The sequence below is a fragment of the Lissotriton vulgaris genome, chromosome 2_1 (genome assembly GCF_964263255.1).
Source record: "Lissotriton vulgaris chromosome 2_1, aLisVul1.2, whole genome shotgun sequence".
Lineage (NCBI taxonomy): Eukaryota > Metazoa > Chordata > Amphibia > Caudata > Salamandridae > Lissotriton > Lissotriton vulgaris.
In genome coordinates this window covers 1,921,740,185-1,921,884,363 of record NC_141687.1, presented here as the reverse complement: position 1 = coordinate 1,921,884,363, position 144,179 = coordinate 1,921,740,185, and positions in this window count along the sequence as shown.

The following is a 144,179-nucleotide window of genomic DNA, read 5'->3' as shown; positions in this document are numbered from 1 at the left end:
CTGTATATATGTTTTATTACTTTTAAACCATTGTATGGCTAAGAAACCATATCAATGCTTTTACAGTTCTATTTCGCAATACTTATCTTACTGTACGTACTTTTTATAATAACAATTATTGCAATTGTGGCAATACATTTCTCTTGTATGAGAAGAAAGACTGTTCAATAAATGTTAACCCTTTATTGACTAACGCCCGTCTCTCTATTCTCTACATCTCGTGAAAGTAAACTGCACTAGACTGACTGAGTGAAATACATGTCTATTGTTTCACACGACCCTAGAGATCGACTCTTGATCTGAGGAGCAAAGTTGTCATGTTGCACGGTTGTTGGAAAACTGAATCCCTTCTTGTCTGTGCCAAGGAAGCTGATCACTTCTTATGCAGAGAAGAAAGTTTCCAGTGACCTCTGAGCTAGTTGGTAACACAACCCAATTAAGTTTAGCATAGTCAGTGGAGGCCTGGAATATCCGCAGTTCCACGTCGATACTACTGTTTATGTTATTCCAATGCGCAGGGCCTAGTGGGAAACTAGGAACTACACTACATGGCGCCCAAACGTTTGGTAAGGCGATAAACTAACGCAAGACTTATAGAGTAACTCAGTCGTGCATATTTCACACCCCTTTCTCCCGTAAATACTCCAATAGACGTCTGGAGTGGGTGAAAGGTTAAAATCCGCCCGACCTTAGTAGGAAGAGATTCCTATGTAAAGCTCTGGTTTATTCAACGTTGAAGGATACAGTGTTCCAAAATATTGTGCATCTAATCTTTGTCTCCTTGGAGACCTACTCTGCAAACCTTGCATTTTTACAATGCCAGGAGAAAACGGAACCACTGGGGCCGCAGCGGATGCGACTCAGCAAGGTCCCGAACAGGCAGACCCGGATGCTATTAACATCCCGGTCCACTTAAGAAGATCTATAACTTTAAAACTTATAGAAAACGGACTGACACCACAAGGTGGTACAGTAATTCTCGTGATAGAGGCTCACGAGTATCGGCAGACAGAGGTATTCTATTCATGGATAAACTTTCCAGCGGTAAACGCTAGAACAAAAGAGTTTCACTATTACAAAATAGAGGAACCTCCGGGAGAGTACGCTCCTTTCGAGGAGATTGAAATCCCACTTAAATTTCAAGAGCACCTGCTCTGGTTTAATGGCGCCCTAAAACACAATGATCACATTACCAGGCTCGGTCCACTAGGTAGACCAGGAGCCACGTGGCCGGTTTTAGCCAGCTACACACCACATCCTGACATTGCAAAAATGTCTAAGGAAGAGCTGTTAGCACAGCTAAACACATTAATAAAAATACATAGGCAATTAGTCCAATATGTAATGCGGACTGCAACAGTCCAGCCAGCTGTTAATTCACACCAGCTGACCCCTCATCAGGGGAACACAAATAAAATTACACCACAGAACATACAGTCATGTCTTGGTAAAACACCCGCAAAACGGGAACAAATTCCTTTCTGGTTAGCCCAGAAAATCACTCAAATAGAGGCAGTATTTCCTGATACTACCCCTATTGAGAAACACAGAATCTTGACCATCTGCCTTCCTATGGGAATCGCACCACACGTGGAGGACTGCGACACTTGGGGTACAGTCTTTGCTTCCATTTACACAAAAACACACGGTGTTCCGTCTATGGCGGTAATACCAGAAGTGCTAAAACAGATTCAAAATGAATTCGGTCCAGAGCCCGCTTTAAATCTAGGTATGAAATTACTGAAAGACTTCAAGCAGGTCACGGCTATATTATTAGGCTACATAAAGGGAGAAGCAGCATCTCTGGCGATCCGCCAGAAGTTGAGGGAAACAGATATAAAAGATCCTGTTGAGCTTGCAAAAATCATAGAAAAGTGCTATGAAGAATTAGGTAGAGACAGCTTGGGTGGAAAACCAGTTAAGCCCCAACTGCTCGAAAATCCTGAAAAATTATTTATTAAAAATAATTTAAACACTCCTAAAAAGAGCTGGGATGGAAATAAACAATCCACTCCCAAGGAAAAAGTTTTCCAGTCCAGAGGAAGGTCTCCTCGACGGAGGGAGAGAACTCCGACTCGAGAACGCCAGTCTCCCCAACGGGAGCCCTCTGAGAAAAGATATAACCTTAGAAATAGGGATAATATAAAAAAAAACCTGATAGATATCAAAGTATTGATACACGTCCCTCTCGATCTTCTCCACAGAATTCGGAAAGAAGAGGACGGTCAGACCCAGGAGAGCACACCAAGTCCAAAGACAAGGAACCTGCTCAAAATAAGAAATCTCAATTTCAGAAAAAGAAGGTAGCCAGTATTAGAGTAATCAACCATGCCGAGAATACTGAGGACACAGTTGAAAAACGGGGAGTGGGCATTGACAATGTTGGACAGTGCAGCAGAGATCAGTATAGCGCGCAAGATCTTGATGAGTCATCTGGAGACAGTGGACACGAATGAGTACATTCAGGTTGAAACTGCCGACACCAGACTTAGCGAGCCCCATAAAATATACGAAATAACATTGCGTACAGAGGGTGATAAGACTAGGAAAATTAAGGGTCTATTTTGGGATAAGCTCTCAAAAGGCTATGATATTCTGTTAGCTGAAAAAGATTGGCCCCCAGAGTTTGTCAGGGAGTGCCCTCGTGGCGAAGAAGTGATTATGCCTGCCTTCTCGAATCACATTCCGATTCATAAAAAATATACATATGCAAGGAAATGGGCAGTAGCCCAGGCACCTGCATTATATAAAAATCATGTAGGATGGGATGAGGATTCTCCTCCTCACAAAATCCAACTAAAAAGTGAACCAACTGCCCAACGGCAGTATCCCATAAAGCAAGAAGCTAAAAAACAAGTCAGGGAGATCTTAGATCAACTTGAGTACCAGGGGGTGATTGAAACATGCACCTCTCAAATGAACAATCCTTTGTTTCCTGTCTCCAAGCCAGACAATTCATATCGTCTAGTTTTGGACTACAGACACCTTAATACATGTTGCAAAACTTTTGCAGTACAAAACTCGCATAGTGCAGCCCTAATGAATAACATAGTTAGGAAAAAATATAAAACGACATTAGACATTTCTAATGGTTTCTTTTGTCAAAACATTGCACCAGAAAGCAGATATTTGACCGCTTTCTCCGCATTTGGGTCACAGAAAAAATTCTGTCGACTCCCACAGGGGTTCAAGAACAGCCCAGGACTATTCTCAGCAAGGGTAACAGAGTTACTACAAATCTATGATGATGAAGCATTGTCTTACGTAGATGATATTTATCTCACAGACGACGACTTGGATACTCACTTGAAAAGAGTGAACACCATTATACTTGGGTTCGCAGCAGAGGGTTACAAATTCAACTTTAAAAAGTCCCGAATTGCCCATCTGACAGTACTGTTCTTAGGGTACGAATTATTAAGTGAAGGGAAAAGCCTAGCGGACAACTTCTTAGAGAAGTGCGCTGTACTCCAAGCTCCAAAAACGCTGAAGAATTTAGAATCAATACTAGGTTTTCTGAATTTCGGAAGAACTTTCATACTAAATTACGCAGAGAGGGTTAAACCTCTCTACGAACTAATAAAACCTGATTTAAAACAAATCAATTGGACTCAAAAACACACAGAAATTTTGAGATCACTGCAAACAGACATGTTAGCAAAAACTAAATTAGATACACGTGACAACACACGTGATCTTGTAATCCGAGTCATCCCAGGAAGATGCGGATTCACATACCTAACCTCTAATGAGGGAGAAAAGGTACCAATAGCTTACAAATCACATTTGTACACAAAGGCTGAAATAAAATTCAGTTCAACGGAGAAAATTCTAACTGCGGTTCAGACTGCTGTAGCAAAAGAAAGGCCCCTAGCACAATGTAAACGAATAATAATCGTAACTCCTATACCGGCTTTAGAAGCGGTAACTAAAGCAAGCATTCCTAATGCTAAGGCTTTGCATCCGAGATGGATTCAGTGGGTTAATTCTCTTGCTGCAACAGACGTAGTTTACGAATTTGATCCTAACTTAAAAACACAGGAATTTTTACAATATGAATATGAATGTCCTCTGCCAATTGAAATCCTGCCTCTCGAAGAATACGGAAGTATTATATATACTGACGGATCAGCACAACCCGCAGTTGGGGGTAAGCTAGCTTACAGTGCTGCGTGCGCGATTGTAAAAGGTCGCTGGCACAAAGGAAAATTCAGACCACTGGTCACTAAAACTCAATCTCTAGGAGATTGCTCGGCTCAACGAGCTGAATTAGTAGCATTTAAGATGGCGCTAGAAAATACCGATCGCGAATTCCCCACACTAATAGTGTGCGATTCTTTTTATTGCGTACAATCTTATAATGAATACTTGCAGAATTGGGTGGAAAATGGTTTCAAAGATGCAAAAGGTGGCACAATAAAGCATAAAATGCTTTGGGAACAGGTAGTTCTTTTACAGAAAGAACTACAAAAGACTCACGTGATACATACACTGAGTCATCAACGTGATGGCGTTCACGTTGCAGGGAATTCATTGGCTAATACAGCCAAAGCGGAAGCAACTAAACCGGCTTCCGTAGCCACAAAAAAGCGTACAGATAAGTACATAGACGGGGAAACCATGCTGGCAGTAAAAACGACCGTAAAAGGCGACTGTGCAGCATTACCCGTAAACTATCCACTCAATTATGCATACATAATCGATGCAAACTCCGTTCCTTTTGCTCGAATCCCTGGAGCGGGGGATAGAGTAATTCCAAACAGGAGCAGGAGGGGCTTCCTCTTACTGGAAGCACACATGGGGTTGGGTCTGAAACACCAAACAATCAAAGCCTCTCTGAAAGAATTACAATCAGAGTACTGGTGGCCAGGAATGAGTATAGATATTCAATGTTTTGCTCAAAAATGTGAAAACTGCAATCGAGATCGCAGAAATGAACAGGCCAGTGTAGTTTCAGGATCCCTTCTAGACAGCATAAGGCGGTCTATCTGCGCAATCAAAGAAGAGAAGCGTGTCCCAGTGTACACAGTTAAGGCGAAAAGCACTTAAAAAATGAGGCCCCCAGCGCTCGGCTGACGCTAGAACGGTTATAAAAGATTTGCGAGTCTTTATCGGCACATACGCAATTACCACGTTCCATTCTGACCAGGGTCCTGCTTTCAGCTCTCGAGCCTATAAGGAGGCCATGGCCAGCATGGGAATTGGGTTGCGGTATTCTTGTCCGTCGCACCCCGAAGGGAATAGTGTGGTAGAAAGAAAAAACCGTGACATAAAGCAATCTATAACAGCGAAGGTATTAGGTTCAGGCGCTGGGTGGGTCAAACATTTAATAAGTGTCCAGACTAGTCTTAACAACATGCCAAGAAATTCTCTAAAAGGTTTCAGCCCATACGAACTATTGTTCGGAATTAGAATGCGAGTTCAGGACCTCGATAGTCAGATGTCAGTGGTACAAGAAAAAACAACAGACTCTGATGTAAAAGATCGTTTGGCTGTTTTACAGGAACTGAATGAAACAAGAAAATCATTAAGCAACATAAAGTTAAAGCAACAGCCAAGTACCACTGACGAGGCACCACCCGCAACAGCCCCAGCAAGGCCTGTCTGGATTCCAAAGATTGGGGATCTAGTCAGAGAAAAGATCGCGGTTAAGAAGGAATTTGGGCCTTCTTACAGAAAAGCAGTACCTGTCTTAGCAGTCACCGGAACAAGATCAGTTGTGCTACCGCCCCTTGCTGGTAAAAAGGAGAACAGAGTTGTGTCTATCGATCTGGTAAAACCACAAGCATGTGGCCTATAATCAACAGTAGGCCCAGTGGACTCCCAAGAAAAAACAGAATACCCAAACTTGCAACAATCCAAGAGGTTCAAACTGAAAGACTCATCACATTCGATCAGCCTGCAGTGCACAATGAAGGACTATGCAATAATGCCATGGAACTCGTGCCTCTTGAAACACAGATTGAAACAGTTCGTCAAGAAACAACACCAGTCTACAATGATGTGGCATCAGAAAGTGCTACCGAGAGACAGATTGAAAAAACAATCCCATCAATTGACAGAACTGCCTCTGGTTATTTCATCAACTTCGACAACTTCTCTGAAGATTTTAACGACCCCGAAGTGATGCCAGAAACAAAAAAGTCTTTTAAAGAAAAAGCAACGGAACTCTTTCATCAACTGAAGGAAATCTACTTAATTTCCCCTTGGCTAGAGTTCTGGTTTGGTCTAGGTGTATTTTTCCTCCTGCTTTGGCTCATCATGGTACTGTGTTTGGGAAAATTCATTGAAGGAAACTATATTACAATGGACACAGCAAGTCAGAACATCAACCTAGTCCTGAAACCACACAGATCATCCCACGTGAAGAAAAGAGAACTGTCAACAGTAAATGTCACAGCAATTCCAATACCTGGTGGGGTAGTATGGGAGAAAACAGACTATGAGATATATGGTCCGGTCGAAATCCTGAAGTATCCTCATCAACTAAAGGTTTCCTTAAGTGACTTTGTGACACCAAATACATTCTCTGATGATTGGGACTTTAACAGTATTAATGACATGATGTCTGATTTAGTAATGTCAGCTAGATTCGCAGATCATGATTATTTACAAGGTTCATCTAGTTATGAGCAGTTATTCTGTTACACCCACTATGGGGATCATTACTTGCATAAATCTGCACAGCCTAGAAATGTTTTTATGTATAATCAATGGGAACATTGTTCTACACCACCTAAAAGCAGTTCGAAAGCATTTTTTGAGAAATTCAAATACTTCTCAGGGTTTAACACCAGTGATGCAGAAACGTTTTATTACAAACTGTTAGATAAAACAGGAATGAAAACAATGCTGACAAATTCTAAATTGATATATTCAGAAGCATTTTATGACAAAATGATGACATTTGGTTTTGATTATTGGAAAAATAATATTGAAACGAAAACAATTTGGGGTACAAAAGATTGGCAGGTGCAAGGCATAGAAGCACTATTTAGAACCTGCATGATACCAGAACAAATGTTATTTTTAAATGACACTGTACACCAAACATCCTGTCTTGGCCTAGCTAAGATCAAAGACCTTAAAACACCGTCTATTCCAAAGCCAATACCAGAAAATGCAACAGCTGATATTGAGTTAGACGTGTCACAAATTTTACATTTCAACAGAACACATGCTGATTGGAACAAATGGTTAATCTGGCCTATAGACACAAATAGCTGTCAAGATAGATTCCTGCATAAAACACAGGGGTTAAAAATGACCAGATTAGACCCTAGATACTCCCAGAGACAACATCCAGGGATTATAACAACATACAGTGTAGGGAAACTCTGCCTAGAATGGCTAACTACATCCACACTGGCTGAAATTAAGCAACACTTGTCTTTGCTAAAAGATGGTGCTGATTTGCGCGATTTCATTCTTGGACCACGCAAACAGCGTCAAAAGCGTTTCATAGCGACCAGTATCTATGCTGCTTACAACGAGGCTTGGAAAGTAAAGCAAATTGAAACTGCTGAAAAAATACGAGAAATTGATCGTATTAATTTGGAGAAATCACTTTCTGTGGTAGACAATGGGTTAATGACTCTGTCTTCCAGAATGTATTCTTTGGACAATATTGTATCCTCTGCCTTTGATGTGATAGACAGAGATTTGCTAATGTTACAACATGGCCAATCTCAATTACGCTCTAATATAGAATTAGGCTGGACGCTGCAAAATCTTCGTTCAGGCTATGTGCCTTGGCGTTTAATCAACACAACGTCATTATTTTCCAGTTTTAACCTTACTGATAAACAGATCAGTTTGGCACAGAAAGGAGCAGACTATACAATCCTGAGCATCGAAAAACTCGAGAGATTATCATTGACAATGTCAGAGAGTCCTGTCATTGAATGGATAATACACGGAATTATCACAATTCCGATAACAACTTTCCGATTTAAAAAGTGCCTTGAGTACATACCTGCTGGCCAATATGAACAATTGGGTAAGGGATATGTAAAATCCGAATGGAAATTACCATACACTCATTCTTGCTATAGTGACAGTGACAAAAATGTATTTCTTAGTGGTGACAACTGTAAACACTCACTAAGCGGTATACTTTTGTGTCAGGGTATTAATTTACACGGAGCATGTGATGGAAATTCAAACAACCTTTCATGCCACCAGCTAGTCACACCTGCAACTCAGATAGAGCCCTTCTTTATGCAACTCGCAAACGGGAGTTACATTCTTAGAACGGATCACAGATGTTGTGGCCTGACGCCCGGAAAAAGTTATCTAATACAAGTAACGTCCATGGTCAAATGTTGTATGCAAGCATTGTTTCCGAGCGGGCCTCCAGACATAGTGATTCCCCTCTGGCCTCGTCTGAATCTCTATTCTATACGAATTGATACATTAAGCAAAATGAAATCTGTACTTTTACAGACAATAGTGCCTATAACGTCATCTAAAGAGACGTATGATCTTCTAGTCGCAAGGACGGCTACTGAAGTTCATGACCTTTTATCAACAAATTGCCCCGTGCATTTCGTAGAAATGTTCAGCCAACTCCTTAACATGTCTAGTGCAACAAGCATCCCAGGCATATTTAAGACAGTCTTTACGGGACTGCTAACACCCTTCCAGGCAATTTTGGGAATCTTTCCTAATTTTGTGCACTCCATTTTTGGCGGCATTCCACTATTTTTGGGACTCGTTGCAGGGATTCTATTTTTGATCCTCCTGCTACGTTATGGCAAGCCTCGGCTCAGACATAGCTCCCATGGGAATGGAAGAGACAATCCTAGCAATGCGCTACAGGGACAGGATAACTAACGTCCTTGGATTGGCCAGGCTGAGAGATCTAAACATGACCTGGTTCCTTTCATTCAGACCGATATGGCAAAATTGCATTTTACCTGTGCTACGGTGTATGCTTTGCGGCGATGAATGCGTGTTGGACATCTGTCTTTCACTTCCATCAGCAGTACCAATGGACGTCGATACTTTGCTCAGTCCAATAACGGCTCACGCATTGTGTTGTCCCCAGCGGCTACCAATCCTGATGACGGCATTTGTGGAGACTCCTGTACTACAGCCAAGTGGTATCAGTGGAGCGAGTGACAAAAGCAACATCATCCAGGTACAACGTTCTGTGAGCATTGCTGGTCCTGCCTTCGATGACAGCAATCATTCTCACACCTGCCAAGTTACAGCGCTATCTAATTTGGTTGAACTATCACCTGAATTTGTAGACCAATTCTTTGAGAGCCTGTCTGATACGATGTTCTCACCCACAGAGAAACAATAACTTTTGAGAAGCTTTCCGACACACAGCGTTCCCATGAACTCTGAATTCGGCCTTCAGTTTTGATCAACAAAAACTGCCAGGAGCTTTGGAAATATATTTTCTTTGAATTGGACAATTTTTTTTTAATATTGACCCCTTTTTGGCACGAACAATTCTTTGCTTAACGTAAAAACTATTCTTAGAGAACAGAAGCTTCACACTTCTATTTCTAAACACATCTAGAGACATAACAACATAACACCAGCCTCTAGCACTCATGTTATTACAATGCATTTTTATGTGATGATTTATCTCGCCTTTCTTCTGTCAGAGATACTTCATGTGTAATTCCTTTTGCATAATCGTTCATTGACTTCATATGCGATAATTTTTTTTGAATGATTAATATGCTTTAAAAAACGTACAGTACCTAAATTCCATGATTTACAAGTACGCCTATTTCGAATGCATTTATGTATTTTGGGGTGGGCAATGTTACACATACATCCAATTGCTTAGTTTAGTAATTTTGATGGACATGAAAACGTGGAGTGGGTGTTGCGTGTTTATCTAGGTTCCTGATCGATACTGTGACCTTATGCCCCTATTCGGCTATAAATCCATTTATTCCCTATATTGGCATAACCGTTCAAGTGCGATTTTCTGAAAAGTCATCTCTGGCCTCACACGAACAGAGCCACATTCCAGCATGACTCTCTGCTACTTCCTTTGCGACCAATTAGTGCAATGACAGAGCAGCAGTCACTATCTGATATTCCTAGATAACACTCCGAGTTCTTCAACAAGATAAAAACTTAGCAAACCTGGAAATCCCCGCTTGCTATGTTTTGATTAGTAATGGAACTCTAATGAGCAACTGATAACTGTCACTTCCTAGTGACATCTTTAATTGACGTCTTATGTCCAGCAAACTTGCGTCAAACCCGGCACCTGTCAGGTATAAATATTACCAACGTTGCCTTAAGCAAGGAGAGAGAGATACGAGCTGTGAGTTCGTTGCCTGTTGCTGATGCCAGCTGCCTGCATGACCCTGTGTTGGTAAAAACTAGCACTCTGTCGCTGCAGCCTGCTATCCTGTGGTGGTGAAGCTGCTGATTACCATTATCGCCGCTACAGCGCGAACTATGGTGCAGTACGCTTGAGGAGCCGAGCAGCCGTCCTCTGCGAAGACATCCAGCCGATTCCAGCTGCCCGCGGACGCTGTCACCCCTCCTTCCTCGACGCGCTGAGAGAAGCCGCTGCATTTCTCGTGCAGAGAAATCCAGTCCCGGCGCTTCCGGTCTACCCTCGCAGGTGACTGGGATATCGAGAGAGACCCCTGAAGGAGATACCAATCCTCCATCATTCTATTCAGAGGTATGGTGTTGACTAAACCCTTAGACGAGAATTCTTGAAACAAACCTTGGCAAAACCAACTTAACTTAAAGCTACTTACTTACTCCCCTTCTCACGTGTTAGGCTTAGGTCAGGCACACTGGGGTAGGCTTAGTTAGAAGCACCAGTTGAGTATGTTAGCCAAATGTATATATGACTGTATATATGTTTTATTACTTTTAAACCATTGTATGGCTAAGAAACCATATCAATGCTTTTACAGTTCTATTTCGCAATACTTATCTTACTGTACGTACTTTTTATAATAACAATTATTGCAATTGTGGCAATACATTTCTCTTGTACGAGAAGAAAGACTGTTCAATAAATGTTAACCCTTTATTGACTAACGCCCGTCTCTCTATTCTCTACATCTCGTGAAAGTAAACTGCACTAGACTGACTGAGTGAAATACATGTCTATTGTTTCACACGACCCTAGAGATCGACTCTTGATCTGAGGAGCAAAGTTGTCATGTTGCACGGTTGTTGGAAAACTGAATCCCTTCTTGTCTGTGCCAAGGAAGCTGATCACTTCTTATGCAGAGAAGAAAGTTTCCAGTGACCTCTGAGCTAGTTGGTAACACAACCCAATTAAGTTTAGCATAGTCAGTGGAGGCCTGGAATATCCGCAGTTCCACGTCGATACTACTGTTTATGTTATTCCAATGCGCAGGGCCTAGTGGGAAACTAGGAACGACACTACACCTCCTTAGAACATATTTACAATGGGTATAGATATATATATATATATGTGTACATCTCGTACCTAAAGATGGGGAAAATAACAATAAACATGCGTAGGTTTTCTACAATATCCTATTCACACCAACTAGTCTCGCGGCCACTTAGGCCCAGACTAATCTGCCCTGGGGCAGGTCTGATTATATATACTTCTCACACACTGATCTCCCTCAGTGCTCACTCGACACGCAATCCGGCGTGTCTATACACACGGGCCTGCAGTCCCTGTGCTCTCATTCACACACGGTCCGCAATCCGGCAGACCTCCACACCGTATCCTTCCGGTGCTCTCATTCACACACGATCTGCAATCCGGCAGACCTACACACCGTATCCTTCCGGTGCTCTCATTAACGCCGTATACCAACGACGATCACCTTCCTATGGACACTTAGGGAAGAAATCTCTCATTATCTACTCAGGATAAAACTATGATAATAGAAATCAGTATGGCTTTCCAAATTAGAATATGTACCTTCTGCTCCTGACATCAAATGTCCCCTTGCTTCCTTATTGCTCAGTCATCCCTTACCTGATCGGGATTCGCATCCGTTCATGCAAACAATGTCTGACTAGAAGACCAGGTTACCCCGATTGAACAAGAATACAAGGCACATGTCGGTTCACTAAGAACCGGGGTGTTTTATTACAATAAAAATGAACACAATACTACACAATATATATATATTCTGCGAAGAAAAGTAAAAGTTAGAATGCGCGCTTGGTAAGGGAAAGGGCGGAGGTCACCTGGTTAATATGAAGTCGGGGTTCGGCAGTCATCTAGGTTCCCTTCTCGTCTGTGTCTTGGCTCGTCTCGGAATCACACCTCTGCAGTCACGGATACACGTCTGCACCGCTATGCTCGATCTCCTCTGCTTCCCTCCAAGTCACTGGAACCTTGCTCGCTATTAACTACCGTCTCTCTCTCTCTCTCTCTCTGTCTCTGTGCGCTCCGCGCTACTTCTCCTTCAGTCTTTCTCAGAGAGTCTCGGTTTCAAAATCTTTCTCGGACTTCAAAATGGCGACTGTCTGCCTTGAAAATAATTAATGGCATAGATGCTAACGGCTAGCTGCCGCCTACAGACTGACTGACTCATTGCCTAACCCTTTCGCTAATATCAAAACCTGTCCCTTCATGGAAAGTTACGGCCAGTAACCTGCCGCCCACCAAATTCTTGTACCTCCCTGTACCAAGGACAAGTTCCCAGCCGGCCGGCCTGAAGTTGTGTCTTCGGAGTGGAGAAAAATACAGTCTTTCGATAAGGGCCACCCTGAACCGGTTCTCTCCAAGCGAACAACACCTCGAAACTAAAACATTACACTTAACCTAGAAAGCCTCTCAAGCTACCAGGCAGAGGGCAAGATGGAGTCTGTCCCGTTTAAGGCCTAGAAGGCCCAAAATACGCATAACTCCATGGAAGATATACTAACACTCTTGCAAAAGGATGGATCATCACTAATACTTATATATCTATCCCCTAGCTTAAATTTATAAGCCCTGATCTAAAGAAAAGGGTACGAAAATGCACTACTGTGCCTCATGGATAGGTCCTACTTATAGTCCTAATCCCTATACTATAAGGGCAATAGGCTGGAGTCATCTTCCATCATCCTCCCTCTAAAGAGGGCCGAAAAAGTCGGTCATTACACTTCACCCTTGACTCCAGTCTATTAACCATATTCTATATAGAACTAACATCAGTGGAAGAATAATAAGAAACAAAATTAACTGATCTATTCTTCTTATTAAATCTACAATATTGGAGTAGAGAAGGAATACACTGGATAAAGCAGCAAATGGCCACTAAAATACAAATAGAAATAATAACACCCCCTATAATATGTCGTAAAGAATATAAGTCAGGCAACCAAGTAAAGAGCCAGTCAAACCAGCCCTGATCAATATGTTTTCTAACTTCTGCAGTCAAATCGTGAAGTTTGTCAATATGGGCCTGAATCGATTTAGAATGGTCAGATAGGTTAAAACAACAAAGACCTTCAAAGTCAGAACAGTCATGTCCATGTTTTAACAGGAGATAGTCAATCGCTGCACGATTTTGCAAAATTGCCCTGCGTTCACCCTGGGCATCTAATAACAGGTCAGATAACACGGTAGAAGTCTGATTAATGGATTTAACCATCCAGCAAGCCATCTTGCCAATTGTTTTAGCATTATAAACGGCTAACGCCGGGACACCAATAATAGAAATAGCTAAACTGAGATATTCAGATTTAGAATAAAGATGAATGGAAGAGTCACAGTCCTCATGTAATGTCATAGAGTCGCGGACCACACGGGAATGGGAACCAGGGTGCGAGGAAAACATTAACAAGCTTAATCTAGTGATAGCGCATGTACCTCCAGAAATATTTGCGGGAATATAGGGCCAGGAGGAATTCCCACAGGAGAACAGCCAGCCAGAGGGCAGCAACATTGCACGGTAATAACTAGGAGCAACTAATATACGTTTACATGTCATATTGTTTTTAACGGAAACACATGAATTTGGAAGTCTTTGTAAACACAGCAATCGTTGATGAGCTGAAAAAGAAGTGGCAGCCTGCAACTTCAGTTTTATACATTCCGAAATAGCCTTAGGATCACATGTTAAAATGAAGCATAAATCACCCTGCGAAATGTTGTAGGTGGTAATTTGGGAATGAACTGGGGGAACGGAGTCAGAAAGGATGGTACATAAAGGGCAAAATTCATGGGCCGCAAAATCGCCCAGAATAATATTGGGACGGGCACTTGAGATATTGAAAATATGCCGCAGCGTTTTAGTGGAAGCAGGGACAGCAACCAAGCAGGTCGCCAGGATATCAGTCACAGACCTCATGGGAGTGAGGCAGAAATGTGGAGAGTTAGTCACTCGTTTTGCTAAGGTAATCCAAAAATTTGCTGAAGAATCCCACGCAGCGAAGGAACGCGGAACTCGGGTTCTCCAATCAACCGAAGTCGGCGGGTTCTCTCCTCTCCCGGCGTAGCAGACCAAAAGGAGTCCAACGCCGGCACATCCTGCAGCAGCAGTCCAGAGAATGATCTGAAAGAAAACAAATACAGGCCTTACTCATTCTCGTAAATAACATTTGTCAGCCGGGACAGCTTCCCAGCTATCTTTCCCTGGTCTCATCACCAAAATGGTATTATCATGACCGGTCGCAATGACTTCAGCTTGTTCAGGGGGATGTTTAGGCGATTGCACCCATATTTTCGCACCAGGATTATCCGTGGACCCGAAGCCTTTTTGGCCTCGTATTGTTAGCAAAGTCGGGGCAGTGCCTTTCTTAATCTCACCACTGAAAACAGGCATAATTAGCAACTGAGCAACACGGTCAGATTTTTGAATTGACAAATCAATCTCACTGCTATTAAGCAGGAGAACCTTAATCTCTCCCTGATAATCGCTGTCAATCACTCCTCCGAGAACCTGAATACCTTTCAAGGCAAGGCCCGATCTAGGGGCAATCAGTCCAAAGCTACCGGCCGGTATACAGACACCAACGCCGGTTTCAACAATTATTCGGTCTCTACCTTTCAGGACCGCGTCATTCATAGCATGCAGGTCCAAGCCTGCGGAACCTGGGGTTGCTCTGCATGGAGCTAAAGCTCCGGGGGTAATTTCCCAGTACATAACAGTATTAGACATGGTGTTGGGCTTTGCATCAACAGTTGGAGGAAACAAACGCATTAAAGGAGATTCAGCATGCAACAAGGGGCGATTATTCAATATTAACAATGCCTGGAGTAAGAAATCTCTCCAGTTTTTGTAGTGTTCATCAGTTAACTTACGTAGTTGTTCCTTCAGCAAACCATTCATGGGTTCAATGAGGCGCGAGGCCTGCGGATAATCTGGAATGTGAAATATCCATTCAATGTTATTTGCCACACAGAATTCCTGCACCAATCTTCCACGGAAATGGGATGCATTATCAGATTGAATTTAGAATGGAACACCATAATATAATGTAAGCAATTCCAGACTTTTAATGGTATTGACTTGGGTAGCTTGTTTGCAAGGGAAAGCAACCAATAGGCCACTATAGGTATCAACAGCTGTGCAAACATACTGACAATTTTTGCTCATAGGGAGCGGGCCAATATAATCAATTTGCCAAATTTGAGCGGGCATTTTTCCTCGATGTAAATGGCCTTTAACAATATGAGGCACTGTTCTCGTTCTAGCATGCTGACAGATAGGGCAATGCAGAATGACATCTTTAATCAAATTTAAAGGAATATGAATTCCTCGATCGGCAGCCCACCTGCTAGTGGCTCTTTCTCCAAAATGTCCCGCATTCTGGTGGGCCCATTTCGCCAATCCCGCCAAATCAGAATCCTGCATGTCCAAAACTGCCTCAGAAATTTTAGACTTTTCATCTGCAATGTTATGAAAGAATTTGTCAAGGGAGTCTATCGGGGTATGAGCATCCACATGAAAGATTGTCACAGTACTCTGTGGGAGCAATTCCCAAATTTCTTGCCATAGTTCTTTACCCCACAGTTCTTTCGAATGCAATTCCCAGTTATGAGAATGCCAAGTTGGTAGCCATACCGCCAGTCCATTAGCAGTGGACCAGGAATCAGTGAAAATGTGACATGTGCCAGGTAGTTCCTGTTTCAAAACTTGGTAAACTGCATATAATTCAGCATATTGACTACTCTTTCCATCACCAGTTGTACTCAATAATTTTTGCGTGATTGGGTTATAGGACACTGCTTTCCAATGCCGTTTCTCACCAATGAACTTCGCTGAACCATCTGTAAACCACACATGTTTTCTGTCCTCCGCGGACAAATCATCAAATGGCTTACCCCACCTGACAGGAGATTCCTGGACTATAGGCACAGAACAATCATTTCCAGTCTCATTTGATGGCGCCTGCGCCACTCGCTCATGCAACACAGCCACACCTTTCGGACCCACACGCGCTCTGTCCTGAATGTACCATTTCCATTTAATTACACTCGCCTCTTGAGCATGTCCAATTCGATGGGATTTCGGCGAATTCAAAACCCACTGCATGATAGGAATTTCAGGTCTCAAAATCACAGCATGACCTAGGGTCAATTGCTCGGTATCCACCAGAGCCCAATAACATGCAAGTAATTGTTTTTCAAAAGGTGTATAACGCTCACCAGCCTCAGGTAACTTTTTAGTCCAAAAACCTAAGGGCACTTTTTGTCTGCCCTGCTTTTGCCACAGACTCCAATTGGCATACAGACCTTCCACAGAAACATTCAAATCCACATCACCCTCGCCCACAGGCCACAAATCCAAGGCGTACTGAATTGCTTCTTTCGCCAAATTAAATGCATTTTGTTGTGGTTCACCCCATTCAAACGCATTCTTTTTACGAGTGACTCGATATAAAGGAGACAAAATCTGACTCAAATGGGGAATATGCTGACGCCAAAAACCAAACAGGCCAATGAAACTCTGAGCCTCTTTTCTGTTTCTCGGAACTGCAAAATCCAAAATTTTCCGCCTCACCTGCGGGATCACTTCTCTGTGACCTTCATGCCAATTAATGCCTAAAAATGTAACATTCTGGGAAGGGCCTTGCAATTTATCAGGATTAATTTCCCAACCTTTTGCACGTAAACAGTCAAGGATCTGATCTAAATGGGACTGGACCTGATCTTGCGTCTCACCTTGAATCAAAAAGTCATCAATATAGTGACACACCTGAATTTGTGGATGTACGGGCACCTCAGACAAATGTTCCGCCACCAGCCGGTGACAGATCGTAGGACTATGTACATAACCTTGAGGAAGACTCCTAAACGTCATTTGACGTCCATTCCAGGTAAAACTGAATTGTTCCTGACACTCGGGGGCAATTGGAATCGAAAAGAAAGCATTAGCAATATCAATGGACGCATACCATGTACCTGGATGCTTCTGAATTCTCTGAATCAAAGTAACCATGTCTGGCACTGCAACAGCCAAATGAGGTGTAAATTTATTCAATTCTCGATAATCAACAGTCATGCGCCAAGAATTATCACTCTTGCGCACAGGCCATACGGGATTATTCCAAGCAGAAGTGACTGGAGTTATAACCCCTGCGTCAACCAAATCCTAAATAGTGGCACTAATTTCTTCATGATCACCTGGAATACGGTATTGTTTCTGAGAAACCACTTTCGTAGCTTGGGGAATTATAATGGGGGGCATCCGCAAACGGCCAACCCGTACGGGTCTGGACGAAATGTAATGCTTTGTTCCAAATTGATAACAACCATCATCCAAATGCAAAGTCATACCTTTCAAAATATCAATTCCAATGATATACTCCAAAAGCGGTACAACCAACACAGAATATTCTTTACGGGGAATTCTGCCAATTTTCATCTCAAGTGTTGTTTGCACTGCGGGGGTCTCTTTACCACCTAAACTAGTAATCGTAAAAAACTGTCCTTTAAATTTCTTCGATTTACCATGAATTAAAGTGGCCTCCGCTCCAGTATCTACTAATGCTCGGGCCCTTTGGATATTACGATGTTTCCAAAAAATTTCAACATCTACATAGGGTCTATTGTCTTTATGAGCCCACCTTCGTACCGGAGCTTGACCAATTTCCTAGTCATTTTTACTGTGGTCAGTCATCCAAGACAAATCAGGATAAATGTTTTCAACCTTCTTCGGAATCAGAATGTCCTGCTCATATCCATCTCTATTACGAAATGGATTATTATCATTTTCAAAGAATTGAGAATTGCGATCAGAAAGCTTGTGACGATCCTCCCTTCTTCTGAAGTCAGGGGAATAACTCCTCTCATCTCCGTGTCTATTAGAGACACGATCATCTCTCCCCCTGTCTCTCTCTCCCTCTCTCACCCTTATGCTTTCACGGCGGGGAGAAACATCACGTTCATAGCGCCGGTCATCACGGCGATCAGCATCCACACGACGCCTCTCATCACCACTGCCATCAGAACCACGATCACAATCATTCTTTCGTACACGACGGGCACCCTCCTTTCGATCTAGACCACGTTTACGGAACATGTCCCATAAGCTATTATTATGTTCACCATCAATGTCCTCCCTTTTCACACCATCAGCCAAAAGTGCAAGAAACATATCACGTCTAGAGAATTTATAATCTCCAGCGGTACGACCCTCAGGCCGAGATTGTCTCTCAGGTTTAAACCATTCACCCAACTCACCAAGCTGACGGACAGATTCAAGCACCATAGACAAAGGATTGCCAGTTTGATTGATCAACAAGGTCATCATAACCTGCCTATAAGCAACAGGCGAAGAACGGATAATGCGATTACGCACAGAAGATGTTAAAAGACCATCCAACAATCTGTCAGAAGTACTAAGAAAAATCGCAGTTTTCATCACTTCCTCTTTCAAACGTTGCGACGCGTCACGCAAAGTGTACCATGGCTTGTCATTGACAGGCCAATCAGATTCAGTAGGGTATTTATGATTGCAGCCATCATTCGCTAGTTGGAGCAGACTAATCTGGCCAGCACCGTTATAATTCCGAAAATGATCTTGTACCGTAGAGTCAGAACTCAAAGAGCAAAACCGCAAACAATCACCGGCATCAAGCATGATACCAGCAGCACCCAGTTCATAAAGGCGCACCATCCACATAAGCAAAGTTTCACCGGGCCGTTGTCGAAATCGTTGTAAAATGTCACTAACCTCCTGTTGAGTAAAATCTTCAATACTATCCAAATGAATACCATTCGGCATACCAGGACCCTGTTGTAATTTGTGTCGAAACACAGGGTGAGCAGAAACCTCCGGAAGAGCCTCCGAGGAAGCTCGGTCCTTAGATTTAGAGGAACAATTAGGGCGTGATACGTCATCAGAACGGGTAGTGCGACCACAGTCACTAGAAATGTTGTCTTTAACACAAGAAGCAGATTTACAATCACGTCCGGAGCGGGAAGATTCGCGTTTGTCACCCTCTTCAGCCGAGGAGCCAGAATCATTCGAATCCCAGATATTACCATCCCACTCATCGGGGTTCCAATCCAGTCCGGCTTTCGCCACGACCAGACGCACTTTCCGTGTAGACACACGACCACGACGGTGTCTGTATTTATATTTCGCAATGCGAACTGCAGCCCTTTCGGCTATAGTTTGATAAGTCTCAAGTTTGTCGGCAAGCAATTTATTTTGACACCGCAAAAGAGTATGCGCATTTTGCACTTCAACAAACTTTTCTTCCATATCCACAAAACGCTTTTGCAACTTAACAAACCTCTCATGAAGAACTCTGTAAGCAGTCAGCACAATCCAACCTCTGCATCCTAAAATAGGAAGCTCATCACCCTTCACTATCGGAGCTTTTTGCAAACAAGAAATCATATCAGCCGCCTCCGCCATCTCCAAGCAAGAAGTCCAATTCTCACTCAAACCAGTAGAATCAGCCCACTCACGGGCCAAGGCCTCATAAGGCGTTAATTCCCAGCCGGGAATTTCAACAGGCAATTTGAAAGTAGACTTCGATTTTTTCGAAAACATTTTGACACACAAAAAATATATACACAATTATAAACAAAGAAAATACGTACGAGCCGAGCGCAAACCAACAAGATTAAAACAATACAGCGCACACAGGCTTCGTAAACAGTTCGTGACGCCAGATGTATCGACCGGATTCTCGGACCAGATGGAATCAGCTTCTAGGAGCCCCTCTAACCCAGCCGGAACGTAATCACCTCCCTCCTTAGAACATATTTACAATGGGTATAGATATATATATATGTACATCTCGTACCTAAAGATGGGGAAAATAGCAATAAACATGCGTAGGTTTTCTACAATATCCTATTCACACCAACTAGTCTCGCGGCCACTTAGGCCCAGACTAATCTGCCCTGGGGCAGGTCTGATTATATATACTTCTCACACACTGATCTCCCTCAGTGCTCACTCGACACGCAATCCGGCGTGTCTATACACACGGGCCTGCAGTCCCTGTGCTCTCATTCACACACGGTCTGCAATCCGGCAGACCTCCACACCGTATCCTTCCGGTGCTCTCATTCACACACGATCTGCAATCCGGCAGACCTACACACCGTATCCTTCCGGTGCTCTCATTAACGCTGTATACCAACGACGATCACCTTCCTATGGACACTTAGGGAAGAAATCTCTCATTATCTACTCAGGATAAAACTATGATAATAGAAATCAGTATGGCTTTCCAAATTAGAATATGTACCTTCTGCGCCTGACATCAAATGTCCCCTTGCTTCCTTATTGCTCAGTCATCCCTTACCTGATCGAGATTCGCATCCGTTCATGCAAACAATGTCTGACTAGAAGACCAGGTTACCCCGATTGAACAAGAATACAAGGCATATGTCGGTTCACTAAGAACTGGGGTGTTTTATTACAATAAAAATGAACACAATACTACACAATATATATATATTCTGCAAAGAAAAGTAAAAGTTAGAATGCGCGCTTGGTAAGGGAAAGGGCGGAGGTCACCTGGTTAATATGAAGTCGGGGTTCGGCAGTCATCTAGGTTCGCTTCTCGTCTGTGTCTTGGCTCGTCTCGGAATCACACCTTTGCAGTCACGGATACACGTCTGCACCGCTATGCTCGATCTCCTCTGCTTCCCTCCAAGTCACTGGAACCTTGCTCGCTATTAACTACCGTCTCTCTCTCTCTCTCTCTCTGTCTCTGTGCGCTCCGCGCTACTTCTCCTTCAGTCTTTCTCAGAGAGTCTCGGTTTCAAAATCTTTCTCGGACTTCAAAATGGCGACTGTCTGCCTTGAAAATAATTAATGGCATAGATGCTAACGGCTAGCTCCTGCCTACAGACTGACTGACTCATTGCCTAACACTTTCGCTAATATCAAAACCTGTCCCTTCATGGAAAGTTACGGCCAGTAACCTGCCGCCCACCAAATTCTTGTACCTCCCCGTACTAAGGACACGTTCCCAGCCGGCCGGCCTGAAGTTGTGTCTTCGGAGTGGAGAAAAATACAGTCTTTCGATAAGGGCCAGCCTGAACCGGTTCTCTCCAAGCGAACAACACCTCGAAACTAAAACATTACACTTAACCTAGAAAGCCTCTCAAGCTACCAGGCAGAGGGCAAGATGGAGTCTGTCCCGTTTAAGGCCTACAAGGCCCAAAATACGCATAACTCCATGGAAGATATACTAACACTCTTGCAAAAGGATGGATCATCACTAATACTTATATATCTATCCCCTAGCTTAAATTTATAAGCCCTGATCTAAAGAAAAGGGTACGAAAATGCACTACTGTGCCTCATGGATAGGTCCTACTTATAGTCCTAATCCCTATACTATAAGGGCAATAGGCTGGAGTCATCTTCCATCATCCTCCCTCTAAAGAGGGCCGAAAAAGTCGGTCATTACACTAGTATATGTGAGTATTGATGTATATAAGTGAGTATATGTGAGAGCGAGAGATTGTAAGAGTTCCTGTATAAATAAGTATGTGTTTCTATAAGTGATTGTTTAAGAGAGTAAGTAAGTGTACGATTCTGTAGAAGTAAGTGTAGTGGTGGGTGTATAGCTGTATATGCAAGTAAATGGATGTTTGTTTGCATGTGTGAGTTTGTGTGTGAGTAACTCTATAGATGAGTGTCCGTGTGTAATAAGATATATAGGTGTATGAGTATATATGATGAGTGAGTACATGTATGAGTGCCTATATAGAACTGTTAGTGAATGACGGGATGAGTATGTAGATTTTGGAATTACTGAATAGGTTGTTCTAACTGGTTTTGGTATCTCTATTTTTTTGAAAATTTTTGTTTCTATTCTTGAATGTGTGTATCAAGGGTTAGATTACACTGAGAGGAGGACTGCCACTCTGTCACAAGGATGATGTCATCAGTGATGTCATAAGTGATGTTAATGACCATGTCATGAGTGATGTAATATGTGACATCATCAGCAGTGCATTGCGGGCGCGCGAGATATAGTTAATAATAATGGGGGAATTCCAATGGTTTTGTATGAGTGAAATGTCGAGTTAACTATAACATGTGTGAAACCTATGGTTTTCTCAGTGAATTTCCAAGGTATTTTAAATGCTAATTTTTAACTATAACATGGCTGAAAGCTATGGTTTTTTTCAATGAATTTCTAAGGTTTTTGAAATGCTAATTTTTAACTGTAACGTGGGTGAAACCTATGGTTTTTTTCAGTGAATTTCAAAGGTTTTGTAAATGCTAATTCTTAAATGTATTAATTACAAAAAAAATATTTTATTACTAATTTTCCTCATTTTTGTAATAAATATTTACATATTATTTTGTTTTATTTATATTGCATATTATATTGCAAAATAATAATAAAACTAAATACAAAAATATTTTTTTGTGTTAATACATTTTTTTTACAAACATAAAAATTAAATTTGATATTATTCCTTTTTTTTTAGATAGTCGCACCGTACTGTGAACGCACCGACTTTTGTACTGTAAATTGTATTCAGCGCGCATGCACATGTCACGAGTACATTTTGACGTTACGCGGTGCATCCGCGCTTCCGTGTGACGTCATCTACGTTTGTACGACCCCTGTACGCGCACCTCTGAAAGTTTTAGAATGTTAAAAACAATATATTTATGTATTTCTTGTAAATTTTAAAGGGAGACATTATCTGGGATAATCAAGAATTTTTTTTTTTTTACTTTTAAGAACTGTATATTACTTTTTAAATTACGAACCTCGCGACCGTACGCCCAGCGTATACGCACCGTTAGAGCATCGTAAGCGCAGCGTAAGAGCTCCGTAAGTGCACCGTAAGAGCACGTACAGTCATGTGACATTAAAAGAAGAGATTTCATTGGTTCATAATACTTTCTACTCATTGAAAGACCCCTCCCATTTTGTTCATTCTACTTTGACTTTTTGAGGAGTAGGACCCTTTCTTTACAGCTGGAGTCCTTTGGAACTTTATTTGATTATTATGGCTGCTTGGTCTACAACACCTTCTGAGCATTCTTCTGATGAAAACTCCTTCACCTCCTCCGAAGAAAAAAAAGGAGGCTTTAATTTGAAAAAATGTTTCTATTCCTGAGGGCCAAAAGAAAGGGAACACTCCAATGGTGACCTGCAAACTCTGTGAAGTGGTTCTATCTCGCGGGGACCCAACAAAGAAATATTCATTTGGAACAGCAAGCATGGGCAGACATGTAAAAAACTTGCATCCCAATAATTATGGAGAAAACCCGCAGCCTGCAGGATGCTCCACCAACTGTGGTGCCAAGCACCTCAAGTGGGCCGCCACCATCATCTGGAACCACTTCTACAAATGTGATTGTGTCTCAATTTTCCAAAATAAAGTTCCACTGCATATATTGCAATGAACTTTTATGGTATGGGGAGCAGTCAGTGGACCTCATTGTTTAGAGGCAGGAGCAGCACCAATGCCCCAGAAACTGATTTTTTTTAATGGAATTTCTGTTGCAGGTCCACAGTTTTTTGTTTTCAAAAGTTCTATTTTCCTAGTTTTTGTTACTACAAAAAAAAATCTCAAAATTGTTGAAAAAACTACAAACAAAGTACAAAAGAAAAAAAAAAGGTTCTTTTTAGAACTACCTCTACTGGTAAAAAAAAAGAACTATATTTCTATGTTTGTCTGTAAAAGTTTGTCAGAAAAAATGTGTACTTCATAAATGAATGAATGAATATGAAAGTGCAAAACTATAAGGATGTGCAACAGCATAAATCTATAGGGTGTTTACCTATAGTATACTGTAGTACCTCCGAAGCACTTGAATGTAACATGTGTATATAAATATGTTACAAATCTATGCTTCAATTTGCACTATTGGTGAAACTGCGTGGATGAATTTGTATGTATTAAGGACAGTTTTACAAACCTCTTGTGTCTCTTTTACACAACCATTGCATCACATTTGTGATGCAGTGGTGGTGCAAAAGATGTACCATGATGTATGCTATTTGCAATCTGTCGTAATTGGAAGGTGAGACACATTGTAAAGGCGTGCATCAAAAGGAGGCTTTCCTGAACAGTTGTGGGGTATTCTGTCACAGTAACACCTCTTAAAAGTGACAGTGAAATCTATAAGATTTTATTCAGTCAAAACTCCGCACTCTGCACTCTGAACTCTGCACTCACATTCTCCGGATGATGCCATCTTTGATATCATCAAGGATGTCACTTGATATGTCATTAGTGATGTCATTAAGGATGTCATTGACGGAGGGGGGGTTGGGGGCATCTTGTCACTAGGTGCAAGATGGCCACCACCTAGTGAGGCTCTGCTGGCTGGACGGATCATCCACCATAAATCAAACCAATTCCTATACACTATTATGATGTATTTGGTATCTACAGTGCAGTATTGCTCGTGATTATATAAGGATCATGGGCACCAGTGGCCCACATATACGGTCGTCTCCAATGGAGGAGTGAAATGGGTCTATTAAGTACGCCTCTTCACAATAATGGTCATTGATGTGTGAGCATATCTATGTACATCAAAGCATGCTTTTAATATGAATTCCAGCGGTGGGGGCTGAAAGGACGAGCAGGCTGGGAGAGGCGATGTCAGAGGCTTCTGTGAGCTCTCAGCCTGTCGTTTCCAGTGGTGGGGGCTGCAGTGAGGAGCAGGCTGGGAGATGTGATGTCATAGGCTTCTGTGAGCTCCCAACCTGTCGTTTCCAGCGGTGGGGGCTGAAAGGACGAGCAGGCGGGGAGAGGCAATGTCAGAGGCTTCTGTGAGCTCCTAGCCTGTCGTTTCCAGTGGTGGGGGCTGCAGTGAGGAGCAGGCTGGGAGAGGCGATGTCAGAGGCCTCTGCGAGCCGGCATCTGCCTTCAATTACCAGGGGCCCACAAGCTTTGGCGGGGAGCCAGCATGCACGCACACAGAGCTGAAAAAACAAGGAATGGATTCTTGCATCAGGCCAAACTCACTGCAGAATGGTGAACGCGCCCCGACCATCTGGATTCCATTACCGCGGCACCCTGACAGCTCCTAATTGAAATTTATGGACATCTGTGCGCATAACCGCACAGAAAATGCAGGAAGTGCCGAACATCAAATATATATGGCCTATTGCGTCAAGGCTACTACAAACACGGCACCGCGAGGACCAATTACCATGCAGATGGCAAAAATAACTACTGAAAATCTCGCGCACTGAGGAATTTTTGCTACACTATTCTGAGCCCCTTAACAATATGGCTCGGAGCTCCGCCCCACTGCTGACGTAGTGGTGACGTAGGCCGAGCCCTAAAAAGGACAAAGTCTTTTGCCATTTCTACAGCAAAGTCTTTAAACATAGGACTATCACAGTGCTGTCCTTGCCAAGCTGTAAGATGACGAAAGCCATTTATCACTCCAGGCACAGTATATATATATATAGCACCTGTGGGCTTAGATATGTTGGCAGCACTAAGCTCCAGGTGCATGTCCGGATATTGCAGCATTTACGGGCAATATTACATAGTGACCCGTCCTATCCGGTCGCCCATCATTTTAAAAGGGTCCACAACAATGACCTGACGTGCATGAGCTACTTTGTCATTGGAGCAGTCCCATTTCATAAAAGAGGGGGTGATCGTGAACTTCAGCTTAGAAAATTGGAGACCAAATTCATTTTAGAGCTCGATAGCCGTTGGCCGAATGGGCTCAACAATATCGAAGAAATGCATCACTTCCTGTAGTATATTACTTTATACATTTAGATACTCCAGAGTTTGTCTATTGGCAGATCAGATTCTCCACTTTTGGTGCCTTTCCTCCTAGTTAAGTTCCCTATTAGGAGAAACCAGATCTAGACACCAGTGGAGCTGTTAGCGTGATTAGTGAGCCTTTGGTGGTAGGAATATGTGATGACGGGCCCGATGTAGGTAAATCTTTTTTACCACTTCATAAATACCGATTCATACCGAATCGGTATTTAAGAAGTGGTAAAAAAGAGAAGGGCAGATGTAGGTAATTTTATTTTAAATATTACCGAATCGGAAGGAATCGGTATTTACCGATTCGGTAAATACCGAATCGGTAATGCCCATTGATTCCTATGGGCATTGAAGCCCATAGGAATCAATGGGCATTACCGAATCGGTATTTACCAATTCGGTAATTGCCGATTTCTGCAAGGGTGCAGGGGGTGTCACTTTGACACCCTCTAGCACCCCCAATACTGGCTTGTGTGCCATGTGGCACACAGACATGCCCTAAGGGCATGTCTGTCTGTCACATGGCATAGGTGTGCATGCACACATGTGCATGCACACCTGGATTCGGTATTTTAACACCCAATTGGATTGGGTGTTAAAATACCGAATCTGAAAGGCCTGTGGGACTCAGAAGAGTCCCACCTACATCTGGAAGATACCGAATCGGTAAAAATGCCGATTCGATATTTTACAGATTCTGTAAATTTACCGATTCGGTAAATATACCGAATAGGTAAATACTGGCCCCCTACATCTCAAAGTGCCAAAAACCGGTCGGAAACGGCCGATTTTGGCGTTTCCGACCGGTATTTGCCACCTACATCGGGCCGTACAAGAGATAAAGATTTTAATATGAAATTTTCTCTGTAATGTACACTTCTATTTCTCTATGTTTATATCATAGTTTTGTATATATCATTGTATTTAAGTTTTTAACTTATTTCCCTTGATGTTTACATATGGACTGGTTATACTGGAATATTACGAAATCTCTTCTACTTTTTCTATAGAATTTTAGATTAGTTTGTAGTGTGTCATGGTATGTACCTATTTATGGGGTATGGTATTATTTATATATATGCCCATTTTTAACTTTTTGATACTTTTTTACCATTTGCAATTCTAGAGAAACAATATTTTAGTTATACAGTCATTTATGAACTCAGGGACCTGAGAAGTAATGAATGTATGAGATTCGATGGTAACTCCGTTCTGATGGTAATGCGGCTCATTTTTGCACTTTGCACTTTTGACTCTTACATTTGCACTTTTTTACACTTTTTGCACTTTACCTTTCGCTGCTAATGCATAGATTTGCACATGTTGAAAGAAATGCTACAAATAACCTGATGGTGTAATTATTCCACATTATTTGCTCAGAGGATCATGACTATTGTATTTATACTGTTAGTATATATTTTGCTAGGTTAACCCTTTCGATGCTGATGACGAGCTCAGCTCGTCATCAGCCACGGGTGGCATGTGCTGATGACGAGCTGAGCTCGTCATGTAGCGCGGCAATTACAAAAATGCAGCACACCGCAAAAATTGCCGCAGCAGCGATGCGGTTAAAGAAATCTAGATCTTTGATGACTGGCAAATATTAGCCTCCGAACATGTTTTACTATTGAATGGAATTTATGGCTTCTTTTAATTACATGGATTCAACCGGTAATAATTTTTTTGTGTGCAATGTTAAAGAAAGACTTGCGGCAATAGTATGTTTACACTGTTTGTTGCAAATGTGACACTGGAGGTCACCACTAGGGGGTGGTGATATTCTTCAACAAAAGTATAAAAAAGCATTTAAACTCTGACTATGTTGCAGCGCGAACAAGGGCACCTTTGCCCGAAACGTGTCGCTGGTTCTGTGGGATTTGTTAAATAAATAACATCTTGCTGACTTTTGCTGGTCCGTCCCTCATTCTGCTGGCGTGGAAGCGGTGTCTGCGAGCGCAGAGCGTGCTGAGGAGGAGCCTTGTTTTTATATATATATATATATATATATATATATATATATATATATATATATATATATATATATGAGTTTTTTTGTATATTTAATTAATTAATAATTAACTTCCCCCCCTATACCCCTTCAAACCCAATGTATAGCTTCAAAATATAATTATTACACAATTTACATAATTAATAATCAATTAAATAAGTAATAATAAATTGCTATTTGTTAATGAATTAGGACTTACTCAACTTCCCACCTTATACCTCTACAAACCCAACAGCCTGTGCCTAATATGTAACTTAAAGAAAGGAATCATTACACAATTTACATATCAAATAATACAAAAATGATTAACAATACCTTAATAATTACATATTAATCATTACTTAATTAACTTCTCACCATATACCTGTACAAACTCAGCAGCCCACACATAGCATAACACTTAAAAACACAATTATTACAATGAGTAATGAATAATAAATATTAATGAATTGAGTAACAAATGATAATTAATACGTGATTTAAATAATTGAAAATATTTACACAATTAAGAATCAATTAATATTTAATTGTTCAAGAATTAAAAGTAATTAACTTCCTACCCTACACACCTACAAACCTAGCAACCCACTACAACAATATACATTAATATCAGAAATGTAATTAAAAGTTACAAATCATTTACAATTACAAACTATATTTGAAAATATTATTAACTATTATAAAAACGATTAAAATACATGCAAGTTATATATGTACTAAAACACATAAAGATAATTAAAAACAATTGTTTTCACAAGTATGTTTTTGAAAATGATACTAACAACGACGTTCTTGAAATTCGAAATTACTTACCTTACCTGAAAAATTGATATTCTTGACCACGATTTTTTTGCATCACAATATTTGTGTATTGTGATTTATTTCGATATTCATGCAACTCAATTTTTTTAAAGCAATATTTTGGCCAAATACCAGACATGGTGCCAGGTTACAAAATGTATGAATAAACCCAAACTTGATATTATAGACAGATGTGAAGGTATAACGCCATTGGCGGTGATTGTGATAGTTATCATCTGAATATTCAGCTTCCATGTTGTGCTGCATTACCTGCTGCATGATATTTATTGTTCTGGTTATGGTAAATGCTATTTTATTTGCTGCGATGAGGGCCTATCATTTGTCATGGTTTTTATTCTACAATTTTATGAAATTAGGAGTAGTCTTGCTGTTTGAATATTTACAGTTCTGGAAATGATAGTGTGTAATGTGCTTACAAAACATCCTAATTGATATAACGAATTTACTCTTTCATATTACACTCATTGTATTATATATTTATTTCATAATTGGTATATCTGACATAACTGTGAATAAACTTCATGCCATTGCAAATGTAACTACCTTGACATGAAATATTTTGAGATTTTTCTATATTTCCCTTTCCACTTTGTTTTGTTTTCCAGTTAAGCTTTTTAACTGTTTCGCAAAGGCACATATTCCAGAACTTTTCGTCCACTAAAGTACTCAACTCTGCATTTGAAAATGTAATATTTTGTTACCTGCTAACATGGTCTATACAAGATCATGGTGTCCAGCTTTCCATTATCAACTTCACACGACACTTTGCACATGGGCAGACACTTTGCGAAATCATGTACACCATAAAATGTTAGTTGGGATGCACGGGTGAATAGGAGTAGCTGGGCGCATTTTTGATGTTTTATTCTATAACAAATCAATCAATCAAACACCATTTGTAAAGTGCAGCACAGTCAAAGCTAGAGGTATTTGGATGCTCTATCTTCATCAAAGAGCCAGGTCTTGAGTCGCTGTCTAAAGTCTGCCAGCGAGGAAGCTGCACGGAGCTGGAGGGGAAGATCATTATAGGTCTTGGCAGAGGTGTAGGAGTGGCCACCGCTATGGCTGCAAAGGATGCTGGGGTGTGTGCGAATGAAGAGAATCGCAGGTGTCTAGGGGGTTGGTGGAAGTTCAGTCGATGGTTGATGTAAGCCGGTCCTGGAGGGCTGCTACTCTTGTGTGAGGATCTTTAACTAGCATCTCTTCTGGATGGGTAATCAGTGATGGTCTCTGAGGTGGGGGGCGCTGTGGGTTCATTTGGGGAGGTCCAGGATGAGTCGGGCTGCTGCATTCTCTATAGTCTGGAGTCTTCTGAAGAGCTGATAGGAAATGCCGGTATACAGAGCATAGAAGATCTCTATATCCGTCCCGTTTAAAATACAGAACTTAGCTAAATATTGAGTTTATCAAGTGTGATTACTTTCTCATACTGTACTTGAGTTCCAGTCTTTGTACCACTTACCGAAGTAAATGTTGCCACCTTAGGCCCCCGCTCTAATTTGGCCAAATCATGTGCTCATGCGTAATTTACTTTTTGTACTTTTACTCCTGCTTTCATTTTATGCTACTTATGAATCAGCCTAAATTGAAATAATCACCAAAGTATACTTTTTAGAACAGGCCCAGCAGGGCTCCGTTCACATACTCAGGACTGGCTATCTGAATCTGCCCTCTTTCCAAATTAGCATTCCAAAAGGCAAATGTGTCGCTGGAATGTGCAGGACCCCTGCTGCATCTTCTCCATCCCTGCCATTCAATAAACAAATGCTTGTTGCACACATTTTCCTCTTAAAAGCTCATACAGAAAGAAGTATTGGCGTCCTCCTGCCAGGCAGTTCATGCCACCTTTCGGGTAGCTCAGATTCAACTGATGGCCGTAAGTATTTATTTCCCTGGAAGCAGCAGGATGCAATACATTTGGCATGCCATGCCAGTTCACTGGGGGCAATGAGACAAACCACCCAAAATATGGGAAAGACCCATAGAACTCATGAAAAGCAGGTACAAATATTTAAGCCAATGTGCACAGTTCACAAACTACAATTGTCAGTTTGGTTGATCTCGATTTTTGTTTCATTCAATGAATTTCACATAAATGTATTCCACAAAACAATATAACAGATTGTATTCATATAAACTCACATATGAATATTACACAATACACATTCACAGTTGTACACATTTCAAGTTTGACTATGTGAATGCTTGCTTGCAACGTACACACATTCACATTCTTCTTGTCCGCCCATTGCATTTTGGAACCTGTGTCCCTTCGTCAGGGGCTAATCTGTAATAATACACAATAATATTGTACAGGGTAGTGTTATTCCTGTATTGTACTGATACTATATCATTATAGTGTGATTAGGTGAAAACTGTTGTGCTTTAACAAATAAGTGGTTGTGCTCATGCAAAAAACGTTACAATGTGCAGCACGCCTTCATTCAAAATTCACTGCGTGTACAACTTAATTGCTGGTAGCATAACCAAATTTTTTTTTAAAAAATGATAAAAAATTCTGCTGTGATATGTTGTGCAATACCTTATTTCCCGTGATACTTATGCTATTCCGAAATCCAACTTACTCGGCAACACCTCCTCCAACGTCAAGGTTCCACTAAGTAACGTTTCCAAGAATATCCGTGTCAAAATACAATACCTGATTACAATGCAATACTACACCATATCCTGTGACTAACTGTTAAAATATGACGAGACTTACCTGCTCAACAAATCTTCATGGGGTATAATATTTGTACAATGCACAGTCAGAACACAGTACATAGCATAATAGCAATTGTTTATGAAAAGTAGAGGGTTTGACAGGGGATGTCAAGGGGAGAAGCAAGACTCAAAATACAGGGTGTTCTCATCATCAATGTTTTTGTATTTCAAAACAACGGTTTCATCAATTATATACAGTTGTACACATAGTATTTTGGAAAAGGTGCAGGGTGTCCCAAGTGTTTATTTGTATGAATATAGATAGCCACTGTGTAAATCATTGAGTGTATTATTGCTTCTGGTCATTTTCCTCCTTCTTATAAATATCCCCAGTAGAAACCTGTATATATTCACCTATTGTCACTTAATTACGTTTTGGCTCTCACATAAACACTTGGGACACCCTGCACCTTTTCCAAAATTCTATGTGTACAACTGTATATAATTGATGAAACCATTGTTTTGAAATAAAAAAACATTGATGATAAGAACACCCTGTATTTTGAGTCTTACTTCTCCCCTTGACATCCCCTGTCAAACCCTCTACTTTTTATAAAAAATTGCTATTGTGCTATGTACTGACTGTGCATTGTACAAATATTATACCGCAGGAACCACAGTTTTCTCGATAAACTAAGCGCCCTGGTTCCTCTGTGAGTAGGGTTCCCTTGTCCTTCCCTTGCAACAAATCTTCATGGGCACTGTGGAATGAAAAGTCTGACCGACGCTGTTCTCTGCCAAACTGAAAAAAGTATTGAGTTGTCAGTAAATTTGCGTGTAGCTCGATGTCTGTTTTTCTAGGCTTCTTTCTCTTTTGTCCTTGACACAGTCATAGCTACTGCTTACTGCGATTGTATTAAAACTGCCGGGAAATTTGTGCCAGCATTAGCATGTTGAATGCCATTTTTTAGCCATCTTTCCAAGATGGCTTCCTTTGGGGAGTCAGCCTTATCACATCCGGAATGACTGGTATTGCGGGGATTGGTAATTACGAAATACACATTTACTGCGCTGTTATAACATTTGCATTAAGGCAGCAAGACATATTGGGTTTATTTTAACAGACACATATCCTGCAATTATTGATCAAATTTCGGGCTGTATTTCAGAGACAAATGCCTGCCATGATTCACCAGACGCAGTGGGGCATTATCACAAGAAAATGTCAGCGCGTGGAGCTGTACCAAATTTGGCACCGCCATGTTCGGACATTTTGAAAATGCAGGGATGCGCTGCATTCACAAGAATACGGTGCACCACTGTGTTTCTCCTAGCGCTGGTGCAAAGAAGCTGCCCAGCGCCAGCGCAAGCACCCAGCAACCATATTGCAAGGATGCCTGCACTGCAGGGACGATTGTTTACGTGCAGGAAGGGCCACCTAAAAAAACAATAATGGCATTTTGCACCTTCTATGTGGGGTGCGGAATGCAGCACACATAGAAAGAGCAAAAAAACGATGAGAAATTAATTTTTACTTGTTGCACCATTCTAACGCCTTGTATTCCATGACAATAGTTTTTCGCAGTGACTCAGCCTTGTAAATATGGGGCAGCATCAAAAAGCAATAGGAGCAGCGACGGCTCGTGGAGGGAGTTACGGTGGGGCAGGAGGGTGGGGAGGGGGAGGGGCAGGGTGGAGGTTGCTAAAAACCGGCATATGGATAATTGCAGGTAAGTAAACAATTTAATTAATAAAACGAATTTCGTAGTGCGCCTTGCATCGCAAAATGCAATGCAGTGCGAGCTACGAAATTCGTTTTATTAATTAAATTGTTTACTTACCTGCAATTATCCATATGCCGGTTTTTAGCAACCTCCACCCTGCCCCTCCCCCTCCCCACCCTCCTGCCCCACCGTAACTCCCTCCACGAGCCGTCGCTGAATAGGAGTTGCAGTGGAATGCCCACAGCAATACCCACTGCACGCCCTTTCACCACAGACGACTACGATGGACGTGGGCATATTTGCAAGGTGGCGTACGCCACGCAAAGTGGCCTAGCGCCACCTTGTAAATATGGAAAATGGTGCTTCGCCTCCAGGTGCGTTAAAAAAAGTGTCTCTCAGGTGGTGCTGATGGCTTGTAAATATGTTCCTGTGTGTTCTCCGAAAATGGCAGGCTTTGGGATGGGACATTTCAGCATGTAATTCGTTTGAACAACATGTTAATAGGTCACGGCACTCCATAAAAGTGTCATTTGATAACCTAACTTCCTCAGACCATCTGTTCGAAGATAATAAATATGGCATACAACTGAAAGGAAAGATAAACAGGTTTTCATCACATGAAATTCAAGCTTTTACAAAGCGTTGCATTTCTTGAAAGTTCTGCTTTAATAGTTTCGAGTTCCTTACTCCTTAAGAGGGGCTTATTGAGAGTAAAGCATTAAGACGTGAAAACATTTCAAATATTTCTAAAATACTATTCTGTTTTTAAATTTTGACTGCGAAAATCTTGCAGTCCAAAACATTCGATAACAGATTTGAAAGAAATAGTATGAGAATATTGAACATATTTTTACTCTTATAATATTGAAAATTATCGAGTTTATTATTTTTGCAAGGGCGTCGCCATCGTTCACTCAGTACTGCAACCAACAGATGGCGCTGCACCAGTTTTCGTGCAGCTAATTGCTAGTGCGCATGGTATGCTACATGCACGTAAGGAATTCTAATTTTGTCGCAGGTTTTTCCAAAACACTTCATAATACATTTTTGTATGCAAATGCTCCTACCCTATTGAAAACATCCCACCTGTTTTCTACTTTATGAAGATGGCATGCTGCGTCAATCATGCCTGGAATGTGAACTTTTAACCTGTAGATCACAGCGGATCTCCCTAGCTATCACTTGACTTACTTGAGGAAGGTCAAAGTGTATCATATACATATATAGACTGGACACAGTCCAATGAACTAAATTAGAAGTTCTAAAGTATTTCATGCTATGTGACACATTTTTATTTGCTTATTTAATTTTGGTAAAGCTATGGAACCTTTAAATATTGAAGGGATGACTACTTTAAAATGAAAGTTTATATACGATTTTGAATAGTTATTACATTCTATGACCTCAAATTAAAAATTCAAGTCACAGCTAGTTGCATCATTGTACATATTGATTCGTCTCTGTTCAATCGAGTTGCAAGATTATTTAAGAATCCGTTTGATATTATCCATAAACCATAATGAAAAAAGCACATCACGCAGTACACAGGCCGCAGAACTGTCATGCTGACAGGGAAGGTTGAATAGAAAGCAAACATCGCTTGACACATGCCTACCAGGTCAGTGTCAGCCTCCAGTAGATCACATTTCACTCCAAGTGAAGCGAGCCTGCCGTCTGGAAAGAACGTCTTACTCCGCAGTTACCAAAGTGTTCCTTTCCCTGGTGAGCAGCAATAAAGACAGCAATAAATAACAGCAATAAATAATGTTGCATAAAAAAATGCAACATTATTTATTGCTGTTATTTATTGCTGTCTTCAGTCTTTCATTGCAAAGGGATGCTTGTCATGTTTGTGTGCCATTGCCATTCTAACAATGCGTTTTGAACTAAGAGTTGACAAAGCAGATAAGTTACGATTGCCGAATCGGGCAAAGACTAACATGACTGGACTGTAAGGTCACACATTGATGGTACTCGTTTTATATCGTAATCTAGACGCGGGGGTGCGCTATAAAACAAATAATAATAATAATAATAATAATAATAATCATAATAATAATCATAATAATAATCATAATAATAAATAACGAGTCTGAGCCCACATCTGACATTAGCACCACCATAACCACCACTGCCAATGTCAAGTGCCTCCCTGGACACCACACACAACGTCCGGGTCTCTCACTGCCCCCTTCCCCTCCCAAGTTGTTTGGTTGGGGGATCAAGGTTGTGTGAAGTGCCACTTTAGTTTTTAATTTACTATTTTGAATGTTGTTCTGCTGATTCACATAACAGATTAAACCATTACACATCTGACAAACGTAAAGCAAAATGGTCTTTCTCCCTTCATGCAAATTGAGCCAAATCTAGCATGATAGCTCAATGCCTGTAAGGATCTTTCTGATTGGTGGAATGTAATACTTGATCGGAATTACAACTAGCAGGCAAAGGGAACACACGAAAAATCCTAATACTTTCATGGTGTGCCAAGCAAGCTTTACCTTTCTCTGAAGTTTTCCAGGTTACCCAAAGCGAGGATAATTTTGTGGTAATAGTTGCAAAATGGTGCAGCACAATTTCCCTGCTAAAATGACTGAAAAGAAATAGGTCTTATAAGCGGTTCAGAAAATTGACTTTCATAAGGTTTAGCATTTACTATTGCATCCATCTTTAATCTCAATCATATCAATTTAAAAAAAAACAACATGACAGGATCGAGGTGGAAAATTAAAACCATGCATAAAGCTTGTGATATCTGGTCGAACAGCAAAGCAAAGTCACACAGGTTTACAGGTTCATACAACAGATACCCTGGTCAGTTTCTGGAGACCCCAAACGTTCAAATGGCAGAGGGCACCAACCTTGCAAACTAATATCTTATGCAGCAGTATATAACTGCTCTAAGTATATATCTGGAAATACACCTTATTTGCCCTTAAACCTGCACTGATATTTTTATGTCAAATGTACTCTTTTCTTTCTGGTCAAATGCATAAAGTTCCCCCCCAAATAAATATTTGTAATTTTCATTTGAAAAAATATATTTTTCCTGAAATGCAAGCTTTCATATTTAGTAAATGAGCGATTGCTGCTCAACTATCTATTTATCCGGTTTGTGACATATTCACACATACTACGGCCACACATAGATAGTTGCTACCTTTCATGCCCTCACATAATGATGGAAGTGTACCCTTGTCCTGAGTGTCACCAACAGCGAGATCTGGATCCCTGATGCTGATTTTTGTTGTCATGTGTGAATACAAATGATGAATGTGCACCTGGATGGAGGCTTGTCTCATGGATTAGACCAGGAGGGTTATCCAAAGCATTACTCTTATACTCGTGAAAGGCTACTGCCTTTGCTAGAAGTAAGGACATCAAAAAATTAGGGGGCAGATTTATGAGGCCCTTGCGCCACAGTTATACCGCTGTTGCGTCACGCAAGGCGGCGTAAACGTGGCGCATCGCTACGAGGCATTTACAACGTGACGCATCTATGGAGATGCGTCACGGTGTAAGGCCCTGCGCCACATGAAACCTGCGTCAGGTTTCATGTAGGCGTTCCGGTGCAGGGGGGGCGTTCCGTCGCAGGAACGCCCCTGGAAAGTGACTCAGTGAAATCTACAAGATTTCACTGAGTCACTTTCTACGTCAATTCCTTACGCCTGCTTGAAGCAGGCATAAGGGTGATGCACCATGCAATGTAGGGGTGGCCCCTGTGCACTTCAGGAGTCATGTCGCACTTGTGACATGACTCCAGCAATGTGCCGCCCGTACGCCGAAAGATGCGTCACGCATCTTCCCTGCCTTGCACCATGGTGCACCGCATTGTAATGCGGCGCACCATGGGTGGCGGAGCTGTGGCGCACTGTGGCGCACATTAACTGGCGCATCCCTGGGGATGCGCCAGTTAACGTAAATCTGCCCCTAAGTAATGTATGGAATGCAAGCATTAGTCACTAGTGATCACTCGAGCTGCATCCCAATCAATTGTTTTTCACCAACCATGACATCTCAGCTTGGACTCGGCCACATGCAAATCAGCCTTGACACTGCTCCAATGGGAAATGTCGAGCCTGAACTGCCAGGCTAAGTCCTCCTCAACGGGAATACATGCAACCCAGGACTGATTTCACCATTGTTATGGGTTCATCAGTCAGGTATAGCTTGATTCCAGTGTGATAGTGTAGGAAAATGTCTCTTTTGACATGGTTAGACCCCACTTTTTGCCTGATGTCTGATGTAATTTCAATCTGTTAGTGTACCGGGTCCCTGTTAACCAGGTTCCCTGTGCCAGATCTTTCACAAAACATGTACCACGATTTTCACCACTTCCATTACACCTGTACATCCCTAATAACTGGTACCCCTGGTACCTAGTGCATAGGTACTGAAGAGGGCCTGCTAGTGCTGCAGCACTTGTTGTGCCACCCCAGGGACCCCTCACCAAGGCTATGCCATTGCAGGCTGTGCGTCTTGGTGCAGAGGAATCCGGAGTCAATATGGTAAAGTCAAACTGCATACAATCAATCATTCATCACAGTAAACGATCCAGTAATGTTGTAAAAATAATTAATTTTCATCTATATCTGTCTCTCTTAGACTTAATGTCCTGGTCAGAGAAACTTCTCTCAGCTTGCGCAGCTACGTCCTTGAGGCTCTGCCCCCTGGGCCTTTCTGGTTCCAGGTAGGTGTTTGAGGCCCTCCTCCACCCGCAGGCTCCTGCCTGCACCTCATCCCGGGTGGTCCAGTAGGAGAACCTTGCTCTTCTGGTCTGCTCTGCCAGCCATTTTTCTGTCTGCTCGCTTTTCTATTTTTACTTTTTCTGTCCTTTTGCCTTTTTTCTTCTTTTTCACTGTTTTCCTGTTTGCCTCAGTCTTCCTGCTGCTGTTGCCCCCTTGGCCCCTCCCCCACTGTGTGTTCCTGCTCCCAGCTGCTCTCCCTCCCCTGAGCCCTACTTAATGGCAGCCGCTGTGCGACAGGGCCAGCAAGACCTCTAACCTCCTGGTCAAGGAAACTGCTCTCCCCTTGCGCAGCTCCATCCTTGAGGCTATGCCCCCTGCACCTTTCTGGTTCCAGATAGGTGTGCGTGGCCCTCCTCCACCCGCAGGCTCCTGCCTGTGCCTCCTTCATAGTGGTCCAGTGGAAGAGCCCTGCTCTTTTGCTGGTACACTCTGCCAGTCTTTTGTCTGCCTGCTCTCTTTTGTATTTTCCCTTTTTCTGTCCATTTGCCTTCTTTTTCCTCTTTTTCACTGTTTTCCTTTTTCCTGTTTGCCTCAGTTTTTTCCGCTGCTGGTGCCCCCGTGGCCCATCCCTCCTGCGTGTTCCCACCTCCCAGCTGCTCTCCCTCTCTCTGACCCTACTAAATGGCAGCTGCTGCATGGCAGCGCGGCTCGCGTGCCGGTGGCACACTAATGGCAAACCCATCTGTGCCTATCTGTGACCCGACCGCGACCAGTGCCAGGGACCCTGGTCCTCCCACTCCCGCTGCTACAACTCCAGCACTCCCCTCGCACTCAACCCTGGATGCAACAACAACTGCCAGCTCTCAACGTCGAGAAATGCCCAAGGCCCATTCTCCTGACTATACTGCTGCCACACCTTCACCCACCTCTGGACCCAGACAGCTAGCGCCAAACCTCCAGACGTCAACACTCCCAAACCCCTGCATCCTCCTCAATGTATGCTCCCTGCACAGATATGCAGTAGACATCTGGGAACTCCTCAACAATACCTCACCCAACGTTGCCTTCCTCACAAAGACCTGAACCAGTGCCAGCTCCGCTCCTGACATCCCCTATGGGTACAAGATCCGGAGGAAAGACAGCCCCAACCATCCTGGAGGAGGCCTCGCCATCATCCAAAAAAGCTGTCACTAACAACCTCCATCTTGAACTATGCCTCATCCCCATGGAACTCATCTATGTTCAGATCCAGCCCAACCCCAGAACGACTTTACGTGAAAATCTCACCCACAGACTTCCTGGACCCCACTCCCTGTTCACATACACCATCGCAGACTACATGGCATCCCACCCCATCGCCCCCACAGAATTTCCACCTTGACAACTTCAGTGACCCTAACTCCACCACCCTCCTAGAGAACCTCACCAACATAGGAATGAAGCAACTCGCCACCACCATCACCCACACGGTGGGAGACATTCTCAACGCCATCTTTGCCAGAGGAAACAACATTTGCTTGAGTCACATCATTCAACCTCTCTGGACGGACTACCACTGCATCCACTTCTCCTTCTCGAAACCCACCACACACAAGCCAATGCCACTCCTCCTATGCAGAAAATGGAGCAAGATCATCGAAGAGCACCTCACCTCCGCCCTCAGCCACACTCTTCCCTCTACCATGACGTATGCCAACTCTGCAGCAAACGACCTCCACCAATATATCGCTGACTGTCAAAACACGCCCGTCCCCCTCCAGAAATCTGACAGATGACACAACACGTAAGCCACCGGGTTCACCACGGACCTCTAAGTTCAAGTTCAAGTTCAAGTTCAGAGATTTGTATAGCGCACTACTCACCCAGAGGGTCTCAAGGCGCTTGAGGGGGGGTGGGTGCTTTACTTATCGGATAACCAGGTTTTTAGCTGCTTTCTGAAGGAGAGGTGGTTCTGTGTAAGGCGGAGGTGGGTGGGGAGAGAATTCCAGGTTCTGGCTGCTAAGTAGGAGAAGGATCTTCCCCCCACCATGGGGAAGATCCTTCTCCTACTTAGCAGCCAGAACGTGGAACTCTCTCCCCACTCCACCCTATGGATGCGCGGGATTGCGGCGAGGGCTTGATTGGACGAACGTAATTGGCGGGGGGGGTGTAGAAGGATAGTCGTGTGTTGAGGTATTCGGGTCCTAGGTCGTAGAGGGCCTTGTGTGCGTGGGTGAGGAGACGGAACGTTATTCTCTTGTTGACTGGGAGCCAGTGGAGGTCTTTCAGGTGACCGGAAATGTGAGCATGACGGGGGATGTCCAGTATGAGTCTGGCTGAGGCGTTTTGGATGCGTTGGAGTTTTTTCTGTAGTTTGGCTGTGGTTCCGGCGTAGAGGGTATTTCCGTAATCCAGTCGGCTTGTGACCAGTGCGTGGGTGACCGTCTTTCTTGTTTCGGTGGGGATCCAACGGAAGATTTTTTTGAGCATGCGTAGGATGTCGAAGAATGATGATGAGACGGCGTTGACTTGTCTGGTCATCGAGAGGGAGGAGTCCAGGATGAAGCCCAGGTTACATGCGTGATCTGTAGGTATGGGTGCTGTACCCAGGGCCGGTGGCCACCATGAGTCGTCCCAGGCAGAGGGGGATGATCCTAGGATGAGGACTTCCGTTTTGTCCGAGTTCAGTTTTAAACGGCTGTTCTTCATCTATTCGGCTACTTCTTTCATTCCTTCATGCAGATTGGTTTTGGCGGTGTTTGGGTCTTTTTGTGAGGGAGAGGATCAGCTGGGTGTCGTCTGCGTAGGAGATGATGTTGAGGTTGTGTTGTCGCGCGATGGATGCGAGGGGACTCATGTAAACGTTGAAGAGGGTGGGACTGAGTGATGATCCTTGTGGTACGCCGCAGATGACTTTGGTGGCCTTTGATTTGAATGGGGGGAGGCGGACTCTCTGGGTTCTTCCGGCGAGGAATGAGATGATCCAGTCTAAGGCTTTTCCTTGTATTCTGACGTTGCTGAGGCGTTGTATAAGGGTGTTATGACAGACAGTGTCAAAGGCGGCGGAGAAGTCAAGTAGGATGAGGGCGGCTGTTTCTCCGCTGTCCAGAAGCGTTCGGATGTCGTCTGTAGCTGCGATGAGGGCGGTTTCGGTGCTGTGTTTGGCTCGGAAGCCGGACTGTGAGGGGTCGAGGGATTTGTTGCATTCAAGGAAGGCGGCGAGCTGATTGTTGGCGGCTTTCTCGATGACTTTGGCAGGGAATGGGAGGAGCGAGATGGGGCGGTAGTTCTTAAGTTCAGAGGGGTCCGCTGTGGGTTTCTTCAGAAGGGCGCTGAGTTTGGCGTGTTTCCAGATTTCCGGGAAGGTAGCGGAGTTGAAGGAACAGTTGATGACATCGCGGAGATTTGTTGAAGATGTGGTGGGGGCATGGGTCGGTTGGCGATCCTGAGTGGATGGAGTTCATCAGGCGGATGGTGTCTTCAGTAGAGATTGGGTTACAGGCGCAAAGGTTGTTAGAATGCTGTTTTGGTTCGGGGGTGGGTGGAGTTGACTGGTCTTCTGCTTGATTTTCAAAGCTGTTATGTATGTCGGCGATTTTGTTGTGGAAGAATGAGGATAATGAGTCGCAGAGGTCTTGGGAGGGAGTGATGTCGTTGGTGCCGGCGGTGGGGTTGGTAAAGTCTTTTACGATGTTGAATAGTTCCTGGCTGTTTTGGGCGTTGTTGTCAAGTCGATCTTTGAGTGCTGATTTCTTTGTGGATCGGATCAGTTGGTGGTGTTTGCAGGTGGCGTTCTTGAAGATGGTCGGTTGTCAGTGGATGGGTTTTTTCTCCAGGCTTTCTCGAGGGTGCGGCAGAGCTTCTTGGATTTCTTAAGGTCATCGTTGAACCAGGGAGCTTTTTTGCTACCTTGCTTGATTTGATGGTTTTTCAAGGGTGCTAGTTCGTTGGCACTGAGGGTGATCCATTGTGTGAGGTTGGTTGCTGCTTGGTTTGGGTCCGATTATTTGGCGGGAGGGTTTAGGTGAAGCGAAGAGGAGAGCTGGGCGGTGGTGATTTTGTTCCAATTTCTTCGGGGGATGGGTTGTGGGGGGTTGTGGGTCGTGGTCTTTTTGTAGTTGAAGTGAACGCAGCTGTGGTCCGTCCAGTGGAGAGCTGTGGTGTGGTCGAAGGAGATGTGTTTGCTGGAGGTGAAGATTGGGTCAAGCGTGTGTCCGGCAAGGTGGGTGGGGGTGTCAACAAGTTGTTTGAGTCCGAGATTGGCCAGGTTGTCCAGAAGGGTGGTGGTGTTGTTGTCGTTATTCTTTTCCAGGTGGAAGTTGATGTCTCCCAGTAGGATGTAGTCCTCGGAGGGGAGGGCGTGTGGGCTGATGAAGTCAGTGATGTCTTCGCTGAATTGTGTGCGGGGTCCAGGAGGTCTGTAGATGAGGGTGCCTCTGAGTGTGGTCTTGGGGTCGGTGTGGATCTGGAAGTGAAGGTGTTCGGCAGTAGCGAGGTTATAGTCGAAGCTGGTCGTGATGCCGATGGTGTTCCTATGGACGATGGCTATGCCTCCTCCCGTTTGGTTGATGCGGTCCTTTCGAATGATCTTGTAGCCGTCCGGGATGGCTATGGCGATGTCGGGCGCTGATGAGGCGTTCATCCAGGTTTCTGTAAGGAAGGCGATGTCCGGCGACGTGGTGTCGAGTAGGTTCCAAAGTTCAATGGAGTGTCTGTGGACCGAGCGGGTGTTGAGCAGGATGCACTTTAGGTGGTTGTTGTCGGAGCTCTGTTTTGAGTTAGTGGATTTGGTGAGGGTCCTGATGCAGTCGAATTTGCAGGAGTGGCAGGTGAAGGGTCCATGGGTGTGTCCTGGGGCGGCTTGGTAGCAGTTTGTGAGTTGGCCGGGGTTAAGTGCAGAGAGGGTTGAGGCGTCGTAAGGAATGCGGGTAGAAGGGGTATAGCGGGGGCCAGGGGGTCTGGCGCTGGGTGCGATCCAGGCGCGTACGAGCGTAGACGGGCTTACCTTTGGCGCACCTTCGGCGCGCATGGGGTGTGTTCGCTGCGCGTGAACGCTGCGCGCAAAAGCATCTGTCATATGTGGAATGTGGAGAGGGGAGGGGCGAGGGAGGATCAGCTGGGAGGCGGGAGCGGGTCGGAGAGCCGGGCTGGGGGGCACAACAACAACAACAAAATGGCTGCAAGCCAAAAGGCGACCAGGACGAGATTGGGGCACAGGTAAAGCTAATGGAAGTAAAAAGACCAGTGAAATCGGCACAATCAGGCACAAATCGGCAAGCAGGCAAAGGCAGCAATGTACAATTATTAAATAAACAATGCACAGTCTAGCGGCACAGCGGGGCTATGAAATCGAATTAGGCAATGGCAGTGCGAGGACGATGCTTCCAGGTCACAGAGCAGAGCAGCTTAATCCAAACGAGTACAGCAGTAGCAGTGCGAGCAGCGCTACGATACCAGGTCAGGGCTGGGAGCAGCATGGGGAGCGACCGCCTTCGAGGAGCTCAGGACGGTCACAGCGCTTAATGCGAAGGAACAGGACCTATGCTTTCAGTGGGAGAGAGGATCAGCTGGGAGGCGGGAGCGGGGCGGAGAGCCGTTCTGGGGGGCACAACAACAACAACAAAATGGCTGCAAGCCAAAAGGTGACCAGGACGAGATTGGGGCACAGGTAAAGCTAATGGCAGTAAAAAGACCAGTGAATTGTGCACAATCAGGCACAAATCGGCAAGCAGGCAAAGGCAGCAATGTACAATTAATAAATAAACAATGCACGGTCTAGCGGCACAGCTGGACTATGGAATCGAAATAGGCAATGGCAGTGCGAGGACGATGCTTCCAGGTCACAGAGCAGAACAGCTTAATCCAAACGAGTACAGCAGTAGCAGTGCGAGCAGCGCTACGATACCAGGTCAGGGCTGGGAGCAGCGTGGGTAGCGACCGCCTTCGAGGAGCACAGGACGGTCACAGCGCTTAATGCGAAGGAACAGGACCTATGCTTTTAGAGGGAGGGAGGATCAGCTGGGAGGCGGGAGCGGGGCAGAGAGCCGGGCTGGGGGGCACAACAACAACAACAAAATGGCTGCAAGCCAAAAGGTGACCAGGACGAGATTGGGGCACAGGTAAAGCTAATGGCAGTAAAAAGACCAGTGAAATCGGCACAATCAGGCACAAATCGGCAAGCAGGCAAAGGCAGCAATGTACAATTAATAAATAAACAATGCGCGGTCTAGCGGCACAGCGGGACTATGAAATCGAATTAGGCAATGGCAGTGCGAGGACGATGCTTCCAGGTCACAGAGCAGAACAGCTTAATCCAAACGAGTACAGCAGTAGTAGTGCGAGCAGCGCTACGATACCAGGTCAGGGCTGGGAGCAGCGTGGGGAGCGACCGCCTTCAAGGAGCTCAGGACGGTCACAGCGCTTAATGCGAAGGAACAGGACCTATGCTTTCAGTGGGAGGGAGGGTCAGCTGGGAGGCGGTAGTGGGGCAGAGAGCCGGGCTGGGGGGCACAACAACAACAAAATGGCTGCAAGCCAAAAGGCGACCAGGACGAGATTGGGGCACAGGTAAAGCTAATGGCAGTAAAAAGACCAGTGAAATCGGCACAATCAGGCACAAATCGGCAAGCAGGCAAAGGCAGCAATGTACAATTAATAATTAAACAATGCGCAGTTTAGCGGCACAGCGGGACTATGAAATCGAATTAGGCAATGGCAGTGCGAGGACGATGCTTCCAGGTCACAGAGCAGAGCAGCTTAATCTAAACGAGTACAGCAGTAGCAATGCGAGCAGCACTACGATACCAGGTCAGGGCTGGGAGCAGCGTGGGGAGCGACCGCCTTCGAGGAGCTCAGGACGGTAACAGCGCTTAATGCGAAGGAACAGGACCTATGCTTTCAGTGGGAGGGAGGATTAGCTGGGAGGCGGGAGCAGGGCGGAGAGCCGGGCTGGGGGGCACAACAACAACAACAAAATGGCTGCAAGCCAAAAGGCGACCAGGACGAGATTGGGGCACAAGTAAAGCTAATGGCAGGAAAAAGACCAGTGAAATCGGCACAATCAGGCAAAAATCAGCAAGCAGGCAAAGGCAGCAATGTACAATTAATAAATAAACAATGCGCAGTCTAGCGGCACAGCGGGACTATGAAATCGAATTAGGCAATGGCAGTGCGAGGACGATGCTTCCAGGTCACAGAGCAGAGCAGCTTAATCCAAACGAGTACAGCAGTAGCAGTGCGAGCAGCGCTACGATACCAGGTCAGGGCTGGGAGCAGCGTGGGGAGCGACCGCCTTCGAGGAGCTCAGGACGGTCACCTAAGAATCCAAGTGCTTGAGCCAATAACTGGAGAAATCATGGAGGAATAGCAAAACCCCAGAAGCACGTACCCTCTACAGGGCCACCACGATGGCACACCACCAACTCATCAGATCTACAAAGAGAAACTTAATTCAGGGCAGTATCCTCTCCAACTCCAAAAACTCCAAGGAACTCCTCAACATCATACAAGAATTCACCGGACCCCATGGTGAAACCTCCGAAGTCCCTCCCTTCCATGACCTCTGCAACAAGCTCAGCTCCATCTTCTTCCACCACAAGATCAGGACACTCTAAAACTTTGACGACCAAGATCAAGGCACCGACCCAACACCATCCATCAGCAAAGCCACTCAGCTGACCCCCCTCACCTGGACCCCTTTCACCATAGAAGACACCGCATATGCTATGAGGAGCATCCACTCCGGAGCACCCACTGAACCCTGCCCACCACACATCTTCCACAAAGCTGCCTCCGCCATCACACCAGAACTACGACAGACAATGAAGTGTACCCTCAAAACAGGCACATTCCCCGATGACTGGAAACACACCGAAGTCAAACCCCTCCTGAAGAATCCCTCCGCAGATCCAACAGACTTCAATAACGACAGGCCCATCTCTCTCCTCCCCTTCACAGCTAAAGTCACTTAGAAATTTGTCAGCACCCAGTTAACACATTTCATAGAATCCTACAACATCCTCGACTCATCTTAATCTGTATTCTGTAGCAACAACAGCACCATGACCGCCCTCCTAGCAGCCACGGATGACACCCATGCACTCCTCAATCAAGGCCACACTGCAGCCCTCATCCTACTAGACCTTTCAGCAGCCTTCAACACCGTCTCCCACCGCACACTAGCCGCCAAACTCCATGATACCAGCAGACAGGTACCTGCCTTAGACTGGATCTGCACCTACCTCTCTGGCATGACACAAACGATTAGACTCCTGCCTTTCCTCTCCAAATCCACAGTGATCAGATGCGGAGTACCCCAAGGACCCTCCCTCCGCCCCACGCTCTTAAATATCTTCATGACCGCCCTCGGAACCATCATCAGAAAACATTGACTCAGCATAGTATCCTACATCGATGACACCCAGCTCATCCTCTCCCTCACCAAAGAACCTGACATCACCAGGCACAGTTTCCAGGAAGGAATGAAGGATGTCGCGTCCTGGATGAGCAGCAGCTGCCTAAAGCTCAACTCAGAGAATACGGAAGTCCTCATCCTCGGATCTACCCCCACCACGTGGGATGACACTTGGTGCCCCCCACCCTCAGAAACCCCCCCATCCCCACGGACCATGACCGGAACCTCAGCATCATACTCAACTCCTCTCTCACCATGAACCGACAGATCAATGCTGTATCCCACATGCTTCAACACCTCGATATACTCCACAAGCCCTTCAAATGGATCCCCCAAATCCAGAAAGACCGTCACCCACGCGTTCATCACCAGCAGGCTGGACTACAGGAACACTCTCTATCCTGGAATCAACAAATCTCTCCTTCACAAATTCCAGGCCATCCAGAACGCAAGAGCCAGACTCGCTCTCAGCCTCCCACGGCACATCCACATCACCCAGCACCTCTGAGACCTCCCCTGGCTCCCGGTCAGAAAAAGAGTTACCTTCAAGCTGCTCACACATGCCTACAAAGCACTGCACAACACCGGACCCCAATACCTCAATGATAAAATCTGCTTCCACGGCGCCAAGAGAAACCACCGCTCCACTGGCCTAGCCCTGGCCGAAATCCCATGCATCCATAGACCCAGAACGGGAGGCAGATCCTTCTCCTACATCAAGCAAGGCCAAGGCGTCCAACAAACTCCCCCTCAGCATCAGATGAAACCCAAAACTGAAAGCCTTCAGAAAGGACCTCAAGACCTGGCTCTACAGATGACCTCGGAGCTACCCGAATGACAGAGGTGTTTTAACCTTTTAATGCTCCAAGAATGCCCATCCGGGCTTTTTCCAACTGCTCAGTGTATCACGTTTCAGTTTGAGTAACCAAATTAAGGGACCGATTATGATGGTAATTATGATGGTGGGGAGACCGCCACTGACCGAATGTCCGACCACCACGCCTCCGACGGGCTCCTTGAGCCTGCCGGTGTGGTGGAGGGGCTTGTAGCCCCACCATGTTGGCGGTGCCTGTCAGGCACCACTGTAGCGATTACAATATCCCTTTCTGCAGTTCGGCTGCGGTGGTCAAGCCGCTGCAAAACAGCAGGCGGAAACAGATTTGGAGGCCCATAGTGGGCCCCCTGTTCCCCCGGGCCAGGGTCATAGGCACTGGGGGCATCAAATCTCTCCACCATGTGGTAGGCACTGCACGGTGCCTGCCACGTAGTGCAGGGATATGTGTAAGGTGTCTGTTGTGTCTTGTGGTGGGTGCTGCAGAGTGCAGCACCTGACACAATACAGTCACATAGTCTTTATCTCGATTTAAAATCACAAAAGACAATACTATAATACATAGAGGATGGAAAATGTATAAAAGAATATAAACATATTTGGACATAAAAACAAAGTTATACAATAAATATGGTTAATCCTCGTTAATAAAATACATGATTATATAATAAATAACTAAAAACTGCTAAGATAAACTCTGGCGAATCTGCCACCTAAAGATGAACAGATTTCCAAGGTTCTGCATACAGACCTGGTTAGGTTCGTTCTAAGCTAATACAGCAATGTGCGAAATGCAAAGTACGTTACCCCCAAAACTAGGGAGCATGGGGCAATTAACTAAGGCTCCACTCTTTAAGACGAATCACCCACACCCAGCCTAAGTACTTAGCAACAGCAATCGCTATGGACTCTTTGGTAGATGTTTTTAAAATCCTAAGACCTACGCTTCTCGACCTAGTGCCCAAATTTGAACATCTGTGTTTCAACCATCTGGTCCTAGGATTTCTATAGGCTGGGCAAACAAACAAAATATGTGACAGTGATTCGTTGTAGTTGGGACAAAATTAACATTTGCTACCATTCGCGGTAAACCATTTACTAGTAAATACATTGGTGGGAAGAGAACGTGCCCTAAATTGGTGGTAGAGTTTCCTATCTTTGGGGATGGTAATAACATCTCAATAATCTTCATACTCTACTTCATGCTTTATCTCAAGGAAGTCTCTAGATAATGAGGGACTATTTAAGGCAGCAAACCGCTTCATGACCAGCGAGTTCCAATATACTGCTTGAAAATCGCTCTTTGCTGGAAAGGGACTATCGACTGGGTTTGCCCATAATCTACTCATCCCCATCTCGCAAAGAGTGATTTTTACTCGCCTTAGCCACAGAATTCTGCTCATACCGTCGGCCACCCTAACTTCCAAAAGAGCCTGAGCATAGTGGGAAAGCTCCGGGGTGACCCAGAGCCTTCTCCAGTAAGTCACAGGCCTAAAGTGTGCCACATCCTCGATTGAGTAACAACCCATATCCAAGAATAAGGGTAATAATGGGGTGGACTGTGGAAGGCCATTTAATGACCTCAGAAATTTATTCTGAACTTTTACTAGAGGGTCTAGGTTGGCAAAACCCCACAGTTCAGCCCCATACAAAATCGAGGCACTGATTTTTGAGGAATATATTTTTAGTGCTGGAGCAATTGGTTTGGTATAAGAAGATCGCTGCTCCTTCAACAAGGCACCTGATAGTTGGGCGTGCTTGACAGAGCAAATCTATCTGGGGCTTCCAATAGTTACCCCCAGATAAGTAAAATCCGTTGTCTGTTCCAGAATACCTTCCTTCATTTCAACTCTACCCTTAATATTCTTATGCTTGTGTAGGACCATACATTTTCTTTTATCTACATTCACTAGGAAATCATGGTCCTGACAAAACTCCTCAATTCTCTCAAGGGCACACTGTATGCCCTTTCGTGTCTTGGAGAGTATAAGGGTGTCATCTGCAAACATAAGCAACTGGATCTTCATTCCTGCTAGAGCAGGTGCGTCTGTGGGGAAATTCTGAAAATACTGTACCGCCCCATTAATATATAGAGAAAAGAGAGTTGGTGGTAGAACGCACCCCTGACAAACCCCTTTCTCTATAGGAAACCTTTGGCTAACACTCCCCTGCAAATTCCAACGTACTTACACATAGTTGGCATCATGTAGCGTGACCAGGAAAGCCAGAATTTCTAATGGCATGCCTAATTTCAAAAACGTTCTCCTCATATTAATACGGGGTACAAGATCAAAAGCTGACTTAAGGTCGACAAAGGCTGCATAAATGGTACCCTCCCCAAACATTGCTGTACACCAATAAATCAAAATAAACCTGAACACCTGATCAATAGTGCTGGTACTAGAGCAGAAACCCGCCTGGATTGGAGACAGGATGTTGTGTCCTTCAATCCAGGCCTGGATTCGGCTCAAAACCAACCTAGCAGAAACTTTTTGTATGCAATCAATGAGGCTTATCGGCCTATAGTTGCCTGGTTGAGAGCCATCCCCTTTCTTATAGATAGGGAGAATTTCTGCTCCTGACCATGTACCGGGCATAGGTGCTCCACTTGCTATGACATTCACAAGTAGCTTAATGTACGATGCCCAGTGGGGTATATTGTGAAGGAACAGATCCTTGGAGATGCAGTCCAGCCCTGGCGCCCTGCCTCTTGGGACTGAGAGTAATGAAGTTTCCACCTCTTTCTTGGTAAAATACAAGTTGGAAGTGGGAGATGGTAGATAAAGTATTTCTTGTGCTTCCTCAGAGAGTGCAAACTGGGCTTTAAAGTGCGATACCCACTAATCTGGAGCTACATGATTCACTGACACCCTACTAGGTGCACCACTGCCCCATTTCACAAGGTGCCAAAAGGTACTTGTAGTTCTCCCTGAGCATGCCTTAAGCAGGTCGTCCCAGTGCTGTTCATCTCAGTCCCTTTTAGCTCGATATTGGGCCAACTTGCATTCTGCCCTTACCGTTCGTATACCACCCCTATTCTTTGACCTGATCGCCCTAGCTAGGGTTATATAGGCCGTTCGACACGATTGATCATACCAGGCGGCCGCCTTAAATCCAGAGTATTTCAAAGGTTTTTTGATTTTAGTAGTAAAAAAGCCTTTTAGCTGATTAAGCAATTCCCCATGGACCTGCACAACTATTGAATTCATCTCTTCTTGGGTGGCACGTGTCTGAAGAGTACCCAGTGCACTAACCACCAAATTACTCATATGCTCTAGATGCTCTTCTTTTTTTTATCACATTTGACCATTAAACTCTCCTGGCATCGTTAGTCAATAATGCCTCCACATGGTCAGTTCGTGGTGCCGGACTAACAACAAGGGGAATACCTACAGGATTCAAGGAAAGCACTAGAGGGTTTCGGTCACTCTCGGTACATTCCCAAACCACCATATCTATTAGGGTGGACCAAAATTCCTTGTTAAGTAGGATAAAGTCAATACGACTAATACGCAACCCGTTGTTAAAGGTATGCGTGCCCTGCTTATCGGAAGCTGTTCTCCCGTAGGCAGCCCTAACCCCCTGTTCCATGCAAAACACCTTTAGTTGCAAGGCAGCCCCTGTCCATTTTTTGATTGGAGGGAGATTCAATGGTGGAATAGACCACTCCGCATCCTCCTCTAAGTCGAGATTAACGTTGTTGAGGTCAAGGGGTTCAAAGGTACAATTAAAATCACCAGCTATTATCAAATTATTAGCACCTCTATGTTCTGTTAAAAACTTATCTAGAAGATCAACAGTGGGAGAAACTTTCCCCCCTTGCACGCCCCTAGCATAGACATTAATATGCAACAGGTCAGGAACATTTACCTGCTGCATCCTAATTATTAAAATGTCCCTGCCATCGATGTGCAACTCCTCCACCCTGTAGAGTTCTGACTGTCTGACCCAAGTTGTAAGACCCCGCCTAGGTCTTCATCTCTGCACCCCTTCCGCTGTCTTAGAAACAGTTAAATAGCCTTGAGGATGTACATGGTCCATAGCCCAGGTTTCCTGAAAAATCAGTATGTCATGGCCCTCAATAAAGATGGACCAGTCTTCTGAGGGAATTTTTGCTGTAAGCCCTGCCATGTTCCAAGAAGCTAGTTTAAATCCTATTATGGGGCCGGGATTATGACTGCTACAAGGAGGATGACATATACTGGTTACTTCCGCGAAACCAATAACCCCTACATAAGGGGGGATACTAGTAAGTGTCGGACTACACTCCCCAGCCTCATTCAGCCTGTTTATAACCAGGGCACTGCCATAACTTTGACCAGTTGGTATAGTTGTTAAGGAACCTCCTATGTTGTTAGAGCCTGTTACACATTCATCCTCACCCAATCCGAGGAGCGGAGGAATAACTGAGTTATTACTGGAATTTGGGCCAAGTCAATCTATATTCTCCAGATTAGAAAAAACTTTTAATCTGTTGTGTGTGGGAACCACATAATCATTGGGGCCTGGTACCAAGTCTACGTCCCTTAATCCTACCCTTCCTCTTACGTGGGCAGTAAAATTACGATAGAAGAAACCTAACAGTAGAATGGTAATATTGTCCTTGCTTAGGTGCCCGGACCCTGCCCTATCTATAATAGTTTGAACTAGGCGCAGGGACCCAAAACTTAAGACCACACAGTCTCCTCTGAAGGCTTTCGGACAATTCCTAACCCACGGGATTCTATGTACCATTTTGAATTCACTGAATGGAGCGTTACCCACTCCAGTTCTAGAATTTAATAGGTGAAGGGCTTTATTCTTGAGTGATGATTAGTGTTTGTCTCTATCTAAAGGAAGCACAGGCACATTCGATAATATGACAGTATATGGTGTGTCTTCTGGTGGAAGATGAAGAGACATACTAATACTCTCAGCCCCTCCTTGTGACAGTACTGGAGCTTGATGACCTACTGGATCCCCTCTATGTGATGTGTTGACAGTGGGTAGATGTATGCCCTTCGGATTAACCATAGGAGCCCTCTCTTTACTGTGGGAGGGGCAACCATCCACATTAGTGGATATTCTAGTTTCGGTCGTGCTTACATGACTAGGTACGTTGGATCTCTCTGGCATACCCTCACTCGCTAATTGGGGAATGGAAAATAAATGCTGCTCAATTTTGGTGAGTCTCTTGTCAATACCAGACAACTTTAATAATAACGGACCAACGATGGCCATGAATTTTCCTTCAAACTTGGATAGAAAAACTGCCTCGAAATTGCAAGAAGACTGTATGTCTGTAATCTTGGATTTGGCATCACCAACACACAGAATGCCTGGGGTCAAAACAACCTTGGGGCCAACCTCACTGCCCAAGGCTACCACTTTCCGTTTCACCATTTCACAGGCATGGTGTGTGGTTTTAGGCAAGCCAAGTGCTTTTCTTTTTTAGGTCTCATGCCTAGTGTTGCACTGCGTAGCAGTGCATCGCGCAGCGCGAGGCATTTAGTAATCGAAAAACGGGGTTTCAGCAGTCACCTAGGATTCGCACACGCTCGCGCGTGTGCTTTTTCCTTAGTGTTACCTCATTGGCCTTAGCGCTCTTTCGATAATAAAAGACTGCACACTTTTGGCTTTTGGCGGGAGCATTGCCCATGGCCTATTGGTGTCTATTACGCGCATGAAGCTCGTAACAGACACCAATAGGCCGTGGGAGGAGCAATACAGCTACGGGCCTGCTAAAAGAAATGACATGCCTTGCTGTGGCAAGCACACGTTCACCAATTATGGGCTTTTTTTCTGAACGGTGTGCTTTAAGCAACAGTAAAGGAATGCCATCCCCCCTCGAAATTCGGCTCTAGTTTTTTAATTGGTTTTTTGCCTCCTGCATGATCTGCAGTACGCACTATGATGCATGTGCAGAACCGATTAACCAAGTTTATGTAAGGTCACAACAAGAGCATGGTAATATTGTTTTTAGACATAATCTTCCGCATTCATGACAGGTTGAATGCTTGGTGCATTCTGGGTGTTTGAGTCCATAACAGTAAAGCTCTGGATTGTAATGCATTGTAGGTAAACTGTCAGGCATGGGCGCTGATCAGATCATATTGCTGCATCGCTCGCCGGTCACCCAGATTTCCTTTTTTTGACCAAATTACACTATTCTGGTGTATGCCACGCATGGCACAAAACAATAGAAATAGCGTAGACATTCAAAAAACAGTCGAGAGAAATAAAAGAGCGCATCAATTTAATATAAGTAAGGACATTTAAATGTAACCCAAATAAAACAAGAGTGCTTTAGAGGCTTTGGTGTTACTGTCAGAGAGGCCGACTTTGTATTGGGGAAGCAGGTTCGAATCTCGGTGTCGACTCACCAGCCTGTCATTCTGTGCAAGTCACTACCCCTGCTTGAAAACAATGTATGTGCTCTTTCTTTTTTATTTTATTTTTTATTGAAGGTAAAGTGCAGTATACAGCTTAAACAATTGAGTAAACATAGAGAGAGCAATAATACCAAATACATATATAAAATTATATAAATAAGTTATTCCTAATAAATAAATGTTCAATTCATGATATGTGACTGGGTATCAATCAGAGCAATTAAATACAGATAAAATGATACATTTGAGTCATATTCTGTTCATAAAATGATTCTGTCTTCCCTCCATTTCAAGACAGGCGCCCAAAGACGTCTTCCCATCTCTCGTTTTTTAACTCCTTTAAATTCATACAGACAGGACTCGATATTGCGAATGCCCAGGAGTCTCGATAGCCACATCTGAAAGGAGGGCGCGTTTTCTTCTTTCCAGCCAGCTGAAATCAGTATTCGCATGACCGCTACTGACACAAAGACCAGGGCTTCCTCATCCTCTTCTAGACCCAGTTTTGAGTCTGTGCCAATTAATACCAGTGTCGGGGATAGATCGATCTTGTGACCTAGCAGCCCCTCCCAGAATTTCGTTATCTCATCCTTAAGAGGGCCCAACCTGTCACATGTGGTAAACATATGAATTATATCCGCTTGATGTGAGCCACATCTAGGGCAACAGTCATCCTGTCTAACACCCCACTCAAATAATTTAGCCGGGGTATGATATAGCTTAAATAATGTCTTATAATGCTGAGCCCATAGATTAGAGGCCCGAAAGAGCTTTTTATTCAATTCAATCGAGAGATCAAGATCGACATCGGGATTGTTCAATTTACTAGCCCAACCCAACTCCTTTTTCTTAATGTCATCCTGAATCTTATCTACCAGTAGGCTATATATTATTTTAATCTTTCTACACCCTCTGTCCAATGCCTCAAGAACAGTGATATCTATTTTGGGCTTTAATTTAGGTCTTAGGCCCCGTAGGGAATGGGCTATTTGTTCATATAGGAATCAATGAGTGGCTGGGATGCCATACAGCTTTTGCAAGTCCTCAAACCCTATGATCTTATCTCCCTCCATTACATTTTCAATAATCTTGACCCCCCTTCGCTTCCATTCCTGAAGACTCCTATCTGACCTCAATTGTGGTAACAGACATGAGTTTGCCAGGAGGAGATATGAATTTACTTTTGGGGCTTTAAAATGTTTCAGAATGGCTTTCCATACAGACCAGGCCCCCTAATAAAGTCTTAAAGCGTGCTTTTTTTATAAAACCTGCGCTCAACTTCATGGAGCAGAAGACCAGTAGCGTTTCTTGCCAGCAGCATTTCGTAAAATGGGGGTGGTCCTTGAGTCCCAGAGTTTAAATTCCCCTCAACAGAATTGGCATTGATCTGGAGTAAAGTGGACATTTGAATTAGAAGGCAAGACCAGTGGTATAGTCTGAGATTCGGAAGTGCCATACCACCCCTTTCCCTTGGCAGTGACATAAAATTAGTGGAGCGTCTGATCTTGCCATAATGACAAATAAACTTTATAAAGACTGATTCCAGCTTGTTCAGTATTTTATCGTCTATAAGAAGGGGAATCTCCCTGAAAAGGTACAATACTTTGGGGAACATTACCATTTTTATAGCATTCACCCTTCCGACCAGAGAAAGATGCAATACATCAATTCTTTTTAATTCTGTCTCTATGTTTTTGATTAATGGGAGATAATTCTCTTCTACTATTCTTTCAATTGATGCATTGATTTTAACCCCTAAATAAATCGCAGAGACCACAAATCTGGAATCAGACTTTACAATGCCTTTTGAACAAAATATTTGAGTTTTGGATTCATTTAAGAGGTACCCAGAGCTCAGTCCAAAAGTCTTTGCCATCTGTACCAAGACCGGTAATGTCTGTTGGGGGTTGGTTGTAAGTATTGCCAAATCATCGGCATATGCTAATAGTTTGCTAGTATATCCATTAAAAATCACAGGGGGGATACTTGGGTTCTCTAATATTTTCTGGATGAGGGGATCGATATATAAAGAAAAAAGAATAGGAGAGCAGGGGCAGCCCTGACGTGTCCCTCTCTTTATAGAGAATATACTTGACTTTTCCCCCATAGCCACGACTCTCGCAATCGGGTCCACATACATGGCTCTGAGTGCCCTGATGACTTTCTCCCCAAATCCTCTACCTGCCAATATCCCCCAGAGAAAGCCCCAATCAACGCGATCAAAAGCCTTCTCTGCGTCCAGCAGGATCATGGCAACCTCCCCCCGTGGCAGCCTGGGCATCGAAAAGGCTTATAGCTCTGCATGTATGGTCTGTTGTGCCCCGGCCTGGGACAAACCCATACTGCCACAGGGAGACGAGATCGCCAATGATCCTGCCCAACCGCTTGGCCCAGATCTTTGAGTAGAGCTTTGTATCAGTGTTTATCAGGGATATCGGTCGATAAGAACCCAGCTTCTCTGCTGGTTTACCTTTCTTATGGAAAATTACAATATTCGTTTCCCTCCATGAATCGGGCACAACCCCAGAGTACAGAATTCCATTAAAAAGATCAACTAACATTGGTAAAATCTCACGTTCCAATGATTTGTACACTTCCAGGGGTATCCCGTCTGGGCCAGCAGCTTTACCTGGACCTAATTCCCGCAGGGCAGACAGCACTTCAGCATAGGATATATCTTTATCGAGGTCCGCTCTAGTTACCCCATTCAAACAAGGACCGTTATCTGGGTAATTTTGCCCCTGCTTGTTCCCATTTTTTCCCACATCATATAGTTCTTTATAAAAATTCTGAAATACTTTTAAAACATCCTTAGTTTCTGTATAGGTATTACCATCTTCCTCGATACAGGCAATGTGATTTTTTGATTTTTCCTGCCTTAACCGAAGTGCAAGGGCTCTGCCCGCTTGTTCTCCTGTTTCATACCTCTTTACTCGGGAGGCTTGAAAATCCCTTATTGCCCTTTGTGTTACTTCCTTCTGTAGAGCCACTTTAACAGTCAACAAGACATTATGACTTTCTTTACCATCTCCCCCAAAGGCAATATCTACGACATGCTGTTCTTCCACGGTGGAGAGTTTGCCCATAAGTTTCTCTACCTCCATCCTATCCTCTCTTCCAAGTCTTGAAGAGCAACTAATCGTCTCTCCTCTTAACGGAGCTTTAAAAGCCTCCCAGACCCCGTTCCGTGATGTACTGTACCTATTCGCTGCAAAATATTCTTCCGCCCACTTATTCATATGATCAACAAACCTGACATCTCCTAATAATCACCTTTTAAAGGACCAAGAGGATTTAATTCTCTCCACTCTTCCCAAGTCATAAATAAGCAACATGGGGTTATGGTCAGAGAGCACTCTTGGGAGTTTGATAATCTCAACCTTCTCTATTTCTGAGTTGGATATCAAGATATAATCTAATTTTGAGTATTTCTGAGGAGGATTTGAGAAGTATGTGTACCCTGGGTTCTGGGGTTCTTTTATTTGCCACACATCTAACAGCCCGTGCGAGCTGATAAGAGCCTGGACTGATCTAAAAACTCTGGGTTTTCGTCCTACATAAGATATGCCATTACCCCAGTCTGATGACATATTTAAGTCTCCTGTGACTACCAAGGGAGTGGGCCCTCCAGCCAGCTCTGTTTCCAAATAATCAAAAATTTCAGGATCATCATCATTTGACCCATAGATTACACAGATTGAAAAACCTAAATCCGTCTCAGCAATCGCCCATCTACCATTACAGTCCGTTCTCACTTTCCTGGCCTTGCCCAAGGCGGTTCTTGCTAGTATGGCAACTCCTCTAACCATTGATGATTGAGTTGAACATGCGACTAATTCAAAACCCTTTAAGAATAATACATTTCTCTTAGCCCACGGAAGGTGGGTTTCCTGAAGGCAAAGAATGTCTATTCTATTATACTTCACCAAGTATTGTAGTCGCTGTCTTTTCTTCCAGTCTTTTAAACCAGCCACATTCAATGTACAGATTCTAATGCTCGTCATCGATTTGAACACAATTGCCTACAATGAAAAACATACCAGATATTTCTTTTAAACTTATTTGCTCTCTTTGATCTCTTTCCATATTGCAACATTTCCTTCTTTCCTTGATTTTCACCCCAACCCTTACCCCTCCCCTCCATCATCCCCCCCAGCATCTCCCCCTCCACCATCCCATCCCCTACCCCTCCAGCCCCCAACCTCCCTGCTCTGTGAGGCGCTCAGATCTGTCTGAGCGTGTGATGGATCACGGTGATTTCGGTGAGAACTGCCATGACATTCCGCCAGACAATTACAAATCATTAGAGCTCAAGAAAAATACCAATTGACACAAATCACATATTACTTTCAGTGACAACCTATATCCAGCTCCCAACTACCCAACCCATCATCTTTAAGACAAAAATTAATTTCAGTCAGTGTCTTAGTTTAGTTTCCGATGGAGTCTAAATATTCCTTTGCTTTGATCTCGGAAGAAAAAAACATTGCTGCCATGATGCCATTTATCTTGTTTTTCGGCATTGAAACGTCGTCGACTCAATAGGATCATATGTACTGAAAATGCTTGTGAATGCTATGTACAATGGTCACTCAAACTACAATCAAGTCTGTTCACTGATTATAAGTATACAGACCGATTTGCTCGCTCTTGCCTATACTTGTTGTTTTGTCTTGTTTACTGTAGGTCACGGGCTGTGCCCCCTTGACATTACTTTCTGATTGTGTGCATCGCCAAATAAATTCCTGTCCGGCTGGACAAAGGACATAAATACTATTCCAGTTTGTGTCTATTTTTACCCTGATCCCCCAAACTACTACGGTCCACTGGTTTTTGTAATAAGTTAAATGCCCAAGGTCCCTAGTGTACTACCTTCGGGTTCCCTCGTTTCCTATAACTGTATGCCTTCAATACACTGCATGGGATATGGGTAAGTGACCCCCTACTGCAGACCTTAAGCCCTAAGGCAGGGTAGACTATATCCTATGTGTGCAGCATATCAGCATGAGCAGATATGCCCCTACAAAAGTTCAGTCCATTCTGAGATGTTGTAAGTACATAAGAAAGCCATACAGTGTGCATGGGCTGCATACTTGTCAGCATAAGTTTCCTAGCTCCATGATCGCTTCACTGATTTCTAAGGTGTTTGCTACCAGACATCTTGCCTTAAAGAATCCTCACTGATGCCAGTGTTGGATTTATTAATACATTCACTTGTTTTCACCAGCCTACCACTACCAGACATGTTTCTGACCTCATGGAGTGAAAGGAAATGCTCTCAGAGGACAGAGACTAAGCCTACTCTGAACAGAGATGCTTCACACCTTCTGGGCGGAAGCTTCAATGACAATGCCACAGTTGAAATCCAACCAAGAACCTCCATTTAGTGGGAGGGGACAGACCCCCTTTCCTGCTCCACCTTTGGTGGAAAGAAAGGTGTGAAAATTGGTTAGATTAAGAGGAGAGTCCCCACTTAGCCTGCACTACTCCTAGGACGGGTTAGATGAGGTGAACCCCTCTCCTGAAATTTCACCATCTTGGGATGGTGGGAAAACCTCCCAATAGTGCTAGAGTGGTGCCTCTTCCCACATGAAGGGGTCACTAGAGTGTGTAGGCACCCTAAAGGTAAGTACCCCATTGCCTACTACCTGTCTCCCCTTGTAACAATACTAAATTCAGTTTTTAGGTGGCACCCTGAAACCTGAAAATCAGATGTGACGGACAACAGAAGGCCAGGACAAAGAAGACCCTCAGCTCAGGAACTGACACCCTGCTGCAGAAGAGAAAGGCGCCAAACCCTGTCTACTGCTCACATGACTTGACAATCACTGATGCTTTGTTGTCCTGAAACCTAAAAGGACTCCAGGAACCCTGGAGCACTTACAGCGTTCAAGAAATTGCCATTGAGCTCCCTTGGAGTGAAGGTATCACTCCCCTGCACACCGCAGACACCAAATCAGTGAAGAATGGTTTGTCGACTTGCTGCTTCCTGCTGAGGCAGCACCAAAGCAAGAGACGGTACAACAGCTCTCGAGGGTCAGCTCTGACTCACCACCAAGTTTAGAGGCATCAGGACCGAATGGAGCAGTGTTGTACCAATACCTGGGGTACCTGACCCACAACAGTAAATACAGAGAATAAGAATCCACATCGACACTCCAGAACTACTCGAAGCAAGCACCTGTGACACCAGAGACCCACTTCCTAGCTGTCCCGAGGTCGCCTCTCCAAATTGCCTCCTCCTGACGGCGAGGACCTCAAAGACGCATGACTTTCAGCTTACCTGTTCGTTCTACCCCCAGCCCCACTGGTCCCAGCACCAACCAACCAGCCCTGCTCCCATCACCCCTAGGCCCTTGCGACCTCGTCCTTCTAAGGAGACCCACCAGATTAACCTGTAAGCCTCTCTGTGGAGGGCTTTTTCAAGTGGGCCCCTCTGTCTTTGCACATCAGCTTCCAAGACGTCAGCGCCTCGGCTCCCAGCAAATCGAGGACGATCCCGAATTTCTGCTGCTGGAACTTTGGACCTGGTCCTGACATTGCCCTAAAATGAGAAGGTGAAGTTATTGCCTCTGTGCATACAACAAATGCTTAACATTACCCCCTGATAAGCCTAACTGCTCACCCACACTATCACAAAAAGAGAGTTAGTTTAGGTACTTTTACCTCTACCTGCCTTCTGGGGATTTCTTGCACTCTCTACACAGTGTACTTCATTTTGGTACACTGTACAGAAAGGTGCGCCACTCCATTATATGCTATTCCACTGTACGCCACTCCATTCTACACAATTTCACTGTATGCCTCGCCACTTTACACGACTCAACTCTATGCCACCCAATTCTATGCCAGGCCACGCTATGCGCCTTCAATTTATGCCACTTCACTCTATTTTATTCCCCTTTGTGCTATTCTACTCTATGCCACTCTACACCACTTTACTTTATGCCTCTTCACTCTATGCTATTCTACTCTATGCTACTGCACTGTACACCACTCTAAGGCACTCAATTGTGCGCCACTCTACGCCACTCCACTATGCTATTTCACTCCATGCCACTCGACTCTACACCACTCCCCTCTACTCCACTCCACTACATTGCAATTTATGCCACACCACACAACTCCAATACATGTGACTCCACTCTATGTCACTCCACTCTATACTGTTCAACTCTATGCCACTTTACTTTATGCCATTCTACTGTATGCCCATCCACGCTATTCCATTCTACGCCACTCAACTTTACTCCACTCTAGGTCACTCCACTCTAATTTACACCACACCACAGTCGACTTTTCAACACTATGCCACTCCACTCTAGGCCACTCTAATGTATGTCTCTCCACTCCACTCTACACTACTGCACTCTACACCTCTCCACTGTGTGATATTTGACTCTAAGCCACTCCACTCCACGCCACTCCACTCCACAATACACTATTCCACTATAAGCCAATCCACTCTATGCTATTTGACTCTATGCCACTCCACTTGACACCACTGATCTGTACTTCAGTTAACTCTATGACACTCCACCCTACACCATTCCAATCTATGCCACTCAACACTATGCCACATTAGGCCCCTTCACTCTCATATATTACACTCCACTCTATGTTATTTCACTCTTTGCCACTCCACTCTATTCCATTCTACTCAATGTCACTCCACTCTGCTCTATCCCACTGTCACCACCTCACTCTACATGACTGCACTTTACACTACTCCACTCTATGCTACTGCACACTACGCCACTATGTGCAACACCACTCTATGCTACTACACGTTTCTCTACTCCACTCCACTCCATGCTATTCCACTATATTCCACTCAACTGCATGTTGTTCCACTGTACATCGTTCCACTGTACACTGCTCCACTGTACGCCACTCCACTCTGACACTCTGCTCTACACAACTCAACTCTATGCACTCCATTTTACATAACTACACTGTATGCCATTTCACTCAATGCCAATACACTGTACACCACTCTATGCTATTCCACTCTACACAACTCCACTCTACGCTACTTCATTCTACCATTTTCCACTTTACCCCACTTCACTCTATGACATTCAATTCTAAGCCACTCAACTATATGCCAACCCACTGTATGCCACTTTGCAATACGCTAATCCATTTTATGCCACTCTACTCTGTGAAACTTCAATCCTCACCACTCCACTCAATGCTATTCCACTCTACACCACTCCACTGTATGGCACTCTACTCTACATTACTCCACTGTACCCCACTCCACTCTATGCTAATACACTCTACTCCACTTCACTCTCTGTCACTCTACTGTATGCCACTCCACTCTACAGTATTCTACTTTATGCTCAACTCTGCACCACTGTATTCTACTCCACTGTACACTATTCCACTCTATGGCACAACACTTCATGCCACTCCACTCTACACCACTTCACTCTACACTATTCAATACCGGATTACTTGATTCTATGCCCATCTATGACACTCCACTTTAAGCCACTCCACGCTGTGCTATACCACTCTATGCCACTCCATTCCACTCCATTTTATGACACTACAATCTACACAATTCCATTGTTGCTGATCCTCTTTATGCCACTCCACTTTATGCTACTCCACTCCACTGGCACTAAACTCTACGACCCTCTATGCCACTTTACTCTATGCTATTCCACTCAATGATATTCCACTGTATGTCTCTCTACTCTATGCCACTTCACTCTATGCCACTCTTTCTATGCCACTCCACTCTACGTTTTTCCACTCTAGGCTATTCCACTCTACGCCACTTCACTGTATACTACTCAACTCTACTCTATTACACTTTACACCCTAACTGTACACCACTTGACTGTATGCCCCATCCACTGTACCCACTCCACTGAATGCACCCCACTATATGCTAATCCGCTGTATGCTATTGAACTATATATCACTTCACTCTATGCCCCTCTACTCTACATCATTCCACTCTATTCCACTCCACTCAATGCCACTACACCATACACCACTCCACTCAATGCCACTGCATTGCATGCTATCCTACTCTATGCTATTCCACTCTATGCTATTCCTCTCTACTTCATTCCACTCCACTCTACACTTCTCCACTCTATGCTATTCCACTCTATGCCTCTCCACTCTACGCCACTCTACTTTATGCCATTCCACTCTAGGCTATTTCATTATATGGCACTATCTGCTACTCCACTGTACCCTACTCCACTATAGGCTATTCCTCGCTACACCACTCAATTCTACACCACTCTACTATATGGCACTCAACGCCTATCCATTACACTTTGCACTATTTTACCCTATGCCCCCTGACTCCACGCCAGTGTACGCCACTCCACTTTATGATATTTACTCTACTCCACTGCACTCTATGCCAGTCTACTCTACACCAATCCATTCAATTTTATTCCAGTCTATGCTGCTCCATTCTATACCACTCCATTCTACAATACTTCACTCTTCACTCTTCAACTCTACACTGCTCCACTCTGTCACTCTACTGTACACCACTCCACCCTACAGCACTCTACCCTATGCCACTCCACTCTACCCTATTCCATTCTATGCGACTCCACTGTACGTCACTCTACACTACTCCAATATAAGGTATTCCACTCCATTCAACACCAATCCACTGTACACAACTCCGCTGTAACTATTCCACTCTATGGCACTCAGCTCTACATCACTCTATGCTACTCCACACTGTGACTTTTCACTCTATGCCTTTCCACTGCATGCCAATGCACTCTAAGTTATTCCATACAATGTCACTTAATTCTCGCCCACTCTATTCTAGGCTATTTGACTCTACCACTTCACTCTACACCACTGTACTGTACACCACTACACTCTACTCCTCTATAAATCACTCTACACCACTCCACTCTGTGTTAGTGAACTCTATGTCACTCCGTCTACAGTTCTCCATTCTATGTGTTCTAGTCTACACCATTTAACTCTACTCCCCTCCACTCTACGCTACTGCACTGTTCACCTGGTCTAAGGGGGACGGTGTTCCGGTGGTTTAAGTCTTTCCTCTCGAACCGTCAGCAAACGGTCTGGCCCCCCCCCTATTCTGCTGAGATGCCGCCTTTGGAGGTCGGAGTTCCGCAGGGCTCAATTTTGAGCCCGTCGCTTTTTAACATCTATATGACCCCTCTGGCGGCATTGGCGGAAGGCTGTTGAGCCCAGATCATGTTGTACGCGGACGATACACAACTTTTGTTCACGTGCGATAAGGGCTGCTACTTTGACGGGGCATCCATTCGGGGTTGCCTTGGGGCAGTGTTTGACTGGTTTAGTCGTAATTGCCTCAAGTGCAACTCCGATAAATCCGAAGTACTTTTCTTCAGCTGCCCCGTGGTCCCTGGATGGAAGGAGTGGTGGCCTCCTGCCATGTTCCCCCCTACCACCGACTCAGAGGTTGCCAAAAATCTGGGCATCCAGATTGATAACAGCCTCTCTTTTAATACTCAGGTGGCTGGTCTGGCTGGCAGGTGTTTTGCGATCTTGAAAATGTTAAGGAAGTTTCTGCCTCTTCTTTCTTTAGAACATAGAAGAATTACAGTTCAGGCCCTGATAGGCTCCCGCCTACACTATTCTAATATACTGTATCTAGGCCTCCCGGATTTCCTGTTAGCGCGTCTTCAGGTAGTGCAAAACTCTGCTGCCCGGGCCATTTTCGGACTTTCCAGGAGAGCCAGGGGCAGTGATCTTCTCAGATCCCTTCACTGGCTGCCCATCAAGAAGCGGATCAGCTTTAAGGCCCTGACCATTGCCTTCAAAGCCCTTCACGGTATTGGTCCTTGTTATCTTCAGAAACGTATCAGTTTCTATCTACCTTCCAGATCCCTGCGATCTGCTACCCAGGCTAGGGCTGTTAACCCGGTGATCCGACAGGCGCGCTGTGGTGGGCGATCTTTTAAACATCTTGCCCCCCGACTATGGAACGCTCTCCCGCTGTCTCTCAGATCCAATACCAATCTTCTGGCTTTCAGGAAGGATCTGAAGACTCTGCTGTTCACGCAGTGATTCTTCTCATTTAGCTCTCAGTTCCCCTCCCTTTCTGCTTTCCACTCTGAGTGGGTGATGGTCTTCAGCGCCGGGACACTCCTCGGAGTAGCCGTGCGCTATAGAAGCACCCCAAATAATATAACATAACATAACCACTCCACTCTATGCCACTCCACTCTCCAACACACTATTGTATGCTGCTCCACTCTACACCACTCCACACCACGTGACACCACTCTACGTTATTCAACTCTATGCCACTCCGCTCTACAACATTGTCACTCACTGTCTTTCTTTCCATGCTATGCTATTACACTCTAAGCCACTCCACTCTACAGTTTCCCCCTATACTTCACTCAACACCACTCCACTCTAAGGTATTCAACTCTTCGCCACTCTACTGTATGCCACTCCACTCTATGCCATTCAACTCTACACTATTCAGCTCCATACCACTCCACTCTATGCTACTCTACTCTAAACCACTCCAGTCTACTCCACTCTACCCTATGCCATTCCACTCTACCCTATTCCACTCCACTCCACTCTACTTTACTCTATACTGCTCTACTGAAAAGTATTCTGCTCTATGCCACTCCACTCGACACCACTTCACTGTATGCCAGTCTACTGAATACCACTTCACTGTATGACTCTCTACTCTATACCATTCCATTGTATGCCAATTCACTCTACGCTATTCCACTCTAAGCCACACTATTGTAGGCCACTCCACTCTATGTCGCTCACGCTTAGCTATTCAACTGTACTCCACTCCGCTCTACACCACTCTAGTGTATGCCACTCCACTCTGTGCCATTTTACTGTATGACACTCCACTCTACGTTATTCCAATGTGCACCTCTCCTCTATTCATCACTCTGCACCACTCCACTGTAAGGTATTCCACTTCCAGTACTCTACTCGATGCCACTCCACTCTATGCCACTCCAGTCTATGCTAGTTGACTTTCCACCAATCTACTGTACATCACTCCATGCCACTCAATGCACTTCACTATGCATGACTCTACAGCACTCAACTCTGCGATATTCAAACCTCTTCCACTTTACTCTACACATTTTGATTGTATACCATTCCCCTCTACACCATTTAAATGTACTCCACTCCACTCAACTGCACTATTCACCAGTCCACTCTATGCAGCTTCACTTTATGCTATTCCACTGTTGTATCCTAGCTATACTTGAGTTTGTCATCCATTGCTCCACCAGTGGAACTCTGTAAGAATGATGTAATACAGAATGTTGCTCTCTGGAAACCACAGTTGGAAAAAGGCTGAGCAGCATGCTGGCTGCTCCTGGTGGGGCTGACCTACTGGAATTGTAACTACTTCAATAAATATACTCGAAACTCTACAACCAGCTTGGAGCAAGTTAGTACATCCACTCTACAACACTTCACTCCATGCCATTCCACTCTACGCAATACCACTGTATGCTATTCAACTCTATGCCACTTCACTTAGCACCACTGTACTGTATGCCACTCACTCTACACCACTCCACCTTTGTGCAATTACACTCTATGCCACTCAAATCTACATCACTCTGCTTTATGGTATTCCACTATACTTCACTCTATACCACTCTGCTCTAAGGTATTTCAATCTAACCACCCCTCTGTACATCACTGCACTCTAGGCCTACATTCTGCTTAGTTTTAATATTTTAGTTTCGAGGATGGTCTGTATAAACTGATGGGTTACTAAATGCAAGCGGAGCTTCTGTTGATGAAATATGCTCTACCAAAGTTTTATCAGGTATAGTGTTCACACTACACTGCTTATTGGGAACATTATTTATGATTCCTGAGTAAGATCGCAATTGGCCAGTACCAAGTGCATCCAATTTTGAAATCAATAGCATCTAGGCATTAGGCCAGAGGAGAAAGTACATTATTAATCATTGTACACAGTTTCTCTGAGAAAGTCTCCAGGTGACCAACCAAAAGGTCATTGATGTGATTATTAATAGAAGACTTGTCTTCCTGTTAAGGCAGAGTAAAACTGGGGCTCCTGTGTTTGATATTAAAACAGTCATGTGTTCTGTCTCAAACACTTGTAAAGTCTCACGAGGAGATGGAAAAGGACTAACCATCTGCTTGCATGCCTTGCCACATTTGGATATCTTTGGTAATGTAGTGTTCACTGACTTATTGCTTGCATCGTTAGAAGTAGAAGAGGGAATAGCTGTGGAAGGATTAGCCTCACGATTCATTGTAGATCCTTGGATAGTAAGACAAATGGCACCATTGGAGGGTGGAACTGTGGGCGTGTCTGGAGGAGAATGAGGGGAGAGACCAGGTAAACTCCAGCTGTTGCCATCCAAATTTATGGAAACTCTCCGTGCTGTATGGACAATTTCGTTACTGATGGCACTAATGGCCTGTTCAAACATCTAATCAATTGAGTTGGGTTTTACCAGCGGAGATAAAAGCACAGCACAATTGTCCACTTGTCTCCTACCCATAATCAAGGCAGATGACCTGTATACTGGGAGACCAAGACCGCAGCAACAACAGTCAAAAACTCCTGAGATGAGGGGAGGCCACTAGTTAAAGGTCTAGGTTATGAACAGTACTACTCAGTTGAAGATTCAATTTCCAGGAGTAACTTAAATGACTTGGGAGGCTTCAATTCAAGTTGGAGGCGTGACATTAAAGTCCTAGGAGAGTGATCTCAGCCTCACCTCAGACAGAGGGGCCCATGCTGCGACAGAGCAGGGCTGCCTTTTTGGCACAGGAAGGACTGACGTTGCCTCCCGCACCACACATAGGGAATGCTGGGGGACCGAGTCCCACCCAAGCTAGTTGCTCAACAGAGACTGGTACGCACGGGCTGCGAATGGCCCTTCACAGGGATCCCCTATTTGTTCTGAGGCAGAGACTATTATCTCCGACCAAGGTTCCAGAGCCATAGGACCCAGATGGGGGACCCAGCCCGGCCTCCTCCAGTCTCTGATGGGTATGGACAGGCCTGCCATTGGCCCAGGCTTTGCCTGGGCACAGCCCACATGCGTCCCATGCTGCATGAGGCAAGCAGGGCTTTTAAGTGTGTGCAGCACAAGGAAAGCAACAGGCTCCTCCTACAGGTGAGGCACTCTGGGATACCGAGTCCAAGTAGGACTACGTCCTGTACCGCGTAAGGCAAGCAGCGCTTTTCAGTGTGTGCGGTGTAGGGAAAACAGCAGGCTCCTCTCCAGGCAAGATATGTGGGGCATGAGTCCCCTGCTCCCAAACCTTCACCGGGTCCAGGTAATAATACATCCGGCATTGTGGGAGGCAAGCAGCACTTTTTAGCGTATGCAAATAGTGGGAAAAGCAACAGGCTCCTCCTGGCGAGGCAATCTGGGACACAAAGTCCCCTGCTCCTAAACCTCCACCAGTCCAGGTCCAGGTCAACTTTGCACTTGTAAATTAGGCTCCACTCAATGAATTCAGGAGTAGAGACATGTAAGTCTACACTTTGTATAACTTTACACTTGGAAATGGTGAATAGCCAAAAGTACTAAAAGTTACTTTAAAGTACAGTAGCAAATATACATGTGTAGCTTCAATCATATGTTACTGTTGTTCAAAGACCCAAAATATTGAAAGATGTGTCAAGTTAAGATTAATGACAGCAACAGAATCTTCTGCAAAGAAAAGTACACATTACCTAAAGCAATTACATTGTCAGAGGAAGATGTCTCATATCTCACATGAATAGTTACATATATAATAATTTCCATTCCTACTATCCTAAGTATATAAGAATGTATAATGCTGTGAGAAATTGGGTTGTTGGCTAACTGGGGGTTGAAACCTGGTTAAGCAAACACCACAATCCCTTGTGAACCACAAAAGGTCCCTAAATTAAACTGTGCTAACCCTGGGCAGTTTGGCACAAAAGCAGTCAGGCTTATCTTAGAAGCAATGTGCAAAGTTTTTATGAAGCACACAAACTGTAATACGGGGATCAATCAATCAATCAGGTTTTTATATAGAGGGCTACTCACCCATGAGGGTCTCAAGGTGCTGGGAGAGGGGGCGGCTCGGGATCAGTCTTGAGGTCCTTCCTGAACATGTGCAGGGACGGGGAGCATCAAATGTTCACAGGGAGCTAGTTCCAGGTTTTGGCTGCAATGTAGGGGAAAGGTCTCCTGCTGGTTCTGTATCTGCGGATGCGGGAGGCCTCTGCCAGGGCAAGGACAGCGGAGAGGAGGTTCCTCTTGGGTACGTGGAAGGATACTCTCTCATTGAGGTATTTGGTTCCAATGTTGTGGAGGGTTTGGGCGTGAGTGAGGAGTTTGAAAGCGGCCCTCTTCTCGACGGGGAGCCAGTGGAGGCCCTGAAGGTGTTGGGTCATGTTCTCATGCACAGTGTCCCGAGAACAAGTTTGATGGCAGCTTTTTGGATGGTCTGGAGTCTGTGCAGAAGAGTTTTGTTGATTCCAGAGTAGAGGGCGTTGCAGTAGTCCAGTCTGCTGGTGATGAGTGCGTGAGTGACCGTCCTTCTGCAGTTGGTGGGGATCCACTTGAAGGTCTTACGGAGGATGCGCAGGCAGTTGAAACTAGCAGAGGTACCAGCGTTGATCTGGCAGTTCATGGAAAGGGAGGAGTCAAGGATGATGCTGAGGTTCCAAGCGTGGTCCGTAGGGTTGGGTGGGCTCCCGAGGGCAGAGAGCCACCAGGATTTGTCCCAGGCGGTGGTGCAGGGACCAAGGATGAGGACCTCGGTCTTCTCTGACTTTAGCTTCAGGCAGCTGTCCTTCATCCAGGCTGCCACGTTCTTCCTTCCTTCATGGAAACAGAGTCTGATGTCTTTGGGATTCTTCATGAGCGAGACAATGAGCTGGGAGTTGTCAGCGTAGGATACGATGCTGAGCCCATGCTGTTTGACGATGGCGGCGAGAGAGGCCATGTAGATATTGAAGAGTGTGGGACTGAGGGGACTCCGCAGTTGATTTCCGTGGGTTCGGAGAGGAAGGGAGGGAGTCGGATCCTCTGGGTCCTGCCGGAGAGGAAGGATTGGATACAATCGAGGGCGGCTCATTGTATTCCCATGTCGTGCAGTCTGGCTGCGAGAGTGAGATGTGAAATGGTTTTGAATGCTGTGGAGAGGTCTAGAAGGATGAGGGCTGCGGTGTGTCCCTGGTGTGTCCCTGGTCGAGCAGCATGCGGATGTCATCAGTGGCGGCAATCAGGGCAGTGTTATTATTATTATTATTATTATTATTATTATTATTATCCATGAAGGCAGTCAGCTCAGCGTTTACTAGCCTCTAGTTACTTTTGCCGCAAAGTGGAGGAGGAGAGAGATAGGCCGGTAGTTCTTAAGGTCTGTTGGGTCGGCCAATGGTTTCTTAAGGAGGGGTTTTTTCTCCGCCCATTTCCAGTCATCTGGGCAGATGCCTGATCTGAGGGATGTGTTGATGGTGCATTCTAGTTCGGGTGCGATGACGGTGGCTGCCCTGTGGAAGATGTGCAGTGGTTAGGGGTCCGTTGGGGGTTTTCTTCATGATAGCTGTGATGAGTTTGACGGTAGCGGGGTCTCAGGTCGTGATGGTTGTCTGGTGGTTCATAGTGGGGTTGGTGCTCATTGTTGGTTCACTGAAATTGTTGTAGAAGGCCTTAATGTTCAGAAGGAAGTAGGAGCTGAGCTTGTCACAGAGTTACTGGGAGGGTGCGATGTCTGTGGCTTCAAAGGTGGGTTTTGCGAACTGCTGTATGACGTTGATCAGTTCCTTGGTATTGGTCGTGTTGGTCTGGACTTTCTCTCTTATGAAGGTCCATTTGGTGTCTCTTTTGCACTGGTGGTATTCCTTCAGGGCGCCTTTGTTGTCATTCTGTGCTTCCGTGGTCTTCAGGTTTCGCCAGGTTTTCTCTAGATGTCTCCAAGAGTGTCTGGCTTCTTGCTGCCCTGTGGTGAACCAAGTGGCTTTCGGCTGTGTTGTTTGGTTGGGGTCAGAGGGATGGGAGCTTGTCAGCACAGTAGGAGACCAAGCGGTGAAATTCCCTGACTGCTGTGTTGGGGTCGGTCGCGGCGATGGGGGAGTATTGGTGGAGGGTGGTGTTGAGGTGCTCCTCTGTGACCTTGCTCCAGTTCCATCGTGGTGGGTGTGGTGCGGGTTTGGGTGTGGTGGTGATGTTGAAGGTGAAATGGACGCAGTGGTAGTTAGTCCAGAGGGGCTGGGTGGTGTGGCGGAAGTGGATATTTGTTCCTCCGGCAAAGATGGGGTCGAGGGTGTTACCAGCCCTGTGGGTGGGCGTGTTGACGAGCTGCTTCAGTCCTAGGTTGGGGAGGTTGTAAGAGAGCAGTGGTGTCAGGGTTGTTGCCGTTGTCGAGGTGGAAGTTCAGGTCCCCGAGTAGAATGTAGTCCATGGAAGTGATGGTGTGGGGTACGGCGAGTTCAGCGATGGTAGTTGCATGGTCGGTGCGACGTCCTGGCGGTCTGTAGATGAGGGTGCAGCATATCATGGTCCTGGGGAAATGACAGCACAAGAAAAATCGTTAACCAATTTATAAAAATAGAGTACATTTTAATAAATTATGTGATACCAAAATGACACAAATCCAATGAGTGGAAATGGACAGGGATAGATCGCGGTTTTGGACACAAAAAGTGAATTGGACCCGGTCAGCGCTTACCTTCAGGATTAGAAACATTTCTCAGAAAATTTTTCTGAGACGGTAAAGTTCAGCAGGGCAAAGTTGCAGGAGGTGTGCGAGAAACTAGTCATTTGGGATCCTTGGGTAGAAGCCACTGTAAAGATTTCTAGCTGAAAATAGTTTCACAAGGCTGGTACTGCTTTGACAAAGGACCGCTGAAATAGATTTGCTGCTGTTGAGGAGAAAATAGTGGGAAAGGCCATGAAGTGAATCCGAATGGCGATGCACCTTGTGCAGTCAAGTGAGCAGGTTGGTCCCCGTCACCTACTTTTTCTCAGTGTAGTTTTAGTTCGTTTTAGATTTTGGATTGTGGTTATCTGGTGACCTTCACCACCACTTCAAGGGTCCAGGGCTGGTGGAGCACCACTTTAAGGGTCAGGACTCACTCAGGCTGGGTTCAGGTATAGATACAAGGTGAAGGGAGCCTTTTATGTCCCTGAGGCTCCATCAGGAGGCCAGCAATCTAGACCTTTGGAGTCATTCTGGTGGACCTGGGTTCAAGTTGCAAGTCCAGTCCTTTCTCCACAGGCAAGAGCGCCGCAGGGCAGAAAGGCAGGAATTTAGCAAAGCATCAGCAGGACAGCAGTCTAGCAAAGTGGCAGTCCTTTCAGCAGAACAACAGTCCTTCTTCCTGCCATAGTATTCACTGGTCCAGAAGAGCACTAATGAGTTGGTGTCTGAGGTCCTCTTTTTATAGCCTGGTGCCCTCCTTTTGGAAAGTGGGAGAAGCTTCTAGACTGTGACTGTGAGGTGCATGGAATTTCCTGACTCCAGTGCAGTAGGGTCATGCCGTTCATAGTGATTTTGAGCAGTGGGTGTTTGTCCCACGCTGTAAAATCAACACGAACGGAAGGTTTCTCAACGTAAGTAGTGGTGACCTGCCACGACCACTCGCATTGAGAAAACCAACCACCTGCATTCAGAAATTTTACCAGGAGGTTGATTTTCCTCACTCACGCTCACCAAGTAGACCCTGGCAATAGCGAGCAAGGAAAAATCTTGCAAGAGGTCGATTCTCCTCACTCGCCAACTTGTCGTTGATTAGTGCGAGTGAGGGTAAAAACTCTGCGTGCTCCGCTGGGTGCAGAAAACTCTGCATACTCCTTGAACAGAGTAGAGCTCATGCCCAGGCTTGGCGGAAAGCACACTCAGGCTGACAGGACACACAAATGCTTTTAGCAAAACTGACTTATTCTCAAACTGCACTTTGTAGTACATTTAGTATTACTACAACAGTACTACTCAATTACTACAAAATGCTATTAAAAAAAACTATGTGCTGAGATCTCTTCTTCCTATCGTATCTATCTGAACATCTCTGTCATTACTAAGGAGATCTCTTCACACGTACGTGTTGGACTTGACCCTTTCCGCAGGGTCATCCCCAAATTATTTGCCATCAATTCCACTATTTTTGCTGAGTTCATTTTTGGTGGAATTAGGACTCGGTGCACTTTATTACTGCTAACCAGTGTTAAAGTGCATGTACTTGTAAGTCCCTGGTAAAGTAGCACTACCTGTGCCCAGGACCTGTAAATTAATGCTATTAGAGGGATTGCAGCATTGATTGTGCCCCAACACCCCCACTTAAGTAGCACTGTAAACATAGCTCAGATCTGTCATTGAAGCCTGTATGAGTGCAGTTTTAAACTGCCATTTTGCTCTGGCAAAGTAAACCTTTTGTCATGCCAAACCTTTCATTTAAATACATATAAGCCACTTCCAGGGTAGGCCCTTGACCGCTTAGAGGGCAGGATGCAATGTACTTAAAAAGAGGGACATGTACTTTTGAGTTTTACATGCCCTAGTTGTGAAAAACTCTAAGACTCATTTTTCACTTCTGCAAGGCCTACCTCTCTCATAGGATTATATCGGAGTTACCTTATTACATTTTATGAGTGTAATTTCCAAAGGAGAATACGTGACCAGTTCATGTTTGTTGCCACCGAAAATGGAATTCAGAATCCTAACTTATGGTGAAGTTGGATCTTACATTGCAATTTTGAAACTACCACTTTAGAAAGTTGGAATTTTCTTGCCTTAGCTATTTGATGCTTGCAGCCTGTCTCTGGGTCACATGAGTTGGTGTAGCTGACAGCTGGGCATTGTGTTTTCCTCGTAGACTGCCACATACAATAGAGAGCTTAGATGACACTGGATGGGCCATCACTGGCAGTATCAAACTCACTTGCACTTAAATAGGGGGTGCACTACCTCCACACAAAGGGCTCTATACACCCTGTGATTGGTCTGGAGCCTGGGCAAGGAGGATAGGGCATATGTGCACTTCAAAGGCATGAGTCTAGAAGCTGATCCCTAGTTCAAAGGCACAACTGCGTATTAGTACTGGACCTCAGACACTAACTCTTCAGTACACTTCTAGGCCTGTGGTTACTCTGCCAGGAAGGACTGCTGTGCTGCTGAAATGACTGTTATCAAAAGAGACTAGCTTAAATATGACCAATATTGTTAGGACTCTGATTAGATTTGTCATGGGCACCTCGTTGATGAGTTCATGAAGCTCTCACCCACCAACCTGGTTGGTGGCATGCTTCATCATCGGGCCCACCCAGTGACACCTAATGTGTCCCGGGTATGCTGCGACGCCTGATTACAGCTGAGCTGGTATTTTACTGAGAGTGCAGTGTGAGGTGTAAAGTGAAGTGTGAGTTAAAACGGCTTGGCGAGGGTCCCAGTACCCAAGGGTAAATTACATTTTAATAACTGGGCCCCCGTCAGTGGTTAAAATAAGGCTTGGGGATGTTTAAGGGAGGCGAGTTACTGCCTCCTACATCCATCAGTTGGTCGACATGTTTCAACCAGTGCCTTAAACTAAATCTGGCTTTCCTCTGGACCTTTTTAAATAGAGTGTAGTGCAGGATAAAAATGAGTGTAATCCAGGCTATGTGTTACACTCACTAAGGTGTTTCTCTAAGTGTGAGAGGGGATTCCCATCTCATATATGCCTGTACCGACAGCATTGAAGACATAGACAAAACATGTAAGAAGAGGAAAGTCAAATAGGCGTCTTCGCCACATAGTCATATACATAGAATGCCGAATCTACAGTGCTCAGTGGGTAGACTACAGTCGGCAAAAGTGTAATGGCACTGGTGGTACCATTATTGTGATTATCGCAAATAATTGGGGGTGGTGTCGCTAAAACACAGGTATCACACATATGCATGAGATACAAAGTGTGATGGGGCATAAGTAAACACTCTTAAACTTAGATTTTGCAGCCAATGCTTCCAGGAGTGAAGCGGCAAGGGGTTGACCCTGTAGGGAAATAATGTTGGCCACTGGGAGTTAGAGACCTGTAAGGAGGGAAAAGCGCTTACCCAGAGATTGTTGCTTGGAGGTTGTCATACTCACAGCTTTTCTGGTCAGAGCCTGCCTTGTACCTGTTGCACCGTCCTCGTACTCCGGTAGAAAGAGCTGGATTTCTTGTTCGTTTTTATATGCTTGCTAATTGGATTAACTATCGGCACCTGTAGCTGGGAGTAAGAGTAGAAAGACTACCCCGGGCGTGTTCCTAGCTGTCTGCTCATGGGCGGTGGAAAGACAATAGTCTCTAGCACATGAGCAGTGCTGCTTGTGTCTATTGCGCATGAGCGAGAGTGAGACACTAGTTGGTGGAAAGGCACTAGTCTCTAGCACATGTGCGGTGCTGCTTGTGTCTATTGCGCATGAGCGGGGGTGAGACACTAGTTATTAGTGCAGGTGCGTCTGCGGGTCTAACACGGTAGAGTATGTGTTCCGTTGAAGTATGCAATCTGCCTCTATCAATAATGCGGGCATGGAGTTTCAAGGAGGTGCATTTAGCTTGGGCATAGTGTAATGAATCATCACTTGTTGCTGTAGGAGCGGGAGACTATGGCTGGGTATGGCAACTAGTCACAACCCGATATGGGTTGGGCACGATTAGGGGTGGTAGCCTCAGTTGAGTTGGAGTTCATAGGTCAACTGGGTTGAATGGGTACTAGTAAAGACCTCTGTATAGAGGTTTACGTCAGCATGTGACTGAGTTCCAAGGGATCGCATCGTTCAGGCCATTGATGTGTGAGGAAAGGCGATAGATCCAATGCTGTTCTTTGCTCATCAGTCTTCTTTCATTGTCTAATGCCTGCTCAGGGATTTGTTCGATGACTGTCCATGTGAGGTCATTGGGGGTATGGCCATGGGTGATGAAGTGGTTGGTTAATTTACTGATGTTTTTCTTACACCTAATGGTGCTTCTGTGCTCAGTGACCCTAGTGCGTATTTTGCGGGTGGTCATGCAGATATAGAGGAGACCACAGGAGCAGGTGAGAAGGTTAATCATATTACGTGAATTATGGTTGGTGTGGCTGCATTGTGTCCACACCTTGTTAGGTTATAGGGTTAGAGTTTTGGTTAAGTGACACACACTGCAATCATTGCAGGGGTAGTGTCCAGTTACTTTTGGAAGGCCCCATGCATTCAGAATGGTGTTTGGTTCTTGTGTTTTATGCATTTTAGGACTGGTGTTAACTAGTTGGTCCTTCAAGTTATTGCTTCTTTTGTAAGCAAAACGCGGTATGTCCCACTGCCTCTGGCCAGAATTCAAAATCTTCCAGTTCTTCTTAATAAGTTTGGCTACCTCATTGGAGGCTGTGTTGTACGTAGTGACGCAGGTGATAGGTTGTTCCTGCTCCTCTTTAGCTGTGGTTTCAAGGAGGGCCTCTCTATTCTGGTTCCTGGCCCTCTTCCTGGTTTTGGAGATGATGGCTGGTGGGTAGCCCAGGGCCTCCAGTTTCTTGGATAGTTCAGCGGACTGTTTTTTATAGTCTGCTATATCACTGCAATTCCTGCGTATACGTAAGAATTGTCTGAAGGGAAGGTTCTCCCTTAGCGGAGCCCACTTTCCGAAAGGACTGGGCCCAGATCGCCTGGCACTGTACCAGGGACTGGATGGTACTGATCATCAAGACGGCCAAACGTCTTTCTGACGCCATCGTCATTGAGATCCAAGCAACAGAAAGCCATTTTAAAGCTACATTAACTGCCTACAAAAAGAAATTTGATGATCAGAACAGAGAAATGAATGAATACAAGGAGCATCTGACACAAGCAAAAATTAAGAAGTTTGACAAAGATCTTAAAAAATTTAGCTACGCTAAAACATACCCCTACTCTGAAGATGACTTCACCCCACCACCCAAAACCCTGAACGCTTCAGACTCATCGGCTGATGACAGTTCCGCTTCCAGTGACTCAAGCACTGGCTCATACAAACGAGGCGGCAGAGGCCGACGTGGCCAACGGTGGCCTAACATGTGGCAAGGAGCCCAACAAGGACAATACTACAGAGCCCCCCATAATTTTGGCCCCACACAGAACCCGTATTTCGGATTCCCACCCATGAATCCCCCGGGACCAATGCCACTCTTCCCGGGCAATCCCAGCCCCCACATTCCTTTTTTAGGACAGGGCCGAAGATCAAGAGGCAGGAGAAGACAAAACCAACAACAACCGCAGGTACACTGGGCCGAAGAGGAAAATCCAGTGAGCTCCAACACTCGCCAGAAGACGAAAGACCAACCAGCAAACAATAACAGACTCAAATCAAACATCATTTGTGTTCAACTTATCCAGCACGTCCCTGACACCCAAAGAACAAGCAGTACTGGAAAAAGGCCTATCATTCATCCCCACATCCAGACTTGACAAATTCAAGTTCCACCTTCAACCTGCCACCATCCACAGTGCCCCTTGAGATCAGCACTTTTGAGTTGGCAGTATACAACGACGTTGAAAATCTTAGTCCAACTAATCATTTCAACAACCTATCCAAAGATGAAAGAGACATCATCCAACGTCTCAAGACCAATCCTTCAATCATAATTAAACCAGCTGACAAAGGGGGAGGTATTGTCCTTCTAGACAAAAAAGATTACGACACGGAGTGCCGCAGACTGTTAAGCGACACCAGAAATTACAAAAGATTGGAACAAGATCCCACTGACACTCTTCAGAACACTAGCCAGACACTAATAAAGAATGCCTGCGATGCTGAACATATTTCCAAGCAAGAATCAGAGTACCTCTGCCCCCATAAAGTCGAAATACCTTACTTCTACACTGTACCCAAGGTACACAAGGGCAAAATCCCCCCACCAGGCAGACCCATAGTGTCTGGTATCAATTCACTCTTAGAGCCCCTGTCACGCTACTGCGACTTTTTTCTCAATCCGCTAGTGCAACAAACGCACAGCTATATCAAGGACACCAAACACTTACTACAAGTGATCAACAACATGGAGTTTAACACTGAGACCCAACTTCTTGTAGGGCTGGATATTGAGAGCCTCTATACCAGCCTACCCCAAGAATCCACAATAAAAGTACTCAGGGACGTCCTCAGGGAGTCGCCATGGCCCTACCACACCCCCAGCGAATTCATCCTCCAATGCGCCACACTGGCACTAAAGGAAAATTACTTTGAATATGAGGGAACCCTCTACCTCCAGACCAATGGAACATCCATGGGCAGCGTTTTCGCCCCAAGTGTAGCAGGTCTTTACGTCCACCAATTCGAACGCATGCACATTGCAGACAGCACAAACCCCTATGCCAACCACATCCTCACATGGCGCCGTTATATTGACGACATCCTTGTGATATGGGAGGGTCCACAAACAACCCTGGATCAATTCCTCATCTGGCTCAACGGCAGGGACCCATACTTGAAGTTCACCAGCACTATCAGTGCAAACCAACTTGCTTTCCTGGACCTAAATATAACAGTCAAAGATGGCAGACTCACCACGACAACCTTCTATAAACCCACGGCCAGAAACTCTTTACTCCACTTCACAAGCTTCCACCCACGAATGTCTGACATAATATCGACAGACAAAATATCTACATACAAAAATATCGGGACAAAAATATCGAAATCAAAAATATCGAAGTCATATCTTCATAAAGGTAAGTACAAAAATATCGAAAAAGTAATATCGTAGTACAAAAATATCGAAATTAAAAATATCGTTTTTTTAAATGTATTATTAATAATGTAAAAATAATTTTAAAATACATATAATTTTACAAATATTAAATAAAAATATTAAAACATAATTAAAAAATTAAAACTAATACATATACATTTAAAATAAATTAAACACTTGATAATTTAATGTAATTTTATTTTTTTTAATTTCATTTAATTGATTTAATTTAAATTTATTTTATTTTTACCCTCTACGCCTGTACCCCAAAAACCCAAAACTGACCCTGAACCCAAAAAATATCCCTGTACCCCAAAAACCCAAAACTGACCCTGAACCCTAAAAATACCCCTTTACCCAAAAACTCAAAACTGACCCTGAACCCTAAAAATACCCCTTTACCCAAAAACTGAAAACTGACCCTGAACCCAAAAAATACCCCTTTACCCAAGAACTAAAAACTGACCCTGAACCCAAAAAATACCTCTTTACCCAAGAACTGAAAACTGACCCTGAACCCTAAAAATACCCCTTTACCCAAAAACTGAAAACTGACCCTGAACCCTAAAAATACCCCTTTACCCAAAAACTGAAAACTGACCCTGAACCCTAAAAATACCCCTTTACCCAAGAACTGAAAACTGACCCTGAACCCAAAAAATACCCCTTTACCCAAGAACTGAAAACTGACCCTGAACCCTAAAAATACCCCTTTACCCAAAAACTGAAAACTGACCCTGAACCCTAAAAATACTCCTTTACCCAAAATTAATTATTATTATTTAATTACCAATTAATTATTAATTAACAATAACAATAAAGTAAATATATTAGCACATTAGCTGTAATTAATTAAATTTAATAATTAATATTATTTTTCCCAATTAATTAATTAAGAATAACAAAAAAGTATATATATAAAAAAATTACTACAATTAATGTAATTAACTAATTAATATTAATTAATTACCAACTAATTAATAATTAAAAATATGTACAAAATTATATTAATTAATTAACTAATTAATATTAATTAATTACCAATTGATTATTAATTACAAATATTTACAAACATATATTAATTAATTAATTAATATTAAATTACTTCCCACCCTATTCCCCTATAAACCCATAACCCGCTACAGAACATATTTATCAATTAATCAATTAAATAAAATTAATTAAAAATTTATTCTCAATTAATTAATTAATAATTCCTACTAATTAATAATTAATTTAACATAATTAAATTACTTCCCACCCTATTCCCCTATAAACCCACAACCCGCTACAGTACTAAAAGACAATATTTAATTAAATTACTTTAAAAATAAATAATAAAACATAATAAATACAATATAATATACACAAAATGTATTTAAAAATTGATATCAGTAACATCGAAATTATTTATTTCGATATTATTGACATCGATATTTAAAACTTCGATATTACTAATATCATACTAATATCGATATTAAGACTGTCGATATTACTTACCTTCTATATTATGTCCCATCGATATTTAAACTTCGATATAATTGTATATCGAAATTTAAAACTCGATATTTTGTCTGTGTACCTCCACCCACGCCCGCTAAGGGAGAACCTTCCCTTCGGACAATTTTTACGTACACGCAGGAATTGCAGTGATATAGCAGACTATAAAAAACAGTCCGCTGAACTATCCAAGAAACTGGAGGCCCGGGGCTACCCACCAGTCATCATCTCCAAAACCAGGAAGAGGGCCAGGAACCAGAATAGAGAGGCCCTCCTTGAAACCACAGCTAAAGAGGAGCAGGAACAAGCTATCACCTGCGTCACTACGTACAACACAGCCTCCAATGAGGTAGCCAAACTCATTAGGAAGAACTGGAAGATCTTGAATTCTGGCCAGAGGCAGTGGGACACACCGCGTTTTGCTTACAAGAGAAGCAATAACTTGAAGGACCAACTAGTTAACACCCATCCTAAAACGCATAACACACAAGAACCGAACACCATTCTGAATGATTGGGGCCTACCAAAGTAACTGGACAACACCCCTGCAATGATTGCAGTGTGTGTCACTTAACCACCCACACCAAAACTCTAACCCTAGAACCTAACAAGGTGTGGACACAACGCAACCACACCAACTGTAATTCACGTAATGTGATTTACCTTCTCACCTTCTCCTGTGGTCTCCTCTATATCGGCATGACCACCCGCAAAATACGCACTAGGGTCACTGAGCACAGAAGCACCATTACGTGTAAGAAAGACATCAGTAAATTAACCAACCACTTCATCACCCATGGCCATACCCCCAATGACCTCACATGGACAGTCATCGAACAAACACCTGAGCAAGCATTAAACAATTAAAGAAGACTGATGAGCAAAGAACAGCGTTGGATCTATCGCCTTTCCTCACACATCAATGGCCTGAACGATGCGATTCCTTGGAACTCAGTCACATGCTGATGTAAACCTCTATACAGAGGTCTTTACTAGTACCCATTCAACCCAGTTGACCTATTAACTCCAACTCAACTGAGGCTACCACCCCTAATCGTGCCCAACCCATATCGGGTTGTGACTAGTTGCCATAGCCAGCCATAGTCTCCCGCTCCTACAGCAACCTGTGATGATTCATTACACTATGCCCGAGCTAAATGCACCTCCTTGAAACTCCGTGCCGCACTATTGATAGTGGCAGATTGCATACTTCAACAGAACACATACTCTACCGTGTTAGACCCGCAGACACACCTGCACTAATAACTAGTATCTCACCCCCGCTCATGCGCAATAGACAAAAGCAGCACCGCACATGTGCTAGAGACTACTGTCTTTCCATCAACTAGTGTCTCACCCCGCTCATACGCAATAGACACAAGCAGCACCGCTCATGTGCTAGAGATTAGAGTCTTTCCACCGCCCATGAGCAGACAGCTAGGAACACGCCCGGGGTAGTCTTTCTACTCTTACTCCCAGCTACAGGTGCCGATAGTTAATCCAATTAGCAAGCATATAAAAATGAACAATAAACTCCAGCTCTTTCTACCGGAGTACGAGGACGGTGCAACAGGTACAAGGCAGGCTCTGACCAGAAAAGCTGTGAGTATTACAACCTCCATGCAACAATCTCTGGGTAAGCGCTTTTCCCTCCTTACAGGTCTCTAACTCCCAGTGGCCAACATTATTTCCCTACAGGGTCAACCCCTTACCGCTTCACTCCTGGAAGCATTGGCTGCAAAATCTAAGCGTAAGAGTGTTTACTTATGCCCCATCACACTTTGCATCTCATGCATATGTGTGATACCCGTGTTTTAGCGACACCACCGCCAATTATTTGCGATAATCACAATATTGGTACCACCAGAGCCATTACACTTTTGCCGTCTGCAGTCTACCCACTGAGCACTGTAGATTCAGCATTCTATGTATATGACTATGTGGTGAAGACGCCTATTTGACTCTCCTCTTCTTACATGTTTTGTCTATGTCTTCAATGTTGTCGGTACAGGCATATATGAGAAGGGAATCCCCTCTCACACTTAGAGAAACACCTTAGTGAGTGTAACACATAGCCTGGATTACACTCTTTTTTATCCTGCACTACACTCTATTTAAAAAGGTCCTGAGGAAAGTCAGAATTAGTTTAAGGCACTGGCTGAAACATGTCGACCAACTGATGGATGTAGGAGGTAGTAACTCGCTTCCCTTAAACATCCCCAAGCCTTATTTTAACCGCTGACGGGGGCCCAGTTATTAAAATGTAATTTACCCTCGGGTACTGGGACCCTCGCTAAGCCGTTTTAACTCACAATTCACTTTACACCTCACACTGCACTCTCAGTAAAATACCAGCTCCGGTGTAATCAGGCATCGCAGCACACCCGGGACACATAAGGTGTCACTGGGTGGGCCCGATGATGAAGCATGCCACCAACCAGGTTGGTGGGTGAGGGCTTCATGAACTTACCAACGAGGTGCCCATGACAAATCTAATCAGAGTCCTAACAATATTGGTCATATTTAAGCTAGTCTCTTTTGATAACACACATAAACTACGGGGACTCGGTCTAGCTTTCTATTACTCTCTCTCTCTCTCTTGATACACGCACGCCTGCTGAAATGACTGCCATTCTGCTGGACTTCTGTTCTGAATAAACTGCTTTGTTGCAATTCTTATGCCTGGGTGAGAAGAGACTTAGACCGGCAATTTCACCTTTGATCCCAGGACACCAGAGGGATTTCAAGGGCTAGTCTTCTGGCCTCCTGATCTAAGCCCCGGGGTGTAAAAGGCGAACCAACATCTTGCACCATTCCTTGGACCGAGCTACAGAGAGTTCCTGACACCCTTGTGGTGCCCTTTGGGTCCTGTAACCTTGGTGTTGGACAAGGGAGCTGAATTCAATCTTTTGGGATCTTTGTGACCACGATTGGGTCTGTTCGCACTTAGACCTCGCTGCTAGCACCGTGATTCAAAGTAAAACTCTGGCAATCGGCTCTTCGTCCTACAGGATCAACCTCTATCAGAGGACTGCAAACGCGAAGCTCCAGCAAGGCCAGCCCATAATGCTGGCAGGCTCTTCATGCTACGCCGACAGCCTCCTGTGATGCCCTCCCTGTTTCTCACAGTCCCTTCTATCAGGAACGGAGCTCTTGATACAGATTTGAGAAGGTAAACTTCAGCGGGCCCAATCTTGGTGACTGTAGCCAACCTATGCTTTATGAAAGTATAATTATCACATTGTCCAATGGAACCAGATACCCCAAGTTGGCACTTTGTTCTTTTTGGCTCTATTTTTACTAAAAATCTTTTGAAATGTATATCTCCGCTTATATTGATTGGATTTTTGTAGTTTTGGTCTTGTTTTATTTATTACATTTTACACAGTGTTTACCTTGGTGTGGGATCCTTTTTGTGTGGTGTTTTCACTTTATTTTGTTTGAAGTGTTGCACAAATACTTTGCACTCTGCCTCTTGCTAAGCCTGAGTGCTCTGTGCCAAGCTACCAGAGGATTGAGCACAGGATAATTTGGGGTTTATTTGTGCCTCACCCTGACAAGGTTTGTGGTTGCGGCTTGACCAGGGTTCATATCCAAGTCAACAAATAGCCCAATTTCTCATAATACATCTATACTTTAGTAAACGTGGAAGGGACAGGAGGAGTTTGCAGAGGGGAGCAGTTTAGGGAGGGTTACGGTCTGATTTGGGGAAGGACATTCACCCATCCATATAAGAGTAAGCACACTCCTATTCACAAACTACACTTTTAAAGCTACTAAATTCGCAAAGGACCCAAAACAGTTGTAAATGTACTCCAAGTCAGTTCTGGAGTACGTTCAGAACAACACATAGCCATATACTGGTATTGCAACACCCTCCCACAGGAAGTAATGGGGGCAGGAACTTATTACGGAACACCAAAGAAAATAACGATAAAATGAATTCATTTAGTTCTATGATTGTGAAATATACATACATTTTATATACATTTATTGCAATGTTTAAAATATACATAATAAAAAATGTTGTAATATTAAATATTTTAATACCGTTTTCAATTTAAAATAAATGTAACTTAAAAAAATATTTAGATTAATTTAATGCATAGTAAATACACATAGACATTTACTTTAGGTTATTTAATACATAAAAGAAATGTAATTTAATACTGGCAAATAATAACTTCAAAATTAAGTTTATTGTCCTGTATATTTTTTATTTTAACTTAAAATAAATAAATACATTACATTTTCATTAATCTGTAAAATGTTTTCAATGCAACAAAATATTATTACTAAGTTGACCTCTCCCAATGTGGCAGGGACTTCCGCCTATATGTGAAAAGTTAATAGTAGTAACTTACAGTTGTAAATTAGGCTCCACCCCTGAATTCATGTAAGTCTACATTGTGTAGTAGCTTTACACTCCGAAATGGTAAATAGCCAATATTAGTAAAATTCTACGAAGTGTGAAAGTCAATGTGCATGTGTGGATTTGCTCATGTGTAACATTTCTTTTGTCAATCGGCCCCAAAGTATTTAACAAGTTGAAAAACAGGCTCAATTGATAGTCAGAGAAACCAATGGGAATATAAATATTTTTGTTACCTTCCTTTTTAATCTGTTCCTGCTTCATGTCTTATGTTCTTTGCACTTTAGCATTTTGTAATTCCAGGTGTTGCTGATTAGACAACAGTGAACAGGTTTCGCTCCGTCATTGTCTGGTAGGCATAGCGCTTTTTCAAGGCTTGACAGTTCAGCTGTGAATGTGTACTAACAGTTTGGTCATACCACTGGTTAGGCAGTGCTTTGCAGGTTCGATGGGATGATTCTGAAGAGAGAGTGGAGCATCCCCGGCAGAAAGGAGCTGTAGAGTACCAGAAAACCTTTCCAGACCGCCTAGAAGACATGTACACCGCCCAATACCAGACTGACTGCTAGGCGGACTCACTGACCCAAGACGTAATATCCGATACTCTGCAGCTCCTTTCTGCCTGTAAAACGGTGTTCTATCTTCAGTATCTTGAAGAGATTTAATAAAGCCCCCTTCTTTCCTAGGGTTTGCCGTCTTCGTGCAACAACCTTTTAATTTTAGCCTTCAATATCACCCATCAGTTTCATCCATCCTGTAGGCTTTTATGTCCATTAACATTTTATAATAATTTGCAATGAGACATGTAAACCTGATTCGGGAACAAATGATGGTTGGGCTTGCACTGGAATTGCAATTAATGATGTAAAATTATAATGTTTCCGTTCATAAATTTCACCAGATCCAACCCAGCAGAAATGGTGTTGGCAAAATAATGCACATTCCATATTTTGCAGCTAGTAATGGGGTAACTCTTGCTGCATTGTGAGATCCCATATCCCGAGGTGGCGCTTAGAGAGGAAATCACCATATGTGGTCGCAGTGGTACTTAGGAGGTGCAGTAATACCACCCAATATACTGATGCACTCATAATGAGTACCTTAGTGTGATGACCCACACACATTTATAAACTGCTCAGTCAGTTCACTCCGATCTGATCTCACTTCTGGTTTAGGAAGGATCAGCAGCATTTGAATGCATGCTTACTTTATCTAATGGTGGTATATGTGGGGTCTTAAGTCAGGTTTTCCATGCATGGTTTCCAGCGAATATTAAACTGCTTACTTTGTGACAGAAGAAAGACACCTATTCCTGTCGGCATGGCAGTGTATCTAAAGGCCAAGTCTCATGTTTGTGTGCAGCTGTTGCAACACAGTGTTCCTTCAGGTTCGCCAAGATGTAATGTAAGTAAAGAGTATGGGCTGAATCTTGTGCTAGTTTTTAGATGACGGCTGTTTTGTACTTACTAGCAGGTGGCTGTGTCAGAGTGATGTAATAGGACCCCAAAGTAGAACACGTGGGTTGGTGGGTTGAGGAGGCCTAAATATGTGAAGTGAATAATAGATTCCGTTTGGAAATCAATCCATTAAATCAATTTAAGATACATAATACATTCCAGACCAATATATTATTAAAATGGGTTCAACTCAGTTGTACATGTTATCCTTGACTGCGTCACTCTACGCCTTCACTGCGTCAAAATCCCTCTGCCTGCTCAGACCAGGCATAAGGATTGATGCATGGCTTTTTGTATGGGACTCGCCTATGTGTTGTGGCCCATTGCTGGAGTTGCGTCACTTTCATGAGAAACTCCAGCAATGCAGGATTAACAGATGAGTCAGTATTTCTGACACATCTGTTAATTCTTGCGCCATGGAGCACTTTATTGTAAATACAGAGGATCTATGGTGACGTCAGGACATTTGGCATTGGCGCAAGGAAACTGATGGATCTATGCAGATGCGTCCGTTCCTTGTAAATCTGCCCCTTAGTCTTTCCAAAAATCTAGGACAGATAACATTTTTAAAATGTGTTTAAGTAAATCAGTCATCAGTAATATCCAACTAAATATCCAACTAAAGGATCATATATACAGAAGTCCATGAGGGTTAAATGGGTCTGGTTTTTAGTGAAAAACATGCCTCAGTAAAAGTAAAGGTAGAAACATTACAGTTTTGGTTGTGAATATTTTATCGTATTGTGGTCAGTAAAGGGAATATTAATTTGTGAGGGGCGCAACCCTGCCAACTCAATAAACCCACGCTGATTAGATCAAAACACAGTTCAAAGAAAATCCTGCTCAACCCCTGGGAGCAGTGGCACAAGGAGCATGCAATCCCCAGAGTAGTGTGTGCCAGATCAAAGCTGGATCAACAATCTAAAGTAAAGAACACAAGACAATAAAATCCCATCCAGATTAAATCATTTGAGAGAAATATAATAAGCAACAATACACCACGATCATCCCTCCCAAAAATATTTAAAGAACTCAAGCATTATGGAAAAATAGCAGTTTGTGGTGGACTTAGGCACAATGCAGCCCAACTGTGATGAAGCGGAGGTCACATATACCAAGTGGACTGTCCCAGCCAAAGGTTTTACCTTAAAACATAGCCTCCAATTGCAGGTAAAGAGGTTTCTTCTGGTCGGTGCTGCAGCCCCTAGCTCATCGGAGCAGCCTTTTGGGCACCAGATCTCCCCAGTCAGGACTCTTGTACGGTCTAGTACTCTTCAGTCAGCTGTGTCCTTTTTGAGTTTTGTGTGTCTAAAGCAAGTAAGTAGGAGATCAGCCACTTGACAGTGGGAGAGCATTCCACAGCCTGGATGCCAGCAGGATTCAGAGGTCCTTGAGCAGGAGTCAGGAGTCTGGATTATTTTACCAGCAGGGCCTTCTTCTTCAGATGGAATTTTCCCAGGAGCTGGATTGTTCTGAGGAGGGGATGGAGGTGGGGGACACATTTATCATATGCTTTAGCCTGTGACTCTACTGCCCAATCCTAATCCTTTTCTCACAATTCCCCATCTCATCATGTGGAACTTCCTCTTTGCCTTACTGTAACATCACAGAGGAGTCCTTGTTTCAAGATGGCAGGACCAAGCTGCCACCAGCCAGACCTGTGTTTAGCTTCTTTTCTGCTCCCCTATCTGAAAGGGTCAAAACTTGTTCTTTCTGCTACTGTGGCTGAACCATGTCTAGGAGGGTCCTGGAGATAAATAGAAGGAGTTTTCTTCAGCATCAGTAAGTTAATAATTGGTAGTGCAGAAACTGCTGAATGTCCCTGTTCACTCCCAGATAGCTAGTACCTACTGAGGGGTCAGCACACTGGCATTTTCCTTGGCCTGAGGCAAACCATTGTGCTCTGAGCCAGAGTTGTTATTCTCCTAACCAAAGTTGTGTATTCCTGCTCTTTAGGTGTCATGAATGTCAGAATTAATTTCCAGCTAGTTCTGGCACAGGCAGCCTTGGGTAAGTGATTACAAAGTTACTTTCTCCCTTAAGTTATAAAAACTCTGACTTCATCATTAAGTCATATTTTAAAAACGAAGAAGGAAATAACGTGGACTCCTGTTTTTTAGCCCTTTCTTATGTGCATATATTGGGTCCAGTCTGACACTTGATATGATGGGCTAAAGCATTATGGCTCCACAAGTCTGGTTTATTGTTGGGAATGGTGAACATGGCTGAGTTTGGTTGTATGTCAGAAAATCATATACAGAAATGCTGGCTGCCATGAATAGTGTCTCCTAAATACCACTTCTAAAAATATCACCTCATGAATGAAGATTTATTTTTATTGAATACAATAGGGCAACATTTTTGCAACCAATATTTAGGACACAATATTAATGAAACTGTATACTGACAACAATAATATTCTGGCCCTACAACATTAGTTTCTATTTTAAAATATAGAAAAGAGTCCCTTTCCAGAGTTCTGGAATAATGTATTAACTAATGAGTATTATAACTGTAAAAATATCTTTTGTAACCACTGAGGTACAGCTTCTCATACTCAGCTCATACCCTCTCTGAAATTGCTTTGCATTTATCCCTGCAGCCACGATTCGGGGGCAAGTTTCAAGAAACACATTATATATATAGTGCTTCTATGTATTTGAGCTTATATAGCTCACAGCTACCCGCAGTGGGTTTCCCGGCGCTTGCTTAGGGAACCCGTCCTGGTATTCCCCTGTGAGATAACCCCGGCAGGGTATCCACAAGGTGAAAGCCAGGCATCCCGCCGCAAGGGGCCGTTGTGGAGATTAAGCAAGCTATTGCCCGGAGTCACAGAGTGTGAACCCGTGAGTCAAGAAGGCACCCGAGCGAGAATTATCGAGTCCGTGGAATTTTTAGCCCAAGACCCGCCAAGGCGCGGAATTGAACCCTGGTCCAGGGCCGATCTCAGCTTCCGGGTCTGCCGCCTCTAACCCCTGAGCCACACTTCTCCACCTTCTCTATCATAACTAATTGATTCTTTTTCATAAATGAAATCAGCCTTTCTATCAAAACCCTATTGGAACATAAGAATTTTGGGATCTCCATTGAAAACAATGGAGTGCTACTTCTTCTAATGGTAACTTTCAGCTTGGGCCTTTAACGCGGGAGCAGGCTTTCAATGGTCGGAATAGCTCGCTACGGCATGCTATTAGGCTATATTATTCACCCCTATCACCTTATCTTTCCCTGTGTTAAAACATATGTGTTTTTATCTTGTCTTGTCATAAGCTTTGCAAGCCAGCAGGTAGGATTTGCCATGGGGTAATAGTTAAGGTGTTTTTAACTAATGAAGTATCCATGTTTTAATGAATGTAATCAACATCTCCCCATCCAGTGACCAAAGAAAGAGTAACATAAAAGAAAAACAGCAAATAAATATTCCCCTTTGACTAATTACCAAGAAATTACGTTTCATCACTCAAGAATGGAATAGCTATATACAGCCCCTAAGACTGCACAACAGCCTAGTGTGAGACCTCTTTTGGAAAACATTGCACTTGCCAACACCCAGCTAGAGAACCTAAAACAAAAAAATGAAAGCCCCAGTTCATTTGTGACTGGAAAGACTAAACAAAATTTACCATTCTGACTGACACAATAAAGACCGCTCTCAAAGATCAAACAAAACTGGGGGACTTAAATGGACCCTTGGCTCTGATGATAGCAAATAGAGACATCCAGCCAGGAGACCAACCACCACCACGACTTAGGCTTGAGCAGATTCCCTGCAAGGGATACTGCAATAGCTACTTGCATCGGGATTGTTAGGCTTGTGAGCCTTACTAACAAATCCTCCAGTTGTCAGAAACAAGTGGCAGAACCAACCTGCAGCAGAAACAATAAGCTGGGCACCCAACCACATTGTCCCTGAGCATAAATATGAACTTCTGAATGTTGATTCATCAAGTACCTGGATAGGGGAAAGATTGTAGGAAGGAACTGTTAGAATCAACTAGTTATCTGGGTATACCAGCCTAAATAATATATTGCCTTTCTGTTTGCAGACTCACTGGTTGTAGAACATGTCTTCCCAGCATATCAAGTTACTTCTTACATATGCAAGTGCATCAGGAGTACATACTCCAATCACAAATGTGATACTCATGCCCTTACGTTATGTGCTCATACTACTTCATGTCAACTCAAAAAAGGGACTTTGTTGTTTTTCTGAGGAAAACCTTTTCCCCACACAGGGCAAATGTGATATTCAATCCAATGCAGTGGACTGCTGGTTGGGTAATTTTTGCGGCCAGTCCCCTTGAATCGCTGAATCTCACATCTGAAAATTCAACCGTCTTTTGGTGCCCAAACAAATGCAAGAGTACACTTCCAATGCCCTCAGGACCTCAGTGGAGCACTTGGAGACGCTCAGAGTGTCAGACACAAGGCAACAGCAGAGTCCAGTCTAGGTCCAGTTGCTACTGATAAGCTGGGATTCTTCACATGAATGGCATCTTCATCTTTTTTATGTTCCTGGATCCACCTTGCGGATCAATCTTCTCATCCTTAGAGATCTTTCTGTCCTTGGATGTCAAGTGGAAGGGGGTCCAACTACCTCATGTCAAGTGGAAGGGGGTCCAACTACCTCAGGTCCTACTCACAGATCACAGATGTCAGTCCCCTAGTTTCTTTTCATAAGTCAAGCAGTGTTCTGATGAAGGTGCCTTTGTGTGACTCATTAATACTTGGCACCAGCTAGTGGATGTGGGTGACTCCTTGGCACTGCCTAACCAATATGGTAAAAGTACCGGTGGACAACCCTACCCTCATTTTGAGCAGTACCTCTTTGCCTTTCTGCAAACAGGACAGATAATGTTATGTGCCAGGGCACTTATAAGATGAAAAATTCTTTGGTCACACTGAATTTTAGGACAGAGGGCTGGGGATGTGTGTAGGAGTGGCATACAAAATCGCCAGTGTCATCCCAAAGGTAACACTAAAACCCAGTTTCAAGCAGGGACTCCGACCACAACAAACCCGAAACAGTAGTCTTGTAGGAAAAAATAAGGGTCTTTTAGCAACCATACATGGATACACAAGAATTATCTTGATATCCTGTTCACTCACTTTCAATTGCACCCCAAGTGTTACATGTAGCTCAGCAGACCAGTCAAGTAGGATTCAACAGAGTGGTATTAATAGGATGTCCATGGCCCCACTCTGTGGATTTCAGAGGACTCATATCTACTCATTCAGGGCAATCTCCTATGTGATCCTGGGAGGCATTTTACATCTATTCTAGGCTAGGCACAGGCTGAAAGCTGGCAGAGGCTTGTGCTAATTAACATTGTAACAGTTCAGGCAGTTAAAAAGGTAATATTTAGATAAATTACTTTTCATTAATATTTATTAAAAATCTGACTACAAAATTGAATTGGATTTTTAAAAATCTTGATAAATAGTGGTGCCAATATTTTGTATAGCTTGTCCCTTTCCTGTAGTTCAGTATTAGTATTTTAATCTGTACTTTTCTTTTCTACCTGCTACTTATATGGCCTTTTCACGGTAGGGACATGGCGAAATGAATTTATTGCATGTCCCACTTTTAAATACCATGCACCCTATGTTGTAAAATACAGAGCTTACATAGGCCGGTGTTGTAAAGAAGTAGGTCCAATCTATGTAGTTTCTTTATGCAGATTTATTCCAAGTTGAGATTTTATGCAGAGCCCCACCAGGCGCAGCATCCCTGCTGCTCAGCCCTTCTTCCAACTGACACTCTCTCTCATCCAACATTCCACAACCAGCTTTCACACCAACAGACACATAAGCTGAGCAGCAGGTATAGCACGTCTCCTTTTCTTAATACAAATGAAAATAAACTGCAAATGAATCACAATAAAATAGGTGCATTCCTAAGGTTACAATGATAATTTCATGCAAGAGAGAGGTAACATGCAATACATGTAGATGGCGATAAACCTGTATACAAAATAGCAAAAGATAAATATTTGGGAGAAGTAAACAGGTCATGCAATCCAGCAACTCTAGCACTCAACACTTCTCCCTTTTGCATACAAAAAAACACCAAATCCACGCGCCCATAAAACCAAACCAAAGACACACACACACTGCCACACCACCAAAACACAAACAAAACCCCCAAAACAAAACAAGCAGGCTGGCCTGGCCAAGGTAGGACACGTCCCGACTAAAAGGGGCAACAGGAGACCATACTTGCAATAAGTTCAATAAATTCAATGCTTCCCCCACCGAAAGACAGTGTGTTTATGTGTAGAAAAGATTCAACATGGAATCTAAGCAATCACAACACTTCACTCAACAACTTAGTACTTCCCCCAAGTAAAGATGGGGTGTGACGTGTAGAAAACTATGCTCCACAAGAAACCTGTAAGACAACCAAGCAAAAGCTCCACCCAAACCAAAATCTGGGTCTTGATGTGTGGAAAAGTATGCTCCACATGGAACCTTCAAGGGTGTAACACACTGCACCAACACAACAACAAGCTTGAACAAACCTTTCACCCAAAAATATATCCTGGAACACAAGAAGACCAGACACCAAGCAGAAACTCCACGTGACGTGTGGAAATTATACTCCACACGGATCATGAAAACCTTAAAAGAAACTCCACCCAAACGCTCCACACGGAACATCTGCAAAAAGCACAAGTAACAAAATCATGAGCAAATAACCCCTTGCACAACATTATAGAAAGTAAGGGAATCCTCTCTGGAAGCATAACACAGCACAGAAGCAACATATCAAAAACAAAGTGCAGAACTTTGAGAATCAACAACAGCCTGTACACATTGAAATATATAAAGTGCCCACAACAGTCCTATCGGGTACTACACGCACACACACCACAAAAGTGTGACAAATAATCATCAAAAAAAGTACATAGGTATATGTTAGGTATTGCAGAATGGTTACTGTGGTAAATCTTAAAAAGAAAAAAAAAGTAAAATGAGCACTAAACACCAGTGAGCGAGCTCTCACCCGAAGTGTGGCACTGTACCTAGAAAACAATGAAATAAAACAAATAGCGTAGTCACTGTGATTCTGCAGTAAGAAAAAACTGTGCTCATGACAAACTAAACCTATAATGTACTGCTGCTTACAGAAAGTCCCAGTGCATGAAAAAAAAAGCAATTTCGGCGTGAAATGGATGAGAAAGAGTGTCAGTTGAGGGAAGGGCTGAGCAGCAGGGTGGCTGCTTATGTTGGGGATTTGCATAAGATCTTAACTTGGAATAAGTATGCATAAAGAAACTACATGGAATGGACCTACTTCTTTACAACAGTCTGACTCACTAATATTTCAAAGGGAGGTATTTAACAGTTTAAAAGGATTATTTTAACATGTTGCATTGCACTGCATGTTTTACAATGCAGCAGTCAGGCTACAATAGAAGGCCAGAAACTATGCTTTCCTTTGTCACACTAGTGGATGGCACAATAAGTGCGGCAGTCCAGAGGTGACATTTAACTTCCATGCCATGGATGTATTTCTGCACTATATACTATGGCCAGTAGAAAATATAAATAAACCAATTAGGGATTAGACAATTTCTATATGGTTTAGAGGACAGATCACATACACTGGGCACTGAACAGCAGTATTCCAGTGTGCAAAGTCTACAAGCCAGTAATTAATTCCATCCAAAAACAGGGGTGACCGCGCACAAGGGAGCTTTTTATCACAATGGTAGTAAAGAGCTAGCCAATGGAAAAGCTCGTGGCACAACTATGATGCTTTCTGATGTATTTATGCATTCACCGGAATAGTGGATGGAAATTTTAGCAGCATCATTTACAGAGATCTCAGTGCTGAATATCTTTCCCCTTGCGTGGCCAAGCAGAGTAATCATCCCATTGTACAAATAATTCCTCAATTTGATTTAAAACATATAGGCCTTTTAGTCCTGTTGACTGTAAAATGTATTCCAAATTGCTACCAAAGACCCTCAAAGCCTGGAGTACAAAAGAAAATATTTGAAACCCAATCTAAGGGGTTTTAGGCAAGGACTCTCTATGTTTGATAGACTTTCACTTTCATCCTTATAATCCACAAATACAGTGCTTCGAAAAAGATGTGGATCTATGTAGCATACTTGAGTTCCATAGAAGAATTCAAACTGGTACCAAGGCACATATCTGGATGAACCTTTACTGAAATGGGTCTGGACCCTGTACAACTGTCTCTTACAAAATAGTTTGCCATTGTTAATGGGTTTAAACAGTGAGGTTTATTCACTCCTCTACTGTTTGCAGCACATATTTGATCACTACAAGGAAGAACTCAAAGCCACACAAGACATGCCTACAACTGGCTTTCAGGATCTTACTCTTCTATATGTGGATGCCTCTATTCTGGTCACTCCAACCTTGAAGGGTCCTCAGGCTAAATTAACAGCAGTAGATACGTATTGTCAAGAAAACAACCTGAATGAAAAACAGCTAGAAAACAAAAACAATGTTTTTTAACCTATTAATCCTATTGACTGTAAAAAGTACTCCAAATTGCTGTTAAGAACCCTCAAAGACTGGATTACAAAAGAAAGCATTATAAACCCAATCCAAGAGAGTTTTAGGCAAGAACTCTCTATGGTTGCTACATACTCACCTTCCTCCATATAATCCACAAATACAGTGCTTCAAAAAATGTGTCTCAATGTATTATACTTGGGCTTCACAAAAACATTCAAACTCAAACCAAGGCAAATATCTTGATGAAATGTACTAAAATGGGTCTGGACCCAGTACAACTATCTCATGAAAATATTCTAAGAAGATACAACATCCCAAGTTAGGTTCAACCAAAAACGTCTTCTCAGTAAAAAGTGTACCATTACTAACAGATTAAAACATAGGGAGGTTTATTCACTCCTCAACCGCTTGCTGTACATCAATGATCACTACTATGAAGTACTAAAAGCCTCACAAGTCAGGCCTATAATTGGCTTTTAGGTTCCAACTCTTATGCAGATGACTCTATTCTGGTCATTTCAACCTTGAAGGGCCTTCAGGCCAAATTAACAGTAAAATATTACTATTGTCAAGAAAATGGCCTGAATAAAATCAGCTATAAAACAAAGATAACGGTATTCAGGAATGTCTGGAGAGAAAACAAAGTGTTCACCATCAAGGGCAAAAGCCTGAAAAAGAGTTGATCCCTTCACATATCTGGGTCTGACCATGGCATGTACCTTTAAGTGGGGAACACATTTCAAAATTGGAACAAATAAATCTGAAACCTCAATGAATGCAATTCTCAGGCTTGCTCAGTCACATGGAAAGCAGTTCTCATCTCATATTGACCATGTAGCTCAAGCAGAGGTCAGAAGCCAAATCTCATATGGAGCCGAACTTGGGGACGGGATAGCGATACACCAAAATTAGGCAATTATGAAAGAAAATTCTGGAAGTCACTGTTGATGTTACCAACTAAGTTCCCCAATATTGCCTTGTGATCCAGCTTTGGATATCTCTTTGTACAGAGCAGATGCTAAATGATCTCAATAAAATATGGTTTGAAAAGACTGAGAACTAGAAGAGAGTATTTCGCACTTTGCATCAAGTCAAAATTTAACATCAGCTGGAAGAAGGCAGTAAAACCTCTAGGCCTCAGGCTGACCTACCTCAGTCTGAAGAGCATGTACATAAAAAACACAACACCATTAACAACAGAAAATTATAAAACTTGGATCAACATAAATCTTAGAACCTTAGAAAGGTATACACCTCCTGGCCAAGGCTGTCTTTTTGATGCTTCATAGCACATTCATTCCTATTTAGTGAATCTAACAAACCACAGGGAAAAGAGACTGTTTGCCTTAGCCAGAACTTTTGAACTTCCTCTGAGAACCTTGTAAAAGAAAAGAAAGAAACTAAGGGGAGAGTTATCATGACATTGCACTGCCCTTGCGTCGCACATGGCGTTAAAAGGCCAAGGTAATAGCTGAGTTAGATTTACCATGTGTGGCTCTGTGTTGCCTGGTAAATTTGGTGTAATGCAAGGTAGCACATGTTACTGTCTTGTTTTACTCTGCCCTGGTAATGGGTTCCATGGGTGGAGTATGGGAGGAGCGTTGATGTTCCAATGCATCCATCCATGGATCTTAGCGCATTCCCAAATTTGCCAATACCCGAAAATCTGAGAATGCATCAAACTGCTACACCTTCCCAGGAGGCACAACAAGTAGAAATATCTTTCTTTCTCCTCAATGTTTCCTCTTTCTAAATGGCCTGCATTCTTCAACACACCTAGAAAGAAGACAAAGCCACAGAGCATTGTTTTTCTAAAGGAAGGTGTCACTTCCTGCACAAAAGCATGTCAGCCTGCAAAACAGGCCATCTTACACCATGGTGCAGATTGCCTTGATTTGTGCTAGGCAGACACATGTGTGCTAGATATGGTGCATTCTTGCTCTCTCCCTTTCATGGATCACAGCTCAGCATGTTGTCTGCTGCATTGCATTTCATGAAACAATGATAAATCTGGCCCTAAGTTTCTTCTGCCAATTTCTCTTGTGGCTTTACTGAGGATTTGTCCCACTTTTTCTGGGTAAAATGTCCAACCTAACATACGACACAATTGAAAACATAGTGGGAAAGAACAGCTAGAGACTTTTTCGGATGTGACAACAAAACTTAAAGGTTGATACCTTTTCAAATGCTATGTCTTAAGAGAAAAGAACCAGAGAAGCGCTCCTTTATATGATTTGATGAACTTGCAGTTATGCCTTCCTGTACCATTGCTACGATTGATTTGAAAGGCATTTCATCCATAAAGAAAGCACCTATAAATGAACATCAACTCTTCAAACTATTTCCACTGTGTAGGCAGCCTTGCAAAAATGAACACACCCTTGCACCACAGTGCAAGGGAGTTTGCGTGATGGCAAGCATATGAATTGTACTGGAAGGGTAACATTCAAGTAAAAAATACTATTCTTAGACATTATTTAGAATTTTACAGTGCAACACGGCTAGAAAATTAAAAATATTTTGAGCAAATAAAACCTTTCTCAAACTTTATGCCTGCCTTGAGGAGTTATGATTTATGTATTTCTATAGTGCACATCTCACACCGGGGAAATCCTGGGATTGAAGCAAGAGCTATATGGGTCGAACCAGGATCGTGCCAAGGTGAAGAACCAGGTGTTCAGTTTTTTAGTGGAATTCAAGAACTGAGGAGAAGACTCTGATAAGTAGGGGAGGTTGTTCCAGGCTTTAGGAGCAAGGCACAAAAGCTGGATCCGGTTCTGTGTATGCCAATGGGGGTGAGTTGGAGTCCAATTCTGCTGAAGTGTCTCTTAGGTTTGTAGAAGTTTTTTGCAGATATTGAGGTACTTGGGGGCCATTGCTGTGTTCGGCTTTGTTTGTGTGCCTGAGGAGTTTGAGAAGTGCTCTCTGTGCATTGGGAGCTAGTGAAGCTCTTTGAGGTATTGGCTGAATGCATTGTGGAAGTTTGAGGGTGAGCCTGGCCACCGAGATTTTGAGTCTTCTGCTCAGCTGAGCGCTGATACCTGCATTAACCCTGGGCTTAGTTCGCGAAATAGCGCTAAGACTAGCTACTCGAAGTGCACTTCGCACTACACAAGCTACGCATAGCACTACGCGAACTGCGTAGTACCCTGTTCGCACTGTGCAAGATGCCGTTTTCAATGATTGCACAGTGCGGACAAGCATCTGGCACTCTGCAATCATTGAAAACGGCATCTTGCACAGTGCGAGCTGTAGTTTTCTGCTGCTCGAGTAGATTTTTACTCGAGCGGCAGCTTTCTCAACGTGGACTGTTCGTTTCTCATCGCTAGCGGTCCCAAGCATACGTGACCACTCGCAATGAGAAACCTGACTTCCCCGCGTTAAGAATCTCACCGGGAGGTTTATTTTCTGCGCTCGAGAACGAGGAAAAAGTCTCGCAGGGATGTCATTTTGCTTGCTCCCAGTCGCCAACTTGACGTTGAGGACCGCAAGCAAGCAAAAAATGACCACTGCACTATGCTATGCTATGGGTGTTTGCACTGTGCTACGTGCAGTTCGCGTAGTGTGAAGTGGCTCAAACTTCGCAAACTACGTGAGCATAGCGTAGTGATTTGCCCAGGGTTAACCTGCACAACGTGCATTGCCATAGTTCTGCTTGCTGGTGATGAGGGTCAGTCCGATGGCTCTGTGAGGGTTGGCAGGGAGCTATTTGAAGCTCTACTTGAGCATCTTTAGTGTGTGGAAGCAAGAGATGGAGACTATGTTCACTTGGCCGGTCCTGGTGAGCTGTTTGTTGATTGCTATTCCTAGGCTCTTTGCATGGGTTGATGGGAGACATGTGGTACGAGTTCTGCAGGCCACCAGGTCGAGTCCCAGAGCAAAGTATCTTTGTCAAAGAATACTACTTCCATATTTCCAAAATAATAAACTGGTTACACAGATGGCTGCATTGACTGACCTGACTATACAATGTATCCCTGATACTACAACACTTCTATCCCTAATTGACTTGACAATGAACCTCTTACTTTTAATAGACTACTCACTGTTTTGGAGCAGAGCACTAACTTGAGTGTGGATAGTGGACTTAAATCCAAATGTAGATGGACACCCCAACTGGCATCTGGTGACAATATTAATCTCTTTGACAAGGTTATAAATATTGAGCTGGATAAATAGATTCACTTAGACATTTTCAGGATAATCTTTCAAAATCTGAGCGATTTGCCCTACAACAACTTCAGAGCAATAGAGATCTGATTATTAGAAAGTCTGACAAGGGAGGGAACATTGTCCTAATGAACAAAGTAGACTATGAAGATGAGGTGTACTCCCAAACTGGAGATGTTACTTTAGAGTGGACTCTAATCCAATACCTACTGTAGCCAGGAAAGTTAATACAAAACTCAAAGAATGGCAGAAGTTGGGGCTATTCAGTGATGACGAGTATTTTTACCTACTAATAGATCGCCCTAGATTACCTTAACTATAAAACCTTTCCAAAAGCCCACAAAACATACAATTCCCAGTAGGGAGTCCAAGAGTTGCCGGCATAGGGGGACCAACAGTAAGATTGTCGCAATATGTGGACATTTTTATTAAACCGTTAGTTATGAATCTTCCATCTCATATCTAGGATAAGAAACACATTCTAAATATATGAGGTGATGTATCCTGGGATGATTTTGGTAACCATGGATGTGGTATCACTGTATAAAAATATTTCACATGCTAATGGAATTCATACACTCAAACGTTTCCTTTCTACCAGATTAATGGAACATATGGAACATTCAGAAGTGCTATTGATGATGACTAGTCTAATCCTTGAAAACAATGTTTTTTATTTAACAGTACTTGGTAGGACAGATTTGTGGAACTGCGATGGCATCCAGATTCAACCCTTCTTTTGCTGACCACTATATGGGCTGGTTTGAGGTGGAGCGGATCTGAGATTCAGAGGGAGCAAGATGGATTGACTATATTTATTACTCTGGTAGAAATATAGATGATTGCTTGATGATCTGGACAGGAAATATTGTTTTGTTGAATTAATTTGTTACTTACCTGAACACTATAATAGTGACATGTCTTTTATATTCGAGTACCTGCACTGACATATTGTTTTTCTAGATGTGGAACTATACATACAGGGAAAGCATATTTGTAGTAGAATGTACAGGAAAAATGCATCTTGCAACTCACTCAGAGTTCCCACCCCCCGGCACAAATTAATGCAATCCCTACGGTGAAATGCTCAGAGCACGACACAACTGCAGTGAGGATGATGAATTTGTTGGATCTCTACAAGTCACTGAATATAGATGTATTACTAGGTGTGAAGACCACACTAGGCCACAAACTGAAGGTCACTGGGGCACAAAGTGACAAGTTGGGACTTATCACCAGTTTCCAACCGGAATCTGGGAAGTCATAAAACATTTTGAGGATACACTGGCACTTGCTTGCTTTGGACACATCACTACAACCCTACTTGACATCTACCTTTTGCATAACTTTCAGCAGAGGGTTTACCTTGGCCAACATAATTAGTCCTAGGCAACCCAAATTGGCAATGCAAAGATCTTAATTAACTGAACATGCCAAGGGATTCCATAAATGTGGCTGCTGCAACATGTGCAGATGAGTATTGGACAAACTGTTAGGTTTCAGTTTTAATAATACTGGTGATTTTGTTCTCTCCAAGCATATTAATTGTTACACACGATTTGTGATTTATGTAATAATTTGACACTGTAAAATAAGTTATGTTGGTAGCACAATTAGACCACTGCAGGAACACATTTCAGAACATTTTAGAGCTCTTAAACAACATTATATAAAATACCCCAGTATTTTGCATACACTAGAATATGAGGCTCGTGGCTCCCATCAAAACCTTAGGTTTCATCGGATAGATCAAAAATCAATGTATGGGGTGGCAGTCATGAACTTAAGTTGACGTGCTGTGTAGCGACTTGGATTATGAAACTAAAATCTGTGGAACTTGGGTTGTAAATTGACAATGAACTGCAATATTTCTTAGGAGACTGATGGTATTTTGAAAAATATGTTGGGCCTCATTTATGAGAAATGACGCATCGCTGTGTGAAAGCAACGATAAGTCACTTCTCAGTGCACACTCCTTGCGTCATGATTGATGCGTCCTATTTATAATATGATGCATCATGTTGCAGATACGTCAGTGTTTCTGATGTATCTGTAGGCGCAAAAGTGACGCATTGCTCGAGTGTGTCACAAAAGTGACGCAACTCCAGCAATGTGTACTTTCACACGGGCAAGTCCCATGTTCTTAGTGCCTGCATCAGTTCTACGCCTGCCAGGAAGCAGGCGTAAGATTTTGACGCATTAGCGGCCAAGAAATGGCGCAGTGAAATCTTATAGATTTCACAGCGTCACTTCCATGACTCTTTCTTGCTTCAAAACGCCCCCCCTTGCATACATTATACCTGGCGCAGGTATAATGTGGCGCAGGGGTTTACAAAGTGACGCATCTACCTAGATGCGTCACTTTGTAAATATGGTGCAACAAGGCGCATTTTTTACGCTACTGGTGCGTCACAAAAAGTGATGCACCAGTGGCGTAAAAGTGACGCACAGCCTCATAAATGAGGCCCTTTATTTTTTACCATTGATATGTTTGTAGTTTTTATCCGCTGTGGGTTCTATTCTCTGTGGCATCCATGTTCATTTCTTTGCTCTAAGACAGGATTAGACATTTTTACTTACACATTTATCGCAGACCTTGTTGAACATATATGTGTTGTTTCTGCTTATGACTATGGTAAGTCTTACCTATTGGCAACCCTTTGACAGGCATTGTATGTATTTCTGCTAGCAACTCTCATTTGTCAGACTAGATATTCTTATGCCCTTTAACTCATTATACCATGGTTTTTCCAATATGGCAGCCACCTTAGCTCTGCCTTTTTGATTTGATTTTTCCTCTGATGAACTCTACTTATATGACTTGAGATTGTTGCCACTTGCCATTTTTGATAGCTTTCACACTATTGACATAGATACAGGGTGCTCTTTTACCCTTGTTAATTAGACTGAATGTTGACTTGTGTAGCCTTTAGTTTATTTTACTCTGATAATATTTGTTACTACCTATTAAAATAATAGATGAATCTGACATAAATTTTGACATTTAAAGATACCCATCGGCATTTTACATGAGTCACATAACGTTTATGAGTTCGAATATAAATAGCACATTCAAGATGGCACTACTTATCCACACGGAAGATACACGAGGAAGGAGCACTCTCCATGAATAGCACATAGGGCCTGATGTAGGTGGCCCAATACCGATCGGTAACGGCCGAAAATACAGATTTTCGGCCCTTACCGAGCGGTATCCAGCCATTGGGATGTAGGAGCCTGAAATCCATCCGAATCGGTATTTTTTACTGAATCGGTATAGATACCGATTCGGTAAAAAACCGAATCGGAAATACACCGAATCAGTAAATGAACGAATCGCTAACATACCGAATCGGTAAATATACCGAATCGGACCATTTACCGAATCGGTAGAGTTACCGAATCGGTAAAAAGTCCGAATCGGACCATCTACCGAATCGGTATAGTTACCGAATCGGTAAATTACAGATTCGGACAGGCCAAAACTCTGATAGAGATGTAGGGAAGCACAGAAATACCGATTTTGCCTCAAAATCGGTATTTCAAATTCGGTATTTACCATGGATTGGAATCAGGTGGTAACCAACTGCAACCTATAAATGAGACCCAAAATGCAATGCAACTTGCAGGATGGAGGCATTTTATGTCATTGCAAGGCGGCTACGGCTACAGCAGGAAGGAGAGAGGGAATGGCAAAAAGAGGAGCAGGTCTACAGACAGAGGATCACCCTGTTCATGCTCACAGAGGCAGAGATCCTACAGAGGTACAGGCTGGACTCAGACACCATCCTGGAGCTCATCAGGGACCTAAAACCACTGTTGGACCACCCCACCCCAAGGGCACACGCCATCCCAACGCACGTGCAGGTGCTATGCAGCCTACACCTGCTTGCGTCTGGCAGCTATCAATGTGCAGTTGCTGCGGTAGGAGGGGTGACCCAGAGCAGCCTGTCAAGGTTTTTCAACAAATTCCTTGACGCCATGATACAGAGGATGGACCAATACATTTCTTTCCCTGCAACCCATGCGGAACTGGTACAAACCAAAGCAGACTTTTACCAGATGGCACGATTTCCCCACATCATCGGCTGCATTGATGGCACGCACATTCCGATTTGCCCCCCTGCTGACACAGAATACATATACCGCAATAGGAAGTCTACGCACACCATCAATGTGCAGGTGATTTGCAATGCTAAGTGCACCATCACAGACCTGGTTGCAAAATTTCCAGGGAGTACCCACGACTCCAACATATTCCAAAACAGCGGCATCTATGCACGGCTGACGGTTGGGGAATTTGGTGAAGGATACCTCCTAGGTGAGACACATCATCAGACCCCCATAACAAAATGTAGCACTGTGAAGGTACATGTATGCATGTGAGTAATGTTACCCCTTTTTCCTTCCAGGTGACAGTGCATATGCCCTCCGCTCATTCATACTCACCCCCTACCTCAACCCCTCTACACCCAGCCAAAGGAGGTATAACCGGGCCCACAAAAGCACAAGGAATGTAGTAGAACGGACCTTTGGCATCTGGAAAAGCAGGTTCAGATGCTTGCACAAGAGTGGAGGTGCAAGGCAGTATACCCCCATCACCTGCTGCAAGATCATAGCTGTCTGTGCAATGTTGCACAACCTTGCGGTGAAGAAGGGCACTGAGGTGGAGTTGTCAGACTATGAGGACCATGACGACGACGTTGCTGTGCCACAGACACAACCTGCTGGGGTGTCTACACCAAGTGATGGCAGATACAGACGTGAGGAGATAACAGAAAACTATTTCTGAGTGAGTACAGATGCACAGACAGGTTATCGATGTGAAAAAATAATTTTATAATGTTGGCACGTTACAGCACTGATGTGTAACAAATGAAATAATTACAGAAAAGGTGGGGAATGGAAATGGGCCGGGTTGCCTCACCCACACTGGCAGTGTCATTTCCTGCTGCGCTTTGCTGAACCACTGGGATGTGGCTCCCCCCCTTCTGCATGGCCGGCTGCCTCAGCGGAGCGCCTGGTGCTCGGGCGCGGCTCGGACACAGCACTGGCCGGGCTGCTGCGGCTGCTGCTGTCCCCAGCCTCGGCCACGTGTAGGGCAGGATTCACTACAGTGTTTGAAATAATGAGGGCCTCCATGGCAGTGGTGATGCGGCCCATGCCCCGGGTCACCTCCCCAGTGTTTTGAGTGAGGCAGTCTTCCGTATTTGCCCCTCAGCGGCATAGCAGGGCTGTTGCTGCGGCAAGCCGGTTGATTGCCCGGTTTTGTACACAGGCATCCCTGCGTCAAGTGTGCTCATGCTCCTCCATCTTGCCACACAGCTGTGTTATGGCAGTTGTCATGCGACCCAGTCCTGTTGCAATGTCCCTGTTACTTGCCACAAAATCAACAAATCCCTTTGACATTTCCACCATCTGCAGGTTGGTAGCACAATTAGACCACTGCAGGAACACATTTCAGAACATTTTAGAGCTCTTAAACAAAATTATATAAAATACCCCAGTATTTTGCATACACTAGAATATGAGGCTCGTGGCTCCCATCAAAACCTTAAGTTTCATCGGATAGATCATGTAAAAATCAATGTATGGGGTGGCAGTCATGAACTCAAGTTGACGTGCTGTGTAGCGACTTGGATTATGAAACTAAAATCTTAGGAACTTGGGTTGTAAATTGACAATGAACTGCATTATTTCTTAGGAGACTGATGGTATTTTGAAAAATATGTTGGGCCTCATTTATGAGAAATGACGCATTGCTGTGTAAAAGCAACGATACGTCACTTCTCAGTGTGCACTCCTTGCGTCATGATTGATGCGTCCTATTTATAATATGAGGCATCATGTCGCAAGGAGTTACAGATACGTCAGTATTTCTGATGTATCTGTAGGCGCAAAAGTGACGCATTGCTCGAGTGTGTCACAAAAGTGACGCAACTCCAGCAATGTGTACTTTCACATGGGCAAGTCCCATGTTCTTAGTGCCTGCCTCAGTCTTACGCCTGCCAGTAAGCAGGCGTAAGATTTTGACGCATTAGCGGCCAAGAAATGGCGCAGTGAAATCTTATAGATTTCACAGCGTCACTTCCATGACTCTTTCTTGCGTCAAAACGCCCCCCCCCCTGCATACATTATACCTGGCGCAGGTATAATGTGGCGCAGGGGTTTACAAACTGACGCATCTACCTAGATGCGTCACTTTGTAAATATGGTGAAACAAGGCGCATTTTTTACGCCACTGGTGCGTCACAAAAAGTGATGCACCGGTGGCGTAAAAGTGACGCACAGCCTCATAAATGAGGCCCTTTATTTTTTACCATTGATATGCTTGTACTTTTTATCCGCTGTGGGTTCTATTCTCTGTGGCATCCATGTTCATTTCTTTGCTCTAAGACAGGATTAGACATTTTTACTTACACATTTATCGCAGACCTTGTTGAACATATATGTGTTGTTTCTGCTTATGACTATGGTAAGTCTTACCTATTGGCAACCCTTTGACAGGCATTGTATGTATTTCTGCTAGCAACTCTCATTTGTCAGACTAGATATTCTTATGCCCCTTAACTCATTATATCGTGGTTTTTCCAATATGGCAGCCACCTTAGCTCTGCATTTTTGATTTGATTTTCCCTCTGATGAACTCTACTTATACGACTTGAGATTGTTGCCACTTGCCATTTTTGATAGCTTTCACACTATTGACATAGATACAGGGTGCTCTTTTACCCTTGTTAATTAGACTGAATGTTGACTTGTGTAGCCTTTGGTTTATTTTATTCTGATAATATTTGTTACTTCCTATTAAAATAATAGATGAATCTGACATAAATTTTGACATTTAAAGATACCCATCGGCATTTTACATGAGTCACATAACGTTTATGAGTTAGAATATAAATAGCACATTCAAGATGGCACTACTTATCCACACGGAAGATACACGAGGAAGGAGCACTCTCCATGAATAGCACATAGGGCCCGATGTAGGTGGCCCAATACCGATCGGTAACGGTCGAAAATACCGATTTTCGGCCCTTACCAAGCGGTATCCAGCCATCGGGATGTAGGAGCCTGATATCCGGCCGAATCTGTATTTTTTTACCGAATTGGTATAGATACGGAATCGGTAAAAAACCTGAATCGGAAATATACCGAATCAGTAAATGAACGAATCGCTAACATACCGAATCGGTAAATAGACCGAATCGGACCATTTACCAAATCGGTAGAGTTACCGAATCGATAAATAGTCCGAATCGGACCATCTACCGAATCAGTATAGTTACCGAATCGGTAAATTACCGATTCGGACAGGCCAAAACTCTGATAGAGATGTAGGGAAGCACAGAAATACCGATTTTGCCTCAAAATCGGTATTTCAAATTCGGTATTTACCATGGATTGGAATCAGGTGGTAACCAACTGCAACCTATAAAATGAGACCCAAAATGCAATGCAACTTGCAGGATGGCGGCATTTTATGTCATTGCAAGGCGGCTACGGCTACAGCAGGAAGGAGAGAGGGAATGGCAAAGAGAGGAGCAGGTCTACAGACAGAGGATCACTCTGTTCATGCTCACAGAGGCAGAGATCCTACAGAGGTACAGGCTGGACTCAGACACCATTCTGGAGCTCATCAGGGACCTAAAACCACTGTTTGACACCCCACCCCAAGGGCACACGCCATCCCAACGCACGTGCAGGTGCTATGCAGCCTACACCTGCTTGGGTCTGGCAGCTATCAATGTGCAGTTGCTGCGGTAGGAGGAGTGACCCAGAGCAGCCTGTCAAGGTTTTTCAACAAATTCCTTGACGCCATGATACAGAGGATGGACCAATACATTTCTTTCCCTGCAACCCATGCGGAACTGGTACAAACCAAAGCAGACTTTTACCAGATGGCACGATTTCCCCACATCATCGGCTGCATTGATGGCACGCACATTTCGAATTGCCCCCCCTGCTGACACAGAATACATATACCGCAATAGGAAGTCTACGCACACCATCAATGTACAGGTGATTTGCAATGCTAAGTGCACCATCACAGACCTGGTTGCAAAATTTCCAGGGCGTACCCACGACTCCTACATATTCCAAAACAGTGGCATCTATGCACGGCTGACGGCTGGGGAATTTGGTGAAGGATACCTCCTAGGTGAGACACATCATCAGACCCCCATAACAAAATGTAGCACTGTGAAGTACATGTATGCATGTGAGTAATGTTACCCCTTTTTCCTTCCAGGCGACAGTGCATATGCCCTCCGCTCATTCATACTCATCCCCTACCTCAACCCCTTCACACCCAGCCAAAGGAGGTATAACCGGGCCCACAAAAGCACAAGGAATGTAGTAGAACGGACCTTTGGCATCTGGAAAAGCAGGTTCAGATGCTTGCACAAGAGTGGAGGTGCAAGGCAGTATACCCCCATCACCTGCTGCAAGATCATAGCTGTCTGTGCAATGTTGCACAACCTTGCGGTGAAGAAGGGCACTGAGGTGGAGTTGTCAGACTATGAGGACCATGACGACGACGTTGCTGTGCCACAAACACAACCTGCTGGGGTGTCTACACCAAGTGATGGCAGATACAGACGTGAGGAGATAACAGAAAACTATTTCTGAGTGAGTACAGATGCACAGACAGGTTATGGATGTGAAAAAATAATTTTATAATGTTGGCACGTTACAGCACTGATGTGCAACAAATGAAATAATTACAGAAAAGGTGGGGAATGGAAATGGGCCGGGTTGCCTCACCCACACCGGCAGTGTCATTTCCTGCTTCGCTTTGCTGAACCACTGGGCTCCCCCCCTTCTGCATGGCCGGCTGCCTCAGCGGAGCGCCTGGTGCTCGGGCGCGGCTCGGACACAGCACTGGCCGGGCTGCTGCGGCTGCTGCTGTCCCCAGCCTCGGCCACGTGTAGGGCAGGATTCACTACAGTGTTTGAAATAATGAGGGCCTCCATGGCAGTGGTGATGCGGGCCATGCCCCGGGTCATCTCCGCAGTGTTTTGAGTGAGGCAGTCTTCCGTATTTGCCCCTCGGCGGCATAGCAGGGCTGTTGCTGCGGCAAGCCGGTTGATTGCCCGGTTTTGTACACGGGCATCCCTGCGCCTAGTGAGCTCATGCTCCTCCATCTTGCAACACAGCTGTGTTATGGCAGTTGTCATATGACCCAGTCCTGTTGCAATTTCCCTGTTACTTGCCACAAAATCAACAAATCCCTTTGGACATTTCCACCATCTGAAGGTTGTGTTCCCGCAATTGGCGCTGGCAGGCCAGGATGGACTTGGCCTGCATCCGCTGGATCCGCACCATGCTCCCCTCAAGCCCTTGGAAGATGGTGGCCTCCCGTGCTGGTAAAGCACTGCTGGATGTGCGTGAGCGGCAGCGATTGGTGCTGCCCTGCTGGGTGGCCTGCTGTGCCACAGGTGTCACAGGTGTGGGTGCTGGTGCCTGACCCGCAGCTTCCTCCATGATGGTCAATGGGGCCACAATAATCCTCCTGGCAGGAGATGTGGCAGGTGCTGGCTGGGACCGTGTGGGTGAGTTCTCTGGTGAAAACTGCAATGTGGGAGATTGTAACAGTACGGGGGAGTGGGGAAATGAGGGGGCATGTCCTGGGTCATCCTCATTGGCCATGGCACTGCTGTCCTCCTCTTCCTCCTGCGAAGGAACCATGCTGCTTGGCCCTGCCACCGCACTGTCCGCTGTTGCTGGAGCTGTCGCTTGTGGAGCTGCTACTCCACTGCCTGATGGCGCCCCTAGGTATAAAGAAGCATTTGTGAACTGAGTGCAAATGTCTAACAGTCACTACAATAAAAGCATTGCACATGTCATTTTCATTACTCTGAATCTTTTTTTAAGAGCATTGCCGTTTAATGTGCACTGAAATTTGTTCCTACATTAGCTGACTACATTTCCCATGATGCATTGCTCAGGTATGTTGCTAGCAGTACTGGACTAGGTTTGGCTGTACATTGAGGCTAAAGGGGAGGTGTCTGGTAGGGTGTGTCATGCTGCGCATGCTTCTTACCTTTTGATGTAGCTCTGGCTGAGCTGTCCAGGTCCCCAACTCTCACCACACTCTCGGTCTCGATCGTTGTGGACACCAGTTCCTCCAGTTCAGTGAGGGGGGGCGCGGGGTTCCTGCCTCCACCGGTCAGGCCTGCCTGCTTGTGGAGCTCCGCCAATTTCCTCTTGGTGAGGCTCCGAATATCATAAAACCTCTTCTTGAGGTCCTCCAGGCTCCTGGGGGTCACACCAACTGCATTGACCCTCTCACTGATGGCACTCCACAGTTTCCTCTTGGTAGACTCAGAGGGACAGCCTCCCAAACAGCTGCCTGTGGACCCTCGCCACCTCCTCCACCAATACTTGCAGCTCCATGCTGCTGAACTTGACCTTGCGTTTTCGCTTAGCCTTCTGGCTCTCAGAGCTGCGTGCCATTTCCACTGTGCTCACAAATCACCTCCAACTCTCTCTGCTGCTCACTCTGACTGTTCAGCTCTGGCTGCCTCTCCAGAAAGTTCTAATGAGTTGCACCTGCCTGGGTAGCCACTCCCTGCTAGGGTGGGGGACGGTGGTTCCACCTCATTGGATGTTGTCATTAGTTTCACTTTTACTTGCTTGCCGATTCTGTATTTACCGATTCGGTATTTACCGATTCGGTAATTACCGATTCGGTATTTGCCGAATCGGTAAATACCGATTCAGTATTTACAATGCATTCCTATGGGCCTTTTGGCCCATAGGGTTGTATTGCCATTACCGAATCAGTATTTACCGATTCGGCAAATACCGAATCGGTATCTACCGATTTGGTGAATACCGATTCGGTAAGTATCGAAACACGATACCGATTGTTTCCGAATCGGTATTTTACCGATTTTTTTTCTCTACATCTCATTTTCCGATTTCAGAATACCGATTCGGTAAAAATCGGTATTTTAAAATCGGTAAATGACTTTTACCTACATCGGGCCCTAGATGTTTTGATGTAAGTTCACTGTGGAATAATATATTTTTTACCTCTTTTCCTTTTTTTCATTAATAATTTAAAGAAGGAGGTATAGACTAGAGCATAAATACTTGTCTGAACTTTAGCTACTGTATGGCTCAGTATGCAGTAAACGCTTTGCCATGTGTTTTTTACAAGTCACGTTCGCTCCTTAAAATGGAGAATGCATTTAAATGAGGACCTACTGTCTTCTCAGGCTTTACTTTAAATTTTACTTTTGAGATAACGTTGGTTAATATACATATCTCTAGTGTCATGTTGGACATGTTCTAATACTCAGGAGTGTGATGTTAAACATTTACACCCACCCATCACAGGCGTCACCGGTCAGTTGACCGTGATAATGAAAGAGGGCAGTTATCAGTAACCCTACCACTGTGTCCATGGGCCATATGTATCATAGTTCCGTTTTGCGATTCCTAAATAGCGATTTTTAAGGAATCGCTATTTAGGAAGTGCAAAACGGTATGTATGAAGAAAATCGCTTTTTTGTAGCGAGTCCTTAATCTTCCAATGCATTCCTATGGGCCAGGAGGCCCTTAGGAATGATTTCCAAATAATTCTCAAATTGCGAATTGCTATTTGATGTGATATTATCAATTTTGTAACCGTTCTACTAGCTTTATATGCCCCTTGTGGCCTATGACTTACATAGTTGTACTGTGCTTGGTATGCTTCGTTCCCTTTGGACAGAATGCATCAGGTTTGATTTATCGACTTATGATTTTATTTAACTAAGTTTCGGATTTCGCATGCTAGTAACTATAGTCATTTTCAGCCGGTGGCCGCTAAAGGTAAGAGCGGTGGGCCGATGGGGCGCCTGGGGGGATTTCGAAATCCCCCCCTCCCTCCTAGCCAGCCCCACCATTCTTTTCTGCAGCGTCCAAGGCTGATTATTTTCTGCCTGGCTACTGTGTTCTTTTCTGTTTATACCTTTCTCTTTTCTGTTGATTTTCATCCATCTGGTGACTTTAGTCATACAGGCAAAGAAACTGGTCTGTGAATTTGGTGTCTTGGAGGAGAGGAAGAGTGTGTAGCATAGGGCACGGTATTGTTTCTTTTGGCGTGTATTATGCTACAGTTATAGAGCATCTCATTAGAGATGTAATATGTGGGTTAATTAGCTCTGCAGGGTGAGGATGCAAGTTACAATTACCACAGTGTATGATCATCAACACCAATTCAGGCCTTGCGGCCAACTGGTCCAGGCCGTGCTTGCCAAGGGTTGGCGTTACATATGGTAAAAAAATATTACTTCACGTTAAAGAAACCAAGAGATTCACTAAAACACAAAGATTAAAGTGACTTCAAAGTTAGGTGAAAAGTTCTGTGCAAACATAACATTTTAAAAACCTTGATTAAAAGTGAGATGTCTCCGCCATGCGCTTTGTTGTCATTAATGATGTAATTTCAGATGTTGTACTGATGTTATCATTGATGTCATAGAACATGTCATGAGTGATGTAATATTTGAGGTAATTACCAGTACACAGTGAGAGCACAAGTTATAGTTATGTGAGGACACAAATTATAGTTACTTGAGATACCTATAACTGGTAAGCTCTCTTGGCGTCATGGGTTCAATAACCCATGGGATTTAATGTGTTTTTTTTAAAGGTGCTGGTTGGATGCTGCATTAATGCAGACCTTTACAGCACTGAAAACATGCTTAGTGGTACCCCTGCCTCTTCTAGGGGCACCAACAGGATCCAGAAAAATTGCCCTTTAGACCCTTATGGGGCACTTCTTCCTAGAGCAGCAAATTTTCTTACATTATACTATGCAGTTTTGTACAGCTGGGAGGGTATCCTGGTACTGGGCAGGTATGAGTAAATTACCGATTCGGACAGGCCAAAACTCTGATAGAGATGTAGGGAAGCACAGAAATACCGATTTTGCCTCAAAATCGGTATTTCAAATTCGGTATTTACCATGGATTGGAATCAGGTGGTAACCAACTGCAACCTATAAAATGAGACCCAAAATGCAATGCAACTTGCAGGATGGCGGCATTTTATGTCATTGCAAGGCGGCTACGGCTACAGCAGGAAGGAGAGAGGGAATGGCAAAGAGAGGAGCAGGTCTACAGACAGAGGATCACTCTGTTCATGCTCACAGAGGCAGAGATCCTACAGAGGTACAGGCTGGACTCAGACACCATTCTGGAGCTCATCAGGGACCTAAAACCACTGTTTGACACCCCACCCCAAGGGCACACGCCATCCCAACGCACGTGCAGGTGCTATGCAGCCTACACCTGCTTGGGTCTGGCAGCTATCAATGTGCAGTTGCTGCGGTAGGAGGAGTGACCCAGAGCAGCCTGTCAAGGTTTTTCAACAAATTCCTTGACGCCATGATACAGAGGATGGACCAATACATTTCTTTTCCTGCAACCCATGCGGAACTGGTACAAACCAAAGCAGACTTTTACCAGATGGCACGATTTCCCCACATCATCGGCTGCATTGATGGCACGCACATTTCGATTTGCCCCCCTGCTGACACAGAATACATATACCGCAATAGGAAGTCTACGCACACCATCAATGTACAGGTGATTTGCAATGCTAAGTGCACCATCACAGACCTGGTTGCAAAATTTCCAGGGCGTACCCACGACTCCTACATATTCCAAAACAGTGGCATCTATGCACGGCTGACGGCTGGGGAATTTGGTGAAGGATACCTCCTAGGTGAGACACATCATCAGACCCCCATAACAAAATGTAGCACTGTGAAGTACATGTATGCATGTGAGTAATGTTACCCCTTTTTCCTTCCAGGCGACAGTGCATATGCCCTCCGCTCATTCATACTCATCCCCTACCTCAACCCCTTCACACCCAGCCAAAGGAGGTATAACCGGGCCCACAAAAGCACAAGGAATGTAGTAGAACGGACCTTTGGCATCTGGAAAAGCAGGTTCAGATGCTTGCACAAGAGTGGAGGTGCAAGGCAGTATACCCCCATCACCTGCTGCAAGATCATAGCTGTCTGTGCAATGTTGCACAACCTTGCGGTGAAGAAGGGCACTGAGGTGGAGTTGTCAGACTATGAGGACCATGACGACGACGTTGCTGTGCCACAAACACAACCTGCTGGGGTGTCTACACCAAGTGATGGCAGATACAGACGTGAGGAGATAACAGAAAACTATTTCTGAGTGAGTACAGATGCACAGACAGGTTATGGATGTGAAAAAATAATTTTATAATGTTGGCACGTTACAGCACTGATGTGCAACAAATGAAATAATTACAGAAAAGGTGGGGAATGGAAATGGGCCGGGTTGCCTCACCCACACCGGCAGTGTCATTTCCTGCTTCGCTTTGCTGAACCACTGGGCTCCCCCCCTTCTGCATGGCCGGCTGCCTCAGCGGAGCGCCTGGTGCTCGGGCGCGGCTCGGACACAGCACTGGCCGGGCTGCTGCGGCTGCTGCTGTCCCCAGCCTCGGCCACGTGTAGGGCAGGATTCACTACAGTGTTTGAAATAATGAGGGCCTCCATGGCAGTGGTGATGCGGGCCATGCCCCGGGTCATCTCCGCAGTGTTTTGAGTGAGGCAGTCTTCCGTATTTGCCCCTCGGCGGCATAGCAGGGCTGTTGCTGCGGCAAGCCGGTTGATTGCCCGGTTTTGTACACGGGCATCCCTGCGCCTAGTGAGCTCATGCTCCTCCATCTTGCAACACAGCTGTGTTATGGCAGTTGTCATATGACCCAGTCCTGTTGCAATTTCCCTGTTACTTGCCACAAAATCAACAAATCCCTTTGGACATTTCCACCATCTGAAGGTTGTGTTCCCGCAATTGGCGCTGGCAGGCCAGGATGGACTTGGCCTGCATCCGCTGGATCCGCACCATGCTCCCCTCAAGCCCTTGGAAGATGGTGGCCTCCCGTGCTGGTAAAGCACTGCTGGATGTGCGTGAGCGGCAGCGATTGGTGCTGCCCTGCTGGGTGGCCTGCTGTGCCACAGGTGTCACAGGTGTGGGTGCTGGTGCCTGACCCGCAGCTTCCTCCATGATGGTCAATGGGGCCACAATAATCCTCCTGGCAGGAGATGTGGCAGGTGCTGGCTGGGACCGTGTGGGTGAGTTCTCTGGTGAAAACTGCAATGTGGGAGATTGTAACAGTACGGGGGAGTGGGGAAATGAGGGGGCATGTCCTGGGTCATCCTCATTGGCCATGGCACTGCTGTCCTCCTCTTCCTCCTGCGAAGGAACCATGCTGCTTGGCCCTGCCACCGCACTGTCCGCTGTTGCTGGAGCTGTCGCTTGTGGAGCTGCTACTCCACTGCCTGATGGCGCCCCTAGGTATAAAGAAGCATTTGTGAACTGAGTGCAAATGTCTAACAGTCACTACAATAAAAGCATTGCACATGTCATTTTCATTACTCTGAATCTTTTTTTAAGAGCATTGCCGTTTGATGTGCACTGAAATTTGTTCCTACATTAGCTGACTACATTTCCCATGATGCATTGCTCAGGTATGTTGCTAGCAGTACTGGACTAGGTTTGGCTGTACATTGAGGCTAAAGGGGAGGTGTCTGGTAGGGTGTGTCATGCTGCGCATGCTTCTTACCTTTTGATGTAGCTCTGGCTGAGCTGTCCAGGTCCCCAACTCTCACCACACTCTCGGTCTCGATCGTTGTGGACACCAGTTCCTCCAGTTCAGTGAGGGGGGGCGCGGGGTTCCTGCCTCCACCGGTCAGGCCTGCCTGCTTGTGGAGCTCCGCCAATTTCCTCTTGGTGAGGCTCCGAATATCATAAAACCTCTTCTTGAGGTCCTCCAGGCTCCTGGGGGTCACACCAACTGCATTGACCCTCTCACTGATGGCACTCCACAGTTTCCTCTTGGTAGACTCAGAGGGACAGCCTCCCAAACAGCTGCCTGTGGACCCTCGCCACCTCCTCCACCAATACTTGCAGCTCCATGCTGCTGAACTTGACCTTGCGTTTTCGCTTAGCCTTCTGGCTCTCAGAGCTGCGTGCCATTTCCACTGTGCTCACAAATCACCTCCAACTCTCTCTGCTGCTCACTCTGACTGTTCAGCTCTGGCTGCCTCTCCAGAAAGTTCTAATGAGTTGCACCTGCCTGGGTAGCCACTCCCTGCTAGGGTGGGGGACGGTGGTTCCACCTCATTGGATGTTGTCATTAGTTTCACTTTTACTTGCTTGCCGATTCTGTATTTACCGATTCGGTATTTACCGATTCGGTAATTACCGATTCGGTATTTGCCGAATCGGTAAATACCGATTCAGTATTTACAATGCATTCCTATGGGCCTTTTGGCCCATAGGGTTGTATTGCCATTACCGAATCAGTATTTACCGATTCGGCAAATACCGAATCGGTATCTACCGATTTGGTGAATACCGATTCGGTAAGTATCGAAACACGATACCGATTGTTTCCGAATCGGTATTTTACCGATTTTTTTTCTCTACATCTCATTTTCCGATTTCAGAATACCGATTCGGTAAAAATCGGTATTTTAAAATCGGTAAATGACTTTTACCTACATCGGGCCCTAGATGTTTTGATGTAAGTTCACTGTGGAATAATATATTTTTTACCTCTTTTCCTTTTTTTCATTAATAATTTAAAGAAGGAGGTATAGACTAGAGCATAAATACTTGTCTGAACTTTAGCTACTGTATGGCTCAGTATGCAGTAAACGCTTTGCCATGTGTTTTTTACAAGTCACGTTCGCTCCTTAAAATGGAGAATGCATTTAAATGAGGACCTACTGTCTTCTCAGGCTTTACTTTAAATATTACTTTTGAGATAACGTTGGTTAATATACATATCTCTAGTGTCATGTTGGACATGTTCTAATACTCAGGAGTGTGATGTTAAACATTTACACCCACCCATCACAGGCGTCACCGGTCAGTTGACCGTGATAATGAAAGAGGGCAGTTATCAGTAACCCTACCACTGTGTCCATGGGCCATATGTATCATAGTTCCGTTTTGCGATTCCTAAATAGCGATTTTTAAGGAATCGCTATTTAGGAAGTGCAAAACGGTATGTATGAAGAAAATCGCTTTTTTGTAGCGAGTCCTTAATCTTCCAATGCATTCCTATGGGCCAGGAGGCCCTTAGGAATGATTTCCAAATAATTCTCAAATTGCGAATTCACAATTTGCTAATCGCAAATTGAGAATTATTGCAAGGGTGCAGGGGTGTCTCAAGGACACCCTGCTGCACCCCTGTAAATTACATGTGTGTGCATAGGGCGCACATGCATGCCTAATGGGCATGTATGTGCGTTATATGGTTATATGCCACCCTCACAAATGCACAATTGTGCATATTTACAAGAAATCGCAAATTACCACCAACTTGTAGTTGGTGGTAATTTGCGATTTCTAAACCTGAAATCGCAAGTCTAAAAAGCTTCTTACATAGCATTTAAGGAATCGCAAAATTGCGATTCCTTAAATGCTATAGCAAAATAAGGAATCGCAAGTATTTGCGATTCCTTAAGATGCAATAGTTGGATACATATCATTTTATGCAAAACAGCCTTTTGCGATTCGCAAAGGCCGAAATTCGGTGAATTTCGGCCTTTGTGAATCAAAAAAGGCTTGATACATATGGCCCCAGGTGCCTAATCCATCAGAATGTGGACCTAGAGCCTACGACTTTACATTAGTGACTAGGAGGTCAATCCCCACGTTTGTGCCATCGGCCGTTTTGTGCTTTGCCGCAGGGACAGTAATTGGCCAAGTCTAAGGCAATTCTGCAGCTACTGCCAGCAAAACAGCAAGTAAAGCCCCTCAGCACAGGCACTGGCCCCACTGGACCTGAAGCAGTGCCCTATCACCTGCCTGAGGGTACAGTCATGCAGTACCGCTATAGAGACAGCTGTAAAGAGGGGGGGGGGTGAAGCATTGTTCTGGCACCTGACAAGGGGTGCCAGTCATGTGCAATGGAGGTCAAGTAAAGTGAATGTCACTCACCTGAGATGCACCTTGTGGTACAGGAGAAGATGCGGTGGGCCAGAGGGTAGTATCCCGTTGAGGGACCCTGCTTCCAGACACTGATGGTAGGACCCTGGCAGCAGTAGGAATACCTCTGCACAGGCCTGGAATGTCCTGAGGCCCACCGATCTACTAAAAGGCCCCCCTCATGTGTTGGTAGTGTCCGCAGTGAGGTGTGACCGAGCCCGCCCCAGCATTGCGAGAAGCCCGAACCAGCTTTCCCAGCAGCGCACTACCTTGTTACCCAAGAATGAGGAATCAGGCACTCAAGCCTGAACAGATGTAGCTTCCCGTCCCCTTGTGACCACAGAGACTGGGCAGGCCAGGCACTAGAAATCTAGCGAGATGCTGCGAGGGCTGACACCAACTTAAGACTGCCTTAAGATGTAAATGTAAATGTATAGGCATTTATATAGCGCACTACTTACCCGTAGGGTCCCAAGGCGCTTCGACCGCTGCGAAACCCTTCCTGGCTTCCCTGAGAGATGGTCCCTTAATGGGTATCTCCAGGGTGAGACCAGGCATCCCCGGCGGTCTGGTGGGGCCGTTAGTGAAGATGAGGCAAGCTAATGCCCAGAGTTGCCGAGTGTGATCGCTGATCAGAGTGGGCACCGAGGCGAGAGAATTATCGAGTCCGCTGACCCTGGTCCAGAAACCTGCCACGCCGGGAATCGAACCCTGGTCCCGGGCCGTCCTCTGCTCTCGGGTCTGCCGCCTCTAACCAGTGAGCCACACTACTTCACTGCCTGCAGTGTGAGTAGACTGTGCACCCTGATGTCTCCCAGTGCACACTGCTACACTTGCACCACTAAAAAAGGGCAAACCCATATGGAAAGCTGCAGTCGCCTAAGTAAAGGGTCCGCAGTGCCACCTAGCGATAGCCTGCTGGACCGGGTTTAAACACATAGAATATGCAAAGTAAGGCAGTCCCGGTGAAAGTAGCCGTCGCTGCAAATTCAAGAGCCTGAAGTGCCCCTTTCACCTTATCGGGTGTCCACTGCATTAAGGGTGGCATCCCCTCCCTGCAAGTAAGTGCTGCACAGCCTGCCATGTAAGAGAAGGCTGCTGTGGACAAAGAAGATAAGGGAATGCAGTACCACCTGGCGGTAGCTCGTGGCACCACGGACTGCCTCCCATAGAGAGTTTGAAGAAGTGATCTGCTGCAAGGAGGAAAAGGGAGTGGTTGCCTACAGCATCAGTGAGAATATGACCGTGTACAAAGCAGCACAGCACCAATACCTGGCTTGAAGCTGCTACTACACTCATCACTGCACAAGTGGTGCTGCCAACTGTAGAAGTTACAGTAAAAGGAGAGCTGTACAGACACTAGTCCCTGCACATAGTGAGCTCTTCCCCCATCTCCCAGGCACAGTTCTAAAGGAGAGGCGCCAGGGTAAAGTGCACAATCCCCTTGAGGAAAGTTTTACACAGACCCTAGCCCTAGTAGAGTGGAAAACACTGAGTACTGCTCTGCCACCTAAAAGAGATTGACCACGTCAGTGCCTCAAGCCCCCTGTTGGTTGCCTATCTTTTGAGGGGAGAGACCCTTAATCCTCACAAGGAGCACCAGGGAGACCAAAGCTGTCCAGCCAGGAGAACTGTGGAGAGTCAAAGAAAAGCCAAGATAACAGAACCGGATGCCAGCCAGCCCAAAGCCAGCGAACCCGGCAAGGGAGAGGAAATCATGCACGCCTTCTGTGCATGTCTGACGCCACCTTAAATGAGGAGATAGTGTTGCAAGCCCCAGTGGTGAATGGCCACCATGGCAAGAAAGGAACAGGCACACAAAGTACCAGAAGAGTGCGCCCATGAAGAGGACTGAGAGCATGAGGTGGGAGGTGCACAGAAGGCTGCACCAGTGAACCTGATAGCACGAGCAAGAGACTGGGGAGAGGAGAAGCAATCCTGATGAAGAGGCTGCACCAGGCAGCCGCCCAATGCACAGAATGGTCACTGTTGGTCCAGCATTGAACATGTCACACAAAGTGACCTACCCTGCCAAGCATGCCTAAACAGAGGCTGGAGCAAGCACCACAATGATGCAGGCTTGAGGTGCAAGCACTACACCCTCAAGCGAATAAGGTGGCCCTCCATCCAGGTAGAGGATGACCGCGAAGATCCCTGAGGAGGCGATGCGGTCTGCAAGAGGTCCACGAGGGGGAGAAGCATGTCCTATTAACAGGACAGACCTGTGACACGTCCACAGCAAAGAAAAGCCACTGTCCTAAGAACCGAGAATGACCAGTGGGATGTCCATGCAGACCGAACATGAGACGTTGCATGAGAGTATGGAACCTGGTTGTAAGTGCATCACCATGAAGGAGGAGAAGAGAGTGGCACGATGCTACAGGGTGAACAACCACCACAGGTGTGAAAGAGAAAAGGGAGAAGAGCGATAAGACCGAGGACTTATGCCACTACCGGAGAGGGCATCAATCAATGCAAGACAGCCATCGGGGTGCAGCGACATCACTGGAGACAACCCCATAGGTGGTAAGCAGACAGCAAGCACAAACCTTGTCCAAGCCCCACGCTTCACAATGCTACCATCCTGACACCTATCAACAGCTGAGTGACATAGTTGGCATCCAGGATAGCAACTGCCCATGTCAAAAGAAAAATTACAAGTGGCTATGAAGTCTTTCCAGCTCTCACTCCAAGCAAGTCATCGCAACCTGTAGCCCAAGAGTAGGAAGATAATTGTCATTATTATCCAGGTGCATCACCAGAAACACCTAAGGAGCATCGCACCACCAGAGTGGATCCAAATGCCTGAGATGTCCAGGGACCAACAAGGTATTCCTAGTGCTGTGGGAGGCTGGCCACTCAGACACTTTCTGTGAGCTCCCATAAACCTGAGGCCTGCCAAAGAGAGTATATTCGACTATTGGACCATCCACCCTTGGGGTTGCAAGAGGCTTGGCTGTGGTCCTGTTGGAGTTCTGCAGCAACTCATCAGCCGGCCTACAAGAGGCCCTGCAAAGACCAAGCAGTCATATGATAATCCAGGGGCAAGGGCCTCAAGGGAATTAAGGTGAGAGGGGAATCCTGCCAAGAGTGATGCATCTTCAGCAGCTCCATGACAGGTACTGGGAAGCACTGAGGTCGTGGATGGAAATTGGTCAGTCAAAGACTATCTGGTGAAGGCACGTGCACCCGGACTCTTGCAGCTAATAGAGCGACTTGGTTGTGGTACTGGCAGTTACTCAGCGATACCTTTGCATGGCTTACAAGAGAACCCACACAGTACCGTAGCAGCCTGGCAGAAAGGACCTCAAGGCAACTCCTGTGAGAGGGGAGTCTAGGCAGGAGTAAAGAGTCTGCAGCTGCTCTGCCAGTGGGCACTGGAAAGCATCATCACCTTAAAGGAAGGCTCCCATTTAATCAAGGTTGTCGTCAGTCTTTGCAGGTTTGCCGTCCACCGGTGCCTGAGCGCCTTCAAGAAGATATCCGTAGTGGACACCACCGCTCCAGATGCACGCACATTGAACTATTTAAATAGTCTCCAATACTGTGAGACCAGGCTGGTCCAAAGAACATCACTGAAGTGGACTAAAACCTTATGGCCATGCGGTCAAGAGATCCAGTAGTGCCCGGCAGTTGGCCTGAAGAGACTAGGGCCTAGATGTATCAAGCCTTTTGCGATTCGTTAAGGCTGAAATTCGCAGAATTTCGGCCTTAAGGAATCGCAAACGGACATTTAGCATCTTTTGAGATGTATCAGAAATTAGCAAAATAAGGAATCGCAAAAAATTGCGATTCCTTATTTTGCTTATGCATTTAAGGAATCGCAATTTTGCGATTCCTTAAATGGCATGTATGAAACTTTCTAAAATTGCGAATTTGGGTTAAGGAATCGCAAATTAACACCAATTTGAGGTTCGTGTTAATTTGTGAAATCTTTTTAAAAAACAATATGACTATTTTGAAGGTGGCATGTGACACACATACATGCCCATAGGGCATGTATGTGTGCCATATGCACACACATGTAAGTTTCAGGGGTGCAGCAGGGTGTCCATGAGACACCCCTGCACCCTTGAAATAATTCTCAAATTGCGATTAGCAAATTGCGAATTCGCAATTTGAGAATTACTGCACAATCATTCCTATGGGCCTCCTGGCCCATAGGAATGCATGGGGAATTATTCCTTATTTGCGAATTCGCAAAATGCGAATTCGCAAATAAAGATAAATAAAGAATCGCAAAAAAAATGCAATTTTTTACATACATTCAATTTTGCGAATTCTAAATAGCGATTCGAAAAAAATCGCTATTTAAGATTCGCTAAATGGAATCTTGATACATCTAGGCCTAAGTGACGCTATCTTTTGTTTTGTGTTTTCTCCCACAGGTTGGACTTTTGTTTGGTTCTATTCAAATAACGTTTAGGAGGGATGTAGTGTCATGCTGGACACCTTCCAGTGCTCAGAAGTGTGATGTAACACACTTATCACCCACCCATCACAGGCATCAGAGGTCAGGTGACCCTGATAATAAAAGGGGCCAGTTGGCAGTAACCCTACCACTGTGTCTGTGTGCCTTATTCAACAGCCTATCGGCTTAGAGCCCACGACTTTACAATATCGCCCCCCCCCCCCCCGCCCCTTTTTGGACACGGTTCTTCAGCAAATGTGTTGTCTTGGCTTTTGATAACCTGCCTCTGCTCCTGACTATGGATACCGCACTCATTTATGCGCATCCTGTCTGATGTGACTAATGACAATCTATAGATGGATATCTGTACATATAACCGTAGTTATGACTGTATGTTTTTACTTATTTTCCTTTTCTCTACTTTGGTCTAATTAGGAATGCTCTGCAGTGGTGACTTGGCTTGCTGCTTTAACAATTTTAATAGACTTAACATTTATGTGCACCATATCATGTATCACAAAATACTCTTACCGATCACATCATTATGTACAGCTTGCGATGTATTATTCTTCACCAGTGAGGTTTATCCTCCCCTCCTCGTTCTCCTTTATTAGGGAGGTTCCGTACAAACTCACGCCATGACAAACTCTTTGTAACATTAGTCCATGTCACCACAATATTGGTGATGATTTTAGCTTTTTAGGTGATGTCAGGACTGCTCGGTTTTAGCACTAAGTCCTCGTCGATACTTAAATGTTCATGCTTATTTTTTCTGTTTACTTATCTAGGACCCAAATCTTTACATGACATCTATGTGTCGAATGAATTTAATTAGCACTTCAAGAGGAACCAGAATAATATTTAGCCTGATTTCCCATCTTTAACTTTGCTTGTTCAGCATTTTTTGGACTGGCATGGAGTGGTGCGCACGAGCATTTTGTAAACTGCATGTATGGTCCTTTACAGTCCTGCACCTATATCATATTGGTGTTTTATTCACTTCGTAATGTTGCTATTTGATGTGATATTATCAATTTTGTAACCGTTCTACTAGCTTTATATGCCCCTTGTGGCCTATGACTTACATAGTTGTACTGTGCTTGGTATGCTTCGTTCCCTTTGGACAGAATGCATCAGGTTTGATTTATCGACTTATGATTTTATTTAACTAAGTTTCGGATTTCGCATGCTAGTAACTATAGTCATTTTCAGCCGGTGGCCGCTAAAGGTAAGAGCGGTGGGCCGATGGGGCGGCTGGGGGGATTTCGAAATCCCCCCCTCCCTCCTAGCCAGCCCCACCATTCTTTTCTGCAGCGTCCAAGGCTGATTATTTTCTGCCTGGCTACTGTGTTCTTTTCTGTTTATACCTTTCTCTTTTCTGTTGATTTTCATCCATCTGGTGACTTTAGTCATACAGGCAAAGAAACTGGTCTGTGAATTTGGTGTCTTGGAGGAGAGGAAGAGTGTGTAGCATAGGGCACGGTATTGTTTCTTTTGGCGTGTATTATGCTACAGTTATAGAGCATCTCATTAGAGATGTAATATGTGGGTTAATTAGCTCTGCATGGTGAGGATGCAAGTTACAATTACCACAGTGTATGATCATCAACACCAATTCAGGCCTTGCGGCCAACTGGTCCAGGCCGTGCTTGCCAAGGGTTGGCGTTACATATGGTAAAAAAATATTACTTCACGTTAAAGAAACCAAGAGATTCACTAAAACACAAAGATTAAAGTGACTTCAAAGTTAGGTGAAAAGTTCTGTGCAAACATAACATTTTAAAACCCTTGATTAAAAGTGAGATGTCTCCGCCATGCGCTTTGTTGTCATTAATGATGTAATTTCAGATGTTGTACTGATGTTATCATTGATGTCATAGAACATGTCATGAGTGATGTAATATTTGAGGTAATTACCAGTACACAGTGAGAGCACAAGTTATAGTTATGTGAGGACACAAATTATAGTTACTTGAGATACCTATAACTGGTAAGCTCTCTTGGCGTCATGGGTTCAATAACCCATGGGATTTAATGTGTTTTTTTTAAAGGTGCTGGTTGGATGCTGCATTAATGCAGACCTTTACAGCACTGAAAACATGCTTAGTGGTACCCCTGCCTCTTCTAGGGGCACCAACAGGATCCAGAAAAATTGCCCTTTAGACCCTTATGGGGCACTTCTTCCTAGAGCAGCAAATTTTCTTACATTATACTATGCAGTTTTGTACAGCTGGGAGGGTATCCTGGTACTGGGCAGGTATGAGTATAGGCACAACTAGGGCCCACTTGAAAAGCCTGGAATTCAGCTACTCAAGGCGAGGAGGAGGTTCTTATTTGCAGCAGCAGGTCATTCAAGCTTTAGGAGCAATGTAAAAAATAAGTCTTGCCTACTGGATGCGGTTTTCTGTATGTGTGTGATCTGTTCAAGTAGGAATCGAGATGAGTAGAGGAGTCTGGAAGGTTTGTGAAAGCAGATGCGATAGGCGAGATATGCTCGGCCAGTGTTATGTAGTGTCTTGAAATTGTAGGTGAGCAGTTTGAATTGTGTTAGTTTGTGAATGGGAAGCTAAAGGAGCTTCTTCAGGTGTGGCGTGACCCAGGGCATCCAAAAAATAACTAATCATTGTAAGGCATGGGGGGAGTCCCAAGACCTCCTTTGCCCCAGCCAACACCCCAGCCAGCTCCAGTTTTTCTGTGGATGCCCCACTACCCACCTTGGGCACTCACAACATAATCAATAGTTGGGGTACACGCAGGGAGGCCAATGACTCCATTCACTCTGCCGGCACCCATGCCAGCACCCATGCTGGGTGTGGCAGGAGGAGGCTCTATTACTTTCTTCTTGCTTGAGAAGGCGAAGCTTATGTCTCTGCTATAGCCTGGGTGGGAGAAAAGTGATGTTCCCTGATCAGGCAGGGAATACATGTGCATTCCTTGCCCTGCATGCTCCAGAGTAAGGACAACTGTGTCCCAGGGGATGGGGTCCCCAGGACACTGCTGCCATCAGGCCCTTGTGTATGGAGTCCCTTCGTCCATAGGATGGCTCAAGGAGGGGGCCCATCCCCATTTAAGAAAATTGCCTCAGCCTCAGGGTTTGGGTCTACACGGCCTAAAAAAGGCTCATGGAGAGAAGGCTCATGCCCCCTCCAAAAGTAAATCAGCCCTGAGAGATGTGGCCTCCAGGACCTAAGAACAGCTCAGAGAGGGAACGAAGCACACCTCATCCCCCCAAAAGTAATTTGGGCCCACCTGCCCCATTAAAAGTAAATAAGCAATGAGAGGGTACCGTGGGGTGGGGGGGGGAGATTGCCTCCCTCCTCAAACAAAAACATTGTGCTCACCTCGGGGGCATAAAAAAAGTAAAGGTAAAAAGTAAAGTTTAGTTCTACTGTGGATCCACTGCACCAGGCCCTCCAGTATGAGAGAGTTAAAATGGCGACAGCCACATCTTTGTTGATTTGGGGGCAGCCAATCAGATCTTAAAATCTGTAGGCTCAGAACAGCCTCTGTGGCATGATATAGACCTACATTTTGAACCTTAATTCCTCAAAAACTGCTGAATGGATTACACCAAATCACAAAAGCATGCTTTCCGGACTAAGTTCTAGCTATCTGCCAAATTTGTTGTAGTTCTATTCAGTAATTTTGCGATATCACGTTTAAATTTTGCTATGGAAAATAAATGACTTGGGGAAAATGAGTTTTGGGGCCCCCCTTCATTTCTTGTCCCCTTGATTAATTGCTCACCCTAAAACTTTCCAGGAAGAGGCTGATGTGAATGAACTTTTCTGGGAAAGTTTTCGGGAAGATTCGCCCAAGGGTGCCAAAGTTATTACCAAACCAAAGAAATTGATTTCCCATGGAAACATAGTCCTAAATATTAGAACCCAGTGGGTAAAATATAGCTATGTATCTATATATATCTGCATATAAATATATATATATAAAATCTATACTTCTATATAGCGCTATATCTATATATAAATATATATATGCATACATACATATACATACATACAGATACATATATATATAAATCTGCCAGAAAATGAAGCAATACTGTGAGGGAGGATCAGTGATTTCTCTGCCGTCATAGGCAATGCAACTGAAGCACTACATCTAATGGGCATCAGCCCCAACCCTGTAAACCTGTCCCTGCAGGCTCGCAGCAGTGAGAGGGTCCGGCACAGAGGCACAGGCATGAAAGCCAGAGCAGGATGGACAATGCCCCAGAGCAGGAGTGGGAGATTGCTGAACACTCACCGCATGGAGGCGGAGAGGGTGTCAGCATAGCTGGCGCTTGATCAGCTGCAGGCAGTTAGTGATGGCATGCTGGTAGAAGCATAGGCTGTTGGCTCCCTAAGCAGTGCAAAGGTGGCCAGCGTTTGGCCAGTGTGGCTTGTGTCTCGGCAGGGCCTGCATCTGGCACATATGTTTTCTATCGCTATTACCCTCTGCCACATTATCCTGCTGCTTTGGGCACTTTGCTTGCAGTAAGATGTGCTTTCTTGCCTCCGTGTTGATTTGCCTGCCTATTTATCACTCCAACACAGCCCTAATTATTTCTGCAGGAATTGATAGAGGCAGCCTATTCGTGCCTACAAGTCTGTGAACTCTGTGGAATTCTTAGACTACTAGAAAGCTTCAGTTGAGTTACACTAATTTATAGTGTGCTGCTATATTACCATCCTAAAATCCAAAGAAATTGCAAATCAACTGCCCAGTTGCGTGGGGGGAGCACATCGCTCCTCCTGAGGGTCGAGCCAGCGGTGAGTGGAAGTGGCCCGGGTAGGACAGTGGTGCAACTCGCTCATAGCTATGTGCTCACCCTCATGGTTTGATCTCAGCACTGCTAGTGGATTTCAATACCTCTGCAGTTGCTCCATATTCCTTAGAGGATTATTGCCCTCAGCCAGGGAAGTCAGAGAATTGAGAACACAACTATGCACTCAGGCAAGACTAGGGAGCCACAGGCAAACTCAAGGCACAAACCAAGGCACTTCAACGCCCCTAAATATATAGCCTCTCCCGAGGCTCTCCCCGTTAACGCTAAATTTATCTGAGCTAGACCCTCAACCTCTCCTGTCCCAAGCCGAGGCAAAGTTTCTCAATCTTGTTGAGTAAACTCAGCTTCTCAAAAGACCCAAGGACGCACTCCTTTCTGACAACAAAGACTTACAAGGCATTCAAGTATCTATTCATACACAATCTTCGCCGACAGCTGATCTGCCATTGGTAGAAACTTCTGATAGCAATTGCATGCAAAAACCCACAGAGCCCAAGAGAAGGCTCCCTTCCACTGCAGTGGTACCCGGGTACCAAGGTCCGGTGGTACCCGGTGTGGAAATTTCTTGTCACCCAAGTCTTGACAAAGTGGCAATAATGTGTTTAAAACACATACATTTGCCATTTGGTTACCCCCATCAGTGATGACACTTGTTATCCCCGGCTTGATAAAATGGCAAAAATATGTGTTTAAAGCACATATTTTTGCCATTTTGTCACCCCCCTCAGTGATGACACCTGGGGGGCTCACATCCAGGCACCCCTCTTCCAATGCACTGTTCCACTGGGAGGAAGGGTGAAAAAAATTCTGACAGCAAGGGATAATAGGCTATCCTTGGCACCGGGCAATTTGAAAGAGGGCATCAGCGTAATTTCAGGCTACATTCTGGCCCAAGTCTCCATCGGCCACCGCATCGACCATCACAGGGGCATCAACTCAAGTCATCTCTGCTTCTAAGGGGCCCAGCGGTATGCACAATCAAGTCAAACAAACTTCCCAAAGAAAGGAAGGCCCAAGCTGACGCAGTTCAGAATCTCTATCCAACAACTTATGCCTCACTGAGCTCTATCCTAAAGAAAGCAGGGTAATGTTGAGTCTCTTCCAGCAATATCCCCATGGTTTACCGCTCAGTCTCCATCCAATAAGCAGTGGAGCACAACCAGTTAGGAAATAGAACTTCCTTCGCCGAAGGATCAGCACCCCTGCTTTCCGAGGTGCCTCCCCAACTTCAAGCCATGTGCCAGGCAGCTTCATGTTTTAGGAGGCTCTCAGTAGACATGCAGTTGTCATCTAATCCAGACTTTGATAAGACAATATTCTGCCTAGATGACAGCCCTACACCATTTCACAAAGAAGGGTCAAGCAACACCTAGAAGGCTCTGCTTCGGTCGTTCTAATCAGTCATTTACGCCTATCTTCTGAACACCATGGCAATCTATGTCATGACAAGTGACTCAAACATCGGCGCATTAAATTTGCTGATTCAACATGCCCAATCCAAGGTTCTCCAACTGGCTCTCGCTTGCTCCTGCAACCCAGTGCTTGACAAGCTGGTTGGCCCCACCGAAATTTTCACCTAGGTGTTAACAGAAATCGAACTTCAACTAAACCTAGCCCTTGAACAGACCAACGCAAGCATTCAACCTGTAGCTGCCAAACAGGCAGCACTCAAAAGCGCTGATGTTAGTGCTCCTACCAGGTCAGAACAAACAGGGGCTGCAAATAAAACCGCAGTGTAACACCCCAGCTTTCCATCAAATTGGCAGGTCATATCCTTGGCGTAACCCCAGCTCCCTTAGCCATCACTAACTACCGATGAAACGACAGTGCACGGGAATCAGAAAGACCCATAACAAACAAGACACAAAGGGGCCCCTCCTATGCATCTTGACCAAATGTATTCCCTCTTCAGGCCTACACTAAGAGCTGAACTGCTGACGATTAACTATTAGTGGAAAAGGCCCAGCAGAGAGCCTCCATCACCACCAACCCTGACCCCTTGAAAGTCTCACCTTTATTGCAAACAAACAGCCTGATTCATGTAGGCAATAGCGCTCGCAAAAGGGCCAGATTCTGAGAATCTGGCCCTTTGCGAGGGCGATTTTTGCATTTGGTATTCACAATCCCAAATGCAAAAATCGCTATTTAAGAAATCGCATATTTGCGAGGAATGGCATTTAAGGAATCTCTAATAGAGATTCCTCAAATGCTATTCATGACACATCAAGAAATTGCGATTTTGCACTTTTGGAGCCGCTATTTACCGAGAGGTCAGACCTGTCGGTAAATAGCAAAAACTCAGAAAAATGCTTTTAAAAGCATTTTTCTAAGTTGCATGTTGCACACACACATGTCCTTTGGACATGTGTGTGCGCAACACCTGTTCAAATGTGCATTTTAGGGGTGCTACAGGGCGTCCTTTGGACACCCCTGGCACCCTTAAAATCGCTATCTTATTTGCGAGTAGCAAATTGCTACTCGCAAATAAGGGATACTCCCCATTCATTCCTATGGGCCTCTTGGCCCATAGGAATGAATGGGGACTTTTTGCGAGTAGCAATTTGCTACTCGCAAATAAAGAACATGTAGGAATCGCTATTTTATTAGCAATTCCTACATGAATGCCGTTTTGCGTGTCCTCAATAGCGAGTCGCTATGATTCGCTATTAGGGCCACGCAAAACGGCCTGTACATGAATTAGGCTGAAAGTCTTCGGCTACTCGCAATAATCCATCTTTGAGCTGGCTCAACCATCTAATTCACCAAATCCCAGCAAGGTAGCCAGCTCAGTCGCACCTGGCCAAGCAGACCGACTTTCAGTTCCCACGGATTTCACGTGTAATAATAACAACCATCTATCTCCGTGCTGAACAGAGAGAATACCTGCTGACGAACTTATTGCTCAATCTGCCGGACAACTCTTCCCTGCAAGGCTTCTTCCCCACATCAAAACCGATAAAAGACCCAGGCCTAGATGTATCAAGATTCCATTTTGCGAATCTTAAATAGCGATTTTTTGCGAATCGCTTTTTAGAATTCGCAAAATGGAATGTATGTAAAAAATTGCATTTTTTTTGCGATTCCTTAATTATCTTTATTTGCGAATTCGCATTTTACGAATTCGCAAATAAGGAATAATTCCCCATGCATTCCTATGGGCCAAGAGGCCCATAGGAATGATTGTGCAGTAATTCTCAAATTGCGAATTCGCAATTTGCTAATCGCAATTTGAGAATTATTTCAAGGGTGCAGGGGTGTCTCATGGACACCCTGCTGCACCCCTGAAACTTACATGTGTGAGCATATGGCACACATACATGCCCTATGGGCATGTATGTGTGTCACATGCCACCTTCAAAATAGTCATATTTTGTTTTTTAAAAGGATTTCGCAAATTAACACGAACCTCAAATTGGTGTTAATTTGCGATTCCTTAACCCAAATTCGCAATTTTAAAAAGTTTCATACATGCCATTTAAGGAATCGCAAAATTGCGATTCCTTAAATGCATAAGCAAAATAAGGAATCGCAATTTTTTGCGATTCCTTATTTTGCTAATTTCTGATACATCCCAAAAGATGCTAAATGTCCGTTTGCGATTCCTTAAGGCCGAAATTCTGCGAATTTCGGCCTTAACGAATCGCAAAAGGCTTGATACATCTAGGCCCCAATGTCTCAGCCTCTCTGAAGCCTCAATCTTTAACAGTCATCAGCACATCTACCAGCAAGCAATTAGTCATGAAGACCGGCAGTGCCTCTGACAGCCTCTGTAAGCTAACCTTTACCTCAAAATACAGATTGTGGGGGCAATTAGACATCATTAGCAGAGGCTCAGTCCTTCGGATTGCTGCATTAAGGCATATCAAGTCAACGGATATACACCCAGTCACCTTTTTAGGCCATTAAGTTCCAGTACCGAGGAGTCTACAGTTGTCAGCTGAGGCACACCCCTAGCCGAGCAGGTGTTTGCAGAAAAATCAGCTTTCACTCAGTGGGGCATTGAGATCTCGCACCATGATGCTAAAGCTTAGCCACAATTTCTAACTCCTTTCAGTCCTGTCCAGACAGATCTCCCTACGAGCCAGTCGAGATGCTGGGACAGGCAAAAAACGTCTGCTCATAGTAACAAGCAAACCCAGCCCACGTCAGTACTAATAGGTGCTCGGAGCCACCTGGTATCCACTTCAGTTTGTTCCGACTCCCATTCAAAATAGAAATGATGAGGTTAAACACTTACTAACCCACCACAAGAAGACCCTTCCAAATGGACATAGCTCCCGTGAGCGCTGCAATTAAACACCAACAGCCCCAGGAATTCTTGACAAAACACCTACCCTTCTGATGGCCCATCAAGAGATCATTTTGCAGTTTGCTCAAGGAACATCGAGGGCCTCCAAACCGAATTCGAAGATGTGCACTTGTTAGACTACACTCAACTCCACTAATTGGAATTTTTCCAGGAAACCCGGGCCCTCGAGGCTTTAGATCTACCGGGATTTCTTTGCTTTAGTAAACCGCAGGTTAAAACACACTTGTGAGGCCGACCTGCTGGGGGTCTTGCCATCTATGTGCCGGCTAAAATCAATGCCAAAAGTGAAGAGCACCTCATTGACCACCACCCAAACTTGCAAGCTGTTAAACTCTTGGGGGCATATTTACGATTTCTGGCGCATCTCTGCATATCAGAACAAATGCGTCAAGCAAAACTACCTTTGCGTCACAGCAGATGAGCCGCATTTACAATGCGGCGCGCTGTGGCGCAAGGGTAGGCAGATGCGTGACGCATCTCGTGACGTAAGGGCGGCGCATCGCTGGAAACGCGTCACAAGCACAACGCAACTCCGGCAATGCTCAGGGCTGCCCAATACTTAACATGCTGCGTCAGTCCTTACGCCTGCTTCAAGCAGACGTAAAGAATTGACATAGCATCATCGCGGAAGTGCCTGCGTGAAATCTTGTAGATTTCACGCAGGCACTTTTGCGAGGCGCACGTGCGCCGGAACGCCCACCCTGCGTGGGAACGCCCCCATTGTGGCGCTGGGCTTTATAACTTGACGCATCTCCCTAGATGCATCACATTGTAAATGCCTCGCAGGGATGCGCCACGTTTACGCCGCTGTTGCGTCACGCAAGGCATCGTAAACGTGGCGCAAGGGTCTTGTAAATGTGTTCTTTGGGGTTTCTTTACCATCATAGCTCGGTTTGATACCCATGAGCAATTAAAAACTGAACTGCATTAGTGGAGACTCGTGCGCCTACTACAGTCTTTATAATCTTAGGAGCAAGTGTTCTTTATACAGTTTGTGCACATTTACTCACTATTTGACAATTTTCCTTTTGTCTTTGGCATGGAGGGGTAGGCCGATTTGACATAGTTTCCCTTCATTCGCCTATAAACAAGTGGAGCCTTTCTTAGGGGTAATTTGGATAGTTGGAGATAGTGGAGTTTTGGAATTGATACCTGATGTGACACTTTAAAATACAATATATTATGGGCAAACATACAGTACTGCGAATTGCAGACACTTTATTAGATTGCGCTTGCAGGTGGACACCTTGGCCCTTATTTATGAGGCCTTGCGTCAGTTTTGCGCCGCCGGTGCGTCACTTTTTGTGACGCACCAGCGGCGTAAAATATGCGCCTTGTAGCGCCATATTTAAAAAGTGACGCATCTAGGTAGATGCGTCACTTTTTAAACCCCTGCGCCACATTATACCTGCGTCAGGTATAATGTATGCAGAGGGGCGTTCCCCTGCAAAAAGCCTCGTAATAGTGACGCAGTGAAATCTATGAGATTTCACTGCGTCACTTTTAGGATGCTGTTGCGTCAAAATCTTGCGCCTGCATCACAGCAGGCGTAAGACTGACGCAAGCCCTTTCACATGGGGCTTTCCCCATGTGAAAGTACGCATTGCTGGAGTTGCGTCACTTTTGTGACACACTCCAGCAATGCGTCACTTTTGCGCTTACAGATACGTCAGAAATACTGACGTATCTGTAAGTATCTGTAAGTCCTTGAGACATGATGCGTCATACATTAAATATGACGCATCATTGGTGTCGCAAGGAGTGCGCAGTGAAAAGTGACGCATCGCTGTTTTCACGTAGCGATGCGTCACTTTTCATAAATGAGGCCCCTTGCATTGTATAGGTCATGTTACAATCGGGTTCGCCATTATTACTGATTTCACTTCCATTTTTCTCTAGCACTAGAGCTTGGTCTGGCGCTCTCCTCTTTACTCCTAACTTTTAGGAAGGGGGTGTACGCTTTAGATCTAGGAATTTTCAGCTTTTGGTTTGACATTAGATAGATTGCTCATGTTTCTACTTTGTCTTGATCTTTCTTATTTGTTTATGTACAACACAGATCTTCGCTTCCGGGCTTGACTTTGCCCAGGGAATTCCCTTTTGCGTCCAGCGCAATACACTGGAGCACTAACATTGGATTGTTCTTCATTATTGTGTTGCCCCTTTGCCTTGCTTTACTTAAGGGGAGGATGTAGTCCCAGTGGACATCTTTTTCCCCCTTCTGTGTCATCTGGGAATGACTCAGTGTTTGTTTACTACTTTTTTACTACTCTATTTGATATTACTTCTTCTCTTGTTTAATATTCTGTGTTTGTCTATGTTACGGTTTATGTGACTTCCCAGCTCTTCTCTTGCAAGACTCTTTTTAACAGTTTCAATATAAATGTGAAGGGTTCGCTGTACCACATGGTCTTTTCGCGAGGTGATCTCTCTGCACAAGTTTTTAACGTATGACTTAAGAAAAGTTTTGTGTTAGGATTTAAATTGTACTGCCACACATTGATATAGGTGTCTCTTATATTTGAAATGTGATGCTGTATATTGAAAGATGCTTCTCGTCCTGTTTCACATTTTATTATAAGTGTCCATGAGTGTTTTTTTGCTATCTCATTTTCATGGTGGTTTTTCTGCTCATGCCCTGTGCCATTCTTGTATTGTATTTTACTTGTGCTTTAGGTGTTCGTGTTTTGATTTGGTGTCCTTTTATATGTCATTTTTAGCCCTTATGAAGTTTTCCACGAGAGAACGAAACGCGTTGGCTGAGCTGAAAGTTCTATTAATTTACATTTGTGCTTTGTGGACTTCATCCCTGCTTTTGATGCAGTCCAGCGTAACATCATGTGATCCAATCCACTAAAATGTGGAATATCCCCAATACTCCTCACCTGCATTCAATTACTGTTGACACACACCTGGTCTATGGTGAGGTTGGGTTCAGGTGCATCTCCTTGAAGAAATATCTACACACACAATGGCCTCAAGCAAGGATGTATCTTAGCACCATACTTGTTCAATGTATATATGGTAGAGCTGTCTTCTATACTCAGCAATGTCAACTTGCATTCTCCCAAACTGGCTGGTTTCAGAGCCTCTCATATTTGTACACTGATGACGTTGTCCTGATCCAGCATACAATGGTTGGCCTGCAGTGGCTTATTGATGCAACAGCCATATCTGCAGCAAAACACATGCCCCAAGTCAATCTTAGTAAAACTAAGATCATGCTAGTCAACATAAGAAGATCTTCGCTGCCCATATGTTACCTTGACGGCTAAGCCTTGGGGCATGTGACAGAATACAAATACTTAGGTGTAAAGGATACAGAGGAAAAGCAACTTCTTATATCTGCCTTCTGCTCCTTAAAGAACTCTTTAAAAGGACTCTCACTTCAACCACTTGTACAAGTGCTGGCTTCCAATCATGTACCGTCCATAGCATATGCTGTGGAAGCCCTCAGGGGGAGAGCTAATAAAATAATATACCTTGCCATATTTGGTACCTAATGGTGTGTGTGTTCAAACTCCCAAGTCATGGCTCAAATGGCCCCCAGAGACAGAATGTAAACCGCCTCTGTGTGTCCTTTAAAACCTGATACAAGTTGAAAAAGAAGCGGAGTTCCACACTCAGCTGTATTGTGAGGAAAGCCATTTCTAACCCAGGAACACCCAGTCACACAACTACTTAAATCAAGCTTTAATGGATGTCTATAGTCTTTAAAGCCTCAACCGTACCTTGGCAAAACTGAGACTGTTGAATTATCAGTTAGGCAGCACTATATAAGGGTCGAAACCTGCACATAAAGGCAGACAATTATAGATTGCTTATAAGGAAAGAATGTAATGCTCTGTAGGAAAATTCCTGAAATGTATGACCCTTGCCGAATCAAAATTGACCATGCTGGCACCACAAAGTATAGGTGCCTAATAACTGCTCATTCTTGCCGCATTCTGTCCATAAAAAGGCCCTGGGGCATGTATGCCGGTGGTACAGTTTCTTTTTCTTTTCGCATACTTTTCTTTTCTCACATACTCCCCCCACCTAGCAAATTTCATTATTTGTTTCCACCCAACTAACTACTTGTAGTCAAGGAACAATAGCACTTATGTGTTTAACTTCTGGTTCTAAAGCATGTATCACATACCTTCGTCCTCCTTGAGCCCTATTTTACCACCAGCTGCCCTGTCCCAGCACTTCCCTGCCTGTTTAATGCATGTTTGGTTACACACTTTTTCCAGTCCTCTCCTTAATGTTTTTATTTGTATGACAAAATATTCTCAGCACTCAGCACTTTCCTTTTGATTGAGCATTGATTCTATAATAATGCCACTCAACTTGCATTGGTTTGAAACAGGGAACCATGTCTGCTATATGACCTAAATATGTGACTGAATGCCATTTATTGTGTTTTTCTTGCAACAATCATTTTTATTGTAAGTTTTAATTATCTGAACAATAAAGATTAATTATAAAGAGTATAAATGTGTGTATATATGTGTATATATATATATATATATATATATATATATATATATATATATATATATATATATATTACTCTGGAAGTCAGCCTTGCAGCATGAAGAAGGACGACAGCGGACCCAGGAAATTTTGGTGCAAATTTTATTTCGTGCAAGATATATATATATATATATTCACCGAAAAAATCATAGGTGTCAGGGGTGTTATAGTTAGCTAGATATTTTACTCGTACAAAACCATAGAAATTCCTCTGTTATAGTTATTTCTGCTGACTATAACTGGCACAACAGCAATGCACTGCTGATGATGTCACATATTACATCATTCATGACATGATCAGTGACATCACTGATGACATCACTGATGACATCTCAAATTACATCACTGATGACATCCCTGATGACATCATCCAGTGAATGTGGTTTAGTTTTAAATGTAAATATGTATTATATATATATATACCAAACTGTAATGAAGATTGAGTGGATATATAACTGTCTGGATGGAGGCTTTAGTAGCTGCCTGACTGTCTGTTTAAGTAAGTAATTAAAAGTGTCTCACCTAATACATGGATTAGTAACTAAACTATGTGAATGTGTGCATCACTGTCTCTGTTGTTGTATAACATGCTGCATCAGTTGGTCACTAGCTTCATTAGTGTGTATATTAATTATTGATTAGTTGGGTGAGTATTTGTATGAGACACTGAGTTTGTGTGTGGTTGGATGGGGTGTGTGTAACTCTATGCATAGATGTGTGAATGGTTGATTGACTAGGTGTATAGGGTTAAGAGTGCATGTGGAAACAGTTGTTTGGGTGACTGAGTGTATTTAATTGTGTGTTGGTAAGCGAATATATGTTTTAGTTGTAAATCTTCAACAAAGTAGAAAAAAAATGCATTTTATGTGAGAGTTGGTGTATATAAATAAGTATTTGTAAGAGTCAGTGATTGTGAGAGTAACTATATGAATGGTGATAATTATAATTGTAATGGTGATTTTTTAAAATATCAACTATGAGTTACTATGTGTTTGAATAAATGAGGTGTTGTGTATATAATTGTGTAAGTGAGTAAATGTAAGTCTGATTAATTTTTTTCATGAGTGTGTAGGATGACTGCATAACCGACTAAGATGACTGCTGATGTGTTAATGTCTATATATGTGTATAAGTGCATTTGAAAGTGTTCTATTAATTAGTGACTGCATGTATGAGTGATTCTGTTGTTGAATGGGTAGTTGTGTGTGCAAACGTAGGAATCAGTGAGTGGGTATGTAATAACTGGTATTGGTGTGTCAATGGTTTCAAATATGGTACTCTGTATTTTACAGTGAGTGATGAAAGGTTATACTAGTGTATGAATAGGTGTATCACATTGTCACATGGATGATGTCATCAGTGATGTCATTTGAGATGTCATCAATGACGTCATCAGTGATGTCACTGACCATGTCATGAATGATGTAATATGTGACATCATCAGCAGTACATTGAGGGTGCGCGAGTTATAGTTAGCAGAACTAACTATAACGGAGGAATTTCTATGGTTTTGTACGAGTGAAATGTCCAGCTAACTATAACACCCCTGAAACCTATGGTTTTTTCTGTGAATTTCTAAGGCTTTTTAAATGCTAATTTCTAACTATAATGTTTCTGAAATTTATGTTTTTTTTCAGTGAATTTCAAAACTTTTTTAAATGCTAATTTCTAACTATAACGTCTCTGAAACCTTTGGTTTTTTCAGTGAATTTCAAAGATTTTTTAAATGCAAATTTTTAAGTGTTATAGTAGTTATACCTATTTTTTGTACTGATTCTCTACAGTTTTTTTACTATTTATTTATAAATATGTCATTCATTAAATAACATTATATACTTTTCTGAAAATTGCAAAAACATTTTTTTTTAAACTCAAACTGAAATATTGTTGAATTTTTCTCTTTTATTATATTATTTTCTAAAAATTTTTCAGAGATGCGCACCCAAAGCGTACACATCACCGTGGGTGCGTGGACTCTAGCTGCCATTTTAGAAAAGTCCTGAAGGATCCGCGTACGGTGTGCGACGGCTGCATATTTTTCAGTTACATAATATACATTATTCATTACGTGATGTGTGCGATTGGTATGCGACCAGTCCGCGACTCCTGCTCCTGGGCATTCACGACACATGCGTATTATGGCACGCAACGCTTTGCCGGTGGCAGGTCCCGCGTGATGTCATATACGTGCTGGGGTGCGCAGGTTGCGTTGCTCGCGCAAAAAAATGTCATGTTCTAAAATGATATGTATGTGTCTTTAATATACATATCAGGGCAGGAGATTATCTAAGATATTCATAAAAATAATTTGCACTTATAATGCACTTATATTATTTTTAAATATATTTTTGCTAAGCCGCGTCGGGTGTGTGCTTCGTGAGCACAGAGTGCGCGTATGCCATGTGATCTCAAAAAAAAGATTTCATTGGTTCATAACAATTCCCACTGTAACTATTGAAGGACCCCACCCATTTTTATCATTCTTGTTAGAGCATCTTATGAGAGACATCTTTTTTCCTACAAGAACCCTTTTTGCTTGTTTTTTTGGTGTTTTTCAAAAAATATCAAACAAAAATGGCATCTGGACAGCAGCAGGAGGCAGTATCTTCTGAACAACTCTTGCAGGAGGCACCACGTCCACAGAGGCCTGAATCTGTTGTGTGGACAGTCTTCACTTTTCCACCTGGAGAGAAGAAAGTAAATGCGAGAAAGGTGACATGCAAAATTTGTGACCGAGACCTGTCAAGAGGCAGTGAAAAAAATACTCTTGTGACACTGCTTCTATGTACAAGCATCTCCGGACCACACATCCTCTCAATCTTGCTTGGGAGGAAATGAGGCAAGCTGCTTTGAACCCCTCACCTGCTGTGGCAAGTACGGCTGGAGTTTCCTCAGGAACACCTGCAATGAACATTAGGCCAGAATTCGCCTTTCTTGAGCAACACTGCTTGAAGTGTAAGAAACTTATATGCTTGGGTGAGCAGTCGGTGGATGCAGTCTGTGCTGCGCAACGCAACCATCGTTGTTAATTTTTTTTGTTTGTTTTTAGAATGATAAGTAATTCCAAAAGTTTCCTGTTTTATTTGTTCTTTTTTTTTGTTCATTCTTTGAAAAAACACAATAAAATTACAAAATTGGTAAAAAGAAATACAGAAGAAAAAAAAGTTCTTATCAGAATTACCTTATCTGGTTAAAGAAAGAGCTATAATTGCAAGGTAATGTGTGAAAGTTTGGTTGAATATATGTATACAGCATGATTGACTGAAAGAATGCATTAGTAGTGTATGGTGAATTTATAGGTGAAGATTTATGAGGAAGTAGTGCAGTGTGACACTGCAAGCTCTTTAACAGCCCTGCACTGTGGTACTTCTGAAGCACAGGGATGTGACATTTGTACATGAATATGTTGCAACTCTGTGCTTCCTTCTGCACTGCTGCACAAACTGCAGCCATGGGGTGACACAGGCACCCTTGCATCATGGTGCAAGGATGTCTGTGTCGTGTGGAGATTGTTTTTGTGCAGGAAGGGGCACCTTTCAATGTGTGCTGTGGAATGCAGCATGCATTGTAAGAGATGAAAAAATGAGGAGAAATGAAAACAATTCTCCGCGTTGCGCCTTGCTACACCAACTCTAGGGTGGTGCAGCATTCAGACACATCTCCAGATTTATGATTTCTGATATATGGAACGCCCCATTAACGCAAAGTTCTGTGTATGAAAGGGTCATATTTAAAAGGAGAGGAAAAATCATGTAGGGTGGCTTTCCCACTTCTTGTAATTTTGAAGAGTGCCTGGCGCCATCACTACGTTACAAAAAGTGGCATACTGGTGGCGCAGGTTGCTTGTAAGTCTGCCCCATCAGTGCTTAGATATTGGCAGACTGATACAATAAGAACATAGTGCTAGATGTGTGATTGAAGAATTGCATGAGACTGACAGGAGGTATCTTACGCTGCATGGGTACTACTTCAGTATTTAATGGGGTGGACAAATAGTATGTATCTGCTAAGAGATTTGTAGGGATTATGCACAGAATACTTTATTTGTACTTGTGTTGGTGCCTAGTCATTTTATAAGAATACAACTAGTAACTGGAATGATGACAGTGCTACAAACAGAGTGAACACTTGAATTTAAAAGTGCTTATGTATTGGCGGAGTGATAGAATACGTAGATAGTGGTAGATAAGTGAATAAAGAAGTGCATGGGACAGACTGGGTGATTCCTACACTGCATGAGTACTAACTGGGCATTTAGAAGAGTGTATCAATAGTATGTAGCTAGTTAGAGGTCTGCTTAGTAGCTAGGCCATTCCATAAGTTCATGACTAGTAACTAGAATAATTACAGTATTACAAACAGAGTGTATAGTGAATTTATAAGTGCTTAGGTATTGGTGGAGTGATAGGATATGTATATAGTGCTGGATGGGTGAAGGGAGAAGTGCATGGGACAGACAGATGGATTCCTAGACTGCATAGGTACTAACTTGGTATTAAGAAGAGCGTTTCAATAGTATGTAGCTGGTTAGAGATCTGCATGCATAGTGCACAGAATATTGTAGCTGTACTAGTATTGGTGTGTCTATGGTTTCGAGAAAGGTAGTCTGTATTTTAGGGTGTGAGGAGGTGCATCAGATAATCACCTGGATCATGTCATCAGTGATATCATTTGAGATGCCATCAGTGATGTCATCAGTGATGTCACTGACCATGTCATGAGTGAATTAATATGTGACGTCATCAGCAGTGCATTGTGGGGGCGTGAGTTATAGTTAGCATAACTAACTATAACAGCCAAATTTCTCTTGTTTTATATGAGTGAATTGTCCAACTAACTATGACGTCCATGAAACCTGTGGTTTTTTCAGTGGATTCCTGAGGTTTTTTAAATGCTAATTTCTAACTATAATGTCCCTGAAACTTGTAGTTTTTTCAGTGAATTTTATATATCTGTATTTAATCTCCTCTCACTCTTACAAGGAAGGAATCAGCATTCAGGGTTGTAGTTTGGAAGTATTTAATCTGCTAAAGACGTGATCCTCGCGTTTCGGCTCGTCCGAATGACATCTTCTATGACATCATTGATAATCTGACTTCAAGATTTGCAGTGAAAGTATTGATGATAAACTGTGCATGGTGAACGCGAGAGTTATAGTTTCCCTGGGACATGAGTTATAGTTCCTTGAGATAATTATAACTTTAACTGCTGAATTTCTATGGTTTTGTGTATGTAAAATCTGAACATAACTATACTGTCTCTGTAACCTTTAGGTTCTTTCAAAGGATACATATGCACACACAAACACATATAAAAGAGAAGGAAAACCTAGGTAGCTTAAACCCCTGTCATGCACAATGATTTATTCAATTATATAATTTCAGATGTTGCAATGATGTTATCAATGATGTAATAGAATACGTCATGAGTGATGTAATAGGGGAGGAATTTATTAAGCATGGCGAGGGCATGAGTTATAGTTACTTTACTGCACAAGTTATAGTGTGGCCAGGTACTGGGCAACCAACCCACTGCCAGGCATATCCTGCCTAACCCCACTGTGCACAGCCTGTGTGATCCTCGCTGACTCCTGCAAGGCACCCTCAATATCGCAAACCCACCCAAATATTTTTTATTTCATTTGATATGGGGGGTCTCTGTGCGACCCACTTCCATGGGGTCCAGGGGGTCAGGGTACACATGCTCAGCCCCCTTATTCTCTATTTTGTATTCATTTTAAGGACACGAGGACCTTGTCTTCATGTCTTGAAATGACAGGTGCAACATTTCTCTTCATGTTTTGGCCAGTCAACCAGGGCACAAGCTCCTGCTGGACTCGCGGGAGCATTTTGCTCCTGTGGGAGCACAACGTATGAAGGGAAAAAAATGCCCCATCTGTTAAAATCTAGTTTGCGACATCAACATTATCGGCGCCATCTTGTCCCTTTTCAGGCTCATATGTGCGCGTAAGTAGCAGCCATTTTAAAGGCCATGGCTTCTCTGCCCACTGCTGATAGCCAGCGCGTCTCTCTCTCTCTCTCCCTCTAACCTCGCAAGCATCCCCCGCACGCTGACAGCCCCCGCTCTCACATGCTTGGGCCATAAACCTCCCCTTCAGCGCAACCCTGCCTCGGAGCCACATCCCGTTCCCAGCTAAACACCTCCCTCCATCCCTTTCATGATCTTGTATCCTTTGATAAACCCCACTTTCCTCTGCGCCCGATTGTCCTGCTCGTTCCCAGGCCGCCACCTGGCCCTGCGGATGCAGTTTATTGCCCCCATACAGTAGGAAGCTTCTCTCATCAAAGGATCCACAACCGATCAAAGCCCCCACCCCATGATATCCGATCAGCCGCACACATTCCGAGAATCGGCAGAATGTCCAGCTGCGCGACAGTCATCACCTGTTGAGACCGGGTTGGGGACTTCTACTGTAAATGTGTGTGGGAACGGGCATGAAGTGGGGATTCCGAGGATGTCTTTCCGTACATCAAAGTATTGACAAAGATGTGTTTCATGTAATAAAGCCATAAACCTGTGTATAAGAGGCCAGGCCTCAGAGATGCGGTTAGAGCACCTCGAGAAGATACCCTGTTGTATGATTTGATGTGTTTTGCTCCGTCGGAATAAACTCCTGTTTCCTGCCTTCCAGTCTCCAGTGCCTGCCTCTTGGTTTGATAGATTAGAGTGGTATGAAAGGCGGTTAGCGCCGGGCAATACTTTAAAAAGTTCTTGGTCGACATCGGCCCTACACTTTTTCTACAATTGGCGCCCCAAACGTGGGGCCCATCAGTGACACGTGGATCCAGTGGGAGAGGTCCTGACGACAGAGTGAACGACTGCAACGATCGGGAGAGCTCCTGTCCGATAGACCCTCGTCTGACAGCCGATCATCCGAACTTCACCGGTTCCGAACAGACCTCTCTCGAGTGATCTACGGTCCTGACTGGGAACCATCAGGAGTGCCACGACAGTTACGGAGAATAGAGGACGATCGGGCGCTGGATGCGGAAGACGAGAAACTGTCCATGCGGTCCGGGTAAGGTCGTGTAACACGGCAAATTGTGAAACGATCGTTTGATTATTTGGAAAATACTAGTATTACTCTTCGGTTATTTGTTCTTTTGAGATATTCTCTGTCTGCAAACGGGGAAGAATAGAAATATTCTCTCTTCCTTTGCAGATAGTGAAGGATAGGTAACGCAGACTTTTGTCCCCGTTGTAATCCGTCGTGCCTATTTTTCTCCCCACTGATTGATTGATTGATTGTCCGAACATTGATTGTTTGAAGTTCGTCCTTTTGAGATACTCTCTGTCCGCAAACGAGGAAGAATAGAAATATTCTCTCTTCCTTTGCAGATAGTGAGGGGTAGGTAACGCGGACTTTTGTCCCCCATTGTAATCTGTCATGCCTATCTTCTCCCCACTGATTGGTAGTTGGTTCAGCCCGGACCGCTTATTAGAGATGAACCATCCAGCTCCACTGGAAGGCACCCCTAATAAGGACATGTTCATGAAGCATGGACTAATCGCTATAGCCTATAGCAAGCTATGGCATAAATATACAAGAAAGGATCAGGAAAGTCAGTGGCCACTGATAGGATCCTTCGACGAAGATAAATTAAACGCACTGGAAACAGCCCTTCGTAACAATAAAACAACGCCCACTATGCTTGATAGTTTCGGCATGTGGCGCAAAGAAACAGAACAACGTAAAAAGAGAAACGAAGTCAGATTAGAGAAAGAACTGCGAAAAGCAGCTCACCTAGCTGCCAGAAAGTTAGAGGAAGAGATAAAGGAGAGAACAGAAGCAAGAGTCCGAAACATCGAGTCAGTGTCCTGTCAGAACACCCTCTATGCTCTACCCTGAGCTACCCATGAAACAGCGAGCAGACAATGATCTGTTACTAGGTCCTCCGATCATCTACATGCCCCCTCCATATGCCCCTTCCTGACCCCTGACACCCGCCACCCCCAAGCGCAGATGAGAATAGTACCAGGGCCTTGGTCCTCATGGCCTCCGCGCCGGCCGAACCCCTTGTACTCGATACAGCACAAGCAGCTGTATTAGACGACCCTGAGGCCCGAAGGAAAGATTCCACTAGAATGAACAGGTTGAGCAAGGATGAGCGAGCAGGGATCGACAAGATAGTAAAGACACTAGTGGAACGGAAGGAGAGTGAGGAGTACATAATGGATATGTTCAACTCATATGCTGGGAGCCATAGATGGCACTTTGTTGTACGATTATGCTACCATGCTCTAAATGCTTATGAGGACCGATACCGAGACAAAGGTCCCGAGAGCCTAACGACTCTGTATAGAAGGGTTGACATCGGGGATGAGGGCGAGTGTGACGTGACGGACCTCCTCACGCGTACGCTTGAAGTTTCCCGCCACCTCATGAACAGGGGTTGGAAGCTAAACCTACGACTCCTGTAGCGACCGAACCTCTAATAGAACAAGCTAGCGCCATGATGCCTATAAGGGAGGCTGCTCCCTACTGAGTTCCCCCACAAGGTCAGGGAACACACGATGATGTTAACCATCAAGATGCGAAAGGGAGGGTAGTGTATAACTGGGTCTACCAACCATGGGATCGGCAAGATATTCTGACATTCCGAAAATCTCTGCCCGATCTACGGAAAAACCCCACTGCCTTTTATACTGAACTAGGTACAGCTTTAGGTTCAACGATTATGACCCTAGCTGACTTCGATTTGTTTTTCGGGTTATGTCTGCCAGCTGATGTGTGGAAGCAAATCCGGAGAGTCGACCACCTTGAGCTGTTCGGACATACCTGGTCACAACTCAATGGCATAGATAGACAACGAGAACCTGGACAGAAACCTTTGAAATCCATTTTAGAACTCCCAGACAAAATTGTGCAGAAACTGAAAACCCTGATCTCAGAGAAGAAGGTGGACTGGTCGATAGTGACGGCCTGCCGCCAGAAACCCCAGGAAGACGTGTCAGAATACTTCTCCCGGTTCGAAACAGTGTTTTCCGATTACAGCGGCCAGGACATGACCACTGCAACCGGACATCTGTTTGTCCAGAACTATGTTAAAGGTCTGTCACAAGAGGTCTCTCAGAAACTACAGGCCAGCGAAAGTAGTTGGGCAGCCTCCAAGCCTGCGGCTATCCTTCAGATGGCCCAGTATCACGAGCATCAGAAGAATGAAAACGATAGAGCGACCGAGAAAAAGAAAAAGGACTTGAAGGAGAGGGTGATGATTGCACAGTTGCAAGGGGTGACAATAGGACGAGAGCAGTACAAGGGAAATTACCAGTCGAATGCTCCTAGAAACCCACCCCCTAAAGAACGTACACCCGCACCCTATGTTGGACGAAAAGATATTGGTGAGGACCAGTGTGCATTTTGCAAGGGATTCGGCCATTGGAAATCCCAGTGTCCGGTCCTGTTAGAGATGAATAAGAGTAGGGACACCAGAGATGTAGCGGGTGGACCAAGAAATAGAGGACAAGGACGAGGGTCCACAAATGTATTTATTTATTTATTTAACACAATTGTATAGCGCGGCTGTCACCTTGCAGGTATCCTGGCGCTGTAAAAAAAATAACTCCTAAGGTGGAAGGCTGTGGGGGCAACAGAGCGAGGTAACCAGATATTAACATTTAGGGAAAAGCCAGGTCTTGATCCGCTTACTAAAAGGAAGAAGTTCAGTTGTTTGGCGAATGTCGAGGGGCAGGCTGTTCCAAAGTTTTGCGGCTGCAACTCTGAAGGATCTTCCCCCGGTCCTGACTTTGTTGAATCTTGGTACTGTGACAAGACAGGCTGTGGAGGAGCGGAGGGCTCTGGTTGGGATGTACCAGGTGAACATGGTTTGCAGGGAGCTGGGCCCGACTCCGTGCAGTGCT